General features: G+C 43.0%; 6 protein-coding genes and 1 non-coding gene across 8 annotated transcripts; all 7 read right to left on the bottom strand.

Annotated features, from left to right (window-relative positions):
- Positions 1–19,738: 19,738 nt before the first annotated feature.
- On the bottom strand, positions 19,739–28,991 carry LOC115137016 (delta-like protein C). The gene is made up of 9 exons (XM_029672998.2): positions 28,689–28,991; positions 28,353–28,592; positions 27,740–27,800; positions 27,248–27,505; positions 26,288–26,649; positions 25,965–26,181; positions 21,620–22,325; positions 21,205–21,322; positions 19,739–21,087 (listed from the first exon to the last, which is right to left on the bottom strand). Exons 1-9 carry the CDS (start codon positions 28,737–28,739, stop codon positions 21,082–21,084), a joined length of 2,019 nt encoding a protein of 672 aa, XP_029528858.1. The 5' UTR covers positions 28,740–28,991; the 3' UTR covers positions 19,739–21,081.
- Positions 28,992–35,785: 6,794 nt separating this feature from the next.
- On the bottom strand, positions 35,786–63,822 carry LOC115137017 (mitochondrial import inner membrane translocase subunit TIM50-like). The gene is made up of 11 exons (XM_029672999.2): positions 63,568–63,822; positions 62,238–62,403; positions 61,491–61,522; positions 51,547–51,568; positions 46,317–46,375; positions 45,290–45,409; positions 44,421–44,525; positions 43,156–43,254; positions 37,368–37,524; positions 37,179–37,285; positions 35,786–36,934 (listed from the first exon to the last, which is right to left on the bottom strand). Exons 1-11 carry the CDS (start codon positions 63,805–63,807, stop codon positions 36,836–36,838), a joined length of 1,206 nt encoding a protein of 401 aa, XP_029528859.1. The 5' UTR covers positions 63,808–63,822; the 3' UTR covers positions 35,786–36,835.
- A 714-nt stretch (positions 63,823–64,536) lies between these two features.
- Positions 64,537–66,702, bottom strand: LOC115137019 (ras-related protein Rab-1A-like). Its single transcript, XM_029673002.2, has 6 exons — positions 66,512–66,702; positions 66,146–66,218; positions 65,837–65,932; positions 65,637–65,732; positions 65,391–65,522; positions 64,537–65,224 (listed from the first exon to the last, which is right to left on the bottom strand). The coding sequence occupies exons 1-6, from the start codon at positions 66,523–66,525 to the stop codon at positions 65,000–65,002; spliced, it is 636 nt and encodes a 211-aa protein (XP_029528862.1). The 5' UTR covers positions 66,526–66,702; the 3' UTR covers positions 64,537–64,999.
- A 92-nt stretch (positions 66,703–66,794) lies between these two features.
- On the bottom strand, positions 66,795–70,600 carry zgc:113149 (uncharacterized protein LOC541363 homolog). Its single transcript, XM_029673001.2, has 5 exons — positions 70,469–70,600; positions 69,236–69,467; positions 68,556–69,020; positions 68,361–68,414; positions 66,795–68,242 (listed from the first exon to the last, which is right to left on the bottom strand). The coding sequence occupies exons 2-5, from the start codon at positions 69,372–69,374 to the stop codon at positions 67,761–67,763; spliced, it is 1,140 nt and encodes a 379-aa protein (XP_029528861.1). The 5' UTR covers positions 69,375–69,467; positions 70,469–70,600; the 3' UTR covers positions 66,795–67,760.
- A 375-nt stretch (positions 70,601–70,975) lies between these two features.
- trnar-ucg (transfer RNA arginine (anticodon UCG)) lies at positions 70,976–71,048 on the bottom strand. Its single transcript has one exon. It is a non-coding gene; the product is annotated as a tRNA-Arg (tRNA).
- Positions 71,049–78,966: 7,918 nt separating this feature from the next.
- On the bottom strand, positions 78,967–90,215 carry zgc:101731 (SNARE_SNAP25N and SNARE_SNAP23C domain-containing protein). Its single transcript, XM_029673006.2, has 8 exons — positions 89,729–90,215; positions 85,125–85,308; positions 84,604–84,645; positions 84,314–84,362; positions 83,389–83,500; positions 82,937–83,074; positions 81,893–82,037; positions 78,967–81,797 (listed from the first exon to the last, which is right to left on the bottom strand). The coding sequence occupies exons 2-8, from the start codon at positions 85,206–85,208 to the stop codon at positions 81,732–81,734; spliced, it is 636 nt and encodes a 211-aa protein (XP_029528866.1). The 5' UTR covers positions 85,209–85,308; positions 89,729–90,215; the 3' UTR covers positions 78,967–81,731.
- A 58-nt stretch (positions 90,216–90,273) lies between these two features.
- Positions 90,274–95,818, bottom strand: LOC115137020 (calpain small subunit 1-like). Of its 2 annotated transcripts, none has more exons than XM_029673003.2 (11): positions 95,673–95,818; positions 95,251–95,336; positions 94,990–95,026; positions 94,715–94,807; positions 93,561–93,618; positions 93,198–93,262; positions 93,008–93,076; positions 92,656–92,734; positions 91,045–91,161; positions 90,879–90,937; positions 90,274–90,734 (listed from the first exon to the last, which is right to left on the bottom strand). In XM_029673003.2, the coding sequence occupies exons 2-11, from the start codon at positions 95,295–95,297 to the stop codon at positions 90,708–90,710; spliced, it is 651 nt and encodes a 216-aa protein (XP_029528863.1). In that variant the 5' UTR covers positions 95,298–95,336; positions 95,673–95,818; the 3' UTR covers positions 90,274–90,707. The 2 variants fall into 2 exon arrangements, with proteins under 2 accessions (XP_029528863.1, XP_029528864.1); XM_029673004.2 differs by lacking the exon at positions 95,673–95,818 and adding an exon at positions 95,502–95,649.
- Between the last annotated feature and the right edge of the window lie 16,433 nt (positions 95,819–112,251).

Here is a 112,251-nt window from a genome sequence, read left to right on the forward strand (position 1 = left end):
TCGTGTGTTTCCCCCCTGGGAAAAGCCTCCCGGTCAATTCTGCAGATCTTTATCACCACCCTCTCCCAGCACGAATGAAACCAGCTAACTTCCTCTTCCTCCTTTCCCACACTTTGACTCCTATTGTGCTGCGAAACGGAGCTGTCCATCATCGAACCCACCGAGTCGACAACAGTTATCAAAGGCCGGGTGGTCAGTCCGCTAGTCTGCTCTACCAGCAGGATACGGTCAGCAGTGGTCGATGTGGAGAGGGTCAGACTCACAAATGTCATCTCTGACTGGGGCAGCCTGGCTGGCGCATGTGGTTGTCAAATGGAAGTGCAATACAATGATTTAATTGACAAACTCCAGAGCTGGATTCAAAAAGCTGGTACAAAAACTGGCAATTAAATATTGGAACAGTAAGTCTGTTGTGTGTGGCGTCCTCTGTTGTCGAATGTCACAGGGTATACATGAAGCAGTTGGACACACCACAAGCAGCATTCCCCTAGCACTTTTACATAACATTATAAACACCGTGATGGAATTAGATGTTGAAATTCATAATGGTTCAAAATGGAGGAATTGCTTGAGAATCAATTCTGTCTGTTGGTAGTAATTTTCCAAGCGAATAAGTCTCATAACAATATACGATATCGGATGCCATGTCAAGTACAGGAACAATGTCTGCTAGTCTAATCAGCTGCGAATGCATGCTCTCTATAAAAGATCCTAAACTGATGCGATATTACCCAATACTCCTGTGTGAGTTCTTGCTTGTCCAGGCTTGTCCTGAGCCTTGTCTGCACATCTCTGCACTACTGTGACCAGTTAAAACGGGCACTCACCATTTCCCAGGGCATATGATTGATTACCCAACACAAATCCGCCTTGTCATCTCCTGCTCCTGTCAGGGGTGTCGGGTTTCACCAGTGCAGCTTCTGTAAGAGAGATGGGTGGGAGACAGAAGGTAACGGGGACTGTGTGGGTCTTTACCCCAACAGCAGCCCATCCTCTGCCCTGCCCGCTCTCCCCCTCCTTGGGAAGCCTCAGTGAGAAGAGTCCTGTTAGAGCAGGGTGTGGGGGACAGGTGTGGGGCAGGTCTGCTAAAGTCATCTGCACTAATGGCCAATGGTCACGCCAGTTCTCTTCCCGCACCCTTTCCCACGCTGTCTAAGGTCAAAGGGGAGTGCTTAGCCGGATGTGGAGTTCCCAGTCTAAAGCCCCAAAACACCAGTCACTGGCCTCAACAGTCATACTCACCTCCGTATAGTGAACTTTCTGAGCCACCACCACATGAACCACCATGTAATATGTCATGACAGTCCACACAGACCAGGGATCATCAACTAGATTGAGGCGTGGGCAATTTTTTTCTGGAGGGAGCGGATGGTCAGGGAGCCGGAACATAGTAACAAAATCATTTGTAGACTCCAAATTGACCGCAAGAAGCCCAAACGGGTATAATATTTGACTAAAACATCATAATGTCAAACCTCGCTGATGTTTGTATACCATCACGGGTCTCTTTATGATGTGTGGGAATACTTGGGAACAGATTTCCAAAATGTTAATCACTTGAAGCTGATTTCCGGTTGTTTTTACAGTCGTTTACGTCCAACAATAAGATTTCCACAAAATTGTTTTATATATGTTTTTGCTTTGCACAGGAAACTTGGGGGCCCAAATAAAACCACGGGTCGCCAGGTGAGGAACCCTGACTTAGATCAACGTGACGAATGTTTCATGTCTCCAAATGTATTTCACTAATATTTTGCTCCCCCGTCTCAGAAACCAGTGAGAATATTATACGTAGTGTGTTGTGGGTGTGTTTGGTGGGGTTGAAACAGACAGATCGTATCTCAAAAGCCTTTAGAGAGCAGATCTTGCTGCTGTTGTTGTTGCGCTGCTTTGGCCTCAGCTCAGCAGGAACAGTTGAGTGACACATAACAGTGTACGCCCCTTTCCTTCGCCGTGAAAGTGAGTCTCTAAGGTTAGGCCTGGGTTTGACGGGAGGTTGCTTCGGTGTTGTCCTGCTGCTGTTGTTTTGTTTTATGTGTATGAGGAGTTCATGCTGCTACTGTTTTCCTAGGGAGGGCGAAAGAGGAGAGCCCAGGAGAGAAGAATGTCCCATCTGTTCCACAGGGGAAGGAGGAGAAGTGTTTCTTTTCCAGCTACGTGACTTGAGAAACCCCCATTAGTCCAAACACAAACCTCTCATGTCCTTTTTGATTGGTGGAAATGCTGAGAGATTATTTTCCCTACTGCCCCAACAATAGGCTGAGGCCTATGAACATGCCTCTATGGTGAGGCGATTCATCAATGCATCCTACTTGGCACTTAGTAGCGACTCAACGGGGTGAACAGACAGGTTACAAACTAACGATGCAGCCGCCACTGTTTTTCTTCTTCTTCACATATGCAAACCACTTGGCAAATGGCCACTAGGTAGAATGGCATTCCTCTTCAACCCCTGAATGAATGTTCTTAGGTCTATTCCCTTTATGTGTGGTTTGCCATGTGGCATAAACCACCAGGCTTTGACACATATCCTACAAAACGTAACAATGCGCAAGTACTCTAGTCTTGGGATCCATAACCACACACACAAAATAAACAAAATCACATGTAAATGCACACACTCTCATCAAAAGCAAAAGCAAAAGCATGTAAATGTCGAGGCTACATACCACACCCACACGCACGTACACACACGGGCACAGAGACAAAACGCTCAGCCGTGGAAACAATGCCAGTCTACAGGCTGTTTCGTTTGAATTGTTTCTGTAGATTTCACGTGAGACAAACAGCCTGGAAAGCCCAGGGATCTCAGCTCCGTACAAAAGAATGCATTCATAGAGGAGGGTAGGGGGTGCTCCGATTAGCTTGTTTTCCCTCTAATAGATTTTTTTTACTGTGTTGTTGTTGCAACTGCCTTGTCTCCTTCAAAGCCTTCGCGTGAAAAACTCCCCCCAGCTACATGCACATTGACAATCAGCCCTGTCTGTTAGACCTATATCTGTGTTGGTCACTTCCTATTTGTCTTGACCTATGACCTACCGGGCCTCAGCAGCTGAGGGGCAGAGGATGTTGTCAGGGCCTGACCTCTCAAATAGCTTGGAAGGAGGGAGGTTGGGAGTGTGGGAGTGTGGGTTGGTAGGGCCCCGGCTCTATGCATTGCCCCACCACCCTACCACCCAGACAACAGGAACAGAACAGAATATCAATTGAATAAACACCCTTGGAAACATGCTGTTTTTTATGACATTTCGTTTTATCACAGTGATGATGCTGTATAAAGGAATTTCAGCACATACAGTATGAACTGTATGTTACATTACATACCAGTGGTAAGCCCTTAGCCTCTATTTATTTTATTACAATTCAAAAGGAAATGAAACATCTTCCTGCATGGCTACACACACACCCATACACAAACAGATGCACACATACACTTACGTGTCTTTTTGTCAAGCAAAACCTTCTGTGTATGTGTTTCTGTGTGTGTGTGTGTGTCTGTGTGTGCCAGGAAGATGTTCCATATCCCTTTGACTTAAAAATAAAGAATAGAGGCTGAGGAGTGATGCGTGCGCCAGACTAGGGTTCACTTCCCTTCCCATGTCAGGGCCTATAAATACATGGAAAACAGGAAGCTAACAGGGATGAAATAGTGGGCAAACTTAAATCCTAGATACCTTTACCTCAACACCAAGACCTAACATTCACATCACACAAATACACAGACACCCTAAACCCCTATTAAACAATAACATACGCATGCAGCCTCCTAACCCGACGAGCCAACCACCAACAAACTGAAACAGGCTAAAACATTTTTTTGCCATTTCAGTGGCAAAAAAATGTTCTGTCATTATAAGATAGCAAGGCTCTCATTGTAAGATAGTATCTAACATGAAAGTGAACTGGTCTGATATCTGCATAGGAGAGCTGTGCGTGTCAGATACACATCAGGCACAGGACCAGAGGAGCAGGTAGACTCTCATTCCTACCATGTTTCTTCCCACTTGTCTTTTAGTCCAAAGTAAAGCCAATGCCCCAACAGAGGGCTCGCAGTGCACAAGCATGGCGACAGAGGTACTTAGAGTCATTTTGTGAGAGTGTGTCAAAAGATTGAGCTACTTCCCCAGTGTTCTGTATAGAGCTCTAAATAAATAAATAAACAGTCATTTGTAGCACCAAAAAATGTGGAGCACCAGAAAAATTGATATTTTTAAATGATTAAGATATAGTCTACTTACTTTTTAAGCACATCTCTGTGCCACCAAAGTGTTTGCATGTACTGGTCAAGTTACCAGGTTGCTAGTTTTTCTCCCAAGATATGGGAGAAAAAAAACATTTATTGCTATTTTTAAACCAAATATTGCGACTTGACTTGAGATATAGATTAAAACACTTGGGTGAACTTTTTAATCATAGAAATAGAATGATTATTATAATTATATGGTTGTTATTTGGCATGACAACAAACTGAAGGGCTCAGTGATTTTCCAACAGTAAGTCAGCTTGTAAAATGTCTGCCCTGCTAGAGCTGCCACGATAAACTGTAAGTACTGTTATTGTGAAGGGAAAATGTCTAGAAGCAACAACGGCTCAGCCGCAAAGTGGCAGGCCACACAAGCTCACAGAACAGGACTGCCGAGTGTTGCAACACTCACTACCGAGTTCCAAACTGCCTCTGGAAGAAACAGTAGCACAATAACTGTTCGTTGGGAGTTTCATGAAATGGTTTTCCATGGCTGAGCAGCAGCACAAAAGCCTAACATGGAACCCAAACCGGCTATGTGTGTGCGGCATCATGCATGAATGTATTTTGTCCCCCCACATCAAACTAAATCACGACACGCAGGTTAAAATATTAAAACAAACTCTGAACCAATTATATTCATTTGGGACAGGTCGAAAAGCATTAAACATTTATGGCAATTTAGCTAGCTAGCTTGCACTTTATAGCTAATTTGTCTTATTTAGGTAGCTTGCTGTTGCTAGCTAATTTGTCCTGGGATATAAACATTGAGTTGCTATTTTACCTGAAATGCACAAGGTCCTCTACTTCGCCAATTAGTTCACACATAAACGGTCAACTGAATCATTTCTAAGTAATCTCTTGATTTTCTATTGCAATTAGCAACTTTCATAAATTAGGTGCATTACCGCCACCGACCTCGTTCGTCTTTCAGTCACCCACATTGGTATAACCAATGAGGAGATGGCACCTGGGTACCTGCTTCTATAAACCAATGAGGAGATGGGAGAGGAAGGACTTGCAGCACGACCTGCATCACAAATTGAAGTGACTTCTATTTTAGCCCTTGGCAACACAGAAGCTCGTTGGCGCGCGCGAGCAGTGTGGGTGCAATAATTGAATAATATAGATTTCTACATTTATTTTGCAACGCGAGCAGTGTAGTGAGTCTGTACGATCACCATGCGCAATGCCAAGCATAGGCTGGAGGGGTGTAAAGCTCACAGCCAATGGATTCTGGAGCAGTGAAAACGTGTTCTCTGGAGTGATGAATCACGCTTCAACATCTGGCAGTCCGATGGACAAATCTGGGTTTGGAGGTTGTCAGGAGAACGCTACCTGACCCAATGCATTGTGCCAACTGTAAAGTTTGGTGGAGGAGGAAGAATGGTCTAGGGATGTTTTTCATAGTTTGGGCTTGGCCCCTTAGATCCAGTGAAGGGAAATCTTAAAGCTACAGCATACAATGACATTCTAGACAATTCTGTGCTTCCGACGATTCTGTGCTTCCGACTTTGTGGCAACAGTTTGGGGAAGGCCCTTTGTGCCCCCATGCACAAAGCGAGGTCCATACAGAAATGGTTTGTTGAGATTGGTGTGGAAGAACTTGACTGGCCTGCACAGAGTCCTGACCTCAATCCCATTGAACACCTTTGGGATGAATTGGAAAGCCGACTGCGAGCCAGGCCTAATCGTCCAACATCAGTGCACGACCTCAATAATGCTCGAGGCTGAATGGAAGCAGGTCCCTGCGGCAATGTTCCAACATCTAGTGGAAAGCCTTCCCAGAAGAGTGGAGGCTGTTATAGCAGCAAAGGGGAGGGGACCAACTCCATATTAATGCCCATGATTTTGGAATGAGATGTTTGACGAGCAGATGTCCACATACTTTTGGTCATGTTGTGAATTCTATGTTTTTGATTTCTGTTTGGATCCCAGGAAGAGTAGTCGCTGCCTCTGCAGCAGCTAATTGGGGATGCTAATAAATATCACTACTAAAAATCACATTTGAATTGATGTTTTGGGGATTTTGTTTTAGTCGCACTGGTGCTCCCAAAATAAAACTCCACGTCGCATAGCAAAATATTTTGCATATGCCGCCCAATTGGTCGCACTTCAGAGCCCTGGTCATGTGTCACACATTTAGAAGATGTGGGCTGTGCCATGGCTTAACTTAATAAGGAACATCGAAGCCGAGCACCTATCTGCTGAAACACCATGGGCCAGTTCCCCAAACACAGACTAAGGTTAATCCAGGAGTAAAATGAGAATTCTCCAGTGAAAAGAAGGCCAAGAAAATCGCTAAAGACTCCAACCACCCAAGCCATGGACTGTTCTCTCTTCTTCTGCACGGCAAGCGATACAGGTTAATAAAGTCTGACCTCAACAGGCTTCGGAACAGCTTCTATCCCCATGCCATAAGACTGCTAAATAAATAACTAAATAGTTAACAAAATGGCTATATGGAGTATCTGAGTTGACCTTTGTATTTATTCTTATTGTCTCTATGCACAGGGCCCTACACACTATGCACAGTAATACCCCAACACACACACACAAACACATAATATGCACATACAGTACATTTATAGTGACTCTACACAAACCCACATACGAACATTATATACGCTGCTGCTACTCTATTTATCATATATCCTGATGCCTAGTCACCTTACCCCTATACATATCTACCTCCATCCCTCCAGTATCCCTGTCACCTTACCCCTATACATATCTACCTCCATCACTCCAGCATCCCTGTCTCCTTACCCCTATGCATATCTACCTCCATCACTCCAGTATCCCTGTCTCCTTATCCCTATACATATCTACCTCCATCACTCCAGTATCCCTGTCTCCTTACCCCTATACATATCTACCTCCACCACGCCAGTATCCCTGTCACCTTACCCCTATACATATCTACCTCCATCCCTCCAGTATCCCTGTCACCTTATCCCTATACATATCTACCTCCATCACTCCAGTATCCCTGTCACCTTACCCCTATACATATCTACCTCCATCACTCCAGTATCCCTGTCACCTTACCCCTATACATATCTACCTCCATCACTCCAGTATCCCTGTCACCTTACCCCCTTACCCCTATACATATCTACCTCTATCACACCAGTATCCCTGTCACCTTACCCCTATACATATCTACCTTCATCACTCCAGTATCCCTGTCACCTTATCCCTATACATATCTACCTCCATCACTCCAGTATCCCGGTCTCCTTACCCCTATACATATCTACCTCTATTACTCCAGTATCCCTGTCACCTTACCCCTATACATATCTACCTCCACCACGCCAGTATCCCTGTCACCTTACCCCTATACATATCTACCTCTATTACTCCAGTATCCCTGTCACCTTACCCCTATACATATCTACCTCCATCACTCCAGTATCCCTGTCACCTTACCCCAATACATATCTAGCTTCATCACTCCAGTATCCCTGTCACCTTACCCCTATACATATCTACCTCTATCACTCCAGTATCCCTGTTACCTTACCCCTATACATATCTACCTCCATTCCTCCAGTATCCCTGTCACCTTACCCCTATACATATCTACCTCCATCACTCCAGTATCCCTGTCACCTTACCCCCTTACCCCTATACATATCTACCTCTATCACACCAGTATCCCTGTCACCTTACCCCTATACATATCTACCTTCATCACTCCAGTATCCGTCACCTTATCCCTATACATATCTAGCTCTATCACTCCAGTATCCCTGTCACCTTACCCCTATACATATCTACCTCTATCACTCCAGTATCCCTGTCACCTTACCCCTATACATATCTACCTCCATTCCTCCAGTATCCCTGTCACCTTACCCCTATACATATCTACCTCCATCACTCCAGTATCCCTGTCACCTTACCCCCTTACCCCTATACATATCTACCTCTATCACTCCAGTATCCCTGTCACCTTACCCCTATACATATCTACCTCCATTCCTCCAGTATCCCTGTCACCTTACCCCTATACATATCTACCTTCATCACTCCAGTATCCCTGTCACCTTATCCCTATACATATCTAGCTCTATCACTCCAGTATCCCTGTCACCTTACCCCTATACATATCTACCTCTATCACTCCAGTATCCCTGTCACCTTACCCCTATACATATCTACCTCTATCACACCAGTATCCCTGTCACCTTACCCCTATACATATCTACCTTCATCACTCCAGTATCCCTGTCACCTTATCCCTATACATATCTAGCTCTATCACTCCAGTATCCCTGTCACCTTACCCCTATACATATCTACCTCCATTCCTCCAGTATCCCTGTCACCTTACCCCTATACATATCTACCTCCATCACTCCAGTATCCCTGTCACCTTACCCCCTTACCCCTATACATATCTACCTCTATCACACCAGTATCCCTGTCACCTTACCCCTATACATATCTACCTTCATCACTCCAGTATCCCTGTCACCTTACCCCTATACATATCTACCTCTATCACTCCAGTATCCCTGTCACCTTACCCCTATACATATCTACCTCCATCACTCCAGTAACCCTGTCACCTTACCCCCTTACCCCTATACATATCTACCTCTATCACTCCAGTATCCCTGTCACCTTACCCCTATACAGTGCATTGCGAAAGTATTCGGCCCCCCTTGAACTTTGCGACCTTTTGCCACATTTCAGGCTTCAAACAAAGATATAAAACTGTATTTTTTTGTGAAGAATCAACAACAAGTGGGACACAATCATGAAGTGGAACGACATTTATTGGATATTTCAAACTTTTTTAACAAATCAAAAACTGAAAGATTGGGCGTGCAAAATTATTCAGCCCCCTTAAGTTAATACTTTGTAGCGCCACCTTTTGCTGCGATTACAGCTGTAAGTCGCTTGGGGTATGTCTCTATCAGTTTTGCACATCGAGAGACTGAAAATGTTTCCCATTCCTCCTTGCAAAACAGCTCGAGCTCAGTGAGGTTGGATGGAGAGCATTTGTGAACAGCAGTTTTCAGTTCTTTCCACATATTCTCGATTGGATTCAGGTCTGGACTTTGACTTGGCCATTCTAACACCTGGATATGTTTATTTTTGAACCATTCCATTGTAGATTTTGCTTTATGTTTTGGATCATTGTCTTGTTGGAAGACAAATCTCCGTCCCAGTCTCAGGTCTTTTGCAGACTCCATCAGGTTTTCTTCCAGAATGGTCCTGTATTTGGCTCCATCCATCTTCCCATCAATTTTAACCATCTTCCCTGTCCCTGCTGAAGAAAAGCAGGCCCAAACCATGATGCTGCCACCACCATGTTTGACAGTGGGGATGGTGTGTTCACGCGGGGATGGTGCTTTTACGCCAAACATAACGTTTTGCATTGTTGCCAAAAAGTTCCATTTTGGTTTCATCTGACCAGAGCACCTTCTTCCACATGTTTGGTGTGTCTCCCAGGTGGCTTGTGGCAAACTTTAAACAACACTTTTTATGGATATCTTTAAGAAATGGCTTTCTTCTTGCCACTCTTCCATAAAGGCCAGATTTGTGCAATATACGACTGATTGTTGTCCTATGGACAGAGTCTCCCACCTCAGCTGTAGATCTCTGCAGTTCATCCAGAGTGATCATGGGCCTCTTGGCTGCATCTCTGATCAGTCTTCTCCTTGTATGAGCTGAAAGTTTAGAGGGACGGCCAGGTCTTGGTAGATTTGCAGTGGTCTGATACTCCTTCCATTTCAATATTATCGCTTGCACAGTGCTCCTTGGGATGTTTAAAGCTTGGGAAATCTTTTTGTACCAAATCCGGCTTTAAACTTCTTCACAACAGTATCTCGGACCTGCCTGGTGTGTTCCTTGTTCTTCATGATGCTCTCTGCGCTTTTAACGGACCTCTGAGACTATCACAGTGCAGGTGCATTTATACGGAGACTTGATTACACACAGGTGGATTGTATTTATCATCATTAGTCATTTAGGTCAACATTGGATCATTCAGAGATCCTCACTGAACTTCTGGAGAGAGTTTGCTGCACTGAAAGTAAAGGGGCTGAATAATTTTGCACGCCCAATTTTTCAGTTTTTGATTTGTTAAAAAAGTTTGAAATATCCAATAAATGTCGTTCCACTTCATGATTGTGTCCCACTTGTTGTTGATTCTTCTCAAAAAATACAGTTTTATATCTTTATGTTTGAAGCCTGAAATGTGGCAAAAGGTCGCAAAGTTCAAGGGGGCCGAATACTTTCGCAAGGCACTGTACATATCTACCTCCATCACTCCAGTATCCCAGCACATTGTAAATATTGTACTGGAACTGACCCTTTATAATAAACTCAGCAAAAAAAGAAACGTCCTCTCACTGTCAACTGCGTTTACTTTCAGCAAACTTAACAGGTGTAAATATTTGTATGAACATAACAAGATTCAACAACTGAGACATAAACTGAACAAGTTCCACAGACATGTGATGAACAGAAATGGAATAATGTGTCCCTGAACAAAAGAGGGGTCAAAATCAAAAGTAACAGTCAGTATCTGGTGTGGCCACCAGCTGCATTAAGTACTGCAGTGCATCTCCTCCTCATGGACTGCACCAGATTTGCCTGTTCTTGCTGTGAGATGTTACCCCACTCTTCCTGCAAGTTCCCGGACATTTCTGGGGGGAATGTCCCTAGCCCTCACCCTCCAATCCAACAGGTCCCAGACGTGCTCAATGGGATTGAGATCCTGGCTCTTCGCTGGCCATGGCAGAACACTGACATTCCTGTCTTGCAGGAAATCATGCACAGAACAAGCAGTATGGCTGGTGGCATTGTCATGCTGGAGGGTTATGTCAGGATGAGCCTGCAGGTAGGGTACCACATGAGGGAGGAGAATGCCTTCCCTGTAACGCACAGCATTGAGATTGCCTGCAATGACAACAAGCTCAGTCCGATGATGCTGCGGCACACTGCCCCAGACCATGACGGACCCTCCACCTCCAAATCGATCCCTCTCCAGAGTGATCCCTCTCCAGAGTACAGGCCTCGGTGAAACGCTCATTCCTTCGACAATAAACGCGAATCCGACCATCACCCCTGGTGAGACAAAACCGCGACTCGTCAGTGAAGAGCACTTTTTGCCAGTACTGTCTGGTCCAGCGACCGTGGGTTTGTGTCCATGGGCGACGTTGTTGCTGGTGATGTCTGGTGAGGACCTACCTTACAACAGACCTACAAGCCCTCAGGCCAGCCTCTCTCAGCCTATTGCGGACAGTCTGAGCACTGATGGAGGGGTTGTGCGTTCCTGGTGTAACTCGGGCAGTTGTTGTTCAGATGTTCAGATGTACTGATCCTGTGCAGGTGTTGTTACTCGTGGTCTGCCACTGTGAGGACGATCAGCTATCCGTCCTGTCTCCCTGTAGTGCTGTCTTAGGTGTCTCACAGTACGGACATTGCACTTTATTGCCCTGGCCACATCTGCAGTCCTCATGCCATAAACAGTGTTTAAACCCTTTACAATGAAGATCTGTGAAGTTCTTGTGTTCTTGTGTGTTTTTGTTCTACCTTGATATTTTTAGCATTACATTGTTAATGATTATTGCATTGTTGGGGTTAGAGCTTGTAGGAAAGGCATTTCACTGTACTTGTGCATGTGACATTGAAACTCCAAACTTAAAACGTGATCATGATTTTTAGTCCATGATTTGGCTTAGTCTGTGTCCAGGAAACTGTCCCTAAAACGTTTAGGGAGAGATACCTGATAACTGTTTGTCCTTATTACTCCTATGCTGCAAACATGTCTTAGGTGTAGAAGATGAGATGACAGTCCCTGAGCACCTCAGAACCATCCCATATAATGGTGTCTGTCTGGAACGGAGCACATCATGTCAATGCATGATGGAAATCTCATTTGGAGCTGAGAAGGTAAGTGTGTATACAACATGGAGGTCTTGATTCATGTATTTTAGCCTTCCTGTTCCGCTTCCCTTTCTCTGTCACACAGGACTGTAGCCAGACGCAGTGTAGCCAAAATAGGCGCAGAGAGGAAGAGGAGTCAGGCAAGTAATGATGTCGTGATGGCAGGTGTCTTTCATCTGTGTGAGTTCTTCACTCTCCCTCTCTCCTTGTTCCTCCTCCCCTCTCAATACACGGTTCCACGTTTCTCGTTTCCTTCTCTCTCTCCCTCCTGTTCTGCCTCTACTCCCTACCAACCAAAATGTCAAATGTTCTGATATCATCCACTCAAACAAGACATTGCACAAAACATTGTATTTTGAAAAATATTTTCAAGCTGGGCGAGATAGGATACTGTTTCTTTGTGGTAAAATTAGTATACCCTATAACAAGTACTGTTTATTACAGTGAATGCTCTATTACAATGTAACCGTCTGGATATGAGTGGGCGATGACAATCCAGAGTGCTGAACTCCTGGCCCTTGTCATAGTATGCACAACAGTGTTACGGCATGTTGTAAAGCAGTATGTAAGGCAGTACGGGAGTTATCTTCGGGTATCCTTGTGAGATGTTTGCACGTTAAAACAATAGTGTCTGGTGAGTTTTTGGGCCTGTGTGAAGTTCGAGCAATACCTGTACGGCCTGGAGGACTTCAAGTTAGTGACAGACCACAAGCCCTTGGCCCCACTAATGAACAGCGAAGTCTTGGATAATGGTGCCAGAGACTACTCACGCGGAATATGAGGTACAAACCCACAGTGGAGTACGCACCAGGAAAAACCTTGGTCGTGGGGGAACACTGTCAAGGAGTCCCTTGACATGCGCAGAAAAGGAGACAGACACACACACATCAACGCTGTCATCAACAACATACCTGCTACACAGACAGAAATGGAGAGCATCAGAGTTGCCCCCACAGCAGATGATCAATTACATCAGGTCAGGTTGACCTGAATACGTGGGTAAAACCCCAGTCACAGTCAGAGGTGTTCTTTCCAGTGAAAAGGGAAGTGTCAGAGTACAATGTTAAAGTCACAAAGGGGAACCGCCACAGGAGGACGGCTCGTAATAATTGTCGGAGCGGAGCAAATGGAATGGCATCCAACAAAATGGAAACCGTGTGTTTGATGTATTTCATACTATTTCACAAATTCCGCTCCAGCCATTACCACCACCCCATTCTGCCCATGAAGGTGCCACCAACCTCCTGTGGGAACTAGTAGTACCACAGACACAGAGGCCAAACATTTTTGATAGAATACACAATGAACATAAAGGTTTGACCAGTGGTGGAAAAAGTACCCAACAGTCATACTTGAGTAAAAGTAAAGATAACCTTCATAGAAAATGACTCAAGTAAAAGTCAAAGTCACCCGGTAAAATACTACTTGAGTAAAAGTCTAAAGTAATTTAGTTTTCAATATACTTAAGTATCAAAAGTAAATGTAATTGCTAAAATGTACTTAAGTATCAAAAGAATGAATAGTTTCTAATTCCTTATATTAAGCAAACTAGACGGCACAATTAAAAAAATATATATATATATATATATATTTTTTTTACAGATAGCCAGGGGCACACTCCAACATTCAGACATCATTTACAAATGAAGCATTTAGCGAGTCCGCCAGATCAGAGGCAATGGGGATGACCTGGGATGTTCTCTTGATAAGTGCGTAAATTGTGCCATTTTTCTGTTCTGCTAAGCATTCAAAATATAACGAGTACTTTCGGGTGTTCGGGAAAATGCATGGAGTAAAAAGTACATTATTTTCTTTAGGAATGTAGTGAAGTAAAAGAAAAAGTTGTCAAGCATATAAGTAGTAAAGTACAGATACCCCCCCAAAAATGACTTAATTCAAATACTTTAAAGAGCTACTTAAGTACTTTACACCTGACTAAATGCAGAGAGTGGGCCAAAGCCTCTGTATGGTGGCCGGGGATCTCATCTGTGGTAGAAAAAAAAAAAAAGTCCTGTCATATCAGTCTTGTTGTGAGCTTAGAAAGGTACAGGAAATGGAGCCACTAATCTCTATGCCACTCCCTGACAGGCCATGGAAAGGAATTGCTCTGGATCTATGTGAGTATGACAAACAAAACTATCTGATCATGTCAGACTACTACTCAAGGTTAATTGAGATACAACACATACCTACAACCACACAGGCCACCATGAAGCAGAAAGGAACCTTCACAAGGTATGACAGTGCAGATGAGTCATTACGGACAATTGACCCAAATTCTCGAGTTCCGAGTTCCAATAAATGGCCAAGCAGCTTGATTTTAAGCACATTACTTCCAGCCCGCACAACCCTCAGGGTAACGGCCGTGCAGAAAGGGCAGTGCAGACCGCGAAGAGGATTCAAAAGACCGGCTGGTTGCTCTCCTGTGTTTACAGGTCAATCCCACGCACAACAACAGAAAGACACTCGCAACCTCGGAGAGAAACCTGCAACCTAAGAGGCCCGAACACATCAAAAACACATCAAGCCGAAGGATGCGTCAGAAAAGAGGAAACAAGCCTTCTACTACAACTAACATCACAAGGCGAAACCTTTACAGTCGCTCCTGCCGGGAGGAACAGTGGTAAAAGTGAACTGTACATGTGAAAACTTGCATTGCGTCATTGGTCATTTTTTTTTCTCTTCAAAAACCTTTACAGTGGCATTGTTTCTGTTGATCGCTATTGTGAAGTACGGTCGCTTTCGTTATTTATTTTTAATTTAACCTTTATTTAACCAGGTAGGCAAGTTGAGAACAAGTTCTCATTTACAATTGCGACCTGGCCAAGATAAAGCAAAGCAGTTCGACAGATACAACGACACAGTTACACATGGAGTAAAACAAACATACAGTCAATAATACAGTATAAACAAGTCTATATACAATGTGAGCAAATGAGGTGAGAAGGGAGGTAAAGGCAAAAAAAGGCCATGGTGGCAAAGTAAATACAATATAGCAAGTAAAACACTGGAATGGTAGTTTTGCAATGGAAGAATGTGCAAAGTAGAAATAAAAATAATGGGGTGCAAAGGAGCAAAATGTATTAATGAATTAAATACAGTTATGGTCACACTCAGTTGTAGAAAGTGTTCAAAGGAAATGTGTTCAAGTTAAAGGAGGAGATGTCATCGTATGCACGACAGTGTCACGGCATGCTGTAAAGCAGTATGGGAGTTATCTTCGGGTATTCTTGTGAGACATTAAACAACATACCTAGAAAGGTATTCCGCTGACTGGACATTCATTTTATATTACAGCCCTGACCACTCCACGCCTTAGCCTGCTAAGCTAAAGGCCCCTCCACACCACGGCAGTAATACAACAGAAACCAATGAGAATGGGGTGTAGCTCCCTCTTCCTCCTCCTCTGACGTGGAAGAGGATACAGGGAAAAGACAAGTGGCAACAATAGAGTTCCTGCCCTGGTGCCTGGTGTCTCTCAAAGACAGGAGCACAGAGAGATGGCTGGAGTTTTCACCAGTGTTTAGCTGACTCCCTGCCTCCCCCCACCCCCACCCCCCGCTATTGACCAAGAAGGAAGGGGAAGTCAAAAATAAACACTCACTCATGAGTTTTATTTATCATTTGTATTGAACTGAGACCTCCCTGAATACCATTTCCCCAACCAGATTTCAACCACATTCTGAGGAAATGACTAGCGAGCGGTCTTTCTATCGAAACCAAGCTATTCTGTTGCGAGTGACTAACTCTTTGAAATAAAATTGAACAAAGATACTCACTAAATAAAGAGATGGCTAAAGACCACAGAGTGAAAGTGAAAGAGCTTTTAGTATGTTGATAAGAATCACTGATTAACTTAGTACTTGCATGGACAACTTCTCCATTTTATTGATAGAAATGAGCATGAGTAGCCCATTGACAGCATTCGCCCCAAGATGAACAGTAGGGAATCACATGCAGAGGGCTCTGTTTTCTGAGTAGATGGCTTTTGACAAGTAGCACCACAATCAGCCACAGGAAACTAGGGAAGGCCACTTTTGAGGGGCGAAGGCAGGCCCCCTCTCTGCTGCCTCTGCTCGGTGGGGTAAACAGGACGCAGAGTTACTCTGTGACTCTAGCTAAGAGTCTCAGCCACTCCCAGACCTGTGTATATAATTACATCCTGTTTTGACCCAGAACTCTGGCCAATCCAGAGCAGCCATCTTTCGACGGCCACCACTCATTCAAACCCTCGATCTTCCATTCCAGGGGCAGGCAACAAACATTCAAACTGGACAGTTTTATCTCAACCTCTTCATTCAAAGACGCAATCAAGGACACTCTTACTAACAGTTGTGGCTGCTTCGCGTGATGTATTGTTGTCTCTCCCTTCTTTCCCTTTGTGCTGTTGTCTGTGCCCAAACATTTTTGTACCATGTTCTGTGCTGCTACCATGTTGTGCTGCAGCCATGTTGTATTGCTACCATGTTGTCATGTTGTGTTGCTACCATGCTGTGTTGTCATGTGTTGCTGCCATGCTATGTTGTTGTCGTAGGCCTGTCTTCATGTTGTCATGTGTGTTTTGTCCTACATTTTTCATTTTATTTATTTAATTTTTAATCCCAGCCCCCGTCCCCACAGGAGGCCATTGCCTTTTGGTAGGCTGTCATTGGAAATAGGAATGTGTTCTTGACTGACTTGCCTAGTTAAATAAAGGTTAAATAAAATAAAAAATACAATAAATGGGAAAGAGTAGGTTGGTCCTCCTCACTCCACAGATGACACCAGGTGACATGAGAAATGTCCAAAGTTCCATCTTTTGTGCAATTGTGTTTTCAAAGGGTACATAGTGTGGTGCATAGTGGCGGGAAGTTTGAGACAAAGCCAGGTGAACAGCAGGTCGGCCTGAGGTCTGAAGTCTCTCCACTCCCCTGCGGTCTTCTAACAAGGTCTGAACACGTGGCACTTGGAACTGATTAACTATAACGATGGTTCGGTTGCCCTTGTTTGATATGCGGGAAAACAAACACTCAGTTGGACAGGGAACAAGAGGGTAACTGAAAGCCACTTGACAGTTAGCTTCGGGCACACTCACAGCCTAACTGCTCTGTGCATGCCCCCTTCCACTATAAACAAAAGTTATATACAGTACTTTGACATCTTGGCAGTGGTTTCATCTCCACACAAGCAGTTTAGTGGCATGACAGACTCCCTATCTTTTTTGAAACACAGTCAACTTGCTTTCTGTTTTGGTTCCACGTGCAGAGTGCGATGAAAGGAGCCACACGGCCCTCTGCAATGCCCCTTCTCTCACGACACACAGTTCATATTGTGGCCGACATCCCCATGTACAGTTTACTAATCTTAACCCCCACTTTTAGCACCAATGGACAAGAGGATTTGTTAAGATTTTACTCAGTCTGGACAGCTGAATCAGTTACACCAGCTTTGTCAGGAGGAATGGGCCCAAAATTCACCCAACTTACTGTGGGAAGCTTGTGGAAGGCTACCTGAAACATTTGACCCAAGTTAAACAACTTAAAAGGCAATGCTACCAAATACTAATTGAGTGCATGTAAACTTCTGACCAACTGGGAATGTGATGAAAGAAATTAAAGCTGAGATAAATATTACTCTACTATTATTCTGACATTTCACATTCTTAAAATAAAGTGGTGATCCAAACTGACCTAAACAGGGAATTTTTACTAGGATTGAATGTCAGGAACTGTGAAAAACTGAGTTTAAATGCATTTGGCTAAGGTGTATGTAAACTTCCGACTTCAACTGTAGACAGGAGAAAGTCATATTCAATACATTTTAGAATAAGGCTGTAACGTAAAAATGTTTGGGAAAAGTCAAGGCGTCTGAATACTTTCCGAAGGCTATGATGAATCAAAATAGTGCAAAAATGGGTCAAAGCAGATAGTGAAATAGTTCACCTATTTAGCAGTCTTTTGACTTGGAGGTAGAAGCTGTTCAGGGTTCAGTTGTATCCAGACTTGGTGCATCGGTACCGCTTGCCATGCATTAGCAGAGAGAACAGTCTATGACTTGGGTTGCTGGAATCTCTGCAATTATTAGGGCCTTCCTCTGACACCGCCTGGTATAAAAGGTTCTGGATGGCAGGGAGCTCGGCCCCAGTGATGTAATGGGCAGTACGCACTACCCGCTGTAGCCCCTTGCGGTCGGATGCAAAGCAGATGCCATACCAAGCGGTGATGCAGCCCGTCAAGATGCTCTCAATGGTGCAGCTTTAGATCCTTTTGAGGATCTAAGGGCCCACGCCGAATCTTTTCAGCGTCCTGAGTTGGAAGAGGCGTTGTCGCGTCCTCTTCACAACTGTGTTGGGGTGTGTGGACCGTGATAATTCCTTAGTGATGGGGACACTGAAGGATCTTGAAGCTCTTGACCTGCTCCACTACAGCCCCGTTGATGGGAATGAAGCGTGCTCGGCCCTTGGTTTTCCTGTAGCCCATGATCTGCTCCTTTGTCTTGTTGACGTTGAGGGAGCGGTTGTTCTGGAACAACACTGCTAGGTCTCTGACCTCTCATCGGCGGTGATCAGGCCTACCACCATCGTGTTGTCTGCAAATTTAATGGTGGTGTTGGAGTTGTGCACGGCCAAGCAGTCTTGGGTGAACAGGGAGTACAGGAGGGGACTAAGCACACACCCCTGAGCACCCCCGTGTTGAGGGTCAGTGTGGCAAATGTGTTGTTGCCTACTCTCAACTCATGGGGGTGGCCCATCAGGAAATCCAGGATACAGTTACAGAGGGAGGTGTTTAATTCAAGGGTCTTTAGCTAATCTAATCAAACTTTAAATGCACTTGAAATAAAGTCTCATTTGATTTAGTCCCTCCCAGCTCTCAGCATAAGTGCTCCCCCCATTTATACAGTTTCTTCTCCCTCCCAATTTTTTTTTCTGAAAGAGGGGGAGGGGGGGTCTTTGAGAGGCAGGTTATTCTCAACGAATCTTCCTCCAACACTGGAACACTCAATTTCAGCCTCTCATGGTGCTTATTGCTTGAGTAAAATACAGAAAATAAAACAGATTTCAGAACTGATGTTAGAAATCTGATCCCATGAGCGGTCAGCACACGACACTAGGAGCAGTGGTGCAGAGGATGCTGATTTGTTAACATACGCTTCTCCTTTAATCTATTTTGCACAATACAGGGTCTCATCCAAAGGGGGGGGGAGATAGAGAATTAGCATATATATACACAGGCATCAGGGAGATGGATTAGAGCTGGTCTTTAGAGACAGATAATGTATGCTGTGGGAACTATGCCAAAGGCTTTAGAGAAACCGCTCCGTAAGATCTCTCCCTTTTCTAGATGGCACATTAATCCCTAGATGATGCATCTCCAAACAGCACCGCAGCCGCCTCCTAGGCAACAATCTGCTAGCTAGTGCCATCCACATGATTGCCTTTCTATGGGAGGCCAACATCCCTGCTATAAAAAATCTAGGTGGGTTCAGCGGGCCCAGCAACAAAAGTAAATGGGCCCCATCGACTTGAGCCCCATGTCCCATCTACTTACCATAAACATCATGCTAGCAGCCCAAAGCCCCCAAACCCCAGTGGGAAGACAACATGAATGTTTTTTTCTGATTTATTATGAAAAATATATATTTTTGGGACTTTGTGACAATAAGCACATAACATAGACGTATATACAATTCTCTTCATAAATACAAATGATGTACAAACAAATTAAATAGAAAGAATATTTCATGGTTATGTACACATTGCATTGTTAAATTAAAGAGGACAATAATACAAATATTAAAAATACATATCTATTTGGTTTGAAAGGAAAAAGAACAACCCCTCTTTGGAGTCCTTCATTCTGCAAAAAAAAAGAAATACTTTTTTCAAGATCCAGCACTGTCGGTTAAAACGATATGATATTCCGTCATAGGGGGAAGCAGTCTTTATGCACAACACACTTCATTCAAGTCAAGGGAATGTCATAAAGCACTGGGTGTTTGACAAGATGGAAATTGTATATTGAAAGGCATTGAGGGAAAAAAATGACGGGAAAAAAAAACTGTACAATGCACTATGACTGTCAACCGGATCATATAAGACTTTCTAGTGTGTTTGTAAAAAAAAAAAAAAAAAACGAGAGTATCAAACAAACACAAAAAGAAATGTCAGTGTGTAAGATCAGTACCATTTCCCTTAAGTCATAGCATAATTCAAAGATCAGGCACTTGATAAGATTGACTTCCCTAAGTATATATGTAATGCTCTGAAAGATGGGGCACATTGGTGATTCATTTCCAAACGTAAAGGGAGTCCAGTTTAGGGACCAGAAGGCCAAGATATGACATCCGGCCACTCCAGACTCCAATATCTATAGCCAACTGTCCATCTAAGCTTTCAGTAAACCTTCATCTTCAGTTCTTTGACAGCTAGAACATTGTTTCCCGCTTTGACAGTAAAAAAAATAGAAAAGAGGCCACGAAAATGTCCTTGCTGTTACTTCCGATTCTCAAGTGGATTGTAGTGGCATCTTATTCATGGGTTGTAAAAAGGTCCCTCTAGATTATTTGAGATGTCGTTTTCTTTTCGATAAGGCATCAAGAGAGTAAAAAGTCCTGCTTCTCTGTAATTGGTGAATCCTTGGCCCTCTTCCGAGGAAAGTTTTATTTTTGTTCATTTTTAATGGAAAGCAAATTATATTTAAAAATACAGTGCAAATGATGCCGGAACATACATTCTACTCTCCAGCTTCCGCTTTTCACGTATTGTATCCAAACATTGTCAATGTTGTGAAAAAAGTTCATTTTTAATGAGCAGCATGAATAAATATTAAATAATACATGTTGATTTAATATATCCTCTTCAATTATTTTGAATTGTCTTTGAAAGACTGTAAACATGTTCAGGCAAAGCCCTTGTTGGTCAAGGTACTCCTGGTGTCAGAATACTGTTGTTAAACCTAAGGTGGGAAAATGATGAGGGAGAAAGTTACCAATCAAATCTTGAAAGTTATTTGACAATAACTTCCTTCATAAACTCTTAACAATAACCCGTTTGAATGGGTGGAGCTGCTTACCTCAGTAGCAAAGACACACGGTTCAGTTTGCTGTTCTGTCTGGATGACGAAGACTGGGTGGTACAAGCCTTTAGGGAAGCTCATTGGTGGAACTATTATGCTGCCTTCTGATTTCTTCCTGTTGAAAACAGATATAGGGAGGGAAAATAGGTCATGTTTGATTCCACAGGAGCAATGGAATCATACAACAACAACAACAGAAACTGTGATCTCCAATAGAAAGTTGTGGGTTAAAGAAAACCTGATAAAGCCTGAGCACTACTTAATGAGAGATCAAGTTGTAACATGTCTGCTAGTAGAAAGCCCTGCTAGGGTGCACTAGGAAATACAAGCATTCCATCCAACTCGAGGGCACTGGTGATCACACACTGCTTCATTGGCACAGTACCGTTTGAGTTTGGCGAGGCATACCTACCGGTCACATTTGTTCTTCGCATGACAGTCTTCCTCCTTGTCCATGTTGTAGTCAACCATCTTCTGCTTGTAAGCCGCCTTGTCTCCATGTTTGTCTGCGGGGGCCGAGGTCAGCGCTTTATCCTTATTAGACACCTTGTAATGGCCGCCGGGGATGAGGAAGGTTTCCTTCTCTCGGAGGCTGGACAGGGGTTTGGAACCACCTATGGGCTGGTTGTTGTTGAAAGTCTCCAGGTCGTTACGAACAGAAGACGCCGTGGCCTTCCTCCCATGCCTCATCTGGCTTAGGACCATGATGGCAGCACACACCACCAGGGTGAGGGTGACCAGGCCCAGGGCAAAGGAGACAACCAAGGCTGCAGGCAAACCATCTGCCTTGGGCTTGGCAGTGGGTTTGAGGCTGAACTCGCAACGGGATCCCATGAAGCCGGCCGGGCACTGGCACACGGGTCCGGAGAAGTGGGTGTAGCAGGTGCCTCCATTCTGGCAGGGGAAGACGGAGCATGCATCGGCACGGATGCTGCAGTCCTTGCTGGTGAAGCCCAGGGTGCAGGTGCAGGTAAAGTCATTGATGCCATCCACGCAGGTACCGGCGTTGCGGCAGGGGTTGTGGGCGCAGTCATCGTTGTTGGTCTTGCAGCGCGGCCCAGTGAAGCCAGGATGACAACGGCACATCAAACTGTGGCCCAGATCCAGGCACTGGCCACCTGTTAGAAAGATGGACAGACAAGGGGGGGTTCAAATCACTGCACACAACATGTTTATCAAAACTTGAAGTGCAGGTATGAGTGTCAAAGCTTCTTGTGGAAGGCAAACATACAGTAACAGTCAAAAGTTTGGACGCACTTACTCATTCAAGGACTATTCTTTATAATTACTATTTTCTACATTGTAGAATAATAGTGAAGACATCAAAACTATGAAATTACACATGGAATCAAGTAGTAACCAAAAAAAGTGTTAAACAAATCAAAATATATTTTAGATTCTTGAAAGTAGCCACCCTTTGCCTTGACAGCTTTGCACACTCTTGGCATTCTCTCAACCAGCTTCATGAGGTAGTCACCTGGAATGCATTTCAATTAACAGGTGTGCCTTCATTTGTGGAATTTATTTCCTTCTTAATGTGTTTGAGCCAATCACTTGTGTTGAGACAAGGTATGGGTGGTATACAGAAGATATCCCTATTTGGTTAAAGAGTCCATACAAGTCCATATTATGGCAAGAACAGCTCAAATAAGAAAATATAACAGTCCATCATTACTTTTAGACATTAAGGTCAGTCAATCTGGAACATTTCAGCCATCATGGAGGAGGAGGTGTGATGGTGCTTCGCTGATGACACTGATTTATTTTGAATTCAAGGCACACTTAACCTGCATGGCTACCACAGCATTCTGCAGTGATACGCCATCCCATCTGGTTTGCGCTTAGTGGGACTATCATTTGTTTTCAACAGGACAATGATCCAACACTCCTCCAGGCTGTGTAAAGGCTATTTGACCAAGAAGGAGAGTGATGGCGTGCTGCAACAGATTACCTGTCCTCCACAATCCCTGACCTCAACCCAATTGAGATGGTTTGGTATGAGTTGGACCGCAGAGTGAAGGAAAAGCAGCCAACAAGTGCTCAGCATATGTGGGAAGTCCTTCAAGACTGTTGGAAAAGCATTCCAGGTGAAGCTGGTTGAGAGAATGCCAAGAGTGCGCAAAGCTGTCATCGAGGCAAAGGGTAACTATTTGAAGAATCTCAAATATATTTAGATTTGTTTAACACTTTTTTTGGTGACTAATTCCATGTGTCATTTCATAGTTTTGATGTCTTCACTATTATTCAACAATGTATAAAATTGTAAAAAAAAAAAAAAAAAAAAAATTCCAAGAATGAGTAGGTGTCCAAACTTTTGACTGGAATAGAACTGTGAATATTTGTTTCCCATACCAACAGGAATTTAGCCGATTACAGATAAGCTTGTGCTCATTCGCACATTAAGTACAGCTCCAGTGTAGCTAATGAGGACCCAGGGGGGACAAAATAGCCCACAACATTCTAAGAATAGTTTTTTTACCACCTCATAATGACAGCTTTATCTCACCCCTTATATCCATCTGAGCCAATCGTCTTTTGTACCGTGCCTGTCCTGCATTTTTTACATTTTAGGCGCGGACTGGATGCATGTCGAAACAAAACTGAGTTTATGGGCAAAGAGGAAAACATCATTGGTTTTTGTAAAGGTTAACTGCCAAAGAATGTGTCTGCAACACGGTCGGTTGAGTTTTGTTGTCAGACGGACAGATAAGAGCGGCTCCATCACAGTGACGATTTTAGCATGTAAATCTTGGTGGGGGAAAAAATGTTTTTAAATGTTTTAAATTGTGGGACGCATGCCAGCAAAGCCCAACAACACTAAACAATACATTAATTGCATTAGAACAGTGACAAACGGTTTCCACAAACTGTTAGGGCCTACATAAATCTGTCCCAACACCTTACCTCTGCTACATCTGGCTATCAGCAGAGCCTTGTCTGGCAGAAAAACAATTAATTCAGCCTAATTTACTGCCTTTCAAAAAAACATAGCTGACATGTCTGACTTGCTTAAACAAAATGGGGTTTCTGCTGACAACTGAGATCTACAAATTATGGCATAAGGGGTCCAAGAGAGATTTAGAGGCAATCTTATCGATTAAGACATTGAGCCAGCAAGGATGGACATAGTTATATTGACTATTTGTTCAGTACTTTTGAAATGTACCACGACAGAATTCAGAACATGGGCATTTCTTACAGTGTTCTCCCTGTACACCAAGTCAGAATCGTAGGCTAAATAAAGGGGGGAAAATAAACAGACAATGAAAGCTCTTACAATATTCGATGATTACATTTCTCAAAAACAGGTTAGAGGCTACATGTGCACCACCAAGTCAGAACAGTAGGTGAAATTAAGCTGAATATAGACCAAATGATTAGGGTGAGGCACATGGGATACTAACATCTTACTACACAACAGACTAAATATTACTTTCTTAGCAACAGTATAGATCGCTGGCATATTACATCATTAATGCAGCAGCATACAAGACATTTGACTCACCTTGTTGTGCTGTGCTCTCTTGAACAGGAAGGTGGCGCGGCAGTCCATCGTGGGCAAATTTTGTCATCAAACTTTGTCACCAAAGTCTGGCATTCTCTGAATTTATGGTTCTTTCAAGACAACTGGGTTCTCGTGGGAAAAAAAGGTTGAATCATGATGAGGTCAGTGATCTTCAGGTCGTAGCTCCAGAAAGAGGCCAGAGGTCCAAATGTACAATTGAGTTGGATGAAAGTTCAAAACCTATTTTCCCCAGTTGTAGTTTGTCCCCCCCCCGAGTTCCCAGTTGTCTTGAACTCACTAAAGTCAGATTTTGCCGTTCCGAGTTAAGTTGTTTTGAGCGCGGCAGAAATCATGCTTCATTGACAGCATGGCCAATGTTGAATGTTTATCATTTTAAACTAGGAAAAGATACCCTTAATCTTAGACTTGGGACCACACAGCCACTCCACTAAATAGCAGGCTAGTGATTGCTTTGCAATGCTTGCAGTTAGCCACTGATTCCTTCCAAAACACTCATGGTTGAATGTGCGATTTCCAACTTATGTAATATTTATGTCCAATGGTCAATTCTCTTAATTATTTATCTTCATATGACAAGGATTAAAAAGGATTTGACAGTAGATTATCGACTTGATTCATGATGCTGACTGCTAGCTAAGATTTTGAAAGTATGATGTTGACATGATCAGTCCAATCAAAGCTACTGTAGATATGTGATTTGAGGTAATTTTATATTTGGTAAATTACCTTGAGCCTTCTTGGATGGGCACTTCTAATATAACTCTATAGCAGCACCCAAGGGGCTTGAATTTTCTAGCTCTACCCTAAGAGTTCATATTGACGTAGTGTCCCAATGTGTGACAGAAAACTGAGCCAATCAAGGGGCAACGCTCTGTATTTTCGGCTGGCTTGCACCACCACAGAAAGCAATGCGCTAGGCTGAAACATCAGCATTTTGTAGCGGTCTTACTCAAGAAAACAAAAAAAAAAGAGACCATGTTTGAAATGCGGCTTTATTAATGCTATGATATATATATATTTCTTACATTGTTTGCAAACTGGTATGTGACATGTATTAATGCCAAAATAACATGCAAAACAGGAAAGCTATTTTTTTTTGCTAAAAATGTGGGGCTCAAAAGAGCACCACCTGCCCTGAATGACGGGTCGCCAGTGCTCCATCATAACAATCAGAAGTCCTGGTAGGTTTCCCTCACCCAGTCAGTGGTTGTGCTGTTGGAGGAATTCTTACCGTTAGCACAGGGGCCATTGCTGCAGCGGTCAATCTTCTTCTCGCAGTTGGAGCCCATGTAGCCGGCAGGACAGCGGCAGGAGTAACCACCTGTCACCTGCTGCATGCAGGTGCCACCATTGAAGCAGGGCCCGTCGGCACAGGTCATCGCACTGATCTCACAGTTCTTCCCGTAGAAGCCTTGGGGGCAGGTGCAGGTGTAGTCATTCTCCAGATCCTGGAAATATATATGTTAGCGTTTCATAGAGGACAATTAAAGACTTTGAGTAGTAGCTTTTAACCCTGAGAGATAAATAGAATGCAGCAGTTATGGCAGAACTTACATCGCAGCTGCCTCCGTTCTTGCAGGGGTTGCTGTCACACTCGTTGGTTTCGATCTCACAATTGTTCCCACTGAAGCCCGGCCTGCATGTACAGGTGTAACTGCCCTGGCCTGTGTTGGTGCAGGGAGCATCGTTCGTGCAGGGCTTGTGGTTGGTGCAGTAGTTGAGGTCCTGGTTGCAGAACAGTCCTCCCCAGCCCTCTTTACAGTCGCACTGCCACGGCTGGCCACAGGTGCCATGCAAGCAGCCAGGATAGCGGACACACTCGTCACAGAGGGGTCCCTGCCACCCGAGGCGGCACTTGCACTCGCCTGGGGCCTCACAATAACCATGCTTCTCATTGCAGCCAGACAAGCAGATGGCTTTGGAGATGGAGAGAAAATTAGAATGAGTGTGCCCCTTTCGGATCACAAAACAATCCCCTTTCACTGGGCTCAGACACATCAAGTATTTGTTAAGTACTAAACTACGCAGCTGGTAGACACACAAAAGAAACACATGCCATATTTTTTCATGCAAGGGAGTGCACATTAAGTTCCGACGCGTGTCCCTGTTAAACCATAAACTCAGCTCCATTGTTGGCCCGAACAAAAGATGCAGACAAACTCTATATTTGAATCGACAGAAGCCTAATTTTCACCAGAAGATGTCGTTGAAATGTCAGAATTAACTATTTCAAGAATTGAAATTACACGCGCTGTGCACATCCAGCACAAATCAGTGGCGCAAAACAGTCATTTTTGAGATAAAAAAAGAAGCATTTTACGGATCTCTCTCTCTATATATATATACCCTTTCTATATATATATATAGAGAGAGAGATCCGTAAAATGCTTCTTTTTTTTAATCTATATATAAATATAGATATATACACAGAAGTATATTAATCTGAATAACAGCCGGTAAAAAAAATAGAATAAGAATTGGCCTCATCATTTAAAAAACGTTCTGTATACTTACATTCTGAGCAATATTCTCCTTTCCAACCCGAAAGGCACATTCTGGCGCCCGCGTCATCACAAGTGTAGTGTCCGAAAGGGTCGTCACGGGGACGGCAGTAGTCTGAGCAGCTCTCACCGTGGTAGTGTTCATCACAGACAACGTGGTAAGAATAACGAAGTTCACTTTGCTCTTCAAAATGCACATCCTGTGACCAATCCTCGCCAATGTCTAGTCTTCTACGGGTGGCCAAGCGGCTGATCAAGTTGTTCTGGTTTTCTATTAAAGAGAGAGAGCGACACTAAGAAGATAAAAAATAAATTGCATTCCTAAAATCCAATCTTGAGGTAATAGCTTTAAAATATCTATATGTCTAATTAAATGTTACCGCATTTTTATAAATATGTAAAACGTGTTTTATAACTCAAAACGCTTGTGCTGGGAATCACTATTAGAGGAATATCAAAGTCACTTTCCACGGCCTAGAGGGAGTGGGCACTGAAGGCTACCTACCTGTGGACTGTCCGTCGGAGGACTCTGCGTTCCAGGCTTCAACAATAAGCGAGAATGTACCCTTCAATCCACACAGGAAAAATATATGCTTTGTCAAAAAGCTGTAAGAGGCGAGATTATATCAAGTGAAAACTCTTCATGACATTACCCAATCTATGAAATGTACCACCTGGCATTAACCATTAAAGGCCCAGTGCAGTGATTTCCTGTGTTTTAAATATATTTCCATACCATGTTGGAATAATACAGTGAAACTCTGAAAATTATGATAATGCCCTTTTAGTGTAAGAGGTAAATACTTCCTGAAATATCAGCCTGTTTTGGTGAGATGGAGTTTTGGCCTGCCTGGTGACATCACCAGCTGGTAAATTAGTTAGACAAATAAGAGTGTTCCCTACTCCCAGTCAGTCCTAGCACAATTCTCACTTGCGAAATTGCTCTTTATACTAAGAAGCTAGTTTCATTTCTTTTTGACAATTTTTGAAAACAATCACAGTAAGGTACTTAATTGTTACCAGGAAATGATTTGATAGTGAGAAAACCGGCTGCATTGGACCTTGAATTTCCCATCAGCTCTATGGTATATTGAGTATGTTGACAGTAGGCTACTCACCGGCCACTTGAAATGGAAAGGCACTCTGATGGGTTCGCTACTGGAGATGGAGCTCTGGTCAGCACTGAAGATTTCGGTCAGTCCCATGCCATATGTGCAGGGGGGCTCAGATGAGATGACATCTTGAGAATGTTTAAGACAGACTCGGAAGAATATCTGGCAGTCCCTAGACCGTTTGCAGACACTTCGGGTACTACTGAAGGAGTGTACTTTCAACTCAAACACACCAGACGACTCGACCTACAAGAATGATTAAGTACATGTTAGTGGGTAAAAAGCGCAATTGCACAGGTTACCAACACGTAACATAACTATGAATATTGCATGTGTACTCACCAGTTTCGTTGATAGCAACGCCAAAAAACACGCGAATAACAAATGAGCCATTGCGGGAATTGTTTCTTCTTCTGCCAAGAAAGTATAGCGGACAGCGCCAGATATCCAATAGAGGAAAACTGTCTTGTATCCCAAAACAAGAGGGAAAAAAATCACGTGCGAAATAGAGCGCACTTCTTGGGAGATTTTTTGGGGGGTCTTCAGACAATACTTAATAGAAATTGAGCTCACAACGAAAATAAAATCCTTTTGCTCCGCGGAGCAGTTGCACCCTGGACTTCTTTCTACCTTTAGTAACGTGTAGAGGAGCGTGCGCCAGGGATTTTATACCGCCTTCCAGTATCAGAGTGGGGAGGGTGCGGGCGCGCTGGAGGGGGAGTGTGTCAAAGGCTGTGCAGACTTGGCTGCAATTTGGGGACTGTTTACGATGTGCTTTGTCACAAAATTGGATAGGGTAATATAACGAAACGCAAACCCATTTAAATGTTAGACTCTCTGGATGCTTCAGCCACAAAGCTGAATGAAAATGTGAAGAAATAGGCTATAGGCCTATACACGTTGAAAGAACTGCGCACATTGATTGCGAAGAGAGCGAACCTAAACTCGTGTGATTGGAAAAAAATACATAGTTTGATCAGACATTGATTTCAATATGTAGTAAATTGAAAGTACTGGATACATGCAATGTTGAATACACTTTACCGATGGGGAAATGTAGGTTTGCTGTGTAAGCATGATAGGGTCAAAATTTGATTGGCCCCAGAATTGTAATTGTTTTGACGCGTGTCCTCATGCCAGCAAACTTGATGCAGGCAGGAGATGCGCATGATATCGGCCAATATGAATGAACCCTGTCCCTCATTAGGTCAGTACAGGTGCATCAAAGCTGGTACCGAAGGACTGAAAAACAGCTTCTATCGCAAGGCCATCAGACGGTTAAATAGTCAACACTAGCTGACCTCTGCCCAGTCCTGAAATGTAGTCATTGTCACTAGATAGCTATCCCCGGTTACTCGACCTTGCACCTTAGAGGCTGCTGCCCTATGTACATAGTCATGGAACACTGGTCCCTTTAAATAATGTTTACACACTGTAAAACAGTTCATATGTATATACTATATTCTAGTCAAGGCCCATCATATTGAATTATTGCTGTGCTCATGCTATTCCTTCAGATATATTACATATTCTACTCATATACTGTCCCTATGGTCTATACAGCCACCCCACATATATACACATACAGTGCAGTCAGGAAGTATTCAGACCCCTTTTTAAATTGCTCCCTCAAATCTACACACAACATCCCATAGTAGTTACTCCCATTCTTATCTGCAGATCCTCTCAAGCTCTGTCAGGTTGGATGGGGAGCGTCGCTACACAGCCATTTTCAGGTTTCTCCAGAGATGTTCGATAAGGTACAAGTCCGGACTCTGGCTGGGCCACTCAAGGACATTCAGAGGCTTGTCCCAAAGTCACCCCTGCATTGTCTTGGCTGTGTGCTTAGGGTAGTTGTCCTGTTGGAAGGTGAACCTTCGCCCCAGTCTGAGGTCCTGAGTGCTTTGGAGCAGGTTTTCATCAAGGATCTCTGTACTTTGCTCTGTTCTTCTTTGCCTCGATTCTGACTAGTCTCCCAATCCCTTCCGCTGAAAAAGGGATGGTGCCAGATTTCCTCCAGATGTGATGCTTGGCATTCAGGCCAAATAGTGCAGTCTTGGTTTCATCAAACCAGAGAATATTGTTTCTCATGCTCTGAGAGAGTCTTTAGGTGCCTTTTGGCAAACTCCAAGTGGCTGTCATGTGCCTTTTACTGAGGAGTGGCTTCCGTCTGGCCACTCTACCATAAAAGGCCTAATTGGTGGAGTGTTGCAGAGATTGCTGTCCTTCTGGAAGGTTCTCCCATCTCCACAGAGGAACTCTGGAGCTCTGTTAGAGTGACCATTGAATTCTTGGTCACCTCCCTGACCAAGGCTCTTCTCCCCTGATTGCTCCATTTGGCTAGGGGGCCAGGTCTAGGAAGTCTTGGTGGTTCTAAACTTCTTCCATTTAAAGAATGATGGAGGCCACTGTTTTCTCGGCGACCTTCAATGCTGCAGAAATGTTTTGGTACCCTTCCCCAGATCTGTGACTCGACACAATCCTGTCTCAGAGCTCTACGGGGAATTCCTTCAACCTCTTGGCTTGGTTTTTGTTCTGACATGCACTGTCAACTGTGGGACCTCATATAGACAGGTGTGTGCCTTTCCAAATCATTTCCAATCAATTGAATGTACCACAGGTGGACTACAATCGAGTTGTAGAAACATCTCAAGGATGATCAATGGAAACAGGATGCACCCGAGCTCAATTTCAATTCTCATATAGCAAAGGGTCTGAAAATAAGATCTGTTAATTTATGTGCCACATTTTCTAAAAACCTGTTTTTGCTTTGTTATTATGAGGTTATTGTGTGAAGGTATTGATGAAGGATAAAATGTACTCAATCAATTTTAGAATAAGGCTGTAACTTCAAATGTGGAAAAAGTCAAAGGGTCTGAATACTTTCCTAATGCACTGTTGTATGTGTATGCAACCAATAAAATGTGATTTGATTTCTACTCCACATAGTAGGTAGGCCTATAGAATCGGTGTTATACCGTTTTTGCTAGGCATATATTTTAAACCTTTATTTAACTATGAAAGTCAGTTAAAGAACAAATTCTTATTTTCAATGACGGCCTAGTGGGTTGTTCAGGGGCCTTGTTCAGGGGCAGAACGACAGATTTTTACCTTGCCACCTCGGGGATCCTGCAACATTTCAGTTACGAGTCCAACGCTCTAACCACTAGGCTACCCGCCGCCCCTATCTGTTTACGCATCTCCGTAATGGTGCGGGTGGCCCTCAAGTGGCTTCCAGTTAAGTGGAGTGTGTCCGCCATATGCTCTCTGTGATAACATGAACAGTTCCCCACTCCGTCGTTCTATCCAAACCTCTGAATGCAGGCCATTGCAATGGAATAACTAACTAAATACATCAGACGAGGGGAGTGTAGTTTAATAACATTAGCGTAGAACATTTCCTTATTCATGCAGTATTACAATGAGAATTTAAATGCGTAATTAAAAACGTAAAAGGAAGAACAAGAACCAGAAATTCCATACAACAGCGACATTATCTGTAGCCTACAATCTAATGTTTTAATGGGGCGCGTGTGTCAGTAGACTGGGTGTGCTTGCTGTTGCGGGGGTCTACAGGGACAATGGGCACATTTGCAAACTGTTCCTCATCCTTTGCGTTCATCTATTGTAATTCTAATGAGGGCAGCGCGTGCCTCCGCTGGTCCTGACTACCTCTGGCACGCTTCCGCTGAAGCGCGTCACAAAAAAAGAAAAAAAAGAAAACAAGGTACAGATGAACCTCTAACATTATTTAGTTGGATAGTTATCCGGACCGGGTGCTTTCGCGGATTGAGTTCCAACTCGGGACAAAAGACAGGATAAATAAATATGAAGTGCTCTCCTGTAACCAATAAAAGTTACCATCATGCGTATCCACAACCGGACGGAACGCATCCTTGTACGATATTGATTTAACCAAAACAACAATGCAAGTTGTGAGGTTTTAATACGACAGCATGTTGTGGTATGACACTTTTGATAGGAAATGAATGGCAACAATGACCTTTTTATTAAGTCCATGGCACTAAGCCTTCTATCCAATACCACATTGAAGTCAATGAAAGCAGATAATTGCCTGAAACAATGACAAAATGTAACATCATAAGAACATTTTGTTTTGCGTATTTACGCTCTCATGGGACCTATAGCCAAATGCGTAAACGAAAAATACGGAACACTAAAGTCGGAAAAATTACGAAAAATACTACTCATTGATTTTGTTGCAGAGCATGCGGCGCGGAAGCATGGTATTATGCAGTGCATATTTAAAAATATGATCAATCAATTAAAAACCTACATAATCAGCCATTATCGAAATGACACTTCAAAATCAAATAAAACTTTATTCAGTACATGTCTGTGGTGCTAAGTGTGCGCCAGTGCGAGAGGGCCGTTGGCCGGAGAGAGAGCACGACACTTGAGCAACAGGTATAAAACAAATGACAGCCAGACGAACTAGATCAACTCAAAACACGACTGCTACAAGTTCTCACTAGTTAACTACAGCTAATTAAACATTGCTTTCATTGTTGCCTTTCCACCGGCACTGTAGAGCCTAAATACATCTACGTCGTTGGAAAGCTGAGAATCCCCATATTAAAACAGTAGCCATCTAAATGCGACAACGTTAGAATACGTTTAATAGTCTAATTGACAAATAACTTGCTGTGCATAGATCTTCCACGAAACAATGAGTATTTGAGCCTTATAAACATGTCAAGTGAAATACCTTCCTTTGAAGTAGCCTACCTTCTCCATTTCATCCCTGAGTTATTGAATTATTTTATAAAGACAAAAGTATTTGGTTGTAATGTTGAAAAAGCCAAGTCTGCACACCCAGGAGCTCTCCAGATGGAGGGTTGGCCACATGCGACTATGACAGTGCATTTCTGTGTGGGGGGCTAAGTGCCTTGATGATCAAGGGCACAACGGCAGGAGGTGGTAGGTCTACATGGGATCAGACAGCAGCTTTCCAGTGTCATGGAAATTTGGCTAAAGGTCACGGAGAAGTCCCGGAAAATGTGTATAAATCGTCAACAAATAATAATCAGGAGGTCCCTATAGCATAACGTCATTTGTGAATTTCGGTGAACAAATGGACCGACTTAGAAAATGATAGATCCTGCACTTCTTCCATCCCAAGTCAAGCACTAGTATTATGCAAATGAATATCAGAGACAATTGTTAGGCCTAAGGGAATAGAATGCTAAAACAAGTCGATGACCAGATGACACGATCGAATACGTGCATAATTGTAATATGCCTGTGTTTGCAGAGGCAGATATTCGACAGGACATGACACAGCAGGCGTTTAACAAGTATTTCGCATGCGTAATGTCCATGGAAATAGCTCGTCAGAATTGTGATATATAAAAAAAGTGAAAAGTATTTGGTCGATTTGCATCTAAAAGGTTGTGCCATTTCTTCAACCCTTATGGAACAGCTTCGGGCAAATGTTCTAGCACTTGCCACTCAAATCTCCACACGTGCCCAAATGTCCAAATGGTGTAGGAATCGTCACTTTTGCCGTGGTGTGGCGTGTGTCTCACCAGGTGTGTTTAAACTGGGAGGAGAAAAAGAGGGGAACAACCAGGAGGAGCGGAAAGACGCACTGCGAGAACATTTGGAGTGGTGTTAATCGGTGGCAGAAGGCATAGGGCGCCTATGAATGTGAATTTGCACATTCTGTAGATGTGTCAAGTGCAACACCATGAGCCTGAGACAGTCCGATTCCCAGGCTTTCTGTCGCGTGCATGTTAACTTATAGCAGTTTAAGGTGACACTATGTCGGTTGAGTTAGGTCGCACCTATCCACGAGCAGATTTTGCTTGGTTCAAATGAAATGGCATATTGTCCTTTGCAGGCCACATGGGTAGGCCTTCTCATTTCTGACCCAACTTGTCCTAGCCTATTCAAACTATGCTGGTAATGAAAATTACCTCATTAAAGCAGACAGAAAAAAAGTAACTTTTGTCCAGATCTATGTAAATTACCTGGACCAGTGCATTGTCGTCACTTCAAATAAAATGTGTATTTGTCACATGCTTTGTAAACAGAAACGTATGTCACTATAGTCACTTGAGCGGTAGTACTACTTTAACTATAACCAATAGGAAATAGGAAATACAATTTAAAATATGACAATCGAATTTCGTTTTCTTCCAACCCAGTAGGCCTACTGCTGATAATTGCACTAAGATATGCAGATGATATATTTTAACGAATTATTGATTTAAACTAAATAACCATGGTATTAAAAGAAAGATTAACTCCCACACTCATTTTCCCAAGAAAGCCTGTGGCCATTTGTATTTTGGCACGTGTGCATCTGTCTAGGTAGTGCATGGTGGTAAACCAAAAAGCCTCGACACCCCACAACTTGCATGTATTTGTGAATTGAGCCATCGAATGCTCCCTTCACACCTTACTCTCAAACGGATGCATTATCTAGTTGTATTCCAATTGGCGTTACAAAGTCACGCGTTTCTGTAAAGAAAGTCTATGCAAACGAATTATTGCGACCGCTGGGCGATTTCCTCTCTCGATGAATTTTCAATTAATGGCCCACTCCATGCGCAATGCTATTTTACAATAGGCTGCAAAGATGCATTGATAATACAATACACTTGGTTAAATGAACCTATTTTCTCCTAGTTTGTGCAAAATCAAAACAGGGATTTCAGGCTTAGTGACTTCACAAATTATGTCCAATCCCTAAAACAAATATAATTGTTAAAGGTTTTAAAATATTATCATTATCTAATTGAGAATTAAAGGATTTTAGACACCTTAAAACCTAACAAATATCCCTAAGAGGATGACACGCATTGATCGACCCTAATCAGGTATTGCTAATATTTGTGCTGGAGATCAGCTGCCTTAAACTACAAATTCCCTAGTGCCAAATACTGAAGAGGCTCAGTGTTTGTCAGGTGTTAATCGTCACAATACTTCATTACAATGTTTTTTTGTCATTTACTGTCCTACTTGAGATGCTCTGGCACATGGCCATTGCCTACCTCCAGCCCTATTGTCTATACCAGAATTGTAAATAGGAGTTGGTGGAGGCACACTCAGTCAGGCCTATGGCTGAAAAACAGTCGATGTTCTGGAGGAGTATCCTACCAATTTACCAGAGCCATATAGCTGTATTGAAATGTGCTGCAAACATTTCCATGACGACCTCTTCCACAAAAAAAAAGTCAGCTTGGAAAGGTCTTCCAGTTGTTAATGTATTAAATCTCAGATTTGATTTTGATTATATCTGCCAATGTAACAGGCGTCAGCGTGCTGCTAACAGTTGAGCTTCCTCCACTGTCCAACTGCCCCAAACAGGACTCGAACCAGTGATCCTCTGGTTCGAAACACACGTGACATCCGTCCTTGATAACTTGTAAACCGATAGAGCCATACAAAAAGTTACCTCATGGATGGTTGACGACATTTCACCAATCTTTTATTTCATGAAACCAAGACTTGACACATTGCATTTATATTTTTGTTCAGTATAGATGTCAGGGTATTTAGAGAAGATTCAACATGTTGCCATGAAAACACCAGATTGATGCTAGTTCACATTACATGTTCAGTTGTACCAAATCACACAAGATTTAAGATTGTTTTATTTGGGACTATGTGAATGGTTCACAAACTGAATCTCACAGAACATTCAACAAGCACATATTAAGACATCAGGATCCCATTTTCACTTAGTATGCGTGCCACCAGCCCAATTTCACATGGCTTGCCTTGATTTGCTGAAAATGTCTCTCCCACTCATTCCTACAGCGCAAGCTCCAGCCTCTGTTGCACAAAGTCCTGTTGGCGTCAACAGCCACTGTCCAAGCAAGGACTTCTTGTTGGTGGAGATAAGCTTAGAGTCTCAGAGTGCAACAGGTTTAATAACATTCATATCCTAAACCCTGACAAGCTTTGTCTTAGATATACATTAAAAAAAAGGAAACTGTTTCACAAAGCTGATCAAACTCCATCATTCCGGAGCACCAGATCCAAGTGCATGGAGTTGCAGATAAGAGCACTGTTCTCTGGTCAGTTCCCCGTATGACCGGCCGGTGGGCATTAGAAGTGGACGAACTAATGTGGACTGAAACGGTTTAATCAATAATGTCTGTAACCACTCAGCACCATTTTGTGTACGTCAGTGCCAACAGAGGACCAACGAAAGCAGATGGGGAGGGGGGGGGCATGCGCCGCCTTCACCTGAGCATCTGAGATCCAGGAAGTGACTTTGCTGACGACAGAGGTACCAGAATGTTATTTTGGACCCTTGCTCCTCTCCAGCTCCCCCCCCAAGACATGCTTGTGACAGTCAAAAGTTCAGCTGATTGGATGGTCTCTCCTTGTCTCCTCCACCACGCGTCGAGAGATGCCCGCCACCCACCCCGCTGAGTGACTGCAGCCCGCCATCCTTTTGGCCGGACACTGTGGAGGGGTGGGCTGCGATTGGTGGGTGCGAGAGAGAGGGCCACTCACTGTTGTTTGGAGCGCCAGAACCGTCCAGCGATGGAGCCCAAGGAGATGCCCTGCTTCTTCGGCTGGGCCAGCTCAGCCAACCTCTGCTCCTCCTCCTGTCCACACACACACACACACACCAGTATCTACAGTTACATCAGTATCTAACAGACTATAGCTCTAAAGTGCTCACAAAACAGATGGATAAAAAGGGCATCAAGCCATAAACAGTGACAATGTTTTTCCTACAGAAAATGTAATGTTTCTTGAAAATGAGGACACTTCTCTTGGTTGGTAATGGTAGTGTATTCGTTAGTCGTCATCCATTGCTCCTGGACATTGGGTTTGTTTGGACTGTACCTGTGCTAGCTGCGCTTGTCTGCGTTTGAAGGCCTCTACGGGGTCATCTTCCAGTGCATAGTTCTCCAGCACAGAACGCACGTCATCCACTCCACTGAGCGCAATGGCTGCCGGAGAAAAACACGAGTGAATAGCGTGTCTGGGAAGGAACAGGTTGGTCGACACTCACTCCATTGCACACACACTTACTCTTGAGGAAATGAGCTAGGTCGTAGAGTGTTCGGTCTTCTGAGTTGCCGTCCCACTTTGTCAGCGCCATACCGTTGAAAGGCTGCAGGCTGAAGGCTTCCCTCTTACAGTCCACCACTATCACCTTGGAGGTATCCCGGTTCAGACACGACACGTCCTACAGGGGAGGGTGGAAAAGAGTTGAGGAATTCATCTAAAGAATAGAGTTAAAAATGAAATCCATCCCTTTCGTAATTGTGACGATCGGAGAAATACACAAAATGGCTTGCAATCATCTTAGTTCATCAATAAATGTAATGGTTTGCATACACACACACACACTGCTCAAAAAATAAAGGGAACACTTAAACAACACAATGTAACTCCAAGTCAAATCACACTTCTGTGAAATCAAACTGTCCACTTAGGAAGCAACACTGATTGACAATAAATTTCACATGCTGTTGTGCAAATGGAATAGACAACAGGTGGAAATTATAGGCAATTATCAAGACACCCCCAATAAAGGAGTGGTTCTGCAGGTGGTGACCACAGACCACTTCTCAGATCCTATGCTTTCTGGCTGATGTTTTGGTCACTTTTGAATGCTGGCGGTGCTTTCACTCTAGTGGTAGCATGAGACGGAGTCTATAACCCACACAAGTGGCTCAGGTAGTGCAGCTCATCCAGAATGGCACATCAATGCGAGCTGTGGCAAGAAGGTTTGCTGTGTCTGTCAGCGTAGTGTCCAGAGCAGGGAGGCGCTACCAGGAGACAGGCCACTACATCAGGAGACGTGGAGGAGGCCGTAGGAGGGCAACAACCCAGCAGCAGGACCACTACCTCCGCCTTTGTGCAAGGAGGAGCACTGCCAGAGCCCTGCAAAATGACCTTCAGCAGGCCACAAATGTGCATGTGTCTGCTCAAACGGTCAGAAACAGACTCCATGAGGGTGGTATGAGGGCCCGAAGTCCACAGGTGGGGGTTGTGCTTTACAGCCCAACACCGTGCAGGACGTTTGGCATTTGCCAGAGAACACCAAGATTGGCAAATTCGCCACTGGCGCCCTGTGCTCTTCACAGATGAAAGCAGGTTCACACTGAGAATGTGACTGGCGTGACAGAGTCTGGAGACGCCGTGGAGAACGTTCTGCTGCCTGCAACATCCTCCAGCATGACCGGTTTGACGGTGGGTTAGTCATGGTGTCAGGTGGCATTTCTTTGGGGGGGGGGGGGGCGCACAGCCCTCCATGTGCTCGCCAGAGGTAGCCTGACTGCCATTAGGTACCGAGATGAGATCCTCAGACCCCTTGTGAGACCATATGCTGGTGCGGTTGGCCCTGGGTTCCTCCTAATGCAAGACAATGCTAGACCTCATGTGGCTGGAGTGTGTCAGCAGTTCCTGCAAGAGGAAGGCATTGATGCTATGGACTGGCCCGCCCGTTCCCCAGACCTGAATCCAATTGAGCACATCATGTCTCGCTCCATCCACCAACAGACTGTCCAGGAGTTGGCAGATGCTTTAGTCCAGGTCTGGGAGGAGATCCCTCAGGAGACCATCCACCACTTCATCAGGAGCATGCCCAGGCGTTGTATGGAGGTTATACAGGCACGTGGAGGCCACACACACTACTGAGCCTAATTTTGATTTGTTTTAAGGACATTACATCAATGTTGGATCAGCCTGTAGTGTGGTTTTCCATTTTAATTTTGAGTGTGCATCCAAATCCAGACCTCCATGGGTTGATACATTTGATTTCCTTTGATAATTTGTGTGATTTTGTTGTCAGCACATTCAACTATGTAAAGAAAAAAGTATTTAATAAGAATATTTCATTCAGATCTAGGATGTGTTATTTTAGTGTTCCCTTGATATTTTTGAGCAGAATATACACACACACACACGTGTAGAGGGGAGAACACCCCTCCCCCCTGAGATGCTGCTGACTAGCCTGGCAAAGGGCAAAGCAGGGGACCACAGTGTGTGTAGGGGTATAGGAAATAACCAGAACACTCCTCACTCCCAATAAATAAGCCTTCTTTCTGAGACGGGTCCCAATCGCCAAGAGAATGCGTGTGTGTGTACATTGACGGATGTGCATTTCTACATTAGCCTAGGTGCAGTAATGAGTTCGAGTGATGCATTGATGTCTGTCCTTACAGAGTTGGTCAGCCTATATGATGGCTTATTATTTCAGTTAGATTAAATACAGTATGTGTTTGGCACACGTGTAGTTGAGTTGGCCGTGGGATGCCTACAGTGCTTCAGAAAGTATTCATACCCCTTGACTTACACCACATTTTGTCTTGCACCCTACATTCTGAAAGCATGAAAGAGATTCTCACCCATCTAAAAAGACAATACCCCATAATGACAAAGTAAAAACATGTTTAGACATTTTTACAAATGAAATACAGAAATCTAATTTACAGAAGTATTCACACCCCTTTGCTACGATACTCCAAATTGAGCAAATGCTATTGTTTGTACAGGATTTAGAATGAAACACCGGTCTATATGAGGTCCCACAGTTGAAAGTGCATGTCAGAGCAGAAACTACACCATGAAGTTCAATGAACTGTCTGTAGATATCAGAGAGAGATTTGTGATGAGGCATAAATCTGGGGAACAAGTTCTTGTGTTGAAAGTTTCCAAGAGCACAGTGGTCTCCATCATTGGGGGGAAAAAATAAATAATTTTCTGCAGCAGGTACTGGGAGACTGGTAAGGATAGCGGGAACAATGAACGGAGACAAATGCAGGCAAATTCTTGATGAGGACCTGCTTCAGAATGCAAACAGACAGGGGCGAAGATTTGTTCCAACAGGACAATGACTCTAGGCACACAGCCAAAGTAACGCTGGAATGGCTTTAGAACAAGAATGTGAAAGTCCTCGAGTGGCCCAGACTTGAATCCCATTGAAATTCTGTGGAAAGACTAAGATTGATGTTCACAGCCATTCCCCATCTACCTTAAAAGAGCTTGAGAAAAATCCCCAAATCCAGATGGGTATGTCTATCAGCTTTGCACAAGACTGAAAGCTGTGATCACTGTCAATAAGCGGTTCTTCAAATTATTGACTAAGGGCTGTGAATATTTGTTAACACTTAAAAACCTAGCTATGTCATAATTAAGCAATAAGGCTAGAGGGGGTGTGGTATATGGTCAATATACCACAGCTAAGAGCTGTTCTTATGCACGACGCAACGCAGAGTGCCTGGATACAGCCTTAGCTGTGGTATATTGGCCACATTCCACCAACCCCCAAAGGTGCCTTATTGCTATTATAAACGGGTTATCAACGTAATTAGAGCAGTAAAGATGAAATGTTGTTTCAAACCAGTGGTATACGGTCTGATATACCACGGCTATCAGCCAATCAGCATTCTGGGCTCAAACCCCCCAGTTTATAATAGGTCAATGCCGGAGCAGATTTCAGGAGCAGGACAAGACACCATCTTTTTGACTGACATCTTGGCCATGTTCTGTTATATTCTCCACCCGGCACATCCAGAAGAGGACTGGCCACTCCTCATAGCCTGGTTCCTCTCTAGGTTTCTTCCTAGGTTTTTGCCTTTCTAGGGAGTTTTTCCTAGCCACTGTGCTTCTACACCTGCATTGCTTGCTGTTTGGTGTTTTAGGCTGGGTTTCTGTACAGCACTTTGCAATATCAGCTGATGTACGAAGGGCTATATAAATACATTTGATTTATGTGATAGGCCTATCTGGCTTATATGATGGCGATAATAAAATGACACTGAAGAAGTTTTTTTAAATATCGAAAAAAATGACTAAAGAATTCATTACTACAATAAAAGGATTTAACAAATGAAAGGAAACTTCTTGGCAGGGAAAAAATACATTTTGAATAAATATGTCACAACGAGTGAAAATACATGGATCGCGCCACCACACGTAATGGCGCCACCACACGTAACGGCGCCAGGTGAAGTGCTAATGCATACTTATGTAAATTAGACATCTGTATTCCATTTTTAATAAATATCTAAAAACATGTTTTCACTTTGTCATTATGGGGTATTGTGTGTAGAAATCATTTTGAACTCAGGCTGTAAAACATTTGGAATAAGTCGAGGGGTATGAACACCTAAAGGCACGGTAAGGGCTCCGGTTTCACAAGGCAGCAGTGCGCTCCTAACAAAGCAACAGGCTGCGAGCCGGAGTAGGAATGTAACCCACACACACCCCCTCTCATAGGGTTACATACACACAAGTTTGGTGAGCAGGTAAACAAACACAGTGCACTAGTATGACTACTTAAAATCTGACACTCCCATGGAGAATGAAACAACTTCAACTGAAAAGAAACACTGATCTCTGAAACTCAATTTGGTGGCACACTCCGTCTTGTTCAACTCCACCCAGTCGGTTCACCTGTGGCAGACGGTCTTGCCCTCCACTAACTGCCCTATGTCTTCGGGGGGTCAAAGCTAGGCCACATCTCACCCCTCAAATTTGGACTTGTCAACATCAATGGCTGATTCTACCACAGCCTGGTTCTAATCACAGTTAATTAGACAGACAATGTGTCGTCAGATCGTCCCGCTCATTTTATTGACACCTCGCATCTGTGGCTCCACATTGTTTAAAAATAGTTGGGGGGGGGGGGGGGGCAACACCATCGAAATTCTCCATTGGACAGACGCCTCAGGTCTCGGGGGACTCGGCTCTATTCAGACCTCCCTTTCTCTCGCTCCCTCACTCCCTTTCTGCCTCCCGGTTGCTTTTCAGCGGGCCAGATGGAAGGCGAGGGACGGGAGACAGGAGGGGAGGGGGGTGAAGAGAGAGACAGAGATGGGCAGAAAGTCACCAACGGAAGGGGAGGAGGACAGGAGACACGTGAATTCAGGCGAGTGCACAGAAGGAGAGGAAGATCCTGTATGTAACGTTAGACTCAGGATGACTAATCACCAAATAAACACATTCAAGCTCTGTATAGCAGGGGGTAGCAGGTTACCCTCATCAACTATTCATGTTTCCCGATGAATATGAGTTTTAGTAGTGAGTGATTAACATGGAAAGAACTGATCTCCATGAATAATACACAGCCATGCATCTTCACGAGAAGGTATACCTACCTATACCCCGCTACGTCGGGACCATAACCACACATTTGCTACCAGGCCAAATGAGTTTCCCATGCATTACAAAAGCACTCCATTGAAACATGGTGATGTAGGCTAGGCATGTTAGTTACAGTCAGCTCTGATACAGCTCGTAATATACAGCCATTTAAGATGCCAGGCGACATGATTAAAGCAACAGTATCCAGCTTATACAGTATTGCCTTAGAGGTTCTCTCGAATGACAAGTTAGTTTATCAGAGTTGACACTATTGTACTCCAGTCATGCATGTAGACGGACTCCGGCTGTTGGAGAGAGAGGGTGGGGGGCATAAGGTTAATGAGGCTCAGAAGGGGGGTGTACGACACCATTGGGTCACAGTGGAGAGGGGCGCACCAGGTGTTCTGGGCTGGGGGGCTTGGCCCAGGAGGAGCGGGGTTGAAAAGGAGCACACTAACTTCTGAGTCTTAAACTCAACTCATGTCTTAGAAAACAACAGAGACCGAGAGAGCATACACGCAGGTATATCCAAATAAATGACAAACAGGGCATTTGTCTAAACAATTTTATGGCTTTTACACAACATGACATGTGTTTTAAATTCAGAAACATGGAGGTCATTCAATTCACGGAATTCTGTGTTATTGGAGGCTTCAGCAGTGTACATAAAAACAACAGTACACACACACACAGTGGCGGAAGGGCAGCCTGACAACTTGTTTACCTTGACGTGATGTCCCTCCATGTAACGCGTGGCGTCTCTGAAGAGGCGGTACATGACAAAGCCCTGGGGGTCGATGCTGTCAATCAGAGGGTACGCCGTCTGGTGAGAGAGAACCCACATCACAACATCACACAGCGTTGACACGCGAGATGCTTCTGCATATGCATGACGGCCATCGGTTACATGGCTAGAGTTGGGCTGAGGATAGTGACAGACCTAGGATGGTGTCGTCAGGTTCTAGTTCCCTGGCTGCTGCTCATAAAAATAAAAAATAAAAATCGCACTTCAAAATCTAAAAGAGACAGCTTCTCTTAGAACTACATGGCTTAGTCAGCACTACCGCAGTGGGCAGGGGGAGAATACATGGGCCAATGTGAAGCCCAGGAAACCTTGATGGTTAATGATCCATACTCCGTAGGGCAATCTGCAGCTAGCGGAGGTACAGACCAGGCTTCAGTTTGACTTGGCACGGTCACTGCTGCAGGTCACCACAACACTAAGGCTGACCTTCACCCAGAGAAAACAAAACAGTCCCTAAACAAGGAACCAATTAGACCCTGAGCGGAGCATGGCTCATTTGCATAGAAAATGTTGGCATAAATAAAAGGGGTATTTGCAGCCCAAAAGGCATACCGTTCTGAGCCCGCCTGTTGGCCAAGACGTATGTAATTAGGACAAACAGGGGCGAGGCATATTGGTGCCAAAACAACAAAAAAAGTCAAACGCAACAACACTAGGGATGTTGTTTGAGATCAAGAATCGTCAACAGTGCTAGTTTGGAGTGACAAAACACATTTTTGTTTCGGGTGTGGGTCATTGTCCATTAGAACAAAAGGTCTACAGGGGAGACCTGTAGGGGGAGGTGACAGGTGCAGTGTGCGTTCACAAACGAGCTAAGCTACACCAGGCGGTAAGAGCAGCCCTGATTGGCTGTGGCAGAGGGAGGCTGCCGCAGATGACTGTTAGGTAATTGAGGCAGGCAGGTCTGTGCCTTAACCAATCGAAAATGCTTCATGTGGCATGTGACTTATTTCAGCAGTTAATGTGTTATGTTGCAACACCTATAGATTTGCAATGTTGATTACCACAAGAGGTACAGAAAGATGGGTGGGGATTTATGGAAAATTCCATCTCAAAGAAGAGCATTCGTAAAACGTAGGACTGCAAAGTTGTACTTGAAACCATCACGGTACAATAATGGCGTGACAAGATCTTGCAAGTCATCATTGGCCCACGCCAGAAAAGCATTCAGTCATGTCACTCACCATGCCTGTTTCAGCAGTGAAGATGACTATCTCGTAGAGAGGGGCTAGCTGCTGGAACAGGTAGTCGATGCCTGGCCTCTTCTTGAAGCGCCAGCCTGTAGCCAGCTGTGGGGAGGACCGGAGAACAAACCAGTTTGCCTCACCTGCTTAAAGACATACTAACAACTCCCAACAGCAATGGGATACATTCCTTATGGATAGAACACTCACTGAAAGCTATCCACAAAAATAGTCAGTGAATAATCCATTTCAAATTAGTTTATTATATTTAGGGTAAAAAAATTTTTTTTCTTCGACAGACACTATCCAATCCACATAAATGCACACAACCAGTGAATGATTCATTAGTCTGTCAGGTTATAAAGTGGTATATTTACAGGCATACATTTAGCTTTTTCGACAGCCTAAACGAAGCAGTTTATGGCAGATGAAGCCTTTGGACGACCTCCTGGGTGCAGGCCTGTGTTAACACAAAAAGCCACGGGTCTTTTCTTCAGAAATCAAAGGCTCTGCGTGCAGGGCCGCCAGGCGGCTGTCTGCTGAGGGCAGGTGTCGGGTTACGGCCGCGCCCCACCTGTCTGGCACTCGTAGGGGGAGCGGGCATAGAGACCACTCAGGTAAGGGGGAGTAGGGAGGGTCTCAGGTAGAGGGCCAGGTGGAAGGTGGTGTTAGAGTAAGGGTTGGGACAGGCTCTGAGGGGGCCAGGTGGAAGCCACAGGTAATGTGTGAGGAGAAGGGGGGTCTTTACAGATAGTGGAGGTAGACAGGTGGTGGGCCCCCAGCGACCCACACACACAGAGGAACGGGGGGGTGCCAGGATGTAAGGTGGTGGGTGAGGTGGTGTTGGGGAGGAAAGGGGTGGTACGTACCGACCACTCGGGGTGCAGCAGGACGTCTGTGAGCTCCAGGACCAGGGTGTAAGGAGGCTGGTAGTAGGGCTCCCTCAGGGGGTCAGGAAGCAGCTTGGGGCTCGTGGGCTCAATAATCATCTGGGGACACACAGACATGACATCACACAACTATACAATAACAATGCTGCGGTGAGAAGAGCAAGAGGCACATCAGAACTATGTGGGTCAATTGACAACAGCCAAGCTCTATTACATTTTTTAAAAATTTTAAGTATGCCATTTGTATTTTGTGGTGAACGAGGCATATCCCTTTAACACTTCAGCTTATTCATTAGATGTTTTTCCTCTCCCGGCTCACCGTAGTAAAATTGGAGGAGATTGTATTTGGCTGCTTATGTTGGAATGCAGGAACATTAGAGCTTCCTTAGTTTGTTTGCTGGCCTCATCACCGCAAACCCCATAAAGCCATAATCCTGTAAGAACCAGCTGCAAAAGGGAAATGGGACGCGTGGAAGAGAGAACTGACATGTTCAGGAGACCCAAGGGCAGGGAGGACGAGGGGGGGAGGTGTGTTGTCGAGATACAGGGAGGAAAGGGTGTGCGCGCATGTGTATCCACACACACACGGAGACAGGGGGCTGTTCACGCTCCATTGAAGAGATCAAAGACCTACGAGGGAGATGGATGTGTGTGTGTGGGTGTGTGTGTGGAGAGGGGTCTAACGGAACAGCAGCTGCAGGCTAATGCAGAGGCGCCTTCCTGCTCGAAGCAGTGTGGCTGCACCTGCCTCTGCTTCAGTAAAGACAGACAGATAAGAGACCTAACATGGCTCTCAGTCTCACCAAGTATAAATATCCCAAACCAGCGGTTAAACCCAGGAGTTTAATGGACAAGGACCTTCTATTCTACCTCCCTGAAACAAACACCCCCAGGCCTCGGAGGAAAAGGCTGACTAGAGTGGAACAATCCATTGATCAGGCTACATTGAACAGTGGGAGTGTCAGAAACCGTTTCTTCTGTTTTGTGTTTATTTATCATCACCCACCTGTCTGTAGTCTTGGAAATACTTGAACGTCCTTCTCAACTGTTGGATAACCGGGCTGTCTGTAAGAGAGATAAAATGTCAGCTGTAAACATTGTGGAGTGAGCATCATTTCTCAACACACCATACTCAAGACGGAACACTTAGTGTACGTGGACCAAAACTCCCCTTGGGCTATTATTTTGACAATTTTCTACATTGTAGAATAATAATGAAGACATCCAAACTATGAAATAACATATAGTACACAAAAAAGTTTAATCAAAATATATTTTATATTTGAGATTCTTCAAAGTAGCCAACCTTTGCCTTGACGACAGCTTGGCATTTCTCAACCAGCTTTACGAGGTATGCTTTTCCAACAGTCTTGAAGAGGTTCCCACATATGCTGAGCACTTGTTGGCTGCTTTTCCTTCACTCTGCGGTCCAACTCTTCCCAAGCCATCTCAATTGGGTTGAGATCTGTGATTATTATTATTTGACCATGCTGGTCATTTATGAACATTTGAACATCTTGGCCATGTTCTGTTATAATCTCCACCCGGCACAGCCAGAAGAGGACTGGCCACCCCACATAGCCTGGTTCCTCTCTAGGTTTCTTCCTAGGTTTTTGCCTTTCTAGGGAGTTTTTCCTCTACACCTGCGTTGCTTGCTGTTTGGTGTTTTAAGCTGGGTTTCTGTACAGCACTTTGAGATATCAGCTGATGTACAAAGGGCTATATAATTAAATTAGATTTGAGGTCAGGTGATTGGAGGCCAGGTCATCTGATGCAGCACTCCATCACTCTCCTTCTTGGTCAAATAGCCCTTACACAGCCTGGAGGTGTGTTGGGTCATTGTCCTGATAGTCCCACTAAGCACAGTGGGATGGAGTATCGCTGCAGAATACTGTGGTAGCCATGCTGGTTAAGTGTGCCTTGAATTCTAAATAAATCACTGACAGAGTCACAAGCAAAGCACCCCACAACTCCTCCATGCTTCAGGGTGGGAACCACACATGCGGAGATCATCCGTTCACCTACTCTGCATCGCACAAAGATACAGCGGGTCGAGACAAAAATCTCAAATTTGGACTCATCAGACCAAAGGACAGATTTCCACCAGTCTAATGTCCATTGCATGCGTTTCTTGGCCCAAGCAGGTCTCTTCTTATTGGGGTCCTTTAGTAGTGGTTTCTTTTCGGCAATTCAACCACAAAGGCCTGATTCACATAGTCTCCTCTGAACAGTTGATGTTGAGATGTGTCTGTTACTTGAACAATGTAAAGCATTTATTTGGGCTGCAATTTCTGGAGGCTTGTGACTAATGAACTTATCCTCTGCAGCAGAGGTAACTCTGGGTCTTCCTATCCTGTGGCAGTCCTCATGTTTCATCTTCGCGCTTGATGGTTCTTGCAACTGCACTTGAAGAAACTTTCAAAGTTCTTGAAATGTTCCTTATTGACTGACCTTCATGTCTTAAAGTAATGGACTCATTTATCTTGCTTATTTGAGCTGCTCGTGCCATAATATGGACTTGGTCTTTTACCAAACAGGGCCATCTTATGTATACCACCCTACCATGTCACAACACAACTGATTGGCTCAAACGCATTAAGGAGAGTCCACAAATTAACCTTTAAGAAGGCACACCTGTTAATTGAAATGCATTCCATTTGACTACCTCATGAAGCTGGTTGAGAGAATGCCAAGAGTGTGCAAAGCTATCAAGGCAAAGAGGGGCTACTTTGAAGAATCCCAAATATATTTTGATTTGTTTAACCCTTTTTGGGTTACTACAAGATTCTGTGTGTGTCATTTCATAGTTTTGATGTCTTCACTATATACAATGTAGAAAATAGTAAAAAAAAAAAAAAAAAAAAACAACCCTGGAATGAGTAGGTGTGTCCAAACTCTTGACTGACTCAAGCCAACTCTGGTGGTGGTAGAATGTACACAGCTGCAGTCCTAACAAATGACAATTTAAAAAAAGGGTCAATCAGCAGTTGCTACATATAAAAAATAAAACGCAACATGTAAAGTGTTGGTTCCATGTTTCAAGAGCTGAAAATAAAAGATCCCAGAAATGTTCCATATGCACAAAAATCTTATTTCTCTCAAACGTTGTGCCCAAATTTATTTACATCCCTGTCAACAGGAGAAATGCCAAGCTAATCCATTTACCTGACTAGTGTGGCATATCAGAAAATGTCAAACACGACATGGTTAATACTATGTTTTGAGGCTAATTTGAATAGCATGAATGGTTAGTCCTTGCATCCATAGCTGAATTTGAGTGGTTACATTTCTCCAGCCCCATCCCTTAGCAGTCTCCCTGGTTTGTTAAAAAGCTGTGTTTCTATGGCTGATTTCCGCTTTAAGACTGCAGCATTGGTCCCAACAAATAACATCTCAGTAAATTCATGGCAAATGCTACCACTCAGCTAAAGCATGCAGCCAACCAACCCCCCAACCCGTCTGCCTTTTATCTGGCCTGGGAGGTACATACTCTTCCAGAGAGCGTGGGACTGTGACCGACCACGTTGACAAACCTCTCCCATGGGAGTGCCAAGCCAGGCTGAGTATCGTTACACCCCCGCAGAGGGACGGGGGTTGCAGAGGCATGTGTATGCATAAGAGTATGTGTGCGCAAATGTGGAATATGGGTAAGGGGGATAGTAGTGGAGGGATGAGATTGAAAGGAGGATGACAGGAAAAGGATGGGGAGGAGATGAATATTTGTCAGCCAGGCCACAGTGGGTCCTGCAATGATGAGTGAGGTGGGGAAGCTACCTCCATTGGTAACTGTTGGCTGTCATGACTGATCAAATTTAGTCTCATCAAAAGCAGAACCCCCATTATAGCAAAAACAAAGCAGTCCGTTTCCACAGTTTGGACCGATATTGACTGAAAGGAAGGCCAGAAAAGTAGGCTTTAACAAGCAGCAACACTCTGGTCAGGCAGCCTCGTCCGAACCTTGTTTGCCAGTGCAATAGAGGCATGCCTTAATGGCCAGTGGAAAGGCTATGTTGCTCTCGGGAGAGATGTCAATTTAAACAGGGGAGAAGTAGGGAGGGAACAAGGGAGGAAAAGCGAGAAAGAGCGATGGCCGGGCCACCGGACACAACAAAGGCCTCCTTTAATCCTCGACTGGGGTGGCATATGCTCCGCTAGTTTGCTTAAGGCCATTATTACTCAATTGCCTTTTTTCTCCCCATTTTCTTTTTTTGGGCAGGGGCCGGGTGCTCTTGCTTTTGGCTTGCGCTGTCAATCGCTTCTTTCTTGGGCCGTGACAAACGGTCGTCCGGCCTCGCTCTTTGCAGTGGGGGTAAGGGGGGGGGGGCAGGAGGCCACTCTGTTAGAAAACCCAGCTTAGGGACACAGGCTGTTGGTTGGGTCAGTAGGTACAGGAGGCAGGCTGGGTTGGTTAGTTTGTTTGGAGCCCTGGTGGTCTTTATCCTCCTTGGGGCTTTACGTCTCTGTCAGAGCGAGCAAACATGGAGGTCGTACAGAACCGCCCCTCAACTCACAGCCAAACACGCTCTGAGGATTCTAGCTGTGGGATACTAACTGGGACACAGAGGGTGAATCGATCTGATAAAATGGACAGGAAGAGATGACATCTTCCAAGTCAGTGATTTAAGCCTAATAATAGTGCTTAAAGATTAAAGCAATACATTTTTTCCCCTCCCCCTAAACATCTGGTGTGTGTACCGATTGATTACATACTGCATCAAGACCGTTTCTTAGATCCACAGTACACATTAGGAGAAAGCAACACCTTCCAACCTCAGTGAGTATTTTGAAAGCAGTCCTGCATGTCACACACCACAGTGTGGCCTCAACAGGGTGCTTTTTGGGGAGCTCATCACAGTCACAGCGTCCAACGCTCCTCAGCAAAATGCCGGTGCTCTGAATACCATCACTTGGCACGGGTATCATAAGCACGTCTGTTTGCAGGCCAGACCTCAACGCCTCGGGTCCCTGAGGACCCATCCAGTGGAGGCATCCAGGCTGCCCCCCCCCCCACTCCTCCAGGGGCTCCTCCTCAGGCCTTCATTAGGGGTATTGAACACTGTGGGTGCATTTGGGCTGGCCAATAACAGCAGCTGTAGCAGCACTCTGGGCACTAAGGTAATAAAGAGACGCAGCAACGTTCCCAGATAGAGACAGACGTAGTGGACTTTGGGGAGCGTGACATCGTGAGGAATTAAGAAATTATTTGTATAACATTGTTACGCGTTTAAAGAGGAGACTTCCCCATGTCCTATCGGATTTTTAGAAAGGGCCGCAGCTGTCCCAGGCATTAGCATAGCTTTGAAGCAGGGAGGGAGGCACCTCGCGACTCAGTACCCCTGCTTTGCCCTCCTGTCATTTCAATAGCATAGCCAGTCCTATCAAAATGCTACACATTCCCTCTCAGCTCCACACTGGCCAAACGTGTGCTCAGAGAATGAAAATACCAGACAGACATCTAGGACTACTAATCTATTGGGGCAACCAACGGGTTGTAACAATTTAAAAATTTACAAAAATGGAGAGAAACACAATGTCATTTCTATTTTCCTTTCTGTCGGTCTTGTCATGAGACCCTTTCCACCAGGTTGTCAGCCTGGCAGTTTCTAGGGATGACTGAGGGGCATATGGAGGGGTACAGGGTGGTAGTCACACACAAAGGGGGGTGGTTGGCATTGCCTGTGCATTGGGTGTGGGACCCCTGCAAGGTGGCATTTCTCAGTGGGTTTGATCGCTCATACAACCCCCTTCCTGCCCGCAATCCTAGGCTGACAGCAGAAAAGGCAAGTTATAGAGGGGGGGGCCTCATCTGAACCACTGTCAATGAATGGGTGGAGGGTGTTGTGAACGTGGTATGGATGTTGGGTATTAGATTGTTAGAGGTCAAACAAACAGCGCACAAGCTCGCTCATTTTTTTATAGACAAATCTAAGGGAACTGTAAACAACAGGGCTAAGACTTCACAAGTTAACCACCAACAGCTGTCTGAGCTTTGTTATTCCATGTTTATGTAGTCTTTACCTTTACTTCAGCTATAAAACACAACTGATGTAATGTGAGATCCTTTTATAGCCCAGGAGCAGATGTTGGAACACAGGTGTGCCAAAAGCCTCAGACACCAAAATAAAAACACTGATCTCAAAGCTAACTAAACTTTGAGAAAAGAAAACTTCTCCAAAACACCTTATGGATTAGACTGAATACCACAGGTGGCGTCAGTCATTGGGGAAACAACTCACCATTGTCAAACTGATCTGGAATCTGAAAGAGAAGACCGAAGGAGGAAAGTGAGAAACAGTCCACTTCACACACACACACACACACACACACACACACACGTGATTGCCAGGTATGTGTCAATCAGATGGTACTGTTGACAGAAAAACTGTTGACATGATTGACAATATATGGCAAATGCACAAGGTAAATAACATGACATTTTGTGGTTGTGTTGACGTTCAAACGTCAGTGTCAGACAATTCGGCAGGGTCCAAACACCCACAACACCTCTCAAATACTACCGAATATTCCTTTATTGAAGTTGATAGCCATCCAGGCTAGTTAACATTTAATCTCTCCTATGCATCTAAACCAGGGGTAGGCTATAGATTCAGACACGGGTCGATTTTTGTCAGCAAAAAAAATGGCCAGGGGGTCAGAAAATAACACATTTGTACACTGCAAGCCCAAAATGAGATTTTGTATATGTAAATAACAATTTCATACCTTGATCACATTGAGACAAGATCACATCTTTTTTTTGTGGGGATACTTGGGAACAGTTTTCCTAAAATAAAACTAGTTTTTAAATCACTTGTGGACCGGTTTTGGCCCAGGGACAGACTGATCTAAACTGTACCAATGCTGTACCAATGCTTCACAAAGTCTTCACAGTTCTTAGGCAGGGACTAAGGTACCAAAGTTTAAAAATTTTAAAAAAGCAATTTTCTCCTTGAGAGCACAGACACCAAGACCATCCAAACCACTTATGTTCTACTCTCCATCTGGACAGCCCAGCATCTGTGTGTAGTGTGTAATAATATCCAGTATATTGAACCGGGGCGCTGTTGCATGTCTGTGCGTTATGTGCAGTCATGCCAATGTGTAGCCCTCCCCTGGCCCCTCCCTCGTGGTGACACTTTCAGCAGCGCTCCACACAAGCCCACCAATTACCAGACAAATTAAATCTCCCAGCTGATGAATATTCAGCTGCATCTGCCACCTGGGGGTCTGCCTGCCCGGCAAGAGAGAACCAGCCGGGGGGCCACCACATGCTGCACGCTGGGGCCAACACATGGGAACAGAGGTTGTGGGCTGGAGCTGTTTTATCCCCCTTCTCAACACCCCTTCCTCCCTAACAAGGCTGACCTGAGGGGGTTGCAGTAGTTGGAGACAGACACAACTACGCCCCCTGCTGCCTGTGCATGGTTATAAAGAGTTTCCCTTATATAATGTACATCATTTGATCACTGACACTGTACATGATTTAGATAAGCAGTTATCTATAGCGACTTATTGACCAATTATATTACATTCGATTCATTTTATAATGTGCCAGGTAAACCTGTATATTAGGGCAAAGGTAAGGTGATGGGCCAATGGGAAGAAAGGTACACAGCCACGATGACAGCCTAGTGTGCCCTCTTGTGGCTGTGTAAGGAGAATGAGACTGGGAAAACATCCTTTTCACTTGTCCTAAAGAGGTCAACAGTCTGTGCAAACGGCATCGACGGAGGTTTGTTTGCATTACGTGGCAAAAAAAATTCAGCTGCACAAATGTATGTAGAACTACGTAGTGGGCCATGCAAACGAACCTCTGTTGGCTCCGTTTGCGTAGACTGTGTAGAGCCCAAGAGATTCGTTGCTGGCAGCCAACCTTGGAATTTAAAGCACTCAGACTAGACATCTCAGTCAGAGAGAAGCTTAGGAAAGGCAGGCAAATGACTGAGTCGTATCAACTAGAGGTCGACTGATTATAATTTTCGCCGGTACCGATACCAATTATTGGAGGACCAAAAAAGCCGATACCGATTAAAATCGGCTGATTTAAAAATGACAATTACAATTTTACTGAATTAAAATAAGTTAACTTAATATAATACATCAATAAAATAATTTAGCCTCAAGTAGATAATGAAACATGTTCAATTTGGTTTAAATAATGCAAAAACAGTGTTGAGAAGAACGTAAAAGTGCAATATGTGCTATGTAAGAAAGCTAACGTTTCGGTTTTCCTTGCTCAGAAAACTGGTGGTTCCTTTTAACATGAGTCTTCAATATTCCCAGGTAAGAAGTTTTAGGTTGTAGATATTATAGGACTATTTCCCTTTATACCATTTGTATTTCATTAACCTTTGACTATTGGGTGTTCTTATAGGCACTTTAGTATTGCCAGTGTAACAGTATAGCTTCCGTCCCTCTCCTCGCTCCTCCCTGGGCTCAAACCAGCAACACAACGACCACAGCCACCACATCGAAGCAGCATTACCCATGCAGAAAAAGGGAAACAAACACCAAGGCTCAGAGCGAGTGAAGTTTGAAACGCTATTAGCGTGCGCTAACTAGCCAGCCATTTCACTTCGGTCACACCAGCCTCATCTCAGGAGTTGATAGGTTTGAAGTCATAAACATCGCAATGCTTGACGCACAAGGAAGAGCTGCTGGCAAAACGCACGAAAGTGCTGTTTGAATTAATGTTTACACGCCTGCTTCTGCCTACCACCGCTCAGTCAGATACTTAGATACTTGTATGCTCAGTCAGATTATATGCAACACAGGACACGCTAGATAATATCTAGTAATATCAACCATGTGTAGTTAACTAGTGATGATTGTTTTATAATATAAGTTTAATGCTAGCTAGCAACTTACCTTGGCCCACTGCATTTGCGTAACAGGCAGTCTCCTTGTGGAGTGCAACGAGAGAGAGGCAGGTCGTTATTACGTTGGACTAGTTAACTGTAAGGTTGCAGGATTGGATCTCTCGAGCTGACAAGGTGAAAATCTGTCTTTCTACCCCTGAACGAGGCAGTTAACCCACCGTTCCTTGGCCGTCATTGAAAATAAGAATGTGTTCTTAACTGACTTGCCTAGGTAAATAAAAGGTGTCAAAAAAATAGAAAAATCGGCACCCAAAATTCCCCTTTTCCGATTGTTATGAAAACTTGAAATCGGCCCCAATTAATCGTCCATTCCGGTCGACCTCTAGTATCAACTCCTATGTCAGTAATGTCTAGTACATCGTGTCCAGCTTCTCCACCTGTAACGTACGCTAAAGCTAGTCAGGGTTGGGAGTCAGTTCAGTACATTAGTTGAAATTCATAAACAAATCATTATCAATGAACTGACCTTATTTCCATGCCCTGTCCCCGATTTTATAATTAATGGAATATCATGCACTCTCAAAAAGAGCTACCAGTTGGAGTCCGAAGTTTACATACACCTGAGCCAAATAAATTTTTTATTTTACCCCTTTTTCTCCCCAATTTCGTGGTATCCAATTGTTGTAGTAGCTAGTATCTTGTCTCATCGCTACAACTCCCGTACGGGCTCGGGAGAGACGAAGGTTGAAAGTCATGCGTCCTCCGATACACAACCCAACCAAGCTGCACTGCTTCTTAACACAGTGCGCATCCAACCCGGAAGCCAGCCGCACCAATGCGCCGGAGGAAACACCGTGCACCTGGCCACCTTGGCTAGCGCACACTGCGCCACAGGAGTCGCTGGTGCGCGATGAGACGAGGACACCCCTACCGACCAAGCCCTCCCTAACCCGGGCGACGCTAGGCCAATTGTGCGTCGCCCCACGGACCTCCTGGTCGCGGCCGGTTACGACAGAGCCTGGGCGCGAACCCAGGGACTCTGATGGCACAGCTGGCGCTGCTTTACAGCGCCCTTAACCACTGCGCCACCCGGGAGGCCCTAGCCAAATACATTTAAACTCAGTTTCACAATTCCTGACATTCAATCCTCATAAAAATTCCGTCTTCGGTCAGATAAAATAAAGTGTTGATCCTAAGAATGTGAAATGTCAGAATAATAGAAATAATAATTTCTTTCAGCTTTTATTTCTTTCATCACATTCCCAGTGGGTCAGGAGTTTACATACTAATTGAGTGTATTTGGTAGCATTGCCTTTAAAATAGTTTACCTTGGGTCAAATGTTTTTGGTAGCCTTCCACAAGCTTCCCACAATTAGTTGGGTGAATTTTGGCCTATTCCTCCTGACAGAGCTGGTGTAACTGAGTCAGGTTTGTAGGCCTCCTTGCTTGCACACGCTTTTTCAGTTCTGCCCACAAATATTCTATATGATTGAGATCAGTGCTTTGTGATGGCCACTCCAATACCTTGACTTTGTTGTCCTTACGTCATTTTGCCACAACTTTGGAAGTATGCTTGGGGTCATTGTCCATTTGGAAGACTCATTTGCGACCAAGCTTTAACTTCCTGACTGATGTCTTGAGATGTCGCTTCAATATATCCACATCATTTTCCTTCCTCATGATGCCATTTATTTTGTGACATGTACCAGTCCCTCCTGCAGCAAAGCACCTCCATAACATTATGCTGCTACCCCCATGCTTCAGTTGGGATGTGTTCTTCAGCTTGCAAGCCTCCCGCTTTTCCCTCCAAACATAAAGATGGACATTATGGCCAAACAGTTCTATTTTTGTTTCATTAGACCAGAGGACATTTCTCCAAAAAGTATGATCTTTGTCCCCATGTGCAGTTGACAACCGTTCGGAAATTGCTCCCAAGGATGAACCAGACTTGTGGAGTTCTACCATTTTTCTTTCTGAGATCTTGGCTGATCTCCCCATGATGTCAAGCAAAGAGGAATGGCGTTTGAAGGTAGGCCTTGAAATACATCCACAGATACACCTCCAAATGACTCAAATGATGTCAATTAGCCTAACAGAAGCTTCAAAGCCTTGACATTTTCTGGAATTTTCCGAGCTGTTAACTTCTTTGGGACAGGAGGCAGTATTTTCAAGTCCGGATGAAATGCATGCCCAAATTCAACTGCCTGCTTCTCATCCCCAGAAGATAAAATATGTAGATTTGGATAGAAAACACACTGAAGTTTCTAAACTGTTTGAATCATGTCTGTGAGTATAACATAACTTATTTAGCAGGCGAAACCCAGAGGACAAACCATTCAGATTTTCTTTTTTGACGTCACTCTTTTCAATGAGTTTTCATTGGGAATCCAGATTTCTAAGGGACCTTCTTGCAGTTCCTACCGCTTCCACTGGATGTCAGTCTTTAGAAATTGGTAGAGGTTATTCCTTTGTGTCATGAAAAAGTAGCACTGTTCAGAACGAGGGTAACTTGAAGTTTACTGTTAGATAGAGGCGCGTGACCAGAAAGCTAGCTACAGTTTGTTTTCCTACTGTATTGAACACAGATCATACCGCCTTAAATTTTTGACGAAAAAAAAAAAAACTAAAGTTGTATTACATAAGTAGTTTGAAATGTTTTGGCAAAGTTTACAGGTAACTTTTTAGATATTTTGTAGTCACCGGTTCCAACTTGCGCAACGTGTTTCTCTGGATCAAACTCACCAAATAAATTGACATTTTGGATATATAACCGACGGAATTAATCGAACAAAAGGACCATTTGTGATGTTTATGGGACATATTGGAGTGCCAACAAAAGAAGCTTGTCAAAGGTAATAGTGCATTTAGATGCACTATTGTAAAGTGGCTGTTCCACTGGATGTCATAAGGTGAATGCACCAATTTGTAAGTCGCTCTGGATAAGAGCGTCTGCTAAATGACTTAAATGTAAATGTAAGGCATGAATTATATTTTTATTTCTGCGTTTTGTGTCGCAACTGCAGGGTTGAAATAGGCTTCTCTCTTTGTTTACTGGGGTGCTATCCTCAGATAATAGCATTGTTTGCTTTCGCCGAAAGTGTGTGATTTCATGAAAGTTAGATTTTTATAGTAATTTATTAGAATTTGGCTAGAATGTTGCTAGAACATAAATATTCCTTGCCTCTGCTCTGACTAGAGCATGTCTGGCCCATGAAAGCATCTCAAGAATCACTTCTAACACAGAGCAGTGAATTAACTCAGAAAATACTTGGGTTTGCCAAATTGGACTTTCAGGAGGTTGACATTGTACGAGATGTACGAGTGCTCATTTAGGGGCAATTCACACCTCGTTACAACACTGAGGCAGAGGCCCAGGAGACTGGGAGCAGGCCATGTTCCCGAAACAGCAACAGGATGGTCATGGGAACTCACAAAACATCAGGAAGTGGCCACTCAAAGCTCTGAGAGATGAAAATAGTTCAAATCAAATGTTATTGGTCACATGCACCGAATACAGCAGGTGAAGACCTTACCGTGAAATGCTTACTTACACACCCTTAAGCAACAATGCAGTTCAAGAAAAAACTACTAGAGAGTACAATATGAGACCATAGACCCTCACAGCAACAAACTGGTAAGGAGCATTATAAGAGATGGTGCTTGAGCTAGTGAAAGGAATGAGAATTGGTCGCCACCAATGTTCCCTCTAAGCTGCTTGCAGCTCCCCAGGACTGCCTGCGCAGAGAAGCACGAGATTGAACTTCACTCATTGTCATATATGGATCTGGGTCATTCTTTGTTTACAGCATGAGCGGTCGTGAGTAGAACAAAGGAAAATGGGAGCCAAACAGAACCAAATTCAAAGGCTACTTGACATACGATAAATCTGTAGATTTACTGATGTCACTCAGTACAAAATTGAGTGGCTCCTTATTTTATCCCCCCAGAGACTCAGTGTAGATGACTAGTCATGCTTTCACTAGCATGTTCATCCTTAGAACCTTGAGGCAACTGCATTAATGCAAAGCCAAAGACATGCTGCTGTACAAGATTGGCCTTGAAATGTTACTGCATTAATCTACCCTTGCACTCTTCCATCAGACAGGTGTTCCAGACATTAGGCTCCTCTGGTTCCTGAGAGAACACCATAGAGATGAGAACAGGATCCAGCTCCTTTTCTCACAGTGACACCCAAACACCTCAAATTAACACAGCTACTCCAGTCTGAGGGGGACATGGGTGGGATCCAGCACCCAGAAGCCTGGCACACTCCACTCAGAGCAGCCTGACAAGTGTGCCCACAAGAGCCCTTTGACGTGGGTGATGGGTGAGAAGTGAGAAAAGCTTACTATTTTAAGTGCCCACCTACACAAAAGTTCCAAACCCAGAGCTCGAACCCCTGGAAGTGGGCCACAACTCACAGCAACCTAACAAGTGTGCCTTTTGAAGTGGGAACAAGCTTAAACTGTAAAGTGAACAACAGGGCATGAGAAGTGAAATAAGTGTGCCCCAAACCTAAACCTTTTAACACTGACACAGGCCAATCTCCTGAGAAGTGTACCCTTTGGTGGCTTGATCTCACTTAAGGCAGGACATGATGGGCAACATTTCATGAGAAAGTGTGCCAGAGGTGTAGAACCACACACCAGGATATCATCTGACCAAACATTTGTGCCAAACAGGACCAAATAGATCACTTAAGCTAAGACTTGGTTGTAGAGCTACTGATGTCCCTCAGTACAAGAATGAACACCTAATTTCCTCCCCACAGAAAGTGTAGATGACTAGTCATGTTTTCAGTAGCATGTTCAGCCTTAAAACCAAAGCCCAATTATGCTGCTGTACAAGATGGCCCTTGGATGTAACTGCATTCATCTACCTTAGGACTCTACTATTGGACATGTGGGCCAGGCGTTCACATTAGGCTCTTCTGGTTCTGGAGAGGAATCCATAGAGATGTCAACAGGATCCAGCTCCTTCTCGCACTGACACCCAAAGGGTTCCAATTGACACAGCTCCTCCAGTCTAAGGGGGAAAGTGTTGGATCCAGCACCAATAGGTCTGGCACACTCCACTCACAGCCTGACAAGTGTGCCCTTTGAAGTAAGAGAAGTGTGCTCTTTCAAGTGCCCACCTTCCCAAACCCATGGCAGAAGGCCACATTATCACATAAGGCCCACACCCCTCAATCACAGCAGCCTAAGAAATGTGCCCTTTGAAGTGGCCACAGGATAACTATAACACCAAATGAGGGTCTTTGGTGATGAAGTGAGCCCTAAGAAATGTCAAAGTTCCCAAACACACAGCTCTAACCCCTGGCACATGCCATATATCAGTTACCTGAGACATGTGCCCTGTGGAGGACGTTGCCCACCATCCTGTTCTCATTCCACACATCCTGCCCAAGCTAATGCTTCTGAAAACATTAGTGATTTCAAGAGTCATCTCCGCCAACTACATACAGTATGTTCATCTTGAGGCAAGTGGCTTTTGGATGATATTTTACCCTCTGATTAAGTGTGTCATTTATAGTAAAATGGTGATACATTGCTGTAAGCACAAGGAACCTTAATATTAGGTAAGTAGCTGGTCACCTCATGTACTATGAAGTGGTTTTCATTCAAAAAGTGCTGAGTAAATGGACATCAATTCACTCAGGGATCGAGAATTCACATCATAAAAGCTGAGCCTTGGAAAGGTGTTGCAGACTTCAGGCTCCTCTGGTTCGAGAGAGGAAGCAATAGAGGATGAGAACAGGATCCTTGGACTTCTCTCACAGTGACACCCAAAGACCTCAAATTAAACACAGCTCCTCCAGTCTGCAGGGACAAGTGTGGGATCCAGCACTAAGAGGCCTGGCACACTCCACTCACAGCAGCCTGACAAGTGTGCTTTTCAAAATGCACACCTTCCTAACCCCACACCGTTGACCCCTGGCAGTTAACAGACTATTTACAGTAGGCTGACAACAGTCCCCTTTGAAGTGGACAACAGGACCACACCTGAATGAAGTGTGCTCTTTGAAGTAGCCACCTTCCCAGACTCACACCTCTAGTCCCTGATGTGCCTTGTGGGAAAACATACACACCGCAAGCGCTAGCTTGAACCAATTGACGAGCTACATGGGATCTCCCTGAGAAGTGTGATAAGTGTGTCATTTTACATCGCCACATCCCATTTACATTTACATTTAAGTCATTTAGCATACGCTCTTATCCAGAGCGACTTACAAATTGGTGCTTTCACCTTATGACATCCAGTGGAACAGCCACTTTACAATAGTGCATCTAAGTCTTTTAAGGGGGGGGGGGGGGGGGTGAGAAGGATTATATCCTATCCTAGGTATTCCTTAAAGAGGTGGAACTGGAGGCAGAGACAGCGAGGCTAGCCTCCGGTCCTACTGTGCCTGTTTGTGAGCCGTCCTCACCTACTGTGTCCTCAAACCCGTTTGACATTAGTAGGCAGATTGACTCTCTGAACAAAGGTACTAAGGCAGAGGTTGACTCCTATTTTTGTGTATTTGAGCGTATAGCCGTAGCATTGAAATGGCCTGAAGAGGTATGGTGCCTATTACTTCAGTGTAAATTAACTGGTAAAGCCCAAGAGGTTTTGTCAGCGTTACCTCTGGAGGACAGTTTGAATTATGAAGTGGTCAAAGCTACTGTTCTTCGTGCCTATGAGCTTGTGCCTGAGGCATACCGACAGAGATTTAGGTCTCATAGAAAGTCTTCTAGTAAGACTTATGTGGAATTTGCTAGAGACAAGGGAAATCTGTTTGATAAATGGCATGCTGCTAGTAAGGTAACTGATTTCAACTCTCTCCGGGAGTTAATCTTGTTGGAAGAGTTTAAAAATTGCTTACCCGAATGCATTGTAGTTTACATAAACGAACAGAAAGTATCCTCCCTGGCAGAAGCGTCTGTGTTGGCAGACGAGTTTGTGTTGACGCACAAGAGTGTGTTTTCGGCTCAAACTGAGAGTAGAGCCACTGAGTTTCCTACCTTTAGCCCTAGTCGGCCAGCAGTAGTATATCAAGCACGCCAGAAGAATGAGCGTCCCTGTTTCTATTGTCATAAAGTAGGACATATGATTAATGATTGCTTCCTACTTAAACACAAACAAGGGATGCCTCTTCGTGCCAAGCCACCAACAGGTGTTGCTCTAATTCGTACGGTTGTGAGGTCTGCAACAAAACAGGTTATCCCATTATGCACACTTTAAAACCCACTGGCACAAGCCACTGTTTGCTTGAAGTTCGACAGTACTTCGTCTGGAAATCTTTTACCTCTACTTTTTAATAATTGGTCATATAAGGCAATAGACCATATGTTCTGCATCTAAACACGTTAATGAAAACATACCGCGTTTCCTTGTTCATCCACTGAATTGCTACCTGTAGATAGGGAGGAAAAACACATGACTCATGATAGTATTATACATTATGATATTATAGAGCTATGATATTATACATCTATTTGTTTGAAACATTAGTATTTATTGCATTACATGCATCAGATGTCATCTGTCCACAAATCAAATTACTTCTGAAAAGCATATGGCACCGCACAATGTGTCATGTGTTTCAGAAAAGAGACAGACATCGTGAAAAATTCAACCATTCCTTTTGACAAGTATGGTCATGTCTTCTCCAATTCCACCATCCATTACTGTCAGTCCTATTAGGCTGACAGTAAGTACAATAACACTGGAATATGCTAAGGAATTTGTATCTTTGATTCATAAACAACAGCTATTGAACAGTAACTTGATCAGAAGAGTCAGACATGCTTTTACATTTATTTATTTTTTAAGCACAATTGAGAAAGACATAAGACAAGTGCAAAGAAAAAGCTGATCAAAATTCTACACCATTGAGATGAGTTGAAATTAAAGTAATATTCAAAATGCCCATTCACCTAAAGCTCAAAACAAATGATCAAGAATGCCTTCCTAAAAGGAAATATTCCACAGAGCAAGTAGAGGGTGTCCCAAATCACTCCACTATCTTCAGTATGACTTTCACTAGTGCTGCTGGTTAAGTGTCAGCCCTTGACATGCTGCTGCTCTGACAAGAGTGGAGGGGACCAAAGAGGGAAAGGCGGACTCACCGAATACGTACACCATGCCGACGGCACCCCCTATCCCCATCAGGCCTGCTAAACGAATCACCATCTTCTTGGCATAGGCTGTGTTCTCCTTCTGTTTCTTGTCCTCTCCCTGGTCCTGGTCCTGCTTCTGCTCCGAGTCCCCATCCCCCTCTGGAGGGGGCTGTCCCTGTCAGTGCAAACAGCCCGGTCAAATTCCTTTATATTTCCTAACACAAGCCAGCTAGACATTATATTGGGAATACATAGCTACAATGCAGAATAGCTTGGAAAATAAGGAATTTGTATCATTTAAAGGGAAATGAGATTATGCATCTAGCATATGCCGGTAGCTAGTTCCAAATCAAACTAACTCAGTGACTTAAGACATTGGTCATTGAGATTAAATTTAAAGTAAAATATCCTGCACTGTTATTAAACTGTGACAAGATTAATCTGTGTGCGTGCAGGAAATGCATTGGGGGCGTGGAGGGTATACCTGACCTTCAAAAGTTATAAAAATTAAATAAAAAAAAACCTTGACAGATACCATATATCTAATGTAATGTTAGACTTGTACCTTGATGTGTGAAAAATAAATAGATGGTGGCTGAATGTGGGAGTATAAACGCGTAGCTAGCTGTATATCTAGGTAAAGCTAGTTAGCTAACGTTACTTGGCTATGTGATGAATCCACTTGGTAGCTAGCTGGCTAATGTCATGACATAAGGCTCGTTTATCTCCTGGAATATGCCTAGATGTGTGACATGTGAAAGTAAGCTGGTGATTAACTAACGTTAATTAACTAGCTAGGTAACACTAACTCACTGGCAATTGAAAACAAAGATATGTAGCTAGCCAACTAGCTAATTATTACAGCTAGTAGCAAAGGCAATGTTGGTAGGCTAGCTAGCTAGCTAGCGGACAGGATACAGCCAGTTGAATAACAGGGTCCATGTTATCTGGGATCCTTGGGACGTCACTGCCTCATTGAAGGTGAAATGTAAATGGTTTAGTTAAGTGTTAGGGTATGGTTTAAGGTTAGGTTTTATGGTCAAGGATCCCGAATTGGAATGACATGGATGGCAGGATTAGCCTAGTTCAACATGTTAAATCGGCGAATGTATTGGTTCAGCAAATAAATGGGGTGGTGTATAAATGGAAAAGAATAGTCTCGTGAGAGACTCGGAGGTTCAACAAACTGGAAATGACAACTCATGAAAACCAAACCAGCTAATTGATTAAGTGTCTCTTTGGCTTTTCTGTAGCATTTCTTGTTAAAATTATGTATATCTAGCTAACGTGACCTAACCAAGCATGGAGGAATGTCAGCTAGCTAGCTAGCTTGACTCACCTGACTCTTCTGTTGCTGTTGAAGCCTCTCTTGCAGAATTGCTTGAGCGAGTCCACCTGTAGCACTGCCATCTCCTGTTGGCGGCTTCTCTGTGGAAAGTGCCCGAAACAAGGCCACCCCCGTGGAGTTTGAACCCCCTCTCCCTCCGTTCCTGAGCCTGAGGAGGCCCCTGCTCGCCCGGACACACATGGGGAACATCGACGTTGCCGACATCTTGAAAGGGACAGAGCCGGTGAACATAGCGCGAGTGAAAAGGACAAACGCGCCTGATTGGCTTATGTTACTCTGAGCGACAGCCATAAAATGCAATAAAAATCGTTAAAGGTCATGTGGAACAAAATAGGGCGGTATTTACAGCCTTTTCTCCAATCGAAACAAAGATTTTGTTGACCTTCGAATACAACCCAAAATGTCCATCATTACTGATGGCAGTGCCCAAAGTCTGTTAAAAACACATCCCTGCCTTATAGGCTTTTACAGAACGGCAGTTTATATACTATAATACAACAAAGTGTATTTTATATTCCTGTACCACTCGTATTCCCTTCGACCAGTGTAGGTTATATGGCATGGCTTAGTTTGCACTGATTTGTCTTTCAAATGTTAAACTTTTAGACCCTGTTATAAATTGTGTTTTCGTAGAGCATAGCAACGATCATTGCCATACTTTCTTTTTCATGTTGCTTCTATTTTGCTTCTCTGTATCTAATATTCATGACCACTAGAGGGCAGCCATAACAACACAGTTGCTTGCATCTGCTTCAGGTTATGTGTGTTGCACCCACAGATATAGAACGATTCTATTTCTATGGTTGCACCGACGTACCAGGGATGATTTGCAACTGTTGTATCTGTGCACCACTCTATTTGTGGACATTATTTTAAGGGATCAGTTGATCAAATTGTTCCTATACATCAACAAGTTTCAACTAACAGTGCATTATGCATAAAAGCAATGAAGAAAACAAATTAAGCCGCAAATATATAATTTATTGTCTTCATTAAACAACGTTAATCAAAAAGTGTTTAACACAAGAAAAAATTACTTGTTGACCACCAGTGGTAACCAAAACAATCAGTTCTTCACAAATGTTACAGATAAAATTACACCCAAAATTCACCTTACATGTCCAAAGCATCAAGCAAACATTGGTAAATCAACTGTTGTTTTTTTGTCACATGTTCGATACCCAGGCCATTCAAAGGTAGCACGGTTGCTGTCTGTGTTCAGCTATTACATTAGAATGGTACTGACTAATTCAAAGGGTGCCTTTCCGCGGGCCACATTCTATGCACTGTTGGAACAGGCTACCGCATAACTATTGCATAGCTGTTCTCACAAGGATCAATTACCATCTCTGAACAAAACAAAAGGAAATTAAGATAGTGTCCAAATTCATTGATTCTCTTATTTTGTAGTTTGTGTATGGCATTAGCAACAAGAATTCCCCTCCTCTGTGGCAGCCTCCTCTTTCCCCCCAGGCCAAAGGGGTGCACTGTTTATCTTGTTGCCCACTTTAGCAGCCTCACTCTGAACACCATCACTTCCAACACGCTTCTGTATTTCAGAGGCCATGGTTAAAAATGATTTCTCTACATTATCAGCATTCTTCGCACTGGTCTCCAGGAATGGAATCTTTAGGGATGAAGCAAATTCCTGAAGCAATCATACCAAGAAAAAGAGAGCGCAGAGTTTTATGTAATTTATCACAACACAATGGAACAAAAACACAATACCTATGATTGACAGTAATTTGTAGTTAATGAGAAATCTATTGTGCATTGGTGACACAAGCATTTTATGAATGAGAACAGACACTTACTTGACCAGTGGCAAAGTCCACTACCTTTTTAGAGACCAAGTCACACTTGTTTCCCACAAGCAATTTGGAGACATTTTCACACGCATAGCGGTCAATCTCCTCCAACCACTGCTTCACGTTGTTAAAGGACTCCTGGCAAAATAGTTGAAATCTTGTATGTATAGTTTTATCTCTAACTCTGGTACATTGCGATGAAATAGACAGTCAATCCAGCCCATAGAGAGGAGTTCAAATACACTGTAATACCTGATCAGTGACATCATACACAATTATGATCCCATGTGCTCCTCTGTAGTAGCTGGATGTGATGGTCCGGAACCTTTCTTGTCCAGCTGTGTCCCACTAGGAGAGATAGATCAAACAGTTTGAATTTACAAACAATCTTTACCACATCCCCAAAATGTTCAACTGGAGCTATGCAGTTTGTCTTGTAAAAATGTATTTACAATTTGTAGTTTGACAGTCTTCTGTTCCATTTCAATGGTTCTGATCTTAAAGTCCACCCCGATTGTGCTGATGTAGCTCTCTGTGTAGGTGTCATCCTGAGGAGTAGAGACCACTGAGCAGTTCTATTATTTACAATGGGAGAATGGGCTGAACAAACCTTCAAACAGTGGTTAATTACTGGGTTTGATGACATTTTGCAGTGTCCTTTCCACAAAGGAAATGGCCTTCGCTTTCTGTTTGCACTAGACTCATTGCTATATGGAACAACACCAAAGATTGTGTGCATTCTATTTTAACACAATGCCTACCGCAAACCGCAAGAGCAGGCAAGACTTGCCGACACCAGAGTCTCCTATAAGAAGCAGCTTGAACAGGTAGTCGCTGAGGAATACATTACATTATTATTTAGGTTGATTATATCAAGTAGGATGAAAAATAAATAAACACACCATTGATAGACCTAACATACACTATGGTTATAGCATACAAAGCAACAAAAAAGTGTCCCAAGTTCAGAGCATTTTATTCTACCATAAACCTAAAGGGGCCTTTAACAGTAGCTACAATGTTATCCAAGACAATAGCCTACCTAAACATGACACCACTTCCTACTTCGACAACCACACAAATAATGCTATAAATGCCATTGTCACTCACAACTCATAACTACTTACTATTCAGGATTCATGGCCAGATATCCAGATCCAGAACGTAAAAGAAAAGGAATACAACGTCTGTGTTATCTTTGGCTTTTCACAGATGCATTGTGTTTCTGTCCTTCAGAGGGCAAACAGCACCAGCACCTTGTATGATGAGCCGGGAGTCCTATCATTTATTAAAGCCGAAGATCATGTTTCAATGTGGTCAGTACCTGAGTCTTAAAGCTGTAGCCTGGTTTAGCTTCAGAAATGACTGATCACAGATCCCATACATTCATGCGCTTCCTCCAGGAACAAATAGGTTAAAAACAGGTTGTTTTATTCTCAAGATTTGGTTGAAGGAGTCACACATTACATGTTACAGTACAGTAGTCTAGAGTATGTTTTAAAAATCATTCAGTCTGGAAAAACAAAAAGTTAATTGAAGTTCAGTGAAAAAGGTTACTTTTTCATAAAAACACATTTCTTCAGCATTGACAAAATATAACTCAAAACTTTTCTAAAAAGTTAGACACTCATAATTTAAACTCAATACAAAATGAAAATACATTAAATTGAAGTGCAAATGCTACAAATATGGCCAGTTTCTATTTAGTCGTCTTGTAGTTGTAGTGGGATTTATTGCCCGTTTGAAAACCAAACCACCTAACTTTTGGATAGTAATGACAGAGGTTGGCAGATCAAATCTCATTCATACTTTCCACATGTACGTGCTGCTCTTTTTCTTAGTCATTTAATTAATTTGATCCAAATTAATCTATAAATGTGGCTGGTTATGCTTGGAATGTGTGTGGATGACCGGTCATTGCATACTTGTTAGAGGAAGCCTGCAAACGAGGCTATGTAAAACAAAATAGGAGCAGATCAACAGTTCGCTTACACCCAAAAAGCGTTTTTAGAGTATTGCACAAGTTTTCTCTGACAAACATACTTGCAATGTCCAGTCTTGTTTCATTCAGTAAAAAAAAAATTACAAAAAATATGATTTACCATAATTCTGGAACCATGACACGTGGATGCATTGCTCTTTTTAATCAAAAGTAACAATAAACCAGTCACTGGTTAGAAAGCTCATCTCCAGTATATAAAGATATTCATAATTTTATTTGGGCTTCCTGCTATTCAGTACTCTCTATACTAGTGGCAGCATACTCATTCTCAAGGTGAATCAGCAAATAGTATTAATGACATGATCTCGGTCCACGGGCAAGCACTTCACAGGTAGGGTCCGTGTGTGTGTTGTGTTCTGTTGGTGAACTGAGAGTTAAGGCGGTGGTGGGTGGCCATTGACCTTGTCCCGCAGGAGAGCCAGGGCATTGGTGGAGAAGTCTCGCAGGACGCTCACAGTCTCTCGCTGCATCTGCAGGGAGTCGCGTACAAACTCCTGCTGCGACTCCACCAGCTGCTGCACGGACTGGGCCAGGGCCCCCAAAGACCCCGACACGGCCCCTAGCAGGGCAGTAGTGGCCTGCTGCTCCTTGAGACTGAGGGAGGCACTGTGGGCTAGCTGCTTCCGGATTGCCCCCTGCCCCATGACTGACCCTGTAGAGGTGGAAGAGGAGAGAGGAGCAGGGAGAAAGGAAGAGGAGTGAGCTGGGTGGGAGGACGAGGAGGTAGCCATGGAGGAAGACGCAGCGGTGGAAGAGGCAGCGAATCTGGAGTAGGTGCGACGAGGCTCAGCAGGGGGGCGGAAGGAGCCCATGTGCCGCGGCTCCTCTTCTAGGTCCTCAAATCCCAGACTGTCGTCTATGGGCAATACATAAACACGATGTGAATACACACACAGTTCATAGATGCATAATTACACGGAAACCTAGGTGCAAACACTTTTACCAACAACAAAGTGCGAGAGAAAGAGTTTTACCTTCATCGACTGGTTTCATGAATGAAAAATCATGAAATGACTGAGAAGGATCCCCTAAAAGGACAATAAAAAAATATGACAAATATAATAATAATCAATACAACATGTGAATAGAGTGTGTTGAATGCATGAGTGTTGGGGAGAAACACTCATGAGAAAAAGAGAAACATTGTTCTGAATACAGGAAAGACTCACGGCCAAATGGCATCGGAGAGAACATGCCAAGATCTTTATCCGGAGTTGAGAAAGGAGACATAGACGAGCCCATCGCGTGGGGGCTGGTGACAGGCATAGCCATGTGATGAAGGCCAGCCATACCATTAGAGGTGCCAGAGGAGCGAGTCGACATCCCTGACATGTCACCAAAGTCATTCTCCTCAGTTTCATCATTCATACTGCCCATGGTGGCCTTGTTCGGAGGGGACATGGATAGTATCCCGTGCACCATTTTCTCCACCGGCGACAGGTTCTGGGAGATACGGACACCGTTAGGCCCTCGCATGGCCACCATCCTACGCTTGGCATCGCACTTTAGGTCCGCCCACTTCTTGACGATCTCCATGACCTCCCGTTGGCACTCGCTAATTTTGTTGATGTGAATCGCAATGTCCGCCCATGTTCGCTTCCTCAGGTCTGACGAGGCACCTTGGTTGAACTTGCCTGTGGTGGGTGACAAAGGCAGATAATAGCACACCAAGGAATAAAAGGCAAGCAGGGAACAAGAGACAAACAAATGCAAAGCGAACATGTGTCTATTATGAGTGCTTCATGCTGATCATGACCAAAGGCTTCACACATTACTATGCATAAACTTTGTAAATGTATCAAATTCATGTAATTTGTGCCCACAGTACACACTGAGGGGAGGTACTTACTTACGAGGATGTGCCTGTTTCTTTTGACTTCAGTCAGCAGCAGATGGACTTCATCGAAGGTGAAGCGCGACTTCCTTTTCTTCATGGGCAAGTTGCCCCCAAGTTCCTCTATTTCGCTATAGGTGAATTTAAAATTCATGTTGCACTCCTAACAGCCCTTGGCCTGTCCTGTTTACACGCCCAAGAGATAACCACCTATACCTGAGATGGCACCACCCCTGGCACTGTCAGCCTGAAGGAGAGAACAAAATGTAAAACACACAACTGATAGGAATCCCTGTGTTATAAGAGACTGTGTAGCTCAGTTCGTAGAGCATGGTGCTTGCAACGCCAGGGTAGTGGGTTTGATTCCCGGGACCATGCCTGCGTAAAAATGTATGCACACGTTTAAGTTGCTATGGATAGAAGCATCTGCTAAATGGCATATATTATTTATTATTATGCATATATTATAGAATAAAGTAAAGAGTGCATTGAATTTATAAAATGTTTGGGTAAGATTTTTGTTGTGGGAAAATAATATGCGTATCAATGGGTAGACCAGGGATCCATCCCTAAGTGTGCCTAAAACATGAGTTATGTAATGCATCAACCTCTTTATTAAAAAATTGTAGGCTAGGCATACATTCCAGTAGTCAGGACACCATTACTATTGACAATAATACCTGACAATTGACATAATAATTCGTTGTAAAAAATAAAACTCTGCATGGGAATTAAATGTGGGTACGTCTTTAAATGAACCATTCGTATAATTAGCAGCTTCAATCTTACACTCTCTTGCTAGGCCAATGAGCATTATGCTTCCTGGTTCTTTGTTGAGCCCCCCTTGTGTACTTTACGCTGAATGTAGCCAACTACACTATTTTGCGGTACTTCGAAGGCCAGTGTTTTCAACCACGGTAAACGTGCATCCTGCCATGCAACGAAGGGGACAAAATACCAATTTGAAAACGAACAGAGATCATTACAAATTTGTTGTGGATTAATTGATAAGCCAATAGCGAGATTTTCCTACGCATTCTGCCTAGCTAGCTACCATTTTGAAAGAACGTTAGCTAAATGTCGGTCGCTAGCGAGCTAACGCTAGCTAGCTAACGTAGGTCGTCCGCGTTTTTTGCAGATTGTTTGTTGATATAGAAACGTTAACTAGCTTAGTAATTAATCACCTTGACAAAATAGTTAGCAACAACAAATGTGAAGTTGTGATTCATTGGATAGAGCAGGAATTACCAATAGAGTGACGAATGTTTTTTTTTCTCCTCTTGCAGTGCAGCTTCATAAACTTCGCACAGACGACGAGAAGAACGCTGAGTTGCGCAGACTCTGATCGCGCATTTTCCATGACCTACAGGCGGCCACGAGCGCAACATTACGAAATCTTACCAGAATACGAATTTGGTATGATGCCAAGAATGGCCACATTACAGTTCAACGTGCATCAATCACTGCTACTATTGTTACATAATAACGTACAATCATTGATTGAACGAGTACACACCCTGTGGTGACATTCCTCAACCAAATCATGTTGCTACTAAAACATATGACGGCCTTAAATACTAGGTTACCGAATTGTAAGAATATAGCATACACGAGCGGAAATCGGTCGCTAATCAATCTAAAACAAAATAGGCTCAAAGTCAATAATCCTTTATTTTCTTGGCTTCAAGAGACATGACAATACTTATGTAGCGACATTGACAACATATCTAAATAAGTAACGCTAGAGAAGTTAAACGACCACGAAGGGACTCGAACCCTCAATCTTCTGATTCGAAGTCAGACGCCTTATCCATTAGGCCACGCGGTCTACGAAAAAGATCACAATAACTTGCAATGTAAGGCTAGCTTAATTTAATAATTTATATACAGAATTACAATACCCGTCCATCTTGTATACAAATTATATTAATTATTCAGTTTGAAGTTTGCAAATTAACACCACAGGGATGTAATAAGGGGAGGATGTGGGTCTAGCCTACTTGATGTTATGACAATTAGGAAATTGTGTAATGGAAACCAAGTTTGACATCAGCTATATTGAAGTGCTAATATAGTCTTAACGAAAACTCAAACATGTCAATTGCTAGATACATTTAGCTGTAAGTCCAGTTCACAATATCAACACAAACTACATGGGAGAATGCAGTCTGCCATTAAGCAACTGTTGAGTTAAATAAATTAAAATGAAAACGGAGCTATAAAGTGCATTTAAAAAAACTATTGTCCTCATTGACAGATACAATTCATTAAATTGTTCAAAGCAAAGCAAACACAGAATGTTGATCCCTTCCCAATTTCTTTTGTCTGCCTGGTGACCACAAATAAGTAAGTGTTGTATTCAGCGCATGTGACAATAACATTTGATTTGATTTGAACAAGCATAGCAACCCAATTCCACTGATGCCTTCTGCATCGAAAGGGGACTATGGAGCCAGATACCTGCCAAAATGTTGAATGTACACTACCATTTGAATGTTTGGGGTCACTTAGAAATGTCCTTGTATTTGAAAGAAAAGCACATTTGTTGTCCATTAAAATAGCATCAACTTGATCAGAAATACAGTGTAGATATTGTTAATGTTGTAAATGACTATTGTAGCTGAAAACGGCTGATTTTTAAAATGGAATATCTACATAGGCGTACAGAGGCCCATTATCAGCAACCATCACTCCTGTGTTCCAAAGGCACGTTGTGTTGGCTAATCCAAGTTTATCATCTTAAAAGGCTAATTGATCATTAGAAAACCCTTTTGCAATTATGTTAGCACAGCTGAAATAAATAATAAAACTGGCCTTCTTTAGACTAGTTGATTATCTGGAGCATCAGTATTTGTGGGTTGAATTACAGGCTCAAAATGGCCAGACACAAAGACTTTCTTCTGAAACTCGTCAGTCTATTCTTGTTCTGTAGATTGCTTAGGGCTAACAAGTTTAAGGTAAACTGTGCAGGCAAGGAGATTGAATCTAAAACAAGTGTAACTTATCTTGGTGTGTCCCTAGATCAATCTCTTTTCAATCCCGGATTGCTGCCAAAATTCTTTCTAAAATGGCAAACAAATGGACATTTTTGATGTCGTAACAATAACGTAAACTCACTCACTTTTCGTAAACTTCACTCACTCACTTTTCGCCTTGGTCCGTACAATTTACCTTATTTTAGCGCCCCAAAAACGTAATACTTCCAGATCAACTGTAATGTCAATACCATTGTAAAGCACAATTTCTCCCCTTTCCAACAGAATCAATTACATGACCCCCACGCTGCCCGTTTCTCCATGATTCAAGAAGGCAATGAGCCCCGTCGAGTCTTTTTAAAAATGGCTGGTGGGGAAGCGAAACTAATGCGTGATAGTGATAAGGAGAGATGTGTGGGAAATTAGCTTTTTTTCACTCGATCTGTCCAACTTATCACCATATTGCCTCTAAAATGTAAATAAAACACTATAAAGTGTTTATATAATGTGTCATTACATACCTATTTAAAGGTTTGTGTCGAATTTGAATCAGGTTTTTAGGGCGGTGCTAAAGTGATCTTAGAAGTAAACAGCAGCTTTGAGAATGATGATCGCATGCAGTGATGATGCAAAAAATGACTAGGTATCCCCCCGTCATTTGTCCATTTCTTGTTTTTAAAGGATGAGAGAAGTGCTACACCTGTTGGAGAGAGATTGTAAGACAGATATAGTTACTTTATGCGTGCTGTACGTTACAGCATGACACATCACAATGTAACGGAGGGTACGTTTTTCCAACTTTTCTCCAATACTACAGAGCCATTACCATGTCGATCAACGCTTGAATAGAAACGTTGTTCACACCCCAGATTTTGAAGTCAACTACAGTCCCATTAGTTTACGGAATGGGGTGAGTTTACCTTAGATATTTTAACATCAAAGTGAAGAAAATGCTTGTCTCAACCTTGATTCCATGTCATTTTGATTATGTCTGCTCTGCTTGGTATAGTGGGCTATCAAAAAAAAATGTTGTCAGGTATATGCTGAATGTCCCCCCCAGGACCACATAGGGGTACTGGAGTTCCGGGAGGTGGGCTTGTTGCCTTTGGAGTCCAGAGTGGACCAACTTAAACTCAATCATATGTTTGACATCTTAATGATCGTGCCCCAGGTTATATGAAAAACCACGTTGATATGGTCTATAACCAACACAGTCACAATACCAGAGCTAGTGTTATGTCTTGTAAATTCCCAAGAGTAATCAGTACTGCGAGGAGCACGTTTTTCTATACAGGCATTTGTCTATGGAATAGCTTCCCCCTGGAAAACAAGCAAAGAAAAAGTAGAAATTGCTTTAAAAAGCAGGCAACGGTTTTAATTTGTACAAGGTTGTCTTAAGTAAGAGAAACCACTCCACTGCCCCTTGTGACCCCTACTGCTTGTCGGGTGTATTGATTTGAAGGACCGGTATGATGTGCAATGGATAGATTGTTTTAATGCGAAATGAATATGGTTGATTTTTAAGGTAAGGGAGAAAAGTGCAGTGAATAGGGCCACTTTTTAGGATGTCAATATAAATGAATGTATTTATGGTTGTTTGTAATTTTGTCTTGCCTTTTAATCATTATATGTGCTATTGTTTTTACCATTGAGGACCACTTTGGAAACAAGCGTTTTAATTCATACTTTCAAGTGATATCCTCTGGGTCCACATCGTACATTTTGTTGGAAATGTCTGTTACCCAAAGTAAATTCAATTCAATACCAGTAGATGACGTAGAATAGGCTTGGGCTTTCAGGAAATGACTTGTGTGAGAATGATAAAGACACAGAAGAGCCTTGTCTAGAAGAACCGCCTGAGCTGCAAAATAGAAAGTAAATGTGATTTAGGCCTATTCCGCTATCTAAATATGCCATGCTGTTGTGTGTTATTTAATGGCCAAATATAATTGCATAATTTATTTTTTATAGCTGATTCGGGCTATTGTGGTGTGTCATGTAACTTAATGAATCAAACTTTTTCCAGTATTTGGGAGCACTGACTGGGTCTTATATTAGGGATTCTGACGGATGTATTAGTGAATTCCACTCTGTATTTAGGCTTGTTATAGCCATTTGCATTGCACAACCCCATCACGCAGAGGCTATATCCATATCAATAAATGAGACAAAACGAAATTTTCATTAAGTCTTGGCTATAACCTGTCCTGATTGAAATAACCACGGGGTCCCAAATGGTCAAGACTATCTAAAGCCTATTCTAATTGCCGGATCTGTTTTCCCTATCAGCCACTGCACGTACTTCTTCAACTATTTTAAAATGTATTTAGAGGCCTGCGAGCTAGGGTTTATTTTTATTAAGGGGAGCCCTATACTAAAAACAGTTATAAAATGCAAGTTTTCATTTATTTGAATTGTATTGAATCTTTATTTAACTAGGCAAGTCAGTTAAGAACAAATTCTCATTTACAATGACGGCCTACCAAAAGGCCTCCTGCAGAGGTGGGTCTGAGATAAACCATTTTTTATTAAATAAACATTTTGGACAAAACACACATCATGACAAGAGAGACACAGCAACATTACATAAAGAGAGACCTACAGTAAGACAACAACATAGCATGGCAGCAACACATGACAACACAGCATAGTAACAATACAACATGACAACAACATGGTAGCGACACAACATGGCAGCAGCACAACATGGTACGAACATTATTGGACTAAGACAACAGCACAAAGGGCAAGAAGGTAGACAACAATACATCACACGAAGCAGCCACAACTGTCAGTAAGAGTGTCCATGATTGAGTCTTTGAATTAAGAGATGGAGATAAAACTGTCTATATTGAGTGTTTTTTGCAGCTCATTCCGGTCACCAGCTGCAGCGAACTGAAAAGAGGAGCGACCCAGGGATGTGTGTGCTTTGGGGAGCTTTAACAGAATGTGACTGGTAGAGTGGTTGTTGTATGTGGAGGATGGGCTGCAGTAGGTATTTCAGATAGGGGGGAGTGAGGCCTGAGAGGGTTTTATAAATAAGCATCAACCAGTGGGTCTTGTGATGGGCAAACATAGATGACCAGCTTACAGAGGAGTAAAGAGTGCAGTGATGTGTCCTATAAGGAGCATTGGTGGCAAATCTAATGGCCTAATGATAACATCTAGCTGCTAGAGAGCACCCTATCTATTTATTACGTCTCCATAATCTAGCATGGGTAGGATGGTCATCAGAATCAGAGTTAGAAAGAGTTAGTTTGGTAACCAAGTCTAGATTTAACCTTAGCCTGCAGCTTTGATATGTGCTGAGAGAATGACACTGTACAGTCTAGCCATGCTCCCAAGTACTTGTATGAGGTGACTACCTCAAGCTCTAAACCCTCAGAGGTAGTAATCACACTTGTGGCGAGAGGGGCATTCTTCTTACTGAATCACATGGCCTTTGTTCAGAACAAGGTTAAGGGTAGAGAAAGCTTGTTGGACACTGAGAAAGCTTTGTTGTAGAGCATTTAACCCAAAATCCGGGGGGCAGCAAAGTATAAGACTGTATCCTCTGCATATAAATGGATGAGAGAGCTTCCTACTACCTAAGCAATGTTGTTGATGCAAATTGAGAAGAGCGTGGGGCCTAGGATCCAGCCTTGGGGTACTCCCTTGGTGACAGGCAGTGGCTGAGACAACAGATGTTCTGATTTTATACACTGCACTCTTTGAGGGAGGTAGTTAGAAAACCAGGCCAAAGACCTCTCAGAGACACCAATACTCCTTAGCCGACCCACAAGATTGTAATGGTCTACCATATCAAAAGCTTTTTGCCAAGTCAATAAAAAAAAGCAGCACACCATTGCTTAGAATCAAGGGTAATGGTGGCATCATTTAGGACCTTTAAGGCTGCAGTGACACATCCATAGCCTGAGTAGAAAGTAGATTGCATACCAGAGAGAATACTATAAACATCAAGAAAGCCAGTCAGTTGATTATTGACAAGTTTTTCCAACACTTGATCAACAGGGCCAAATAGAAATTGGCCTATAACAGTTAGGATCAGCTTGATCTCCCCCTTTAAAATGATTCTGCAAGACACCAGCACCCCATATTATAGCCTAAATTGCAATGCTTACAAGTTGAAGGCCTATTTTTTTGGGGGGGGGGGTTGGCCTAAATTAAACATATAATTATTATAGTGACAGGCTAAAGAACTTTGGATAATTTTGAATACACATGGATTTCAATAAACAACTGGATGACTGTTCTATTCTCTTTGATTTAGTTCCTATTGCAGCTCAGACAAATTACTGAATGGATGACATACTGACTGACTGAACTGAAAGAAGGATGAATTAAATGTTCAAATATGTTGGAGTGACGAGTTGCACCTATCATGCATGCTCTGCACTATTTGGCTAGTAGGCAAAAAGGCCTACATTAAGGGTATAATGACTATGGTTTCATGCCTCCAGAAGGGCAACTACTGAAGCTGAGGGCTGCTTTTCCGAAGGTGCGTGGTGCTGCGTGGAGATCACACATTCTTCAACTGGGCAGCAGTGTTGCGATGGAGGGAATAGTTTATACTGAGACTACCTAAAACCACTGCAACATAGTTATTGTTAAGTTTGGGAATAAGCTTATGCCAGATTTAGCCTATGTTTAACCTCTCCCTTGTTAATTTCAAAGTCCATATGTTCATGATCCGATTCAAATAAATCATGTTATTCCACAGAATATACTTTGGCAAGATGTTGTGATGAAATATTCTATAAAAACATTTTTGAGTGGAAAAGACTCCAGTGGTCATACATAACTCATAGATTCACCAAATATCTAATATTAATCTATGTTTCATTATTCCTGGTAGATACCAGTGGTGTAAAAAGTACCCAATTGTCATCCTTGAGTAAAAGTAAAGATACCTGAATAGAAAATTATTCAAGTAAAAGTCACCCAGTAAAATACTACTTGAGTAAAAGTCTAAAAGTATTTGGTTTGAAATACACTTAAGTGTCAAAAGTAAAGGTAATTGCAAAAATGTACTTACAGTGGGGCAAAAAAGTATTTAGTCAGCCACCAATTGTGCAAGTTCTCCCACTTAAAAAGATGAGAGAGGCCTGTAATTTTCATTATAGGTACACTTCAACTATGACAGACAAAATGAGAAGGAAAAAAAATCCAGAAAATCACATTGTAGGATTTTTTATGAATTTATTTGCAAATTATGGTGGAAAATAAGTATTTGGTCACCTACAAACAAACAAGATTTCTGGCTCTCACAGACCTGTAACTTCTTCTTTAAGAGGCTCCTCTGTCCTCCACTCGTTACCTGTATTAATGGCACCTGTTTGAACTTGTTATCAGTATAAAAGACACCTGTCCACAACCTCAAACAGTCACACTCCAAACTCCACTATGGCCAAAACCAAAGAGCTGTCAAAGGACACCAGAAACAAAATTGTAGACCTGCACCAGGCTGGAAGACTGAATCTGCAATAGGTAAGCAGCTTGGTTTGAAGAAATCAACTGTGGGAGCAATTATTAGGAAATGGAAGACATACAAGACCACTGATAATCTCCCTCGATCAGGGGCTCCATGCAAGATCTCACCCCGTGGGGTCAAAATGATCCCAAGAACGGTGAGCAAAAATCCCAGAACCACCGGGGGACCAAATGAATGACCTGCAGAGAGCTGGGACCAAAGTAACAAAGCCTACCATCAATAACACACTACACCGCCAGGGACTCAAATCCTGCAGTGCCAGACGTGTCCCCCTGCTTAAGCCAATACATGTCCAGGCCCGTCTGAAGTTTGCTATAGAGCATTTGGATGATCCAGAAGAAGATTGGGAGAATGTCATATGGTCAGATGAAACCAAAATATAACTTTTCGGTAAAAACTCAACTCGTCGTGTTTGGGAGAACAAAGAATGCTGAGTTGCATCCAAAGAACACCATACCTACTGTGAAGCATGGGGGTGGAAACATCATGCTTTGGGTCTGTTTTTCTGCAAAGGGACCAGAACGACTGATCCGTGTAAAGGAAAGAATGAATGGGGCCATGTATCGTGAGATTTTGAGTGAAAACCTCCTTCCATCAGCAAGGGCATTGAAGATGAAACGTGGCTGGGTCTTTCAACATGGCAATGATCCCAAACACACCGCCCGGGCAACGCAGGAGTGGCTTCGTAAGAAGCATTTCAAGGTAGTGGAGTGGCCGAGGCAGTCTCCAGATCTCAACCCCATAGAAAATCATTGTAGGGAGTTGAAAGTCCGTGTTGCCCAGCAACAGCCCCAAAACATCACTGCTCAAGAGGAGATATGCATGGAGGAATGGGCCAAAATACCAGCAACAGTGTGTGAAAACCTTGTGAAGACTTACAGAAAACGTTTGACTGTCATTGCCAACAAAGGGTATATAACAAAGTATTGAGATAAACTTTTGTTATTGACCAAATACTTATTTTCCACCATAATTTGCAAATAAATTCATAAAAAATCCTACAATGTGATTTTCTGGATTTTTTTTCTCATTTTGTCTGTCATAGTTGAAGTGTACCTATGATGAATATTACAGGCCTCTCTCATCTTTTTAAGTGGGAGAACTTGCACAATTGGTGGCTGACTAAATACTTTTTTGCCCCACTGTATGTATCAAAAGTAAAATAATAAATAATTTCAAATTCCTTATATTAAGCAAACCATAATGCACAATTGTTTGTGTTTTTGAAAATGTACGGATAGCCAGGGGTACACTCCAACACTCAGACATCATTCAAAAACAGAGAGTCTGGCCAGATCAGAGGCAGTAGAGGTGACCAGGGATGTTCTCTTGATAAGTGTAACGAGTACTTTTGAGTGTCAGGTAAAATGTATGGAGTAAAAAGTACATCATTTTCTTTAGGAATGTAGTGAAGTAAAAGTTCTCAAGAATATAAATAATAAAGTGAAGTACAGATACCACACAAAACTACTTAAGTAGTACCTTAAAGTATTTTTACTTAAGTACTTTACACCACTGGTATATATTACTGATTATGATTGCAGACAGAGCCCAGTGAGTGGAATGGTGCAATATTGAATTAGTCATATTTTGATAAGGTGCATGCATGGGGATGTCCACGTCACCCAGAGATATGTCCATGCAGTAGAGATGCACCTAGCGGACTGAAACGTCACTGTTGTAGGCATATTTCAGCTAGTGCTATCTAGACTTGCACTGGCAAACAAACCATTACATTAGCTACCTAAATGTGAAGTAAATTCAACTGAGGAGAAATAGAAAATGGAGACTTAAATTGAAAATGTGCAGGATACCCCTTTCCGGTTTCCCTGACTTCTATTTTGTATATACTGTGTTGTGCTTGTTCGGGTAACACTCCTCACAGGACGTTTGCTGTACGTTTTTTTGTTGGTGAGATGAAACTGCCAAAACTGTGAAAGGTATTATTGTATGTCAGAATTGCAACACAAGATTTGTTCAAGCTTAAAATGTTAGTCCGTAATCGTAACATGGTGCTTTCTATGTGCGCAGATTAACTTTTGTTTCACGCATGGCTTTTCTTACGATCCTAACAATTTACGTATGGATTTTCTTACGATTGTAACGATACGTGCAGTACCAGTCAAAAGTTTGGACACACGTACTCATTCAAGGTTTTTTCTTTATTTTTTAAAACTATTTTCTACATTGTAGAATAATAGTGAAGAAATCAAAACTATGAAATAACACATGGAATCATGTAGTAACCAAAAAAGTGTTAAACAAATCAAAATATATATTTGATTCTTCAAAGTAGCCATCCTTTGCCTTGATGACAGCATTGCACACTCTTGGAATTCTGTCAACCAAGTTCATGAGGTGGAATGCATTTCAATGAATATGTGTGCCTTGACAAATGTCAATTTGTGGAATTTCTTTCCTTCTTAATGCGTTTGAGCCAATCAGTTGTGTTGTGACAAGGTAGGGGTGGTAAACAGAAGATAGCCCTATTTTGCAAAAGACCAAGTCCATATTATGGCAAGAACAGCTCAAATAATCAAAGAGAAACAACAGTCCATCATTACTTTAAGACATGGTCAGTCAATACAGAAAATTTCAAGAAAGTTTGAAAGTTTCTTCAAGTGCGGTCGCAAAAACCATCAAGCGCTATGACGAAACTGGCTCTCATGAGGACAGCCACAGGAAAGTAAGACCCAGAGTTATCTCTGCTGCAGAGAATAAGTTCATTTGAGTCACCAGCCTCAGAAATTGCAGCCCAAATAAATGCTTCACAGAGTTCAAGTAACAGACACATATCAACATCAACTGTTCAGAGGAGACTGGGTGAATCAGGCCTTCATGGTCGAATTGCTGCAAAGAAACCACTACTAAAGGACACCAATAAGAATAAGAGACTTGTTTGGGCCAAGAAACACTAGCAATGGACATTAGACTGGTGGAAATCTGTCATTTGGTCTGATGAGTCCAAATTTGAGATTTTTGGTTCCAACCACCGTGTCTTTGTGAGACGCGGAGTAGGTGAGAGGATGATCTCTACATGTGGTTCCCACCGTGAAGCATGGAGGAGGTGTGATGGTGTGTGATTTATTTAGAATTCTAGGCACAGTTAACCAGCATAGCTACCACAGTATTCTGCAGTTATACGCCATCCCATCTGGTTTGCACTTAGTGGGACTATCATTTGACCCAACACACCTCCAGGCTGTGTAAGGGCTATTTCACCAAGAAGGAGAGTGATGTAGTGCTACATCAGATGACCTGGCCTCCACAATCACCTGACCTCAATCCAATTGAGATGGTTTGGGATGAGTTGGACCGAGTGAAGGAAAAGCAGCCAACAAGTGTGGGAACTCCTTCACGACTGTTGGAAAAGCATTTTCCTCATGAAACTGGTGAGGAGAATGCCAAGAGTGTGCAAAGCGGTCATCACGGCAAAGGGTGGCTACTTTGAAGAATCTCTGGTTACTACATGATTCCATATGTGTTATTTCATAGTTTTGATGTCTTCACTATTATTCTACAATGTAGAAAATAGTTTAAAAAATAAAGAAAAGCCCTTGAATGAGTAGGTGTGTCCAAACTTTTCACGGGTACTGTACGTTCAATCTTATGGCAGGTATCCTGCTCCATAGAGGACGGGCATCGAAAGAGGACCAGAGGGAGGATGGTGAAAGAGCGAAGGGGATGTGTATCTCGTTTCTCGAAAATCTAGCCAACAGATGGCAGCAGTGTGGTACAGGCTGGGTATCTGGGTACCAGTCTCTCTAGCGTTCCACTTCTTGTACTCTTTTTTTTGTCATGTGACATGTGACATGGAGTACCAAGAGTGGAATGTAATAACTGAACAGAGACTGGCAAACAGGCGTGGGTTAATGTAGAGCCAGGTATGAATAATGATGTGTACCCTGCTGCTCAGACTTTAGGATAAGGCATACACGATCATTTGGCAGATTTTCTATGTGGGTGAACGGTCACTGAACGCATATTGGCACAGAACGACAGGGAGTAGATAAGATCACACAGCAGAGACTGACAATCTTCCTCTTTATCTCTTCATTAGATTGTTAGCTTTCTGATTGGCAGCATCGATGCGGGATACATTGAGAATGGCCTGTAAAAAAAACACATTAGATTCATGTTCAACCCAGAATTGGTCATCTATTGCTATTGAATAAATAGCTGTATGGCAGGTACTATAGGACTGACCTTGCCCTGAATGCGGTCAATCTGGACATTCTGCGTGTCGATCTCATTGCCCATGTCCAGTGCCATGCTCTTCAGGTTGCCTATAATGCTGCCTACATGTCCCAGATTCTCCTCCATCTCATCTTCGCGTGCATCATTTGTCACCCTGACAGAAAGACAAGACAGAAATACAGATAAAGAGAAAACACACCGGCAGAATGTAGATTTTGCAGATGTCAGTTTGTACATTTAACATAAGTTTCAGTAGATCATTGTTTTCGGAAGGCGTGTTTTCCCTGCATCCAGGGAGGGGCATAGGTTTGTATAAATGTCCTCTGTTTGGCCAGGTGCTCCTACCGCACATGACAGGTGACTGGTTCTATATGTCAATGTGTTATAGACAAGAGTAAATATCCCCCGGCTGCCACACACAGCCTCTGTTAGGTACACAGTCCTTGGTGCTATAAATGAGCAAGTATTTTCAATGGCGGCCAAATTCATCAGAAAATACTTGTAAACCAAAAAGTATATGCAGGCTGCATCAAGGTGCATTCAAGGTTTTTTTCTGGATCAAAAAAAGGCTTTGGTGGTTGTTGTGTCGGAAAGGATCTTTGTGTTTTAAAGCCAATTTCTAGCAATTTTACACATTTTTCCATCGACCTGAGAGAAATGTTAATTTCCTGCAATTCTATACATTCTGCTATGAAGCTGAGTGAACATTTAGCAGTTTTAAGCTCATTTTTGTGTTCTTATGCTCAAACATTACAATGAAATCTAAATTCCTGAATCCATAATTTTTGTCTATTAAAATTAAATACGTTTTTACAGTTTTTTTTAATGTTTTTTTTTTACGCTGTTTGGAATTAGCGGCCCAAGACTTGTTTATGGAGAATTTTTTAAAATTATTAGCCCATATCCATAATGGTGTGATATAGGCCTACTGTATGTGTGTACAACAAAAATAAGCTGTCGTTCTCTTAGGAATAGTGAGGGCATGTGCACGTCTTTGAGTATTGGGATTTGTTGCCTTGCTATTGGGGTTGTCATGCCATTGACCATTATTACTTGCTTATGTAGCCTCCGCTCATGATCATCTGCTCTCTCTCATCCACCACGCGTGAGGACGGTTGGCCGGACACCACCCCATCCTGGTTGTTCCCCCACACCTTCTTATAGGCACCACTCTCCTCAAAGTCCTTCAGCCTATGCAGAGGCACAGACAGGACAGAGCACATCAGACAGCCATACACACAAATCTTAATACCACAGTACATTGTGTTAACTCAAGAGTACAACAAAGGGTCACCTGCATGAAATAAACAAAACTTCTGATCTAAGCCCTGACATGTTGAAGAATGAAGTAAGAGACAAGCCAAGCAAGGAGTCTTATGCGCAGCAACTGGCAAACAAACTGTAAAGACCGGCACACAGACATGCACATTAATACTTGAGGAAGGAACCATGTTATCCCCATCTGCTCCTGACACTCATGACCCCTCCCACCTGCCAACACCTACTTATCACAGGAACACAGACCGCAGCATTTGCCCAGGTCTGTGAGGTTCTTTTCAGCCTCCTTCATATCCGAGTTGATCTGGTCCAGGCCCTCCTCAATCCGCTCCAGTTGCTCTGGACAACGCAAAACGTGAGGGAAGGGTAGGAATGGGAGAGGTGGAGGAAAGTGGGGAGAATGAGGGAGAACGTAATATAACACAAAACTGTTCTATCACCAAAGCTCCCAACTGACAAAGGAAAGCCAGCGGTCAAGCATAATGCAATTGCGCAAATATGGTATGTGCAAACCCCAAAACTGAGAACAGGACACAAATGATTTAATAATGGTACACACAAGTCCATAAAATGCCTGGTATTGTGTGAGTAGAAGAGCAGACTTCTAGTCACCCAATCTCATAATGGAGCAAAACAAAAACAGACACAAAATGAATCATGGACTGGAGCAGAGGCGGGATGGATGGACAGACAGACTGTCTGGTTGCCGGTTGGCCTGACGGGCACTCAGGTGACACACAGATGACAGGTGTCCACAGAGCAGGGCAGACCTACTTGGTGCGGGGCCAGATGCACAGGCCACAACACTTGGCCATGTCAGTGAGGTTTTTCTCAGCCTCTTTCATATCCTTGTTGATTTGATCCATCCCCTCATCGATGCGGTCCAGTTGCTCTGCCCATATGGGGCAGGTGGGGAACATGAGTGGGGTGGATAGGAGAGACACAGGAGGGAACACACACATACAGTACATACACACAAAAGCAGACACAAATAGCCTACACTCATCTAGTATACTGACAAAAACATGAGCACCCACTTATGGATATACATACAAGAACAAGGACCATCTAAGGTTTCTGTTGTAAGATTGACATCGATGTGTCCACATCTTCCAATGGGAGAAAATGATTATATAACGTCCATTTCATTACCTCCTTGTTCGTCCAGCATGACCAGGGCCCGGATTCCTGAATCTTTGCTCTATTGAGATCAGAAATGGCATTAGATTAGATTCACCATAATGTGGCTATAATGTTCATGATTTTTGCATTGAATCAAATGAAGACTCTTCGGTTAAAGGACTGAATGAATGGAGTACATTATCGGTAGGCTGCCAAAAGAAATCAACCAGAGATACTGTGATTATAATGACAATGACGTGTCATTATTAGGGCTTGGTCAACAGAGGCAGAGTGAGTGGCAGGTGCTGAGTCTCCCATACCTCCTCTACTAGCTGCATCATACGACGGGTACTCTCCAGGGACTGGAGGAGGAGGGTCAGAGAGACAGGACACAATTAGAGGATTTAGTTACCTTAGATACAGTACTAAAAACATAAACAGACTCATTTCAGTGGTCTGTGTGCCAAGAATGTGTTTGTACAGAATGCTGGGGCCTTTCTCCAGGGAATTTGCTGATGCTGAAGTAATTGGACTGGGAATTAGATGTGATGTGCAGTAAGTAACCTTTACCCAAGGGGAAAACCCTCTGGGAGAGTGGCTTAGGGTGATGTCACTGTGTAATCTCTTGATATTGCAACTCTGAAAACAATGCCCGGGTATGGCAGGTAACCTTTTCTATAGCTCCAGGCATGATTTACCCTTTATCGTGGGGGCCAATGGTCAACAGCCAACGGCTATGGGGAAATTGTGTATTGATCTTAAAAAAGTGCAGCTGAACCTTCTGTTGTTGATATTTCAAAGTTAAAGAAGTTAGTGGTCTTGAGATGATATGTGACATTACCTCATCTGTTACCTGGTTGGCCCTCCTCTGCAGCTCCTCCTGCTCTGTCCTCACGGGCGAGTCGGCAGCCATCTTGCCTGACATCTGCAGAAGCCGCGGAAGGACAGCACAGTCTGTCTGGTTTGCTCAGGAGCCTCTTTCCCAAGAAGCAAGGCTAGTGCATCAGGTGGCTTTGACACCCGTCCTGGTAAAGACAATGAAAACAGTGCAACAGTGCAGAGCTCTTTATGGGCAGTTTTTGTGCAGAGTACAGTAATTAGAAAATCTAGGCAGTATCACCCAGAAAATTACCCCTCTAATTACCCATTGCTCTTTGAGTGAGCTTGAAGACATGGAACAATACTATTAAGGACACATTGGATCAGTCATGATTTCAGCATGATCTGTTGGTTCAACTCTGTGGCTACACAGCCTTTCTCTCAGCCGCCATTGGAGCCCCATAGTTCTGAAAACCTGGATATTTGCACCTGGCATGTCAGTTTGATCACTGAATTTTCTACCCTGCTTGTTTTCTCCTCACCCCTCTCCATCCCCACTTGACTCTGTGCCTCTACTGCCTATACTTTCAGATCATATTCCATTCATTGCTTAACATAATTGGTGCCTATTTCACAAAACCTCTCTTGTTCCTCAGACTCTTTCACCTACAGTACATGCATCTCACATACACTCCTTCCATTCTGTTGTGAGGGAGTCGAGATGACAGTGCACCATGCAGCAGCCTCCTTATAATTACCATTAATCACCACCTGCCTCACCCAGGCAACATGCTGAGAGACAAGAGGAGAGGGAGAGAAAGAAATGGAGAGAGAAAAAGAGGGATAGAGGTGGGGGAAGGAGGAAAACAGAAGGAAAGAAAAGAGACAACCAGAACTAACAGTATGTTTTGTCTGGGAATGAAGGGCTGCAAAGATTGTGACAAGTACTGTATATATGATGATGGTTAGAAGTTGTTGTATAAGGATGGGTGCACCTCAGCTACGCTCAAGGTTCTAAACGATATCATAACCACCATCGATAAAAGACAATACTGTGCAGCAGTCTTCATCGACCTGGCCAAGGCTTTCGACTCTGAGAATGCGGTGATTGACATCGGCATTGGTTTCTCAAATGACTGCCTCGCCTGGTTCACCAACTACTTCTCAGATAGAGTTCAGTGTGTCAAATCGGAGGGCCTGTTGTCCAGACCTCTGGCAGTCTCTATGGGGGTTCCACAGGGTTCAATTCTCGGGCCGACTCTTTTCTCTGTATACATCAATGATGTCGCTTTTGCTGCTGGTGATTCTCTGATCCACCTTTACGCAGACAACACCATTATGTATACTTCTGGCCCCTCTTTGGACACTGTGTTAACAAACCTCCAGACGGGATTCAATGCCGTACAACACTCCTTCCGTGGACTCCAACTGCTCTTAAATGCAAGTAAAACTAAATGCATGCTCTTCAACCGATCGCTGCCTGCATCCGCCCGCCCGTCTAGCATCACTACTCTGGACGGCTCTGACTTAGAATATGTGGACACCTACAAATACCTAGGTGTCTGGTTAGACTGTAAACTCTCCTTCCAGACTCACATTAAGCATCTCCAATCCAAAATTAGATATAGAATCGGCTTCCTATTTCGCAACAAAGCATCCTTCACTCATGCTGCCAAACATACCCTCGTAAAACTGACTTCCCTACCGATCCTTGACTTTGGCGATGTCATTTACAAAATAGCCTCCAACACTCTACTCAGCAAATTGGATGTAGTCTATCACAGTGCCATCAGTTTTGTCATCAAAGCCCCATATACTACCCACCACTGCAACCTGTATGCTCTCGTTGGCTGGCCCTCGCTTCATATTCGTCGCCAAACCCACTGGCTCCAGGTCATCTATATGTCTTTGCTGGGTAAAGCCCCGCCTTATCTCAGCTCACTGGTCACCATAGCAGCACCGACCCATAGCACGTGCTCCAGCAGGTATATTTCACTGGTTATCCCCAAAGCCAACTCCTCATTTGTCCGCCTTTCCTTCCAGTTCTCTGCTGCCAATGACTGGAACGAATTGCACAAATCATTGAAGCTAGTGTCTTATATCTCCTTCACTAACTTTAAGCATCAGCTGTAAGAGCAGTTTACCGATCATTGCACCTGTACACAGCCCAACTGTAAATAGCCGATCCAACTACCTCATCCCCATATTGTAACTTATTTTTTTGCTGCTTTGTACCCCAGTATCTCTACTTGCACCTTCATCTTCTGCACATCTATCACTCCAGTGTTTAATTGTAAAATTGTAATTATTTCGCTACTATGGTCCATTTGTTGCCTTACCTCCCTAATCTTACTACATTTGCACACACTGTTTATATATGTTTCTATTGTGTTATTGACTGTACATTTGTTTATCCCATGTGTAACTGTTCTGTAAAAACTGTTCTGTGTTTTTTGTGTCGCACTGCTTTGCTTTATCTTGGCCAGGTTATAGTTGTAAATGAAAACTTGTTCTCAACTGAACTACCAGGTTAAATAAAGGTGAAATCACTGACGTGATCTTCCTGTCTGGGTTGGCGCACCCCCTTGGGTTGTGCCGTGGCAGAGATCTTTGTGGGCTATACTCGGCCTTGTCTCAGGATGGTAAGTTGGTGGTTAAAGATATCCCTCTAGTGGTGTGGGGGCTGTGCTTTGGCAAAGTGGGTGGGGTTATATCCTGCCTGTTTGGCCCTGTCCGGGGGTATCGTCGGATGGGACCACAGTGTCTCCTGACCCCTCCTCTCAGCCTCCAGTATTTATGCTGCAGTAGTTTATGTGTCGGGGGGCTAGGGTCAGTCTGTTATATCTCGAGTATTTCTCTTGTCTTATCCTGTGTCCTGTGTGAATTTAAGTATGCTCTCTCTAATTCTCTCTTTCTCTCTTTCTTTCTCCCTCTCGGAGGACCTGAGCCCTAGGACCATGCCTCAGGACTACCTGGCATGATGACTCCTTGCTGTCCCCAGTCCACCTGGCCGTGCTGCTGCTCCTGTTTCAACTGGTCTGCCTGCGGCTATGGAACCCTGACATGTTCACCGGATGTGCTACCTGTCCCAGACCTGCTGTTTTAAACTCTCTAGAGACAGCAGGAGCAGTAGAGCTACTCTGAATGATCGGCTATGAAAAGCCAACTGACATTTACTCCTGAGGTGCTGAGGTTCTTCCTAGGTTTTGGCCTTTCTATGGAGTTTTTCCTAGCCACCGTGCTTCTACACCTGCATTGCTTGCTGTTTGGGGTTTTAGGCTGGGTTTCTGTACAGCACTTTGAGATATCAGCTGATGTAAGAAGGGCTATATAAATACATTTGATTTGATTTAGATTTGAACTAAAAAAAATATTTAAAAAAGGATGCCCATATGAAAAACTGGTTTTCTGTGGAGTCACACCTGGAATGAGACTTTGAGAACTTTGAACCAGAGCTGTTTTATCTCCGTGCAGATTTCCTGTCTCCTGCCCTTGATTCAATGACCACTGTATCTGCTGTACCAGATAGACAGATGAGTGAGACAGACAATACATCTCAACCAAAGGCTTCCTGTTGCTCTCCCACTCACCCACCTACGCATCACATCGTTGATGGTCATGACAGCCATTTTGACAACTCACGAGGGAGACATATAACAGGGTTGCCTATCTTTCAGACACAGAACTTGCTCTATTAAAAAAAAGCTGTGAAGTATTATGTGTAACACGTGCCTGATTTCGTATGCTTAAATAGAAGAACAGAACGAATATGAAAGAAAGTCACAGTCCCAATCAACATAGTTATAGGACAAGCAGAGGAAGTAAGTTAGGGTGTTCTCATAGCACGTTTGAGGAACGAATAAAACAGAAGGGCTGAAATGAGACAAGCATGCTGATTCATAGCTTAGGGGAAAATCCCCTAAAATTTTAGGGGGAAATTCACACCTTTATGGCATATTTTTGGTGCATTTTGTGTGTTTGTTTGACAACATGTGTGTTTGCCAACCCGCTCAGAACTATATATTTGTCTAACGTTAACCTGCTGTAAATGTCAACCTGCATGGCCCCTGAAAAGGACAGAGATGAGTGTCCACTGCATAACATGGCTTCTGACATCACGGATCATGGCTACCCACTGAAGAGGACTGCCACCATAGTAATTATCACTGATGAGTAAATACCATTAATTCTACACCCCTACTAGAATAATAATCTACCCCCCTACACTAAAACACTAATAAGACAATATGATGTTATAGAAACATGTTTTCAAGAAGAGCATTGATCACCTCATCAAGGACTGGGCAGCTACAAGGAATGGGAGGATTCAGCAAATTGTGTTTCATGAGACCTATTATTGCAATGTTCACATAGTACCAAGTAACATGCATGTTTGTTTACATCAAGAATAGATACTTATATATATTTTTTTTTATTTAACTTTCACAAACTTATCAAACAGTGGATTTAGCCAGTCTTTGTTGTAACTCTTTTAGGCCGTAAATAAATAGATAAACAGTGTTGATGCGATGGGTCAAGCTTAGCCTCCACATAGCCTATATTATAATATATAAACCACCTACGTCTATAAAGTGATAAACACTGTTAAATCGCCTCTAAACTTACCTTTAACTTAATGTATATGAGGGGTCGTGTTTGCCTTGACTTTGCCCAACAATCCACTGGAACATCCGTCACCTGTTTGTTCATTGATCTACCCGGTCCCTCAGCATCATCTCGAAGGTTTTTGTTCCTGCCTTCCAGGTCCGCTCTGCTCCCAGGTAAGTCCGATGACACGCCCCGATTACCACCCGCTCACCCAATTGGTGGCTCTATCTTCGACGTTACATCCCGGCGAGTGGTCTCTCATTTTATTGTCTCTAGTCCTTCCTCCGCGATCACGCCCCCTTGAACAGCCGCTCTCTCGTTGCTCTGGAAACGGCCCGGGTACCTGTGCACGTCACCAGCCGTTGTTCTGTTGTGCTTCTCCTTTTGCCCATGCAGTGTGTAAATAAAGGTAATAGGCAGCAAAGATTCGGCTATTAGTCGGCAGAGGTGGAAGTTAAGAGTGATGAATAACTGAATAACAATCAACATTATTATTGACTTGGTTTGTAAAAGTCAGTCAAAAAGCTACAATAAAACAAAAATATTAAAGTTATTTACAAACATACGAGAGAACATTTCTTTAATGAGCAAAAGCAGAACATTTAGAAATTGTAATAAATGAGATATCTGCAAGTATTAGCTAATATTGCCCCTTTATTGAGCACTAGAATGTATATATTACATTACATAGCAGTATGGAATGTTTGACCAAGTGTCTTGCTGGAAAAAAGGAAAACACAAAACTTTAAAATATTTGGGAATATAGAAAGGTATTTGAGTTTGGCCTATTGGACAGAAAATGGATTTGTGCTTTCCTAGGTTGCTGCAATGCTGCCATCTAGTGAAGAATTGAATGAACTTGCATGACTAAATGACGTATGAACGTCTGTAAACAATAATAACAATGGTCATATGAAATAAAAATCTAAAATAAGAGAAAGAGAGAGAGATAAATGAAGAGATGAATGTAGGATTTTTGTAGGCTTTCCCTGATGTTTTATGAGTACATGGTCAACTGAAGCCACTGTGGAGAAAGCAGAACACAAAAAGATGTGTGGTTATTTAGGTCTAATTTCAGTTCCTATATCCAGTCATTAATCTTAAAAATGGTCCCTAACCCTAAACATACCGTTCAAATGCAAAGAGAAAATAGTGAAAACTAATGTACCTCCTGGATGTTGACTTTGATGATTCCATCATCATCTTTGTCCAGAGTCTTGAAAGCTCCTGAAAATGCACAAAACACTATTACTGAAGGGTAATGAAAAGGAAATAGTCTGAAATCAAGAACATAATCGGTCTGAACAGGGGAGGATTGAGGATCAGTCACTTACGACACATAGCGTCCAGTCTGACCAGGCACCCAATGTAGTTGTCAAAGTCCATGTTGCCCTGTTCATCACTGTACCTGCGTACCATCAACTGGAAGAGCTGGTCGTTGAGAGGGAAGCCTGCACACGGACATAACAGGAGAGAGACACCAATGAGACCAAACACATACACTACCTTTCAAGAGTGTGGGGTCACTGTTGAAAACTGTTGTTCTGATTAAAGAAGCAATAAAACTGGCCTTCTGTAGACTAGTTGAGTATTTGGAGCGTCAGCATTTGTTGGTTGGATTACAGGCTCGAAATGGCCAGAAACAAAGCACTTTCTTCTGAAACTCGTCAGTCTATTCTTGTTTTGATAAATTAAGGCTATTCCATGCGAGAAATTGCCAAGAAACTAAAGATCTCATACAACGCTGTATACAACGCTGTGTACAACTCCCTTCACAGAACAGCGCAAACGGGCTCTAACCAGAATATAAAGAGGAGTGGGAGGCCCCGGTGCACAACTGAGCAAGAGGACAAGTACCTTTGAGTGTCTAGTTTGAGAAACAGACACCTCAGAAGTTCTCAACTGGCAGCTTCATTAAATAGTACCAGCAAAACACCAGTCTCAATGTCAACAGTGAAGAGGCGACTCAGGGATGCTGGCCTTCCAGGCAGAGTTCCTCTGTCGAGTGTCTGTGTTCTTTTGCCCATCTTAATCTTTTATTTTTATTGGTCAGTCTGAGATATGTTTTTTTCTTTGCAACTCTGCCTAGAAGGCCAACATCCCGGAGTTGCATCTTCACTGTTGACATTGAGACTGGTGTTTTGCGGGTACTATTTAATAAAGCTGCCCATTGAGAACTTATGAGGCATCTGTTTCTCAAACTAGACACTCTAATGTGCTTGCCCTCTTGCCCTGTTGTGCACCGAGACCTCCCACTCCTCTTTCTATTCTGGTTAGGGCCAGTTTGCGCTGTTCTATGAAGGGAGTAGTACACAGCTTTGTACGAGATCTTCAGTTTCTTGGTAATTTCTCGCATCGATTAGCCTTAATTTCTCAGAACAAGAACAGACTGATGAGTTTCAGAAGAAAGTCTTTATTTCTGGCCATTTTGAACCTGTAATCCAACGCACAAATGCTGATGCTCCAGATACTCAAGTAGTCTAAAGACCAGTTTTATTGCTTCTTTAATCAGGACAACAGTTGTCAGCTGTGCTAACATAATTGCAAAAGGGTTTTCCAATGATCAATTAGCCTTTTAAAATGACAAACTTGGATTAGCTAACACAACGTGGCATTGGAACACAGGAGTGATGATTACTGATAATGGGCCTCTGTCCGCCTATGAAGATTAGAAATCTGCCGTTTCCAGCTACAACAGTCATTTACAACATGAACAATGTCTGCACTGTATTTCTAATCAATTTGAAAATAGTTTTTCTTTCAAAAACAAGGACATTTCTAAGTGACCCCAAACTTTTGAACGGTAGTGTATATGCAGGAACTAGCTAGCTTTCATCAGTTATCATGGCTGTTTGTTGTCACCGTTATGACACTGTTATAAAAGCCTTATGATGACAAAGAAATATGCATTTCCATGTTTTGGTTCTCATGATCTCTGAGCTCACCTGCAGCTTTGAAGGCAGCAGGAAGCTCTTGTGAGGAGATGAGCCCTGAGCGGTCCGTGTCATTTGATATGTAGATGCACTGAATCAGAACGGAAATAAGGTTACACAAGAGGTCAAAGTTCACAGCACCTTTTATTAAGAGTGTATTAACATGACATTTATAAAACAACATTCTTACAATAATGGAGTAAGAGGACTATTTGAAGTTGTAGGTGGTTTTATATGAATGCCTTGCAAATACATGCAAATAATTTATAGCTCAAGGCAAACGTTTCACAGAAATGTCCATCATTTCACACAATTGTTAATACAGTGCCGATTGTCAAAAATGTAACAAGAGGACTGAACTCACCTGCCATTTCTTAATGTTGTTCCATAAAAACTTGAACTCATGGAAACCTAGCTTTCCTGTGCTGTCGCTCTGTGTGCTCAGGGTTAAGGTAAAACTTAATATCAACTACTCTGATAGTATAGTATAGTATAGAATAGAATAGTGTAGTATAGTCCTCCATCCTAATATAGGCACTGATGTGGAAGGATACGTCCATGACAGCCACCATGCTCCTGCATGACTCGATGCTAAAGCCATCAGTCTTCAGGTCACTACCTGAAATGAACACAGACAGACCACTCTAAACCATTCCATGGAACTAGTCTTGTGCTTAGACAAACTCCATTATGCGTGCAGCAGGTGTCTAGATATGAGTAAAGTGTGTGTGTGTGTGTGTGTGTGTGTGTGTGTGTGTGTGTGTGTGTGTACAGAGAGTACATAGATACAAAAAGGCATGCATAGACATGCTTATGAACATAAGGTACATGCACACAGAAATATAAATACTATAAGAATGCAATGACAAAGACAAATATAGACACAAGCATGGCGTTTGTGTAAAAATAGGACTCACGTTTGCCAATGATCCTGTTGAGGATGTTCATCAGTTCAGTGGGGCTCACCTCCATGTCCTATAATACACAGATAGATACACAAGTATATCCTCATATGCTGTAAATGCCTACATGTATTTGGGTCACAACTCAGCTCACAAAAGGATAAGGACACTGAGATGACTTTAATGAACAGATGTGTCAGGAGTACAATCATGGACCAAATACATAGCTCTCTCTGTATTTGTGCGTGACATATTAGAATCACAATTATGGTAACAACTTCAAAACTTTCAGCGGGTACATTTGCAACAGGTATGTCTTTAGGTTCCCTCCACTTATGAGAAAGGCCTTAATGAGGCCGTCTAGTCATCCGTTTAAAGTCAACCACTGCCTGACGAGTGCCCAGAAGAACATGTAATACATGTATCCACTCTCAACAACAGTATATGACTCACACAGCCTCCACCCCCACCCACACAAAACTAACCAGGCAGGAGTCAGACAATAGTAGGTATAGAGAGAGAGGAGGAACCAGTCTCTCTTCTTGCTGTCTGTGGAATAAACCAGGGTTTTGGGTTGTCAACAACCACACCCTCAGCTTCTTACTCCACCACTGCCTGATCCAATAGCAGTCATATGAGCATACAGTTGCTGTTGAGAAGGGGAACATCTGTGGAGCCCTGGGCTACTACACATGGCCAGAACCAAAGGGGGCGGAATCGAATTATTTAAACCAACAGAAAGTCTTTACTGTACTCTACTAAAAGGCTTCTATTGGTTGGCAGCAGCGAATGACAGACAGCACATTAGAAGCGTCATTTCCAACATCTTTTGGGTGGCTGGATGAACCACATTCTGAGGTCTGGCTCCAGATGAAGCAGGGTGAATAAGTGGAGGGAGGGGTTTGGAATGCAAACTAGGCTTAACTTGGATACAAGAGGCGACAACAGGGCTTCACTTATTGTACCAGTGTACAATCAGCCCCGAAAATGAAATAACATTCCTGCCATGGATTGTTGGCTGCACCAACTTCAAAAGATAATATCTGTGACTTAATTAACACTGGTCGTTGGTCTGCTCTCTATTACAATAAACCACTAACGGTTGGATAACATAGGATCAGATATGATAGTAGTAGGAGTGCATAAGTTGAAAAACAATAAGTACTTACATCCCCAGCGAGTTGCTGGAACACCTTGCGAAACTGTGTCTCCTCGTCATTCTCCTTCGGCTTAGCGTAGGCCAGAGGTCTGCGTGGTGGGGGCTAGGACACAATCACAGACCAGGTTCTGTTAACACTGCGGTCCGGCATGCAGGACAGCAACAGTTGTGGTTCATTTTGCTCAAAAGAGTAGAGTTTACTTCTAAAACCTTCCAATTCACAGTGTTCATAAGACTAGGACAGTGTTCTGAGATGTTATCAAGGTTGTTAAAGGGTTAACTCACAGGCTCTGATGGCATGAATTGACCGGGGTCAACATTGCTGTTGGAGAAAACCAGAAGGACCATTGTCTATTACTATATATTAACTACTGAGTGTGCAACATCATGAATGAATTAAGTCAGTAACCTGACAGGGTGTGTGTGTGCTTGTTTGTGTGCTTGTTTGTGTGTGTGTGTGTGTGTGTGTGTGTGTGTGTGTGTGTGTGTGTGTGTGTGTGTGTGTGTGTGTGTGTGTGTGTGTGTGTCAAAAGGAGCCAGGCCTACCTCACAACATCCAGGATGCCACCAATGAGTTTTTTGGCCAGAAACATATTGAAGAGGAACTACAGGTGAAAATCTACAAAAGGAGCCTAGAGATAAAAAATAAAAAAAGGTAAAAAAAGAATAAGAGTTTGATCATTCAACATCTGATGAAAATCCATTTGTCCACCTTAAACAAAAAGGCGACAAAAGAGAGAAAGCAAGAAATATACATTTTGTCCACCTGTAATAAAATACATATACAATTTGTCCACCTGTAATAAATGTGTTATTGGTGGGGCTCCCTCAGAAAACTGCAACCTCGCCTGTATTGGTAAGCAGCACAAATAGTAACCTCTGCAGCAGATTTTAAAAGATTTTACAAGTGACGAAGAAGGCAAAACAAACGTGAAACCGTCAGATTAACTTGTTAAGGAAATACTTACAGCGACCAATGCGTTGCTAAAGTCGACCAGGACTGATGTGCTGGCACTCCTACTAGGTACAAAAACCAGCTTTACAAGTTATATTTCAACGCATCAGAGCTGTTTGTATTCTACCTCGGTGATCAGCGCTTCACACCCCTGCCTAGGGAGCACCTAGTCCTAGAGAAAGGCAGGTTGTCAATGACTCTGGGTCCTATAATCTGTAGTGCTATGATCAGAAGGACTGGTATTTCCCTAATAATAATATTATGGATGATGAGACTTTTTAAAAACCTTTTAATTACACATTTACTACACTTGTATTATGCATGATTCACATTGATTTAACATAATGAGGTAATGAGAGTACATGGGCCTTGTGGTGTAATGTTAATGTTGAACAGTGAAGTAGGGGGCAAGATTACGAAGTTATAATTTTCAGAATAGACCTCTTCAGATATTTTAATATCTGATCAATTAGTCTTCCATTAATGAATTATTCTCATCTGAATGTTGTAAATGGTTGGTTATTTGCACAAACCCAGCCTTTACTATAAATAATCCATACACCAATTGGCTTAATCCTTTATTTACTAACTAACTAAATAATCACAGAAATGCATAAACAAACAAACAGTAAATATTTTTTACTAAATAAGGACCTATTTGCCTAACCTACAAAGTGCATGGAATATGATGGAAACTAATGGACAAAAAGAAGAAGTTGCGGAATTTGTCCAGACAGAACGGGATCACTACACACAGTTGATAATTATCAGTTTTGAAATGCTAATCCTTTGCACATGAACGCCTCACTCATTCGGGAATAGTTGCACATCAATATCATATTTGGCCATGTGTCATTGTGATCTTTTCTGTTGGAATCTGATTTGGCTGCTGGAAGTTAATCCAAGTCTCACACTGTTTCTGAAGATTAAAGCCTAACCCTAATCTTAGAATGGATGACAAAACAGTACCATTTTTTTTAAATGTTCTCATAGATTAGATTTTGACTTTGTGTTGGTATTCTAGTGACAACCAGGTTTACATCATTTCTAGCTGCAGACTAGGGTAATTAGTAACTAAGATTTGCTCTTTTTATTCTGTAGGGATAGATGGTCTCAGAGTTTTAACTATTTCAGAGCTAAATGGATTTTAAACTGGGAGCCAATGCTAAATGGGGTATGGTTAGACTGAAAAACAGCTTCAATCCAAGCTCATGCTGTGGTTTTGCTTAGTCTTGGTACTCAAACCTGTCCCACCTCAGCTTACACCGAGGTATGCGTGGTCTGGAGAGGATTTACCTATATTGGGGTTATTCGTCCAATAGAAATACGTTCCATGACGCCAGATCATGTCTGTGCTCACAGGGGCGGGCCAATGACTTAGTTAAACTTTAAAGGGAATACAATTCTCTCACATTAAAGTTTTGACATCACATTACATCATTTTACAAATAGTTTAATCTTTACTCATTCATTTTATACAAGAATTAGATGCAAACACCATAATTGAGAAACATTCACATTCAGAGATATAGTTATGTGACCTGTCCTTTTGATTTCACCAAATGAAACACACTGTAACATAACTTGTCCCTTAAGTGTCCACGGACATTTCCCACATTCTCACAAGTGGACATATAGTTTCATTTTCCCATTTTGGGTATTTAAGTGTTCGGCCACGTGAAATCCTTTGTTCACTCTGTTGGCTCTCTTTGCATGAAAAGGGGGAGAGAGTCTCCGCCAGGAATTTACAACCTGAGATAACAGAACCTGGGTGTAGGATAGAGTGAGAAGCCATGATCTATAGCCAGAAAGGGCCATGTCATGACAGCATTAATATGGAGTTGGTCCCCCCTTTTCTGCTATAACAGTCTCTACTCTTCTGGGAAGGCTTTCCACTAGATGTTGGAAAATTTCTGTGGAGACTTCATCCATTCATTCATCCACAAGAGCCTTAGTGAGGTTGGGCACTGATGTTGGGCGATTAGGCCTGGCTCGCAGTCGGCATTCCAAATCATCCCAAAGGTTTTCGATGTGTTTGAGGTCAGGGCTCTGTGCAGGTAAGCCAAGTTCTTCCCCACCGATCCTGACAAACCATTTCTGTATGGATCTTGCTTTGTGCACAGGGGCATTGTTGTGCTGAAATAGGAAAGGGCCTTCCCCAAACTGTTGCCACAAAGTTGGAAGCACAGAATCGTCTAGAAAATCATTGCAAGGGGCCTAGCCCGAACCATAAAAAACTGCCCCAGATCATTATTCCTCATCCACCAAACTTTACAGTTGGCACTATGCATTCGGGCAGGTTGCGTTCTCCTGGCATCCGCCAAACCCAGATTAGTCCGTAGGACTGCCAGATTGTGAAGAGTGATTAATCACTCCAGAGAACATGTTTCCACTGCTCCAGAGTCCAATGGCGGTGAGCTTTACACCACTCCAGCCAACGCTTCACATTGTGCATGGTGATCTTGGGTTTTTTGTGTGCAGCTGCTCGGCCATGGAAACCCACTTCATGAAGTTCCCCATGAACAGTTATTGTGCTGACGTTGCTTCCAGAGGCAGTTTGTAACTCAATAGTGAGTGTTGCAACCGAGGACTGACAATTTTTACACGCTACGTGCTTGTCACGCCCTGACCTTAGAGATCCTTTTAATTCTCTATTTGGTTAGGTCAGGGTGTGACTAGGGTGGGAAATCTATGTTTTCTATTTCTTTGTTGGCCTGGTATTGTTCCCAATCCTAGGCAGGTGTCTATCATTGTCTCTGATTGGGGATCATATTTAGGCAGCCATTTCCCACCTTTTGTTTGTGGGATCTTTTTTTTGTGTAGCTGCCTGTGAGCAGGCCAGAACGTCACGTTTTGTTTTCTTCTGTATTGTTTTTTGTGAGTTGCATATTTATTAAACATGTGGAACTCTAAGTACACTGCGCCTTGGTCCATTCATTCCAACGATCGTGATAGTGCTTCAGCACTCGGCGGTCCCGTTCTGTAAGATTGTGTGGCCTACAACTTCGCGTCTGAGGAGTTGTTTCTCCCAGATGTTTCCACTTCACAACAACAGCACTTACAGTTGACCGGGGCAGCTCTAGCAGGGCAGAAATGTTATGAACGGACTAGTTGGAAAGGTGGCATCCTATGACGTAGCCATGTTGAAAGTCACTGACCGCTTCAGTAAGGCCATTCTACTGCCAATTTTTGTCTATGGAGATTGCATGGCTTTGTGTTCGATTTGAAATAGCCACACCTGTTGAAAAAAAGAAAATGCCCACTAATTTGAAGGGGTGTCCAGATACACTTGGCCAAAAGTATCTAATGGTAATGTGTAACAATAAATTGGGACTTTATTAACACAAGCTGATCTTCATTTTATCACAAATAACTAATTGCACTATTTTATATAAGGAAAATAATATAATTTTTTTGCGCCATGAAGGTGTAGGCTATGTAGATGTTCCAAAGGTCTGCATCAGTGACTTGTAGGCTATGTGTGGAAGGAAGGAGCTGCTAAATGTTTTTATGTTAATTAACGTTCAATTACCGTGAGACCTACAGTTGTTTGCTTGACAATCACTGGCGGATGAAATTTCGTGACCACCACAGCCCTAGGTGTGTGCCTTTCCAAATCACACCCAATCAATTGAATTTACCACAGGTGGAATTACAATCAAGTTGTGGAAACATTTCAAGGATGTATAGCAAAGGGTCTGAATACTGATATATTTCTATGTGTTTGGCCTAGTATGTTTCTCAATCAGAGGCAGGTGTCAGTCGTTGACTCTGGTTGGGAGCCATATTTAGGTAGCCTGTTTTCTATTGTGTTTTGTGGGTGGTTGTACCCTGTCTTAGTGTTTTCACGTGACTGTCACGTTCTGACCTTAGTTCCTTTTTTATGTCTTTATTTTAGTTGGTCAGGGCATGAGTTGGGGTGGGCATTCTATGTTGTTTTTCTATGTTTTGTTCTGTTATATTTCTATGTGTTTGGCCTAGTATGGTTCTCAATCAGAGGCAGGTGTTAGTCATTGACTGGTTGGGAGCCATATTTAGGTAGCCTGTTTTCTGTTGTGTTTTGTGGGTGGTTATACCCTGTCTTAGTGTTTTCACCATACGGGACTGTTTCGGTTGTTTGTACTTTTGTTATTTTGTTCAGTGTTCTGTTGATTTATTAAATATATAATTATGAAAACTTATCACGCTACACATTGGTCTGATCCTTGCTACTCCTCCTCTGAAGAAGAGGAATTTCATTACAGCTACCCAAGAATAGTAAAGCCCCCTTTACTGGCTCAAATAGCCGACCAATCAGCCTGTTACCAACCCTTATTAAACATTTGGAAAAAATTGTGTTTGACCAGACACAATGCAATTTTGCAGTAAACAAATCGACAACAGACTTTCAGCACGCTTATATGGAAGGACATTCAACAAGCACAACACTTAAACAAATGACTGATGATTGGTTGAGAGAAATTGATAAAAAGATTGGGGGAGCTGTCTTGTTAGTCTTCAGTGTGGCTTTTGACATTATCGATCATAGTCTGCTGCTGGAAAAACGTATATAATGTGGATAAAGACTTACCTGTTTAACAGAACGGAGGGTTTCTTTAATGAAAGCCTCTCCAACATAATCCAGGTAGAATCAGGAATTCCCCAGGGAAGCTGTCTTTGAGCAAAGCCAATGTGTCTATGTATGCGGATGACTGAACACTATACACGTCATCTACTACAGCGACTGAAATAACTGCAACACTTAACAGCTGCAGAGCTGCAGTTAGTTTCAGAATGGGTGGCAAAGAATAAGTTAGTCCTAAATATTTCCAAAACTAAAAGCATTGTGTTTGGGACAAATCATTCACTAAACCCTAAACTTCAACTAAATCTTGTAATGACTAATGTGGAAATTGAGCAAGCTGAGGTGACTAACCCTGGATTGTGAACTGTCATGGTCCAAACGTGTTGATACAACAGTAGCAAAGGTGGGGAGAAGTCTGCCCATAATAAAGTGCTGTTCTATATTCTTAACACTATCAACAAGGCAGGTCCTACAGGCCCTAGTTTTGTCGCACCTGGACTACTGTTCAGTTGTGTGGTCAGGTGCCACGAAGAGACACTTAGGAAAATTACAATTGGTTCAGAACAGGGCAACATGGCTGGCCCTTAAATGTACACGGAGAGCTAACATTAATAATATGCATATCAATCTCTCATGGCTCAAAGTGTAGGAGAGATTGACTTCATCACTACTTGTTTTTGTAAGAAGTGTTGAAAAGCTGAATGCACTGAGCAGTCTGTTTAAACTACTAGCACACAGCTCAGACACCTATGCATACACCACAAGACATGTCACCGGTCTCTTCACAATCCCCAAGTCCAGAACAGATTAAGGGAGGCGCACAGTACTACATAGAGCCATGACTACTTGGAACTTTATTCCATATCAGGTACCCGATGCAGGAGTAGAATCAGATTAAAAAATACACCTCATGGAACAGCAGGTACTGTGAAGAGAAACACATACAGGTACAGACAAACGCATACGCACACACGCTAGCACACACACTCTAAACACGCTTACGCTGTGGTATGGTGGTATTATACATTTTGTATTGTAGATACACTGCCAGTCAAAAGTTTTAGAACACCTACTCATTCAAGGGTTTTTCTTTATTTTTTTAAACTATTTTCTAAATTGTAGAATAATAGTGAAAACATTAGAACTATGAAATAACATACATGGAAATATGTAGTAACCAAAAAAGTGTTAAACAAATCAAAATATATTTTACATTTAACATTCTTCAAATAGTTACACTTTGCCTTGATGACAGCTTTGCACACTCTTGGCATTATCTCAACCAACTTCACCTGGAATGCTTTTCCAACAGTCTTGAATGTGTTCCCACATATGCTGAGCACTTGTTGGCTGCTTTTCCTTCACTCTGCGGTCCGACTCATCCCAAACCATCTCAATTTGGTTGAGGACAGGGGATTGTGGAGGCCAGTTCATCTGATGCAGCACTCCATCACTGCCCTTCTTGGTAAAATAGCCCTTACACAGCCTGGAGGTAGGTTGGGTCATTGTCCTGTTGAAAAACAAATGATAGTCCCACTAAGCCCAAACCAGATGGGATGGCGTATCGCTGCAGAATGCTGTGGTAGCCATGCTGGTCAAGTGTGCCTTGAATTCAAAATAAATCACAGACAGTGTCACCAGTAAGAACCCCCACACCATAACACCTCCTCCTCCATGCTTTACGGTGGGAAATACACATGCGGAGATCATCCGTTCACCCACACAGCGTCTCACAAAGACATATCGGTTGGAACCAGAAATCTCAAATTTGGACTCCAGACCTAAGGACAAATTTCCACCAGTCTAATGTCCATTGCTCGTGTTTCTTGGCCCAAGCAAGTCTCTTCTTCTTATTGGTGTCCTTTAGTCGGGATTTCTTTGCAGCAAATCGACCATGAAGGCCTGAGTCTTCTTTGAACAGTTGATGTTGAGATGTGTCTGTTACTTGGTCCTCATGAGAGCCAGCTTCATCATTGCGCTTTATGGTTTTTGCAACTGCACTTGAAGAAACTTTCAATGTTCTTGATATGTTCCATATTGACTGACCTTCACGTCTTAAAGTAATGATGGACTGTTGTTTCTCTTTGATTATTTGCGCTGTTCTTGTCATAATATAGACTTGTCGTTTTTTACCAAATAGGGCTATCTTCTGTATACCCCTTACATTGTCACAACACAACAGATTGGCTCAAAAGCATTAAGGAAATAAATTCCTCAAATGAACTTTTATGAAGGCACACCTGTTAATTGAAATGCACACCAGGTGACTACCTCATGAAGCTGGTTGAGAGAATGCCAAGAATGTGCAAAGCTGTCATCAAGGCTTAGGGTGCCTATTTGAAGAATCTCAAATATAAAATATATTTGGATTTGTTTAACACTTTTTTGGTTACTACATGATTCCATATGTGTTATTTCATAGTTATCTTATTTCACAGTCAATCTTATTTTACAATGTAGAAGATAATAAAAATAAAGAAAACCCTTGAATGAGTAGGTGTTTCTAAAACATTTGACTGGTAGTGTATGTAGTGGAATAATAATGTTATATGATGTACTGTTTTATATTTTGTTTTGTGTGTGATGTAATTGCCTTAATGTGTTTGGACCCCAGGGGGAGAGGGAGAGAAAACTAACAACAGTGTATTTTCTCTGGGAATGATGGGCTGCAAAGACTGTGACACATACTGTCTATATGATGATGGTTAGACGTTGTTGTGTAAGGATGCCCACAGGAAAAGCTGGTTTTCTGTGGAGTCACACCTGGAATGAAACTTTGAGAACTTTGAACCAGAGCTGATTTACCTCAATGCAGATTCCCTGTCTCCTGCCCTTGATTCAATGACCACTGTATCTGCTGTACCAGATATACAGATCAGAATGAGACAGACAATACATCTCAACCAAAAGCTTCCTGTTGCACTCCTACTGCCCCACCTACGCATCACATCGTTGATGGTAATGACAGCCATTTCCATAACTCATAAGGGTTGCCTATCTTTCAAACACAGAACTAGCTGTGAAGTAGTGTGCAACATGGGCCTGGTTTCGTATGCTTAAATAGAAGAATGGAATGAATATATAATATAAAAGTCACAGTCACAAACAACACAGTTTTATGACGAGCAGAGGTAGTTAGTTAGGGTGTTCTCATAACACGTTTGAAGAATGATTAATACAGAATTGCTGAAATGAGACAAGCATGCTGATTCATATCTTAGCCATGGGGAAGATTGGCACCTTTTTGGCACGTTTTGATGCTTTTTAAAAGGCTGATTAAGTGGTGGTGTAGGGTGTATTATTATCTTCCATGAGTGCACAGTTGCTTGATGTTGTACAAGCTGTCATGCCACCCACCAACCCCTCTGTAACCAGTGGTGACCCAGTCATTCAGGGCAGGTGGGCCCCACATTTTTTGATTTTTTTTTGCGGGGGGGTTGCCTGTTTTGCATGTTATTTTGGCATTAATACGTGTCACATATCAGTTTGAAAACAATGTAGACAAATATAATACTAATTGAATTAATAAAGCTGCATACAAATTGCTTTCTTGAGTAAGGCAGCTCCAAAATGCAGATGTTTCAGCCTACCTAGCTCAGTGCTTTCTGTGGTGTTGGGGCAGCCAGCAGAATATACGGAGCGTAGGGGTTGGTAATGTTCTCTAGTTGTGCGAATAGACATCGAAAAATCAAGGCCCTTGGGTGTTGCCATACATTTACATTAGAACTTCCCATCCAAGACGTCTTAATGTCATTGGCCACAGATAGAATTACGTCAAATCTCGTTATATCTACAGTAGCTTTGATTGGACTGACATGGCAACATCATACTAAATCTTAGCTATCAGTCAACATGATGAAACAAGTCGACAATCTACTGGCAAATAGTTTTTAAATCCTTGTCATATGAAGAGCAATAATGAAGAGAAATTATAGATAAAACATATCGGTGCTCAACGGCCATTGGACATAAACACTACACAACAAGTTAGAAATAGCAAGTTTAAGAATGAGTGGTTTGGAAGGAATCAGTGGCTAAGTGTAAGCATTGTAAAGCAATCACTAGCCTGGCATTCAATGAAATGGGTGTGTGGTCCCAAGTCAGCGTTTAAGAGTCTCTTTTTTTATGGTCTCTTTTTAGGCTCCTGAGCGGCCTCGGTGGTCTAAGACACTGCATCTTAGTGCAAGAGGTGTCACTGCAGTACCTGGTTCAAATTCAGGCTGCATCACATCTGGCCATGATTGGGAGTCCCATAGGGTGGCGCACAATTTGTCCAGCGTTGTCTTAACTTAACTGTTCTTAACTGACTTGCCTAATAAAATTTAAAAAACATTAAACATTGGCCATGCTGTCAATCCAGCATAATTTCTGCCACGCTCAAAACATCTGTTAACTCAGAACTGGGAAATCTGACTGGGAACTTGGGCAAAAACAAGCTCTGACTGGGAAAATACTTCTTGAAAGGTCATCCAACTCAGTATTGTAAGTTGGGAACTCGGGCCTTTTTCTAGAACTCCGGCCTGAAGGTCACTGACGTCATCATGATTCGACCTTGTTATTTTCCGAGTTCCCAGTTGTCTTGAAAGCACCATAAATCCAGAGAGTGCCAGACTTTGATGACAAAATTTGCGCACAAAGGTCCGCCGCAACACCTCCCTGTTCAAGTGAGCTCAGCACAACAAGGTGAGTCCAAAAATGTATTGTATGCTGCTGCATAAATGATGTAATATGCCAGGGCTCCTGGCTGTAGCTAAGAAAGTACTACTAAGTGTATGTTGTGTAGTAAGCTGTTAGTAGCCTATGTGCCTCAACCTAATAATTTGGTTTATTTTCCCCTCTTAATTTCGCCTACTGTTCTGACTTGGTGGTGCACATGTAGCCTATAACCTGTTTTTGAGAAATGTAATCATTGAATATTGTAAGAGCTTTCATTGTCTGTTTATTATGCCTCCTTTATTTATACTACGATTCTGACTTGGTGTACAGGGAGAACACTGTAAGAACGGCCCATGTTCTGAATTCTGTTGCTGTACATTTCAAAAGTTCTGAACAAATAGTTATATTGACTTCGTCCGTCCTAGCTCGCTCATTAATGTCTTAATCGAAATTACGGATTCAAATCAAATCAAATCAAATGTTATTTGTCACATACACATGGTTAGCAGATGTTAATGCGAGTGTAGCGAAATGCTTGTGCTTCTAGTTTCGACAATGCAGTGATAACCAACAAGTAATCTAACTAACAATTCTAAAACTACTGTCTTATACACAGTGTAAGGGGATAAAGAATATGTACATAAGGATATATGAATGAGTGATGGTACAGAGCAGCATACAGTAGATGGTATCGAGTACAGTATATACATATGAGATGAGTATGTAGACAAAGTATTGCCTCTTATCCTCTTGTCGTCCCCTTTTGCCATAGTTTGTACATCTCAATTGTCAGTAGAAACCATGTTTTTTAAACAAGTCAGCCATATCAGCTCAGTTTTTTTAAAAGGCAGTAAACGAGGCTGAATGAAGTGTTTTATTGCCAGGCAAGGCTCCGCTTATAGCCAGGTGTAGCAGTGGTAAGGTGTTGGGACTGCTGTTGGGACTCTGCTGTTAGGACAGCTATGTATCCCCCTAACAGTTTGTGGACACCGTCTGTCACCGTTATAGTGAAATTAATGTATTGTTCAGTGATGTGTTCTGTGGTGGCCTTGCCAGCATTTTTTGGTTTGCCCCACAAAGATTGACATGCTAAAATCGCCACTGCCTGTAACGTACACCAAAGGAGATCACATCAATCCACCTCATCCGCCGATGTCGCACTTCCACTCAATGGAAGGGAACACGATGGTGGTCTCCGTTTTGCTCTACAACCCCAGCTAGTATCACAGGACTCGTCTGAACGTAACCCATACAAACAAATGGAGGAAAGGAGGTACTGTAATTTTGTGCCCAAAGAAAGAAGTTACATTTGTGAAACAATATATATATATATATATTTCCTGAGCTTTTTTACATCTCCTAGATATAGGACAGATGCTTCAAAACCTTGTTTCTTATGATCTATTTTTTGACCGTCCTTTTTTACATTTATGAATGTGTTATTTAATGCGTTTCTATGGGCTTTAGTAGTAAAGGCCAAAAACATAATATCTTTTTCAAATTACTAAAATACTAAAATTCTAAACCAAATGGCTAAATGATTTTTTAATTTTAAATTTTTTTTTTATTTCACCTTTATTTAACCAGGTAGGCTAGTTGAGAACAAGTTCTCATTTGCAACTGCGACCTGGCCAAGATAAAGCATAGCAGTGTGAACAGACAACACAGAGTTACACATGGAGTAAACAATTAACAAGTCAATAACACAGTAGGAAAAAAAAGGGGAGTCTATATACATTGTGTGCAAAAGGCATGAGGAGGTAGGCAAATAATTACAATTTTGCAGATTAACACTGGAGTGATAAATGATCAGATGGTCATGTACAGGTAGAGATATTGGTGTGCAAAAGAGCAGAAAAGTAAATAAATAAAAACAGTATGGGGATGAGGTAGGTGAAAATGGGTGGCTATTTACCAATAGACTATGTACAGCTGCAGCGATCGGTTAGCTGCTCAGATAGCAGATGTTTGAAGTTGGTGAGGGAGATAAAAGTCTCCAACTTCAGCGATTTTTGCAATTCGTTCCAGTCACAGGCAGCAGAGTACTGGAACGAAAGGCGGCCAAATGAGGTGTTGGCTTTAGGGATGATCAGTGAGATACACCTGCTGGAGCGCGTGCTACGGATGGGTGTTACCATCGTGACCAGTGAACTGAGATAAGGCGGAGCTTTACCTAGCATGGACTTGTAGATGACCTGGAGCCAGTGGGTCTGGCGACGAATATGTAGTGAGGGCCAGCCGACTAGAGCATACAAGTCGCAGTGGTGGGTGGTATAAGGTGCTTTAGTGACAAAACGGATGGCACTGTGATAAACTGCATCCAGTTTGCTGAGTAGAGTGTTGGAAGCAATTTTGTAGATGACATCGCCGAAGTCGAGGATCGGTAGGATAGTCAGTTTTACTAGGGTAAGTTTGGCGGCGTGAGTGAAGGAGGCTTTGTTGCGGAATAGAAAGCCGACTCTTGATTTGATTTTCGATTGTAGATGTTTGATATGCGTCTGGAAGGAGAGTTTACAGTCTAGCCAGACACCTAGGTACTTATAGATGTCCACGTATTCAAGGTCGGAACCATCCAGGGTGGTGATGCTGGTCAGGCGTGCGGGTGCAGGCAGCGAATGGTTGAAAAGCATGCATTTGGTTTTACTAGCGTTTAAGAGCAGTTGGAGGCCACGGAAGGAGTGTTGTATGGCATTGAAGCTCGTTTGGAGGTTAGATAGCACAGTGTCCAAGGACGGGCCGGAAGTATATAGAATGGTGTCGTCTGCGTAGAGGTGGATCAGGGAATCGCCCGCAGCAAGAGCAACATCATTGATATATACAGAGAAAAGAGTCGGCTCGAGGATTGAACCCTGTGGCACCCCCATAGAGACTGCCAGAGGACCGGACAGCATGCCCTCCGATTTGACACACTGGACTCTGTCTGCAAAGTAATTGGTGAACCAGGCAAGGCAGTCATCCGAAAAACCGAGGCTACTGAGTCTGCCGATAAGAATATGGTGATTGACAGAGTCGAAAGCCTTGGCAAGGTCGATGAAGACGGCTGCACAGTACTGTCTTTTATCGATGGCGGTTATGATATCGTTTAGTACCTTGAGCATGGCTGAGGTGCACCCGTGACCGGCTCGGAAACCAGATTGCACAGCGGAGAAGGTACGGTGGGATTCGAGATGGTCAGTGACCTGTTTGTTGACTTGGCTTTCGAAGACCTTAGATAGGCAGGGCAGGATGGATATAGGTCTGTAACAGTTTGGGTCCAGGGTGTCTCCCCCTTTGAAGAGGGGGATGACTGCGGCAGCTTTCCAATCCTTGGGGATCTCAGACGATATGAAAGAGAGGTTGAACAGGCTGGTAATAGGGGTTGTGACAATGGAGGCGGATAGTTTCAGAAATAGAGGGTCCAGATTGTCAAGCCCAGCTGATTTGTACGGGTCCAGGTTTTGTAGCTCTTTCAGAACATCTGCTATCTGGATTTGGGTAAAGGAGAACCTGGAGAGGCATGGGCGAGTAGCTGCGGTGGGGGGTGGAGCTGTTGGCCGAGGTTGGAGTAGCCAGGCGGAAGGCATGGCCAGCCGTTGAGAAATGCTTGTTGAAGTTTTCGATAATCATGGATTTATCGGTGGTGACCGTGTTACCTAGCCTCAGTGCAGTGGGCAGCTGGGAGGAGGTGCTCTTGTTCTCCATGGACTTCACAGTGTCCCAGAACTTTTTGGAGTTGGAGCTACAGGATGCAAACTTCTGCCTGAAGAAGTTGGCCTTAGCTTTCCTGACTGACTGCGTGTATTGGTTCCTGACTTCCCTGAACAGTTGCATATCGCGGGGACTATTCGATGCTATTGCAGTCCGCCACAGGATGTTTTTGTGCTGGTCGAGGGCAGTCAGGTCTGGAGTGAACCAAGGGCTATATCTGTTCTTAGTTCTGCATTTTTTGAACGGAGCATGCTTATGTAAAATGGTGAGGAAGTTACTTTTAAAGAATGACCAGGCATCCTCAACTGACGGGATGAGGTCAATGTCTTTCCATGATACCCGGCCAGGTCGATTAGAAAGGCCTGCTCACAGAAGTGTTTTAGGAGCGTTTGACAGTGATGAGGGTGGTCGTTTGACTGCGGCTCCGTAGCGGATACAGGCAATGAGGCAGTGATCGCTGAGATCCTGGTTGAAGACAGCGGAGGTGTATTTGGAGGGCCAGTTGGTCAGGATGACGTCTATGAGGGTGCCCTTGTTTACAGATTTAGGGTTGTACCTGGTGGGTTCCTTGATGATTTGTGAGATTGAGGGCATCTAGCTTAGATTGTAGGACTGCCGGGGTGTTAAGCATATCCCAGTTTAGGTCACCTAACAGAACAAACTCTGAAGCTAGATGGGGGGCGATCAATTCACAAATGGTGTCCAGGGCACAGCTGGGAGCTGAGGGGGGTCGGTAGCAGGCGGCAACAGTGAGAGACTTATTTCTGAAGAGAGTAATTTTCAAAATTAGTAGTTCGAACTGTTTGGGTATGGACCTGGAAAGTATGACATTACTTTGCAGGCTATCTCTGCAGTAGACTGCAACTCCTCCCCCTTTGGCAGTTCTATCTTGACGGAAGATGTTATAGTTGGGTATGGAAATCTCAGAATTTTTGGTGGCCTTCCTGAGCCAGGATTCAGACACGGCAAGGACATCAGGGTTAGCAGAGTGTGCTAAAGCAGTGAGTAAAACAAACTTAGGGAGGAGGCTTCTGATGTTGACATGCATGAAACCAAGGCTTTTTCGATCACAGAAGTCAACAAATGAGGGTGCCTGGGGACATGCAGGGCCTGGGTTTACCTCCACATCACCCGCGGAACAGAGGAAGAGTAGTATGAGGGTGCGGCTAAAGGCTATCAAAACTGGTCGCCTAGAGCGTTGGGGACAGAGAATAAAAGGAGCAGATTTCTGGGCATGGTAGAATATATTCAGGGCATAATGCGCAGACAGGGGTATGGTGGGGTGCGGGTACAGTGGAGGTAAGCCCAGGCACTGGGTGATGATGAGAGAGGTTGTATCTCTGGACATGCTGGTTGTAATGGGTGAGGTCACCACATGTGTGGGAGGTGGGACAAAGGAGGTATCAGGGGTATGAAGAGTGGAACTAGGGGCTCCATTGTAAACTAAAACAATGATAACTAACCTGAACAACAGTATACAAGGCATATTGACATTTGAGAGAGACATACAGCGAGGCATACAGTAATCACAGGTGTTGAATTGGGAGAGCTAGCTAAAACAGTAGCTAAAACAGTAGGTGAGACAACAACAGCTAATCAGCTAGCACAACAACAGCAGGTAAAATGGCGTTGACTAGGCAGGGCGGGTCGGATTAGCTACACACAGAGCCTGAGTGCGGCTGGGGCCGACAGATAAAACATAAACAAGCAGAATGGAGTACCGTGATTAATGGACAGTCCAGCATGCATCAGCTATGTAGCCAAGTGATCAGTGTCCAGGGGGCAGCGGTGGATGGGGCAGGGAAGCTGGACTGGCGAGTGTTATCCAGGTTAAAAAAACTGTCTGGCTGTGCAGAAGGTAAAAGCCGCTAGCATGGTATGAGCATCTTAAAACAATTCCATGTCAGCTTACTTATTTATTAACGTTTCGACCCTTAGGTCTTCACCGGGCATCCATAGTCCTAAGGGTCAAAACGTTGTTAATAAATATCATCTGGGAGCAGCAGTGTGCAGCTTTTTCCTTTCTGTTTTCCATCAGTTTGCATACAACTCCAGCACCTACGGAAAGTACCTGGATGTGTGTATGTTCTTCAGCCTTTGTACACAGGTTACTTATTTAGCCATACTTTGTAACTATTTTAAGCTATAAATAAATGAATAAACAGTGTTGATGCGATGGGTCAAGCTTAGCCTCCACATAGCCTATATTATAAGATAAAAGCACCTACGTCTATAAAGTGATAAACACTGTTATAAATCGCCTCTAAACTTACATTTACATTTACATTTAAGTCATTTAGCAGACGCTCTTATCCAGAGCGACTTACAAATTGGTGCTTTCACCTTATGACATCCAGTGGAACAGCCACACTTACCTTTAACTTAATGTATATGAGTGGTCGTGTTTGCCTTGACTTTGCCCAACAATCCACTGGAGCATCCGTCACCTGTTTGTTCATTGATCTACCCGGTCCCTCAGCATCATCTCGAAGGTTTTTGTTCCTGCCTTCCAGGTCCGCTCTGCCCCCAGGTAAGTCCGATGACACGCCCCGATTACCACCCGCTCACCCAATTGGTGGCTGACTTCGACCTTACGCCCTGACGAGTGGTGTCTCATTTTATTGTCTCTGGTCCTTCCTCCGCGATCACGCCCCCTTGAACAGCCGCTCTCTCGTTGCTCTGGAAACAGCCCGGGTACCTGTGCTTGGCATCAGCCGCTGTTCTGTGTTCTTCTCCTTTTGCCCATGCAGTGTGTGTTACTGTAATTTAATGATACCAATATGTATTCATTAATTGAATTCCCTCAATCTATTTTATGAGAATTTGTAAGATTCTTGTTTGCATAAAATAGACGGAGACCAGGCTTTTCAATAATAGGTAACAGAATTTATTCTAGGAGCGCGCTGCCAAAGTTCCCACGAGCAACAGTTTATATACAATAACATGACGTCATTTCATTGCTTAACAGAATCCCCTCCTCTCGACCGGGACAAAGGGAACTTTAAAAGTTAATTCTGACCCCCCTAGCACATACACAGGACACACAACACAACTGAATTAACTTTTGAACCCTCAACATTATCGATCACCACTTAGCTGAGTTCTAATTAACAGAAAACCTAGGAATGCACTCACTGTCTTATCTAAAACACCCCAGAGCTAAGTTTCGTCGGTTCAACCATAGGTTAACTACCTTATCTGTTTACTTAATCCACAACCCATTTCTTTCTTCCTAGTTGGAATGGTGTTCATTAACTTTAATTACTCCTTGTCCGTGTCACACAATCCCTTCTTATGAACTCATATTGTTAATCAGATATAATAAAACAGAGTATAAGTTTACTTAGTTACAGTTCCATTTAAAATTATTTGTATTTGTTCAGTCATTTAATCGTAATTTTCCTAACAGTGTGTAAATCAAATTAATAGGCTGCCAAGCGTAGGCTATTAGCAGTGGTGGAAAAAGTACCCAATTGCCATACTTGAGTAAAAGTAAAGATTCCTCAATAGAAAATTACTAAAATAAAAGTGAAAGTCACCCAGTAAAATACCTCTTGAGTAAAAGTCTAAAAGTATTTGGTTTTAGATATAAAAGTATCAAATTAAAATAATTTCAAATTGCTTATATTAGGCAAACCAGACGTTTGTTTTTGTTATTTACGGATAGCCAGGGGCACACTCCAAC

The sequence above is a fragment of the Oncorhynchus nerka genome, linkage group LG11, assembly GCF_034236695.1.
Source record: "Oncorhynchus nerka isolate Pitt River linkage group LG11, Oner_Uvic_2.0, whole genome shotgun sequence".
Taxonomy (NCBI): domain Eukaryota; kingdom Metazoa; phylum Chordata; class Actinopteri; order Salmoniformes; family Salmonidae; genus Oncorhynchus; species Oncorhynchus nerka.

Coding starts and splice junctions, on each gene's coding strand:
- LOC115137016 (XM_029672998.2), bottom strand. CDS start 28,739: ATGGCTCATTTGTTATTCGCGTGTTTTTTGGCGTTGCTATCAACGAAA. Junction 27,506..27,739: donor CTCCGACGGACAGTCCACAG/GTAGGTAGCCTT, acceptor TCTCTTTAATAG/AAAACCAGAACAACTTGATC. Junction 22,326..25,964: donor CAATGGCCCCTGTGCTAACG/GTAAGAATTCCT, acceptor TCTTTCTAACAG/GTGGCCAGTGCCTGGATCTG.
- zgc:101731 (XM_029673006.2), bottom strand. CDS start 85,208: ATGTCAGGCAAGATGGCTGCCGACTCGCCCGTGAGGACAGAGCAGGAG. Junction 84,646..85,124: donor CCAACCAGGTAACAGATGAG/GTAATGTCACAT, acceptor CTCCTCCTCCAG/TCCCTGGAGAGTACCCGTCG. Junction 82,038..82,936: donor AGCGGAGGCTACATAAGCAA/GTAATAATGGTC, acceptor TCTTTCTGTCAG/GGTGACAAATGATGCACGCG.
- LOC115137017 (XM_029672999.2), bottom strand. CDS start 63,807: ATGTTCACCGGCTCTGTCCCTTTCAAGATGTCGGCAACGTCGATGTTC. Junction 51,569..61,490: donor TGGATGAACAAGGAAACGCG/GTATGTTTTCAT, acceptor CTTCTCTTTCAG/ATTCCAGATCAGTTTGACAA. Junction 45,410..46,316: donor ATTTCCAAGACTACAGACAG/GTGGGTGATGAT, acceptor GTGTGTCCCCAG/ATGATTATTGAGCCCACGAG.
- LOC115137019 (XM_029673002.2), bottom strand. Junction 65,733..65,836: donor AGACTGTCAAACTACAAATT/GTAAATACATTT, acceptor TATCTCTCCTAG/TGGGACACAGCTGGACAAGA. Junction 65,225..65,390: donor TGGACTTTGCCACTGGTCAA/GTAAGTGTCTGT, acceptor TGATTGCTTCAG/GAATTTGCTTCATCCCTAAA.
- zgc:113149 (XM_029673001.2), bottom strand. CDS start 69,374: ATGAATTTTAAATTCACCTATAGCGAAATAGAGGAACTTGGGGGCAAC. Junction 69,021..69,235: donor AAACAGGCACATCCTCGTAA/GTAAGTACCTCC, acceptor CACCCACCACAG/GCAAGTTCAACCAAGGTGCC. Junction 68,415..68,555: donor CTCTCCGATGCCATTTGGCC/GTGAGTCTTTCC, acceptor TTGTCCTTTTAG/GGGATCCTTCTCAGTCATTT.
- LOC115137020 (XM_029673003.2), bottom strand. CDS start 95,297: ATGTTTCTGGCCAAAAAACTCATTGGTGGCATCCTGGATGTTGTGAG. Junction 93,619..94,714: donor TCCAGCAACTCGCTGGGGAT/GTAAGTACTTAT, acceptor TGTGTATTATAG/GACATGGAGGTGAGCCCCAC. Junction 90,938..91,044: donor CAGACTGGACGCTATGTGTC/GTAAGTGACTGA, acceptor GTGCATTTTCAG/GAGCTTTCAAGACTCTGGAC.